General features: G+C 40.8%; 5 protein-coding genes across 15 annotated transcripts; 2 read left to right on the top strand and 3 right to left on the bottom strand.

Annotated features, from left to right (window-relative positions):
* Positions 1–2,003: 2,003 nt before the first annotated feature.
* Positions 2,004–18,491, top strand: det1 (DET1 partner of COP1 E3 ubiquitin ligase). Of its 2 annotated transcripts, XM_054777476.1 has the most exons (9): positions 2,004–2,240; positions 5,221–5,558; positions 6,336–6,602; positions 6,678–6,890; positions 7,033–7,256; positions 9,616–9,745; positions 10,082–10,272; positions 11,151–11,342; positions 11,494–18,489. In XM_054777476.1, the coding sequence occupies exons 2-9, from the start codon at positions 5,307–5,309 to the stop codon at positions 11,681–11,683; spliced, it is 1,659 nt and encodes a 552-aa protein (XP_054633451.1). In that variant the 5' UTR covers positions 2,004–2,240; positions 5,221–5,306; the 3' UTR covers positions 11,684–18,489. The 2 variants fall into 2 exon arrangements, with proteins under 2 accessions (XP_054633451.1, XP_054633452.1); XM_054777477.1 differs by lacking the exon at positions 2,004–2,240 and having other exon boundaries at positions 5,438–5,581; positions 11,494–18,491.
* A 6,761-nt stretch (positions 18,492–25,252) lies between these two features.
* Positions 25,253–34,408, top strand: map1lc3b (microtubule-associated protein 1 light chain 3 beta). Its single transcript, XM_054776432.1, has 4 exons — positions 25,253–25,527; positions 29,162–29,217; positions 30,081–30,187; positions 30,637–34,408. Exons 1-4 carry the CDS (start codon positions 25,488–25,490, stop codon positions 30,812–30,814), a joined length of 381 nt encoding a protein of 126 aa, XP_054632407.1. The 5' UTR covers positions 25,253–25,487; the 3' UTR covers positions 30,815–34,408.
* Positions 33,359–66,959, bottom strand: zcchc14 (zinc finger, CCHC domain containing 14). Of its 5 annotated transcripts, none has more exons than XM_054776429.1 (14): positions 65,744–66,959; positions 60,517–60,738; positions 53,298–53,511; positions 49,344–49,414; positions 49,155–49,226; positions 48,903–48,970; positions 44,962–45,140; positions 43,026–43,059; positions 42,473–42,962; positions 42,292–42,389; positions 40,201–40,292; positions 39,834–39,986; positions 37,519–38,712; positions 33,359–36,462 (listed from the first exon to the last, which is right to left on the bottom strand). In XM_054776429.1, the coding sequence occupies exons 1-14, from the start codon at positions 66,236–66,238 to the stop codon at positions 36,407–36,409; spliced, it is 3,438 nt and encodes a 1,145-aa protein (XP_054632404.1). In that variant the 5' UTR covers positions 66,239–66,959; the 3' UTR covers positions 33,359–36,406. The 5 variants fall into 5 exon arrangements, with proteins under 5 accessions (XP_054632404.1, XP_054632402.1, XP_054632403.1 ...); XM_054776427.1 differs by having other exon boundaries at positions 40,201–40,295; positions 65,744–66,958; XM_054776428.1 differs by having other exon boundaries at positions 39,834–39,983; positions 40,201–40,295; positions 65,744–66,958.
* A 765-nt stretch (positions 66,960–67,724) lies between these two features.
* Positions 67,725–121,316, bottom strand: jph3b (junctophilin 3b). Of its 5 annotated transcripts, none has more exons than XM_054775909.1 (6): positions 119,650–121,307; positions 99,295–99,781; positions 95,590–95,955; positions 84,057–84,181; positions 81,807–82,771; positions 67,725–72,261 (listed from the first exon to the last, which is right to left on the bottom strand). In XM_054775909.1, exons 1-6 carry the CDS (start codon positions 120,029–120,031, stop codon positions 72,181–72,183), a joined length of 2,406 nt encoding a protein of 801 aa, XP_054631884.1. In that variant the 5' UTR covers positions 120,032–121,307; the 3' UTR covers positions 67,725–72,180. The 5 variants fall into 5 exon arrangements, with proteins under 5 accessions (XP_054631884.1, XP_054631886.1, XP_054631885.1 ...); XM_054775910.1 differs by lacking the exon at positions 67,725–72,261 and adding an exon at positions 83,615–83,660 and having other exon boundaries at positions 82,563–82,771; positions 119,650–121,308; XM_054775912.1 differs by lacking the exons at positions 67,725–72,261; positions 95,590–95,955; positions 99,295–99,781 and adding an exon at positions 83,615–83,660 and having other exon boundaries at positions 82,672–82,771; positions 119,650–121,316.
* A 1,073-nt stretch (positions 121,317–122,389) lies between these two features.
* Positions 122,390–136,852, bottom strand: klhdc4 (kelch domain containing 4). Of its 2 annotated transcripts, none has more exons than XM_054777671.1 (13): positions 136,638–136,852; positions 136,378–136,469; positions 136,017–136,095; positions 134,432–134,530; positions 134,172–134,308; positions 133,920–134,012; positions 133,600–133,762; positions 133,443–133,521; positions 133,153–133,361; positions 132,842–133,055; positions 131,431–131,616; positions 131,181–131,288; positions 122,390–129,364 (listed from the first exon to the last, which is right to left on the bottom strand). In XM_054777671.1, the coding sequence occupies exons 1-13, from the start codon at positions 136,734–136,736 to the stop codon at positions 129,294–129,296; spliced, it is 1,629 nt and encodes a 542-aa protein (XP_054633646.1). In that variant the 5' UTR covers positions 136,737–136,852; the 3' UTR covers positions 122,390–129,293. The 2 variants fall into 2 exon arrangements, with proteins under 2 accessions (XP_054633646.1, XP_054633645.1); XM_054777670.1 differs by having other exon boundaries at positions 122,391–129,684.
* Between the last annotated feature and the right edge of the window lie 7,327 nt (positions 136,853–144,179).

Below are 144,179 nucleotides of genomic sequence, written 5' to 3'. Positions count from 1 at the left end.
TTTTCTCCGGGTACTGCGGTTTCCTTGTAGCGTTGTTCCTTTTTTGGTCTTCTCTTTAACCTGTAAAATTTGGAGGTCTTGCACCCTCGTCTCGGTACGGTCCACCGCCTTTCGCTTTTGTATTTTGTTATGTCGTGTATCTCCCTCTAGCGCAGCAAATCAGATATAAACAAACGCTGTTGCTCTAAAATGGCGCCCATGGCCCACAATGCTTTGCGCAATAACGTGCAAGTATCGTGACATTTAGTCTTCGGCAAGATGATCCAAGATGGCGGCGTAAACAAACTGGACAGTATTTTGGATGCTAAATAAGCAGGCAAATTTTAGCAAAATTTTGGATGTTAGCCATGAAAAAAAACGTGCTAACTGGGGCGGACGTTAACCAAGGTACCACTGTACCTGGAAATAGAAGCTGAAATGTTGCTCTCTGGTCTCATATTGACCTTTTGATGTCAAAACCTAAATGTTTTCATTCTAGAGCAAAAATACAGGAATTGACATCACTATTGCAATACTTCTTGAGGGCACTGTATATACTGTACCTGTGGTCAATGAAAGCAACAGAGGAGCAGCCAAATATTAGAATTCAATGTAGTTCTATATTTTCAATGACTCTCTTCCAGGTTATTGCCGCAAACATACATGCATACATCCTTTTTCAGACACTAGAGACTGCAAAATTGTGCACTCATGCAAACAAATATTGCACAAGACACATTACGCATCGAGAAACTTAGGTTTAATTAGAAATACCATAAAATGGAAATTACCTTTAATTTTTTAAGTGGATTATTTCTCATTATTCTCCTCAATTATGTCGTCATTTTTCTTTTCACATGGGTCTTCTGTGCTGACTACATGTGCTTTGATGGAAAATTACTACATTTAAAATGAAACTCTTTGGTCAAGGATAATTGCTCAAAGGACCATTAGCAATCTATCAAGACCAATGTACTGTTCACATAATTCCCAGTGCTGTAAAGTCATTCTCCATCCATGGGAACCTGCCTTGAATGAAAGAGAATAATTATCACTTAGTTATGTGTCGTTATGGCGCGCGAAACGTTCGGTGCACTTTTGCTCTGAAAAGAATTAGTGTGTTTGTGGGAAAAAATTCCAACAAAGGTGATTGTAGATAGACAGTACAGGTCAAAGGTCCGTTAAAGTTAGTTAAAGGAATTGTAACTTTTACATACATGCCCTTTAATAGAGTAACAAATGCTCCACCTAATCTATATTAGATAGATTGGCCCATCAGAGGTACAGTGGAAAGTCTAAGGTTGAATGCTGGGTGAATGCCAGGATTCTATTTGGCGTCGGATTTAGTTGTTTTTTTTTACATAGGAAAAAATGGGAATCAAAATAATTCTAATTCCAGGGTCAAGCTATTGCCATCAGACAATGTAATAACCTTTACTAACTGAACAGTACAGGTGGGCGGATTGATCTAAATTTCGGGCTACTAGAGTAGGATTGCTATCGGATCAATATAGCGTGATGACATTTATATTTTTCATCTCTCTTCTATTTTTACATTCACAAATATCTGTTGTGCTGTTCAAATCTATTGTTATATTTATTTTTATTTATATTTGGAAACAAGAGGGCTGTGAGAACACAACGCCCAAGGATTTTCCAGTGATAGTTTTTGCTTATGATTACTTATTTTGCACTATTGACTTTATTTTCCTCAAACAATTGTATGTAATAAAAGAGAATAATGGGATTATTGGTTTGGTTGTTAAAGAGTGACACAGAGAGATAATGGTTAGTGGTAATCATTACAGATGCAACAATATGTTTATTAATAATATACAATATACATAGTAATATATTTTTAATATTTTGTTTAATTCCATAATTTGGTGTAAAATGTGCCCATAGTGTGGCTGGGTGCAATGCTTGTTTGGTCCTGAAGAGAATATGGTGGCGCTGTCTAAAAAGAACGAATCCCAACTCAGCGCTGTTGTCTTCTTTTCTTCTTCTTCCTTTGCCTCGTCTGCTTTCGCCCGCAGGCACACTCATAAACAAACAGCGTTTCCCTTTTCCTCACACAATGTATTCAACATTTATCAAGCTGTTTGAGAGGAAAAGTGAGCGGTTCGTATTTGTAATGCCCGGAAGATTTTAGTGTCGTATTTTCCCGGCACAGTGTAAGGTATTTACTTCGTCGGCCAAAGTTTGCTTCTCCCGCTCACACCTTGGGAACTTGAAAGATGCTGGGAGATGCTAGCAGCAGGGTGAGTACGAGCAGCGCAGTGTGCTGTTTTGTTTGTTTTTTTAGCGCATTCGTATCCAACGAGCTTGATGTATCGGCAGCTGATGTTATCCGTGTTCACTCGGCCCTGTTTCATGAATGAAAAAAAGAACCAACAAGTGTGTCAATTTTTTACTGCCAGTTTCCCATCGGTTTTCATTTCACCTCATGGCAACTTCCTCCAGAAAGTCTGATATTATTGGTTTTATGAGATTGCAGAAATGGAAATTCACAATGATTTAACTGTCTGAAATAATCGTAAAGCTCAAAGCAAGCCCCCCCACCTTTTACATTCTTCTGTCTGCCAAGATTGATAAAACTTTGGTTCCGTTACTGCAGTTTTTCGCCAATTTGCTAACCTCCATGTGTCTAACACACCTTAACAGGAAGGTTTAGTCAGACTTGCTGGGATTAAAAGAAAATGTCTTTAATTAATAAAATGGATAATTTCACATACAGTACTTCCTTCCAATCGTGCCATCAATGCTCCCACCCAAAGTAGTTCAAAATAACAGCAAAGCCAAAATGGATGGTTGATTAATTTGATTGCATATAGAGCCATTAATGTGCGTTTACATTTGTCATTTTTGGGCCGGTTAAAACAGACTCTAGTCCATTGGTTCTGCTTGCATGGTTTGTTTGGTTTGTTTGGTGAAGTGTGAACACAGTCCAAGACCAAAAGGACCGGACCAAACAAGGTGGTCGAGACCGCCTGAGAAGGTTTCAGCCTGCCTGCAAGCAGACTCTAGTTATTGTGAGGCAAGTGTGAATGCGAACCGCACCAACGGACTAAAACACCAGATAGGTGATGCATAACAATACCCAACAGTAAGCTGAGTGAAAATCATCCAAAAATATGCTAAATATGCTGCTCATTACTGTTCGCTGCAATAGTCAGAAACGCCATCTCCTTGCAGCACATCTCTGGGAACCTTTTTGACGTCTCTTATATAATTTATATCATCATCGTTATGTCTCAAATAGTAAACAAATTAACCATAGAAAGGAAAGGCCTGTAAGTGTATGCGACCCGGAACACGTCATGCTGTTTTGGGTGCATGAGGTTATCGGACAATATACACGTTACATATGCCGTCCAAGTGACGCGCAACTTTATGCCTTTGCTTAACTGAGAGCATTGTTTGATCTGCTCACAAAAATACAAGTGTGAACGCAAACCAGACTGCACTAACGTGACGACCAAGAATCTTTTTGCTTGGTCCGGACCAGAGTGCCCGACAACAAGTGTGAACTCATCCTAAAAGTTGGCCTGTGGTACACTTTAAAAAAAAATGATAGTTGTACGCTTTGTCGTCGGTAACACAAAGCTGAGATGCAGGCTGTAATGACAAAGAGTAAACTTGCAGAGTAAACTGAAATAAACTGATATTTAAATCAGTGCTGACCATGGTTTGGATTGTCGGACTCATTCTAGGACAGTGGTGACCAAAGTGCAATTTTTGTATTTAAAGAGAAAAAGTTTAAATCTATAATGAAAACATGTAAAAATATCAAAATGGCCCAGGTGTCTTTTGATTTTTCAGAATGTGGCCCTCAGTAGATAAAGTTTGGACACATCCGTCGTAGACCACCACCATTTTCCTTTTTTTTTTTTTTTTTTTTAAACTGCTATTTTTGTTGCCACTTAAAGTTGGGGAAATTGACGCTTTGCAGGAATCTGTGTGGCCTCTGCAAGAATTGCCTCGGCATCATAAGTACGTAGTTGTACTGTTATTCAATCAGATTAGAGCAGATTGATATAGCATTCGTTTAAATGCGGTTATGTCATCGAAGCAACAGTGGAAAAAAGGGTTTCACTACTGCTGCAACCAACAGAGAATGTCATTAATGCAGGCCCCAACTAGTTGCTGAAACATGCAAAGAGCAAAGTTTATCATAAATATTGCAATACCACATAGGCTTGTCTACATTAAGCTCAGACTGGTGACAAGTGGCTGAGGTTCTCCAGACAGGCAAAGTTTAGTTTATTTCGAATATGCATACAAGGTGACACTGGAGTACATCTCATATTTACAGTTTCACAATTCACCGTGTCTGAAAAGGAGTAGGAAGATCTTTTTTTAATCCAGTCCGCTCTCCATATCCCACAATAACTCTGCAACACAATTTCTACATCTTGAGTGAGTTTTTTTTTAGCTGATGGATTGTCACTATGTTGCTTTCACATGTTGGCATACTGGTTATTCATTTATGGAACGATAGTTGTTATGTGAAAGTTAATTTGTTTTGTCACAGTTGTCTTGTGTGGAGCCTCAGGCTGAACGGCTGGCTTTGCATTGCACTTTTTTCTTTTTTTTTCAGCACTGAACATGCAATTAAGATTTTTTAGGTGTATTTTTAACTTGCATTGAGCATATGTTCTTACATGAAACCATAGGGTTTGTACTGGTGGTCCTTGGGTTAAGAACAAGTTCCGTTCTGAGACTGTGATGTAAGTTGAGTTTTGGTGTAAGTCGGATCTTATACCTAAGTTATCCCTACATTAACTTCTAAATTACTCAAACTGTCACAGCAAGTTCTCCACAAAGTGCCATAGCCATAATTCTTGCCCTCTTCCTTCTTAATCTGCTGTGCGGGATCATTTGTTGCACAACATCCTTGAAATTGCCACAAATGTGCTGAGGAGAGCACACGCTGTCGTAATCTTTACTTCCGTAAACACGCGGAAATGCGTGTGTCGTCATTCTTTTGCGCATGCACGTCACTTCCCGGACGCTTTGCGTTCACATGGACAAGTCACATTTTTTGGTAATATGAAGGACTACGTAAAAAATAAGATTTTAACAAAAAATCTGAATTGGGCATGATACCCTGCAGTGTGAATGTAGCCAAGGAGGCTGAAGTGCCGCATACTGCTCCCCGGGTTGCCTACCCCTGGTTTAAGTAAGTATTGCAGTAGGGTGTATTCAAATTCTCCATTGCTGTTTTTCTTAAACACACAGGTAGCTGGGCAGTGATGTAGCCATTCAGCCTCCCAGGCTGTCCCTAAAAACTACCGAATAAGCAGAACTTTGAGTCAACACTCGCAATGATGGACGAGGACACACCCACACTGAAGCCCCGACGGATCCAGAATCAGAATGTGGTGCATCGTCTTGAGACACGAAGGATCTGTTCAGGCCGTCCAGGAGCTCACTGGTACAGAGTACGCTGTTTCCACCAGAACCTGTTCCCCAACTTTACTGTGGTCAACGTGGAGAAGCCTCCCTGCTTCCTGAGGAAGTTCTCACCTGATGGCCGTTGCTTCATTGCCTTCTCGTCTGACCAGACATCTCTAGAGGTAAAATGAGACAACACCATAGTGTAAGTCCCGCCTTTATACTGCAATTTCCAGAAGGTATGCATATTTAGATTATTATTTGTACTGTTGTATTTAGTATGTTAATACATTAGATATATACTAGGCTGACAAAAAGACCTTTTAATGTATTAGAGTTAACCTAGTCAAGGGTGTGTTACTGTCATAACAATGAGATTGTCATGAAATTTTGGATATTAAACAATTATCCATCTTCTACCGCTTATCCGAGGATGGGTCGCGGGGACAGCAGCCTAAGCAGCCTCTTGCCTCTGCCCGGCCACTTTGTCCAGCTCCTCCCTGCGGATCCCGAGGCCTTCCCAGGCCAGTTGAGAGACATGGTCTCTCCAACGTGTCCTGGGTCTTCCCCGAGGCCTTCTACCGGTCGGATGTGCCCTGAACACCTCCCCAGGGAGGCGTCCGGGAGTCATCCTGACCAGATGTTCAAGCCTCGTCATCTAGCTCCTCTCAATGTGAAGGAGCAGCCGTTCTACTCTGAGGTTCTCCCGGATGACAGTGCTTCTCACCTTATCTCTAAGGGAGAGCCCGGCCACCCTACGAAGAAAACAAATTTCCGCCGCTTATTGTTAGTATTTGTACAAGATCATGTGCAGTGCCTGACCACACTTCATTTTGAGATCCACACCGACAAAGTATTATTTGGTGTTCAAAACAACTTTATTGATATGCTATTAATGTTACCCTACTTTCACAGATGAACGGTTTTGTCACCCAAAACTTTTAAACCTTTTAACACAGATTTATGAATACCAAGGATGCCAAGCAGCTCAGGACCTGCTAAGGGGCCAAGAGGGTGAGACCCTTCTAACAGCCAATGACCAGCGCTCCCTCAACATTCGAGGTCGCCTGTTTGAACGTTTTTTTTCCTTGCTCCACGTCACTAATGTGGCATCCAATGGAGAACACCTCAACCGGGAGTGTAGCCTCTTTACCGACGACTGCCGCTATGTCATCGTTGGCTCAGCTGTGTACGTGCCTGAGGAGCCGCCTCCATACTTCTTTGAGGTTTCATCAAACACACAAAAGTGCAGCAGAAGTTCCAAAACCAAATGAAATTCATACATGTTGTTGTCCAAATAGGTGTATCGCAACAATGAGTCAGTGACTCCAAATCCTCGGTCTCCTTTAGAGGACTACTCCCTCCACATTATTGACCTCCACACTGGCAGGCTGTGTGACACCAGGTCCTTCAAATGTGACAAGATCATCTTGTCCCACAACCAGGGGCTCTACCTCTACAGAAACATCCTAGCTGTGTTGTCAGTCCAGCAGCAAACCATACATGTCTTTCAGGTGATCTGATTTGATTTCTTCTCCCTTTTGGTGCCATTACGCACTTGGCAAAATACTGCCCTCCTGAGCATTACCAGTAACAGGTACAATTAGGAACTCAATCCTCAATAATATTTGTTTTTATTTTCCCTCTCCTTCACAGGTAACTGCAGATGGAACATTTCTGGATGTACGGACCATAGGGCGCTTCTGTTATGAGGATGACCTCCTGACTCTTTCGGCCGTTTACACAGAGGCCCAGGCTGAAAGCCAGCTGGGCTTCCCACGCCTCTACACAGAAAAAACCATCAACTCTCTTAAGCACAGACTACTGGTCTACCTTTGGAGGAGGGCTGAGCAGGATGGCAGTGCTACTGCCAAGAGGAGGTATATGACTGTTGGCTTTTCCACACCATTATGGAGATTTATTGTCAGTGCACTTACTCGTTCCACTTTTCAAATGATCTGACTTAAAGGATTTATCCTATATGAATATAATAAATAATTACTTACTAATGAATAATAAATATACATACATATATATCCATAGGGTTCAATATAATGTCATATATACAGTGTGTGATATATATATATATATATATATATATATATATATATATATATATATATATATATATATATACACACACACACACACTCACACACACACACACACACACAGAAGTCTCCGTAATTACAACATTACGCTGATTAGTTATTGTCCGTTTCATAGAAGCAGATCCTTTCACATGGGCAAGAATACCATCTTTATCCTTGATGATGGTAGTGACGAACAGCTTAGATCAAGCATGCGGCCAATGTTGGTCAGCATTTCTTCACTTTCTGGACATTTTACGATCTAATTCCACTTCATTTTCTTTGTCACACTGCAGTCAGAACTAAAAACACTCATAGATATTGTGTTTTACATCTGATTGGCTCAAGGCCTTATGGTATCCTCCGCAGTGTGCACTTGAACATATACAGTAAAAGCGATGATGACCACTTGCATTGTTACACCTGCGGTGTTCCCGTTCAAAAGTGAGCGCCATAGGAAATGAATAGGTATCCAGATTTTACTCATTCAGATGACAAAACATCCCCACACACACAACCCCGGCACACATAAACAAACAACACATTTCAGACTGAGCGATGTCTTTTGTGCGTCCACCTCTTCCCCTCGCTTATGTGCTGATCCGCCCATGTGAACTACCTTCATAATGAAACAATGTATCACATCTTCACACAAACTGGACAGGTGTTTGTATGCCCATATCTTTCCCATACTTTTGTGCCTGTGGCCCCCCCCGCACCCTTCCCACCCCTACCCAAGTGTACCACACCTTCCAGACCAATCAATATATCATATCTTCACACAGACCACCAAAATATAGCTTTATGTTTGCCTTGCACTCCTTTTACTTTGAGCACAATGAGTAGGTGACTCACCAGGGGGTTATCTGTCAGAGAGGCTGTGGACCAGATTTTAGAACAGGATGAAGAGGCCACTGAAGTTGAACTCGAGATAGAGGACAACATCTCAGCTTTTGTTCCAGACTTTGAGAAGACTTATCAGTTAACAGATGGAGAGGAAGAGGCACCTGAGGAGACATTCCAGTAAAAGAGTAGAGACTTGCTCTGGTCTTCATCCTCCCAGGACAGAGGAGGTAGAAGCGAGAGTGCAAAACATCAAGATGACACCAACACGGCATGCAATATCTCATGTGGATGACATCAAGTCCACTTACCAATGCTTGTTGCTTTGAGGGAATTATTCTGGAGATGACTAACGTCTCGGGGAGGAATGTGTTTGGGGACACCTGGAGAGAATTAGACCTGGTAGACCTCCAAGTCTACGAGGGCGTGTTGATTCTAGCAGGACTATATCGCTCAAACAATGCTACATAAAGTCTGTGGGATGCAGAGTCTGGCAGGCCTATATTCCGGGAAACTATATCCTTACAACAGTTTAATGTTCTTTTCAAGAATTATTTGATTTGATAAGAGATACACACAACTTCATGTTGAGGAGTTTCATTTAGTTTTTACATTACATGTTCATTTTGGAATACATTTTCACTTCAGTTCTACATGTTAACCTCACCTCTACTCTGAGAGATTGTTCAAAGCTAAAAAGAATGGTAAATTTAAAAAAAATGGGTGGTGATGAATGTTTTTTATGTTAATTTAAGAGCAGTTAAATCAGAGCGGTCAAATTTGACCAGGAACACTAAAGTAAGGGTAGGAAGATGAGGGTTAAAGTTAACAAGTGAACAAAAAATGAAAGTGACATCGTCCTTCCTCAGTGCCTCAATGTGCGACTGTGTACTCTCGCCTATGTATTCTTCCGCCACACGCATGCAACTAGTTCTGTTTTATTTTTATACAGTATTGATTTATGGGAGTGTCTCGTAACACAAGGACCACCTGTACGTGTGAAAACACAGTTGTGTGCAGCAGTTCTCATCAAGCAGCGACCAGAATATCAGTTTAATGCACATGAGAAATTGCCATCAGTGGGTTTTTTTCTTTTTTTTCCATTCACGTTAATATTGCTTGATAAAGTCATCAATGACATTACATCTCCCTGCCAACCGCACGATTGAAATATTTCCCCTTGTGCCACATACGGCACATTACCTTCTCAAAGTACCGTAGCTAGACTGTAATGTGCTCCTGGCGTCTACAGTATTTATGTGTTGCTCTCTAACTTTTAGCCTTTATTTTAAAATATTCCTGTTAGATTTTTTCAGTTTTTCGATCAGCTGAGGCGACTGAGGATGTGGAAGATGCAGTTGCTGGATGAGGATCACCTCTTCATTAAATACACAAGTGAAGACGTGGTTACACTCAGGGTCACCGACCCCTCACAGGTACACACACATGCGCACGCACACAGCGCTCGTTGTTGCTTTTTTTTATTGCCTCATGTCTTTTGTTGTCTGTGCTGCATGAAAAGGATTCCTTTTTCCCGTCTCCAAGGACTCTTCTACAGACTCTGTTCAGTCCTGTGACTGAACAGCAACAGCAACAGAATAATGTTGTGATTACAATCTTATTATTACACTGTGTTTGTAGGAACTTTCTACTTTATCCACAAACGTTACATGAGAATGTTCACGATGCATCAGTGTCTCAGCCTTCCTTTTTCACTCCTGATAATCACATTGTTTGCTTTTTTTCCTTTATCCCTCCCTTTCCATTGGCAGCCGTCCTTCTTTGTTGTTTACAACATGGTGTCTACAGAGGTGCTGGCCGTCTTTGAGAACACCTCCGATCAGCTGCTGGAGCTGTTTGAGAATTTCTGCGACCTGTTCAGAAATGCCACGCTGCACAGCCAGGCTGTCCAGTTTCCCTGCTCAGCCTCCTCCAATAACTACGCTCGGCAGGTCCAAAGAAGGTACAATGAAGAATGCGGAACTCAAACCATACAGTGTATTTCTGTTTGTGTGCTACAAAGGTACATCTCTGAAAAACTAAAGTGTATACAAGTGCTCGAGTAAGTGAGTTGGAGAACAATCAGGATAGGTAGTCTTTGAGACAGTTACTGAATTTGGCACTTCTTCTCAATGGATGTGAAGAGGAAGGCACTGACAGAAGGTTCGAGGAGAGGCTAATGGGTACTTTAAGCAAGAAGCGCTTAGAATTGGATTTTAGATTGGTGGGATGTGAAAGGTGTCATGCGTGACAGAGGTTTGAACTGAGACAGAGGTTTTGAGAAATGGCAAATGGTCTTCCACTTGTATAGGCGCTTTTCCACCTCCAAGGCACCCAACACTGTTAGCACATTTACCTACTGATGACGCAGCATCAGGAGCAACCGGGGGCTCGGTATAAATATCCTGCCCAAGGACACTTCAACACGATCACGGGATGACAGAGGATCGAACCCGATGGACCACTCTACCACCTGTGCCATGCTTCCCCCTCACATTTTGGTTCCTCTCTGCATGACTTTAAAGGCATTTGCTTACGTTTTAGCTTACACCCAGCTTTTCTGGAAGAAGCCACCATTAAATCCAACTCGTCCCCCAAAAAATCCTTAAGACGTGAATAGCAGCAGATTATTTGCATGCATAGAACACACACCTTGTTCACAAATTTCAAATAAAACTTAATTTATGCCAGAAGGTGTTTTTGGTCCAGACTTATATGTTGCAATAGATCAGTATAGTATAGCATAGGAGGCATAACCAGTGGATATTCAAAAAAAGGCCTCCGTTGCCACACTTGCTGAGAGTAGTGACTTGAGTCTCTCTGTGCTGGTGTGTGTCTTAGATTCAAGGACACAATCGTGAATGCCAAATATGGGGGCCATACAGAGGCGGTGCGCCGGCTTCTGGGTCAGCTACCCATCAGTGCGCAGTCCTACAGCAGCAGCCCTTACCTGGACCTGTCCCTCTTCAGCTATGATGACAAGTGGGTGTCTGTGATGGAGAGACCCAAGACCTGCGGCGACCATCCAATTCGGTAAAGACCACATCTGGGTGACTCAGGTTTCTAATACAGTATCAAGGTGGAATACTGGTAATATACTGTCAAGGCGGAACTGTTTGATAAGAAATGTTGCTGGAAAATCTCGACAAATGTATCACTGAGTTCTCTTTAACACACATGCCAGGTTTTATGCACGTGACTCCGGCCTGCTGAAGTTTAAGATCCAGGCGGGCCTGTTGGGTCGACCGGTAAACCATGCTGTAAGGCGCCTCGTCGCCTTCACCTTCCATCCCTTTGAGCCCTTCGCCATTTCTGTCCAGCGCACAAATGCTGAGTATGTAGTCAACTTCCACATGAGGCACGTGTGTGCGTGAGGACTGGAGACTTAGACCATCGCTTTTCACGACACACAAACCAAATTAGGAGTACTCTTACTTCAGCATTCGCTTCACCTCTGCTCCCCCTCAGAGTTAAAATGGTAATTGTGCTTTTTCTTGGTGGTCTGCACCACTTTGCTGCCTCTTTTGCCATACAACAAAGAGGAGAGGCGAGAGTAAGTGCTGATGGACATGCCGTATGCAGAAAGTGCTTCTGAGCAGTAGTTATCAGGATCGTGCATCCAAACGTGGGAGAAAAGACATTTTAAAATGAATAATTTGTCATTTTTACTTATGTTTTTATGTATTATTGATTGTATATATTTTATGATAATAAAATTATCACTTTTTCCATATGTAGTGTGCGGTCTGCTAGGTCCCCTACCCCCAACCCCCAGTTTGAACTACTGACCTTTGGACTAATCTCTCCAGTACAGTGTGGTTGTTTGCTTGTGTGTTTGTTGCCCATATGACTCCTTATTCTGGCCAACAATGTGTAGATGTTTTGGTATGCATCAGTGGCATCATTAGGCCTATTTTAAAGGGCTGAAGCTTCACTTAAATATTCATGAGCTCTCCTAGTTTTGTTTGATTTTAATTTTTGAACAAAAAAAAGTACCGACAAATTCAAAAGACAGGTCAGGAAACTTAAATAATAATAATAATAATAATAAATACTGCGATTTGCTGGCGACCAGTCCAGGGTGTACTCCGCCTGTCGCCCGAAGTCAGCTGGGATAGACTCCAGCATACCCCCGCAACCCTAATGAGGAAAAGCGGCATAGAAAATGGATGGATGGATAATAATAACTAATCATATAACTTGTCGTTATTCACTTAAATATGATCACAACTCCCTTCATTTCATAGTGTAAGGTAGAGAGAGCCTGTTTTGTGCGGCATCTCCACTACATTCCACTTATTCATTTAGAGAAGTCCTACATCACTGAAAATCGCTGCGTGTTGTGTTTGCGGTCATACGTTCGCTCATATCCTGTGCATCTCCTGAGGGCTAAAACTCCCGTGTCCTTAAAACGTAGTGACGTCTCTGGTACCAGTGTGTTTTCTACAGTTCAGCCTTGGTGGAGTGAATAGCTGATAGTATATACAGAATATAATGTGGCACAAGACTTTTGTATATATGGCGGTCAGGCAGCCATTAGGCAAATGCTCTGAATGATAAGCATTTAACAGTCACACACATGCAAATTATCTTGTACACCCCCCCGCCCCCCTTAACCTCTGACAATCGGGCAGATCTGAGCAAGGTTGCTAATACATAACGCATGTGTCATAAACAGACATGAAGGCACACGTCCAACAGCTGCAAGGGGTCATGCTGGTATGAGGAGCAGGTGCTGAGGGATTAAGTGTACTTCTAGCCTCTGGTTACAAACCATGATGAACCTGTGTGTGCGTGTGTGTGTGTGTGTGTGTGTGTGAGCCCGAGAGACTGCCCCACTGTGCTTTAAGGCTAAAAGCAAATAAGGCATTCACAGATGAAAGCAGATGAAGAAAATGTCAAAACTGGTTGTACGAGAGGAAAGCAGCAGGCTTTGTGAGCTTTGATAGCCACTGGCTTTATGTTGTGGTTTCCTGCTAAAGATGTGAAACACAAGAAATGATTTACTGTGATTAAGGGGACGATGTTATGTCATTGTCATTGTAATGTGTTTGTGTAAGCTGATGTGTGACAGCGTGCTGTGATAATCATCTAATTACAGGAAGTGCACACAGCAGGCCCAGATTGAGGACGCATTGTTTAGTCTGTGCCGAAAGATTGCAGGAGAAAACGTGAATGTTTCTTTGTTGCAGTGTTGCCGTTTGGGCCGTGTTCACACAAGCGACTAACGCGCATCTTCGACTAAATTTGCACGAGTAATTCAAAGCCATAATGCTGTTTTTGTCTTAACTGCAACGGAATCGAATATCACACGGCAGAAGCGTCCTAATTCAAATCCAAATCCATTGTACCAGTCGTCCTCTTAAGAAACAGGTAAACCCATAGCTTTCGCTTTCACCTTGGTTGCTATGGTTGCCTGGTCTTTTCTAATTGCTGTTGTCTTGGCAACAGCACAACCAATGTAATCCAGAAAAGGCCACAATCCTAAATGTTTCTACTTCCTCCCCTTCTCCAAGCGGTCTCCAAGCACATGGAGGCTCATTAAGCAGTAACCTTCAAATAAATATGATCTTTACAATTTGTTGTACAGTGATGTTTTTCTTTCAAACAGTTTGAGTTTGTTACAAACTATGAAAGGAAGGTTTTCAATTGTAGGCTATTGGCTTAACATTAGTTTAAAAAAAAATATGACTCATAACAAGATAAAGCTATTTCCTATTGGACTAGTTGCCACTGTACACGCATGAGTAACAGAAGGAGCTTGTTAAGTACGCTTGGTACAGATTCAACGGAGCATATGGAAGTGGTTCTAAACGCTGCGGTGCTCATCTGGCATGAATATATACTGGTTGAGCTAAATCAATGTTTGTCAAGCAGCAGATGGGACGAAACGAGGTGTTACCTGTCCATTATTGATGCTATTTTTACTGAAAGTGCGAACGACCACCTGATAGCTACGCCGCAAGGCGTGCGTTGGCTTTAAATTTGTGGAAAAGTGCACGGCGCATGCTGAAGCAAGAGATAATGATATGGATTCAAGGTAGTGACTGAAATAAAGGTCACGGCAGATTTACCAGGGTGGATTTTATTATCTCCCGCTCAGACACACCTATCACCCTCACCCACCCACCCCTTAATATATGAAGCCGACAGGTCCCTTGATGCCTGAAAAGCCACAATTCTATTAGTCTATAGATAGCAGCCGTGTTTTCTTTTCTCTCCAGCGCATTCCTTCCACACTGGGATTAGCCATCTATTGATTTGATTGTTTAGTTTATTAGAAAAATATGGTACGGCTGAGATAACGGCTATGTAACGTGAAAACAAAGACCTTTATGTGGACCTTCCTCCAAACTACAAGAAATAAACTCATATGAAACCAAGATACATCATAAAAATGTGGAAATTGTGCTGGGTTTTTTTCCGTTTGATTTATTTGTCATGCTGGAGGAACAATTTGTGGTGCAGCTGAGCTTCGACTGAATATTAGACTTGTACAAGCGACAGAGATCCAAAATAAGAGATGTACAAAAAAGAAAAAAAGACAATGCTTAGTTTGGATTGACACTGAGAGAGGTATTCATTTAACAAAGGCGTTTCTTGTAGTTGTTCACCTGGGTTGCACACATCTCAGGAGGGATTTCGAACCTTGAAGATTTTGAGGCTGTCGCTTGGTAACTGGATGCTTCTGCTCCTTGCACAAATCTTCAGTAGTATTAAAGTCCAGAGACCGGTTAGGCCACGCCAGGGTTTGAATATGCTGCTTCTTGAGACACTCCTTTGTTGTCTTGGCCATGTGTTTCACGACCAATGTTCGGTTATCCTCCTTGATTATGCCCCACCAGCGGAAATGTTGCTTGGAGATCCAGAGCAAGGACGAGTGACTGTCGTATTTCTTCCATTTCCACATCAGTGGTTGCGTCATTATTGGTCTCCTTCTCACCGTGCATCTTACTGATGGTCTTGTAGCCCAATGCAGTCTGGTGCATGTCTCCAATCTTGTCCCTGAGGTCCTATGACAGCTCTTTGGTCTTGCACATGATGGCGAAGAGGAGCAAACTGTTTCCGCGACAGGTGTCGTTTATACATATACAGTATGTTGAGCTTATGAGTAAAGTCGTCCCTCGCCACTTTGCGGTTGGAATTTCAAGTCTTAACTCTTCTAAATATATTCATTGCTAAATCATGCTGTTTTGTGGTTTAATAAGGCCTGTGAGTAAAAAAATATGCATATTCAAGCAAATTTTATGTATTTCTTACCTAAATTAAGCATTTTCAAGTATAAAAATGGTTAAATTAACTGCAATACAAATGTAAGGCATTCAGAAGACACATTCAAAGATGCTGTGAATGATATGTAGTGTTCTACAATGGTCACTATTACTGAAATGTTGGCTTGTAATGCGAGTATGAATTATCTCACAACAGGCATAGGAACCTCTAATGAAAACACGGGCTACTGTTACTGCAGGAGCCTACGTCAAGCTGAAACCCAACTCTGAACCTCCGATATCACTTCCTGTTTACCCGACACTCGGCTCCTCTAGGGAAAACATTTATAGCAACACACACATGCACGAGTATTATTTATTGTGTCTTAAATTTAGCACTGTTAATTTATTATTATTAAATTTATTATAGAGGCTCTAATAATGTAAAAAAACATTTAGAAGGTCGTTAACAGGTCTTCTATGCTCTAAACGATGAAAATATTCTATTTATAAATAAGGAATCCTACTTCGGACATTCACTCATCACAGTCATCACAGTCTAGAACCAATGAAGCGCGATAAACGTGGGATTGCTGTACTTTCCTCAAGGGACAGCACTAATTTGTGTGCCTCATGAGCCCACTGACGGCCTGCGGTGGTCAGAATGTTTGCTGTTTGGTGGGGGGGATCAAATATTTACCGCACTTTACACAGTCAGATTTTTGTTGCCATTCTGTCACCCTCTGTTAAAAGAAAGGTACATATCAATCCTGCAATTGTTATGTATTCACATATAAAGCAGAGGCTGAAATGTCTATTTCTGTTAGTATAGAAAGACATGAATACCTCTCTGACTGAGCGTTATCTTGAATATGCTCGATTTTTGATACAGCTCTTTTGTTGAATAAAATACGTTTTGTGGCAGATTTGTGATTTTCCGAATGACAAAAACTTAACTCTGAAATGACTCTATATAAGCAAGCAGTTTCCCATCGCATTAGGATACATACATAGTCCTAATTCCCTCAATTTGGGACAAACTGTTTCTTTTTTCAGAAATGATCACCTCAGAGGTAGCTCACCCTGTGTTGTACACGGGGATGGTGTGAGGATCTAAGCTAAATCCCAGCCCTGCGTATTTGTTCATGACGTTATGGAAGGGACAGACACAGAATCCACTTATATTAGATCAGATGGGTCCATTTTTTTCCCTCATCTGCCCCTTGTGGTTTCCAGCCATGCCGTGTTTTGCACTGATTTTGTATATCTGAATTGAATTTACTTTGTTCTCCTCCAATCTCAGCAGCACCTTGTTTGTTTTGTACCCCACCTCTCGCCCCGTCAGCTGGGGTAGGCTTCGCTTCGACTTCCCTGTTTGGGAAGTTTAACTGTACGTGTATGATGGCGTATTGCTGCACTGAAAAAAAATCATCAGAGATTTTGAGAATTAAGTCGTAAATTTACAATTAAAAAGTTGTCAATTATGCGACAAAAGGACGTAATATTACGATAATAAAGTCGTAAATTTACGTGAATAAAGTGGGAATATCACGTGTCAGAGGGAAAATAGAGCATAGATCTTCAGGAAGGAAGGAAACTTTCCACTTGCTTTTATTTATAAGGGGGCAGCAAAACACAGCAGTGGAGCACAAACACATGTTTAGCCTTTCTCACTTCCGCCGTGCTTATCCAGCCCCCTCCACAAGCCCAGAGCCAAAGGTCACATAAGTCCCCCCTTTTCATAGCTGTCTCAGGCAATGCCTGTCACATAAAGTTATGTTTTTTTCCTTGCAAATGTACAACTTTATTCTTATACTTGTTTTTTCTCGAAAATGTACACCTTTATTGTCGTAAATTTACAACTTAATTGTGGAAATCCATCCATTTTTTTTATGCCGCTTATCCTCACTAGGGTCGCGGGGGCATGCTGGAGCCTATCCCAGCTGACTTCGGGCAAGAGGCGGGGTACACCCAGCCAATGGCAGGTCACATATAGACAAACAACCATTCACACTCACATTCATACCTGTGGACAATTTAGATGCATGCATGTATTTGGAAACCCCTCCCCCCCCACACACACACACACGGTGATAACATGCAGACTCCACCCAGAGATGCCCAACGGAGATTCGAACCTGGTCCCCTGACTGTGTGGCCAACATGCTAACCACTCGGCCACCCTGTTTTAGATTATTTAATCTGTCAACAGCTATGAAAAGGGGGACTTATGTGACCTTTGGCCTTGGGCAAAGGTAATATCCCGACTTTTTTTCTTGTAATTTTTTCGTACTTTTTTCTCGTAAATTTACGACTATACAACTTTATTCTGGAATTTTTTTTCAATGTGGCCCTAACACTTTGTCATATTACGTGCACCCTTTTAAACTGAAAAAGGCGAAAGCTGTTTTGTTTTTTGTATTATTATTATAATACAAAATTATAAGATTATTAGATTGCCACCAATTTCCTTAATTTTGGGGGCTCAATGATTGGCCGATCATTACTGATCCTATCCACTGATCATATCTACCTCCGCCAAGGTCGCAAAGTCAGCCACCGTCCCCTTTTGCTCTGCTAGACTGACAGCTAGCAATCAAGCTAAGGCTAAAGTTAAAGCCAGCCAAAGCAAAGAGCCAGGCAGTGTCCCGCTGGTAGCGCTCATGAGCAGAGAAAAGAGAAAAGCTACTAGTAGGAAAACGATGGACTTCATTTTCGGTCGCTGTACACTTTATTGTTGATAACTCAAATCAGGTCTGCAGTGGAACTTGTTGTGCAAGTTCTGTTTGTTTATAAAATGTGAAAAATAAAACACTAAAGGAATTGATATAATTTTGTATAGTTTTCATTCTATTTGAAAGAACTACCTCATGTGCAGCTTGTATTGTTTCACAGGTATCGTTCAATGTATTTCAACAAAATAAAATTCTAATTATAATGTCAACAAATGGTATTCAGAAGCAGTCCACATGCTTGGCCCAGCATGCATATCACAGCGCTTTTAGTAGTTTTTGCAGTACTCGTCTCCTCCAGAAGGAATGCACGGAAAAAGTTGCCCCACAAAGAATTCTTCTCCAACAAAAGTGCCCTTTTCCGTACGGGTGTGTGAAATCAATAGGTGTCAGTGATCACACTCAAATGCAAGTCCTGACCAGCGTTGTCATTCTTACCCGCCACACATTGTTCCTTCCTGCAACACTTAACACCCCACGTGTCAACATTTCATATGGGTGGGATTACCACTTCATCCACACAGTGTGTACAGCTGATTGAGACAACACGTGCACTTGGGGAGTCTCTCGGTGAGTGCCGGGACATCACATCACCAGCAACTAATGAGAGCAGGGTGAAGGCAGGAGCACACAGGGAAAGCACGAGGACAAGCCTAAATATTGACAGCAAATGTTTGACAAAGGGGAAGGCAGTCCCTGGACCCCTGGGTTGTGTATTTGTGGTGCGCAGGCACAAAATTGAGCGAGACCAACTCTTGATTCACACTTTCCTGGTTGTTGTTTCCTACAGCTGGATGGAAGCGTCCCTCTCTCTCACACACATGAAGATGTTGCTCGTGTTTTCCTATCTGTCTGAGACCCTGCAAACACACACACGCACGCACGCACGCACCCACTACTTGGAAATACTACCTCAACATAACCTTCCACTTTTCTCCTTAATTCGTAACGTAATATCCAATCATCATGACATGATTGATTGATTGAATTAAATTCCCCACTCGTATTACAGGCTGGTCAATGTAAAACACTAAGCATCAGGTGAAGGTTTCAGGTGGAAATCCGCATGGAAAGCGTCTCGTGGTGGCCTAAAGAAAATACAATACATCTGACACAAAGGTTCAAACACTGCACTTACAGAATGAAGATGAAGGACGCTTATTTTACACAAATGTAATCATCTTTCATCTCAGTACTCTTGCGGCACTTTGTAGTATTTGTCCATTCTCCGAGTCAGTGATTCCCAACCACTGTGTCGTGGCACATTAGTGCGTCATACGAGATCGCTTTCACTTCAGTTGTCAGAAATGATTATTGAGTGCAAACGATGAATCTTTGTTCATCTGTTCATCAGGCAGAAGGACCACTCTTCCACTAGATGGCAGAAGGTACATACGGTAATTAACCTGTGTACTGTATACTTACTGTGACATTTTTGTTTGTTTGGTGGCGGTCTGTGAGATTTTTGTCATGAAAAAGATGTGCCTTGGATCAATAAAGGTTGGGAAACGGGGTTCTACGTTAACGAGACCTCACCACCGTCAGCAGGCCAGGCAGCTTGTTTCGTCAAGCACCACAGATGAGCAAAGGTCTCCCCCTGCTGGACAAAATAAGAACTGCACCCTATTCCTTCCCAACTACAATTTAAAAATGAACAGTACCACCTTAACAGTCAGAGACAATAATCCATCCCAGAGTCATGATAAAAACGGATTGTCCCTGAACCTAAGTAAAACTATAATAATGCTATGGACACTGACGGGGTGAGTAAAAGTACATTTCTAGGTGTTGTAATAGATGACAAAGTTAGTTGGAAATCCCACACTAAAAATATACAACATAAAGTGGCAAGAAATGCTTCAATACTGAATAAAGCAAAATTTGTTCTCTCTATTCTTTAGTTTTACCATATCTAACTTGTGTGGAGATATGGGGAAATACTGTGATTATAGACATACACTTCACTCACTAACTGTGCTACAAAAAAGAGCAGTAAGGATAATCCATAATGCTGGTTATAAAGAATATATTATTTATTTATTTCTAAAATCACAATTATTCAAATTTGCTGATCTGGTAAACTTTCACAGCTAAAATTATGCATAAAGCAAACAATCAATAACCTGCTACCCAAAATGTCAAAGGTTGCGGTGGGCTGTCGGATGCGGCCTCTCAAGCTGAGACAGGTGAAGTGGCCGGTTTTCCTCATCCGTCGAACGTAGAAGTCATGGAGGGATATTTTACGCTAGGCACAGCTCGCTCTTTTGTATCTTGTATCCCACCTCTCACGTCGATGCCGCTTTTTTGTTATCCAGCTTGTCGCAACTTTTTCGGCTTTCGGCCAATTAGAAAGACGAACAGCGTGAGCCGTGCCATTACTGCAACCTCCAGTAACACATAGTCTTGCCATTCTCTCCAAAAACAGTATTAGTTTAAAACTACTGTGACGTGTACAGGCGATTACACTGAAAACAATATGAGGCTACCAACTGGATGTCTTACTGTGAGGACGTCACGGCTCAAGGATCGACAGACCATATGGGCTGTCTTTAAAGTTTATTATCTTGAAAATGAATTGACTTACATCTATGAAATGTATGTGTGTTATTTCCTCACATTATGTGTGTTTGAAAATTTGGGATGACCTTTAAACAACTGCATATCATTTAGACAAGGTCTCAGTAATTTAAACATTTTCTTTTCCATTGTGTTCCTGTTAATGATACACAGTGGTACCTTGGTTAACGTTCGCCCCGGTTAGCGCTTTTTACGGTTGACTTCCAAAATTTCCGCTAAAATTTTGCCTTGATTTGTGTTCGCCCGCCTAGTTAGCGTGCAACATGGCGCACGTAACAAACTGTTGTATTTGTGCTTGGTTTGTTTACGAAGCCATCTTGGATCACACGCCCAAGACAAAATCTTGCGATACTTAGTTCACACTTTGCTACGGCAGCCTGTAAGGCATCCGGAATCCAGTGGCCAAATAATTGTACCCACGCCGTCGAAGTGATGTGAAATGTTCAGTCGTCCATTCACTTGCCATTTGTAATTATTTTTGCATCATTTTCAGCATGTAAAACTATAATTACTGTCTATAAAATGTGTTTTGTGTTCAAATTTTTGGGTGTTCGCAAACGGATTCATTGGATGGGAAAACTTCCCTCGGTTAGTCCGCTTTGGTTTGAGTCGGAACTTCTGGACGCTAACCAAGGAACGACTGTACATGACCTCAAATGACTCAAGTATCAAAGTATCAATATTTTGATTTGAGAATTGATTTTAAAGCCTAAAGATCTAGTATCGGAGGTATCGATATTTCAGTATCGATCCGCACATCACTAGAAACCTTAGTAACGTGTGTATATTTCCTGGAAAAGCTGTGACTAATTGGGTGCACTCCTTGTCTTGTTGTGTAGTAGAAATGATACGTGACTTTTATAGTGTATTAGTATAACACAGATGTGCTGAATTTACTGCAGGATATTTTCACTCTTAAGATAAAACTGCGAATGTTAAGCAAGAGAATATTCACTCAGCTATTATTTCGATGTACATTTTCGCTGGAAATATTTCAGTACAACTTGTATATGTTTTGTCATCACAAACATGGCTTGAGGAAAGATCGTGCCCGTTTGTCCTTACTCAATAATTCCCCTTTTCAGTGCGTTTACTTATACTGTATGTATCATGTATCTATGCATGTATGTTTCTTACCTTTGCTGCGTGTCCAGGAAATGCCCTCGGCATGACGTCACAGCCAAGATGGTGGCGGTTTAGAAAACTCGCTGGGGGCTGTCACTACGCAATACGTACCCGGAATGCAATCGGTCCCGGCACATGCGCCAGGTCTACGTCACTTCCTCCTTTAGCTAATTTTTACGACAGCGCTTCTGCGATGTCACGTGCTGTGGTAGTTATTATTTTATAAGTGTATGAACATAAAAGGTCAATAACCATACTTCTTATATGTAATATGTTGGGAGGTTATTTTATAAGTGACCCTTGTTAAAATACTTGGTTAGCATGCGGGTGTTTCTGTCGTCTTATGACGTCCACCAAGACTGACTGGTCTGACACTCAATCGCTACACATGATTGCAACCTTTTAGAGGCATATAATATTCCAATTAAATCTTGTGTTAAATATCTAGGAATTCAAAATATTGCTGATAAAACTATTCAGTGTAAAACAAAATAAAATTCATGGTTACAAAGAGATCTAACAGTATTTGGAAGAACATACTTAACCAAAATGGAATCATTAGCAAGATGCTAATACCAGATACCAGATAAAACTATCAAAACAATTAATCAACTACACTTTAATTACATTTGGAAAACCAGTGTTCACTATATCAAAAAATCTGAAATTATTAAAGAAAATAAAGAAGGTGGCTTACAATCGATTTTGAATGTCTAAAAGCTGTCTTAAAAATAAAATGGCTAAAATCTTTTGTGCTAGATAGAAATAGTATTTGGTTTTGTCTCTCCAGAGGCTTATTTGAAAACATTGGAGGTATAGAGTTTTTCCTTAAATTTGAGTATAATATAAAAAAACTACCCATAAAGTCGTCGTCCTTTCACAAGCAGGTTCTATTATGCTGGAAACTTACGTACAATCATAATTTTACGCCACAGCAAACACCGATCTGGAATAATAATATGTTCTGTGTAATAGAAAATCTCTCTTTTTGCCACACCGGATGGATAAAGGTATTTGGTCAATATCTCATCTTATGGATAACCAGGGCACCAGGTTACTCAAGTACTCAAAGCAATTCCTACACCAGTCAAACAACTTGTACAAAACACTGATTTGGAGAGTCTGCCCCCTCCTAATTTACCAGTACTCTACATCAATGAACAAGACTTTCTTAACAAAGAGATACCAAACAAAATCCTACGTAATCATTTGAATAACACGCTATATCCAATATGTTCAAATAGAAACTCCATTATGGAGAAGTTCTCTGATGTAGAGGTTAAAACATGGAGGACCCAATGTCTAACATTCCCTTTAAGTCCAAAAGTGAAAGAAGTTCATTTTAAGACCTTAAATGAGATTTATCCATCTAGTGAAATGCTAAGAGTAAGATTTAATATTGACCGTAACTACTGTATTTTCTGTGACTCAGAGATTGAAACCACGGACCATCTTTTCTTTCACTGTATTTATACAAACACATTTTGGGAGGACTTTGAGGAATGGCGTTCTTCTAAATTCCAACTACAGGACACCCTCACGATGGACAACATCTTATTTGGGGTGAACCTGAAGGAATCGCAAGCGGGCTATGTTATAAATAAGCTATTATTACTATCGTAATATTTCATTCATTGCTCAAAATGGAAAAAAGTAAAGCCTCTTTTCACAGTGTTCAAAAAACATCTTGTAGGAAGTTATCTAACTGCCTTGAAATGTATGAAAGGTAAAAATGCAATGTCACTCTTAAATGCATTTGAAAATATTCGAAGACCTCTCGTGTTTATCATACAATTGTGTGAATGTGTGTGTGTTTTTTTGTTTTACCTTGCGCCTTGAAGTTGTTGCCAAATTGTATGTATATACTTTTTGTTTGTTTAATGTGTGTGTTCTGTTCTAATAAAAAATAAAGTCTATGGTACAAATCAGCTTTCCTAAGTGACGAAAAATAGTCCGACCGGATGTAGATGCGTTCTTGCACATGCGTAAAACCGATTGCGTTTCCCATATGGATCACTGATCTGTACGAAAAAAAATCTGGATAGAGCATACCTCGCACGTGCCCGTGCAAGCCGCTGACGCCACAGCGCACGCACGAGAGGCCATCTTACCACTCACATCTCGTACGTAGCAGACTACATTTGCACAGCATACATAGTGTACAAAGCAGATGAAGAGGCTCGCAGAACATCTATATTTTAAATTAAAAAGCGGGGAGATTCTCCCATTCCTTCAAGTAACGCAACCTTCGTCCCTTAAAAACGATTTGATACGTTATTCTCTATCTTTTGGCTATATTAAATGTACTTTTTCCCCTTCCAATTCTCATTGCCTTTGGGACAAAATTCTACTCTGCACCCTGGCTCAGCACTCCCCTATAGCAATGCATGGTTTTACTCCTCTAGAAAGAGATTTTAATTTTAACTGCACATCCCATCCCTTTTTCCACTAAAATCCATGGTCATGATCCTTTACTTTTTTTTCTTACTTTCATACAATTCACTATGCTCTCGTCTGTGAAAAATATGAATCATAAAAGAGAGTGACTTTGGACAAGTTTTAAAATCATTTAACATTTTGCAGATTTTTTTTGTTTGTGTTATGAAATAGAAATAACCTCTTTTCTGATATAGAAATATATTTTAGCAAATACCACAGGAATAATATGTAATATAATATGTAATAATATATAAACATTGTCTCCATATGGGGGTTCATTTTAAATTCGGGTAAACAAAAAAAAAACGTATTTTTTTTTTATATTTGCAAGCAACCGCAAATTATTTAGTAGTCTCGTCGCGGTTTACATATCCCCCACGGCCCCCTATGTAAAGCCGTTATGACTGAGGTATGGTATGATATCGACAGAATTTTTAAAAATGATCATTCCCGAGTCCTTATGACTAAGCTCAAGCACACCTGTTGTGTGAGTGGGTAACAAACTAACAACAGACTTAATAACTCACAAGTTCTGACATGTCATTGTCAGAGAAGCGTTTGTTGTGAGTGGTAATATGGCGGCCGCGTGGCGTCACAAGTCATTGACCAATGGGCTATCCAGATTTTTTTTGTACAGATCAATTGTATGGATTGACAAAAACGTTTTTTTAAGTGAATTTTTTTAATTGTCTTTATTGTGACATGTTTTTGTGCCGTGAACATTTTAAACCATACTGAAATAAATTAGATATGCTTTTCAGAGATGCGTGTGCTACATAAAATATGTTTTATACAGCCTAGATGTCGCTCAGTATCTTGTAACCAGAGATGCAGGCCACCACATTGAGGGAGGTGCGTGACGTCAGCGGTCAGCTGACATGTTTGTTTTGCTTACTAGGAGGTCGTCATGATAAAAACATAGACGAAGACAAGGAGCACATCAAACTGCACAGACTAACGTCGAAAGCTCTTCACAGCCATTGAAACACAGCTGTACGTAATTTGTCACAGACCGTGTCGTCAACGGCTACCTTCTTTGTTTGCTAACACCACAATTACCTCCGTTGTCGACTGGGCGACGACTTTGACGCAGTATGCCTTCAGAGAAATCCTTCAAACAAAGGAGGACATTTGGTAAGTGTATTTTTTTTTACACTAATTAAAAGAATGTCAGGTTCTTGTATGTTGGCAGCCCTACCTGTAGAAATGGGAGTGAATTAGCGTGTGTTCCGTTTATTGACTTGAGACTGTGTTAACGAAGCTCGGAGCAGGTAGAGGTGTAAGTAGTCATGTCACGTTCTACTGTATACGACATATTTGACATCTCTACAGGCGTTGTGAAGAATCAAGTAACAGGCCGAGGGCCTATTATTTAATGCCTGTTTTTGTGTTTGAGTGGCGCTGCAGGATTGGGGGATGGGACCTTTTGAGGAGGAGCAAGAAGTGCCTGACTAAAATTGGAATAAAACTCAATATTTCTATTTTGAATGAAAGGCAGAATATACCTCTCGATAAACCGAGCTGTTAATATGTCCACTTGCCTATCTTTAATTTACTGTAATTCGGTTAAATCGACTTCCGGTTGAACGTCACGTTATTGGTCAGCCTTTAAACAAGCTGAGCATGTGAGGCTGTGCTAGCAGAAACATGAGGTCACATGTTCACACACGGCTGCCAGGCTGTTGGGGGTTAGAAGTGGGCAATACTGCAAATTTTGGTATGGATCTGACATCACCACAGGGCCAGTAGCGCCGCTACCGGTACTTTTTAATTGGGCATTTTTCAAGATCATTGCAGGATTTTTTTTTTTCCTTTTAAAATTGGTTAATCATGATTATAATTAGAATAAAACACAGGACAACGATTTTAGGCAAACAAAAATGTCTATTTGCATCACACTTATTTTTGGACAATTTACTAATAGTTTCATAATAGCTACAATATTAAGTTATTTTCTTTTATTACATATAATTATTTTAGCAAAATAAAGTCAGTAGTACAAAACAAGTAAACAAAAGCAAAAACTATTATGGGCTATTATTCACTGTTTGCCCCCAAAGCCTGCATGTGACCATGAACTTTCTCAGAGTTTGGAAACAATACAATATACTGTATACAATATATTTGAACAGTACTACAGAAAAAGATATTTCGTATTGAGCCAATACCCTGGTATTGATAATATTGATATTCGGATCGATCTGCCCACTTCTACTTGTGTTAGTCCTGTCTACTACCTGGTGAGCACTGTTGATGGCACCTTTACCACTATCCCCAGAAACATGAGGTCACGTATTCAAGCACGTCTGCCAGACTGGCGGCGGCCCGGTCTACCACCTGGTGAACACTCTTTATTGCAATGTCACCATTATCCCCAGCTTCTATTACCAGAGCACCAAGAGCCCTCTCTTATGCGATACTTAGTGCTGTGTTGTCAAAAATCCTCCTACCATCGGCACACCAAATGACAACTATTCCAGGGCGCCAGAAATTACACACCCTTACTTTTCATGGTAGCACCCACCTGCAAAATCAACCAATGACGTACCATGTCGAATCTTCATTTTTGTTTGTATTTATTTAAATGGTAGTAAATCCAATGGAACAAACTGTAAGAGGTGCCTACATAAGAACAAAGTTACAACGTTGATCTAATGTCTGTACATGTTAAATAAGATTTGTCATGGTAAATCTACCTACTGCACATGTACTACACAAATGCAAGTTGCTCTTCTATCTAAAACGGCAGCCAAGAAGCTGCGTCTAAACAAATGTACACACTAGGGGTGGGAAAAATAATCAATTCATAGTTAACATTTTTGGATACATTTGGAAACATTTCCGTGGTATATTCTGCCACGTAGTTAATGTAAAAATACAAACAATGCAAATGGATGAATTGATTGCAGTTGTTTTGTATATTTAATCAAGGAAATGCCCAACCCATTAAACACAGAATGGTATTAAATGTATGACCAGCAAAGTGAAGAAAACTTTCAAAGTACAAAATGTAATTCTATTATTGTAGCACATTGCAAGACTTTTTTGGAAGTCATATGGTTGTAATGCCCAAGATGTGTCATCCATCTCAACTTGAGGTTACGAAACCACATTTTCCACTATTATGAAAACATGAACTGTAATAGAAAATCATCCCACCCCCACCACATAAGCCTATGCACGCATGCACCCCCATGCCATGGGCTTCCTTGTCTGTCTTTTTGTGCCCACTGGGAAGTGATGACTCAGACATTTGCCGCTTAGTCGTGTCATGAGAGACAAACAACACCCACAGAGCTTCCCTGTTCCTGCACAGTGAACTTAACCTCATTAAGGTGTTATCAGAGGACATTGTCCCACATCTTTCTAATAAGATAAACACAGTTTCAGCATGAAAATTCGATTCAAAGAGTTAAGTGCATGTGACAAGAGTGAATGTCTGTAAATCAGATGGCATAAATATAAATGTGATGTTTAATACACAGCAATACACAATCATTGGCAGTGAACGGCAGCTCTGTTGTGTCAAGCTGGGCTTGATTTTGAGGTGATTGTAACATCCTTGTGAATCATTAAACTAGGGTTGTCACAATACCACAATTTCAGGAGTTGATACCAATACATGTGAATTTCCACGATTGTCGATACTTATTCGATGCCATGATAACATTAAAAAAAAAACAGCCCAAATATTTTATGCTCATAAATAACCATATTTCATTATTTAACATAAAAAATATAACCGCGGTTCATTTTACATGGAATTTTGTACATTTGAAGACGCAACAACACTGCAGCTCTTCATTTTTCCTTAGTAATATGGCTGTCAAGCCCAAATAACGCAACATACACAATGGTGTGAAAAAGTGTTTGCCCCCTTCCTGAAATCTTTTGTTTTTGTTTATTTTTTTGCATGCTTGTCAAACTTGAATGTTTCAGATCATCAAATAAATGTAAATATTACCCTATGACAACACAACTGAACACAAAATGCAGTTTTTAAATGAGACTTTTTATTATTAAGGGAGAAAAGAAAATGTGTTGTTGATGTAGCACATTCAAAGTGCTTCAGGAAGCCTGAAGTGTTGTTTATTTTCCGACCCTTGTGATTCAATCAGCATCATCAACTGCACGTTTTAGCGGGGAAAGAGCTGCTGTCCAAAACAGCTTATTTTTTCTTCTGGAAAAAATAAAGTTGTGCTGGTAAAATAGAAAATAATTGGATCATTCAAATATTCTAGACACTTTGTTGGTTGTGCTACTAGTGGATTGTGGCTAAGCCCATGATGCTTTCACTGGGTCTTAGTCTTTACTGCAGTTTATGCGCTACACGGTTCGCCCTTGCTGGACTAGAGTTAAAGATTGTGAATAGATGAATAATTTAAATAGTGTGTGTGGCAACAGCTCAACATCTGTTGTCACACGTACAATACGAGCGTTATGGTTATGCTCATATAAAAAAATAACTTGGATCGTTTGCTTTATTAAGACTGGAATGAGAAGAAGAATATTCCCAATTATTTTGCTCGTAAAACTTGTGGTTTGGGACTCAAAAGTGGCTTGTAGATTCTGGGTGGGTCGTGGACAACAAAAATGACATCGCTCCATCCATTTCCTACCCTGCTTGAACCCACATAAATGTTGGTTCCAGGATGAGGCCAGTTGAAAACCCCTGGACTAGACTTCTCTGTCTTTGAGGTTTGATCTGCATGAGTCAACGTCTGCACGTTGCTGCCTGCTGACACGCTCTTGTTTCCTATCCTTGCAGATCAGCGAGTAGAAGATGTCCGGCTGATCAGGGAGCAGCACCCGAACAAGATCCCTGTGAGTGGTCCTGCTTTGTCATTTGTGCGCCTCTAGTGGTGACTCATGAACATGTAGACATGAAAGGTTCACGTCTGACCATGCCATGCCGTGAATGCAGTCACTTGACCAACGTTTAAGGAATCTTGCCTTTAAATGGCCATTGTACAAGACTTCACTCACTCTATCAATTACACAGATCCCCGCTATTTGCTGGGTTAACTTTCCGAGACTAGAAAAACAGCAAAAGAACGTGCGTAATAGACACACCCATAAAAAAATTATATTTTTGACATTCTAAGCCCTTAATAGGCCTCACACACATACTAGATGCATTTTTAATTTTAAAATCCCTGGGAGAACAGATGGAATCGGAGTCACGGTGTAGCCCTTAGCCTTGTTGTCAAGCTACCACGGTCTGTCGAGCAGTCTGAGATAATGCTGTGATATTATGAAACTGGTGATGTGGCCTTTCTGATACCAGCGTAATTCACATATGGGAAATTTCCGATACCACCCGCAGAGTTTTCCGATCCACAAGTCACATCTGCGCTTGAATGTTGTCAGCAAATGTAGCCGTCCCCACACATGCCCTACTCAACCGCACTGCAGCACGCACGCTTCACCTGACACGTTCACAGCTACAGAAACAAAACACTTCCGGGTCGGTCCAATATCATGCTTGCCTGTAGAGAAGAATTTATGACAGCCAACAATAACGATATTGTAGCGACCTGGAAGTCACGCGCAACGTCAAGAGTTCTGTGGTTTGTGACGTAAAGTCTTCAGACCAGGGACCTTGTTCTGCACTAAACATTCATTTCATTCGTTAACTTAGTAAACTGCTGAAACATCACTGATCGCTCTATGCATGTGCACCGTAGGTGATCATCGAGAGGTATAAAGGAGAGAAACAGCTCCCCATCCTGGACAAGACGAAGTTCTTGGTGCCAGACCACGTCAACATGAGTGAACTCATCAAGATTATCAGGTAGGCCTCATGACCTTTCTACGATGGCTGACGAGTATAATATCAGTTACATAAGCGAGGCTGCACGGTGGCCCGGTGGTTCGTGTTTCAGACACACAGGAGAACTCCCGTGGAGCATCTCTGTGTAGAGTTTGCAGGCTTCCTGCCACAGTCCAAAAAACATACACGTTAGATTAACCGAGGACTCTAAATTGCCAACAGGCGTGAATGTGAGTGTGAATGGTTGTATGTGCCGTGTGATTGGCTGGCAGTCAGTCCGGGGAGTACCCAACCTCTTACCCAAAGTCAGCTGGGAGGGGTTCCAGCTCACTCGTGACTCTAATGAGGACACGCGGTTTATTTTTCTAACTTCCCTTCTCACATTCTTTCTTCCGCCTAACCTTCTCAGCCACCATACTTTCTTTTCCTCAGTTACCTGATCTCACACCATGTCTATTCATGACCACTAGGAGGCGCCTCCAGCTCAATTCCAACCAGGCTTTCTTCTTGCTGGTCAACGGCCACAGCATGGTGTCTGTGTCAGCTGCCATCTCGGAGGTTTACGAGCGGGAGCGGGACCAAGACGGCTTCCTCTACATGATGTACGCCTCCCAGGAGACCTTTGGCGCCGGCCCGACCCCCCAGTGATCAGCCTTCCTCTCCTCTCCCTTTTGGCCAGCGATTGGACAATTGTAGTTTTTAGTTCCTCTTCCTGGTTTTCCCTTAATAACCCTGTCTTCCCTCCACATTAGTCCCGACTATATGAACTAAAACGCAAATTGCTTCATGTAAAGACAAAGTAGAGGTAGTGATTTTTGTTTTATGGATTCTGACAGTGTGTTTGTGCCTGTGTGTAGTTTAGGCCACACAGGTAAAGCAGAGTTTAAGAGGGAAAAGCGGTTGATTCTTGATGTCTATGTCTACTCTGTCTGCATTCTTCATCATGTCTGCTATGCTGGCAGCAGATTCATTTTAGGCTGTGTTTTTTTCTATTCATCTTTAGCGATTTAGCATAAACGCGGTGCTGCTCCACCACCTTTTGATATTTACATTTCCAGTAGCAAATGAACAAAGCTAACGATCATCTAAAGTGGAACAGAATGGCCGCTGTGTAGATTCAAGAGGCCTGCACATTTTTAAAAAGATGTCCAAATTAGAGAACATTGAATGCTTGAGTATTGTTAATATAAAAAGTGGTCGTATAATCGAGGCCGGTGCAGGTGTGCCTTAAAGCAGCATCAGTGGATGACCCAACTGGTTACAAATAGATGTTTGACCTGTACAACACATCAAGAGAACATTTAAGCATCGTGTTATGTAAATAATTATCCCATTCACAGTCAAATATACCATAAAGCAATGGCTGTGTGTCAATCACAATCAAGGTGATGTGATGTACTTGAAAGGTGTGTGTTCCCTCCACCTTCTGGTCCAAATATGGTCACTTCCGCCTCCAAAAAGAGACCACTTGTCCACTTTTTAAACAGTCTATGGTTATAGCTGTGATCTGGCCCATCCCACGCCTTTACTTGACTTCTCTTAAGGTATTCAACACCAACAAAAACATGGTCTTGCTGAGGGGTTTTGTGAACTTCGGACACTACAGTGGGGCTTCATTTCATGTCACAAGATATTTAAGGAGAGGAAGGAGGTGTGAAACACAACGCGACTGTGTCACTGTGTTGACTTTGGCCCACAGGGTTGATTTCCGGGTGCTGCTGCTGGCAGTGGGGGAACTTGACTGTGGTTGCACTGTGTGTTGCAAAGGGCTGCACATCCTGTGTGTGCACGCAGACCTTGATGCATCTTATGTTGTGCAGGGTGAGGTGCAACTGCCTCTATCATTGTATTTTATCATTGGGATTGTTTCATGTAATTTTTTTATTTCATTGTGCAACACCATCATTGACAGACAAGTCAAAGCTACTGTGCGTTGCAGAGGGGTGGAGCATTTGTTTGTGTTGTCTTCTAGCCCCACATTCTCACACATTCACACACAGCAATAGCCACTTGCGTATTTATGTTGATATTTTGTTAACAATAAAAGGAAAAAAAAAGTGTCAAATGTCCATTGATGTATTTTACAGTTCCACACATGAAAAGTGCAGCTTGTCCACTAGGATGTAATGTGACAATAGAAATGAAACTTTAGAGTAGTCAGTGCAGAGCTTGTACAGCTGCACAGATTCACTGTGCACTGAAAATGACCTCCCGCACAGCTATCGACCGAAAAGCCTTACAGAGTGAATGTCAAGTGTCAAGATAATTATCTTGTAGTGAACGAGTTTTGACAGTCATTAAAAGTCCATTTGTCTCGATTAACTCCTTTACTTACCCTGCTAAATCAGGTAGCATGGCATTAATTGTGCAACTGTTACTCAAGCTGCACTTGTATAAGTGTATTAACCTTGTGGAAAAAGCAACTCGGTGGCTGAGTGGTTGGCACACAGGACACACAGTCAGGCGATCAGGTTTGAATCTCCACTGGGCATTTCTGTATGGAGTTTGCATGTTCTCCCCGTGCGTGCGTGGGTTTTCTCCGGGTACTCCGGTTTCCTCCCACATTCAAAAAAAAAAAAGCTATAAAATTGTCCATAGGTATGAATGTGGGCGTGAATGAACGATTGTCTATATGTGCCCTGTGATTGGCTGGCGACCAGTCCAGGGTGGACCCCGCCTCCCAAAGTCAGCTGGGATAGGCTTCAGCGACCCTAATGAGGATAAGCGGCATAGAAAATAGATGGATGGAAAAGGCTCCTTGCCTCAAACCAACTCACCCTACTACTGCCTGTTCCTGTCTGAGCTGCCACTCGCTAATGCCAAGCTGAGAACTAGAACTCGGGAACTGGTGAACCTAGACTCAGACTCGCTAACGCCATATGATTGCGTCGACAAGTCAATCGTGAATCTGACATGGCCTCACGTGTTCAGTGAGTCGGGTAGGTTGACTTGTGCCTGTGCGAGTTTCTCGGGTGATGATGACATCGCATTGAACCCTGAATGATGTTGTCAGCGCCATATTGGATGGGGCAAGAGAGAACGGGGAAGATGCCAAATTCATGTTCTACCTGGAACTGTACTAACCGGTTTTCAGTCCAAACATGATCTTACAGGATTACCTTTTACAGGTAGGGCTGAAAAAATACTTTAGATAGTAGGGGAGACTGGGGACAGTTGCAACAGGGGACGGTTGCAACAAGCCTTATTTGTCTAATCAGTAACATGCTAGAGTGATGACACTCATACTGCACATGCTCAGTTAGACCCTCTACTCGCCAAGAAGAAAGCAGCCATATTGCGCATCTGGTCCAGCTTCTATCAAGACAAAGTTGTTTTGGAGGTATGAAAGTAGCTTTTTTCACAAGCTGTATTTTTGTCATACTATCCTAATATGTTGTATGAATTACTCCAAACCTACCAGGTTTGAATCACTGTTTTGTTGACTATTCAGCAACATTGCTTACATTTGTCAGTGTCACTGTGGCTAGTTGGCACATGGTGATTTGTCGTGACTGATACTATGGGGACGGTTGCAACTGTTGCAACTGTCCCCATGCTAATATCAAAATGGACCACACTAGGCACAATTAATATATTTAACTGCTCATGATGGGCAGAATAGGGAATCATAATAATAAATGAATGCTAATGATAAACAAAATAATAAAAAATCTGAACAGAGGAAGGCAAAAAAAATATATAAGAACATCAAACCACAAAGAAAAGTGTAAAGAAAACCAAAAAAAAAAAAAAAGAAGAGAGAAGAATCAGACTCTGAAGAGGAAGAAGATGTCTGTTTTTTTTCTGTGAGTTAGCAGAAATGTTCTGGGATCTGCAGAATTGTTCAGAAGCTGCTGGAATAGTTCACAAGACAGCAGATTTGTTGGGGAAGAGGCGAGTGTTGCAGTTTTATTTTTTAAGCATTCGTGTGCCTTTAACAAAACAGTATATTCACTGGAGTTTTAAAACAATGTGAATTTTGTGCACTAAAACTGTTCACTGTTTGTTCACGTTTAATAAATGTTTTTTGCACTCCAAATGATTCTATTCTTTTTGCCCCAAACTGAAATATTGAGTTTTTATAGCTTCCGTAACATTTGCACATTGACTCAAAGTAGGCCTATGATTTACACAAAACTAAACTTATTAAATACTTTAATATTGTATACTGTGGTCATTTAAACAAAAAGCATAACATTTTGGTGAAGTTTACTGTTTTTTGATATGTTGCAACTGTCCCTGATTGGTGTTGCAACTGTCCCCAGGTTTGGGGTCAGTTGCAACGTCTGAATTTTTTTATTCAAATAAATATTGTGATTGATATGTTATATGTAGCCATCTTTAAATGGTATGGCTATTTAGCAGACAGATGTAGGTTTACTATGGAAAGATTTGGTGTGCCTAGTCTAAATAATCTCTGAGTAATTGAGAGTAATGTAAAAAGTGTTGCAACTGTCCCCAGTCTCCCCTTCTCTATTAACTTGAAAAACTCGAGACAGTAAAAGGAATCGAATTTCCCATCATTAGTGTCTTACCTACAGTGAAGCAAGGTGGTGGTAGCATAATGGTCTTGGGCTACCGTGAAGCAGAGCGTGATCACCTCTCGGAAAATGGACCGCATGACAGTGGAGCCCAAACTCCCAAGATGACAAGTATCTTGTTGAGGAAGCTGAAGGTGAAGGAGTGGCCAAAGATGTTTCCAGACATGAACCCTTTTGTGCATCTGGGCAGCATTGGTTCAGGAGCACAACATCCACCAGCTCCGTAGGATAGAGGATTCCAGCAGGGATGTGCGGTGAGGTTCATGGCTGGTGACTTGTTAGTAGTGCCACAAAGTGTGAATATGAAAACATTCTCCTATTTCCTGAGCAAGATAATGTCATTAAAATCCTCCTGGGGGATTATTTTTACCTCACAAGTGAATCATCTCAGCACTTTTACTGTAATTGATAAGAACATTAGGCAACATTTAATGTAGTTTACGGCTTTAATACTCACATCTTTGGGATGAAAAGCACCCCTCGCTGGCTCAGCTTCATCACCTCCGGGGTGTGTTCACTTTCCTGTATGTCAGCCGGTTGAATGGCATTTTGTTAGTTTGACACGGAATAACTGTTACCTTGTTTTTCACTGCGTGAGGTGACACTAAGCGAGCACCGCATACGTGAATGAAAAATGATAAATGAATGATAAAATGATAAATCTCACATTAAACATTGGCAAATAGAAAAATACTTTATTATACAAATGAGTTTTCCCTTGAAGTGTATATTTTTTTAATATTAAAATTACCGATGCAGAAATATTTTAAAAGCGCTTCTTATCAAAAAGGGAAGCAACATGCATGCTGTAGTGTGAATCCTTTTAGCAGTGTTGTGATGCTACAAAGTCACACTTTGTCACAAAACAAACACAAGTCTGCACATAAAATGTCAGCCTGCTTTTGTACAATCAAAATGCTGTACATACTGTAGATGGAAAGTGTTCAGTACTAAACATTTTAAATAAAGATGGCGCATCCTTGTTTTGCACCCCCCAGGGGTCCTTGTGTCAACAGTTCTCCAGGTCCTGCCCAGAAACTTGAGTCAACTACTTATTACTGTTCAGGAAACTTTCTACTGTGTAAACTATTTTTTTTTAAAAGTCTGTTTTTGTCATTCAGCTGCATCAATGATGAACATAAGCAAACGGCAAAGCAGACATGACAAACCCTGAACCACCAGGTCCACTGAGGCAGTCAGAAACCTGAAGAAAGTCAATGGTAGGAAAGACAAGCATGAACTGTGGATCGATCGCAAAGTTACTCCTGAATATCACACTTGATTATTAAGGCAGCAAAAAATATGGACAGCTTCAAAGGTGGTATGTGGACAACTGAATAGAAAAATATATGATGGAAGTTTAAAAAGCCCCGCGCTAGAGTAGGGATGGCCTACTGAACATGTCTGGTCTGCAAGTGCGATGTTACTGTCTGAAGTGTTTATCCCTGTCAACCCTGTAAAGTCTGATCAGCCACTCCCACTTTTTGAGCTTGTGAAAATGTCTGATGGGTTCCTCCTCTGCTGTTTTTCCTTGGGTGGAGTTTGATTATTTTTCACTGCTGATGCTCATTATTTGTTGGCCTAAGTGCCATTTGAGCGTTACAGAAAATTAAAGAACAGAACGGTGTTTGAAAGGCAGCCTGCTCGCTTCAGGAGAAAATGATTTGGGGGTTTCCAAATCCACTGGTGTTTCTGCCGGCTAGTCCCCGGAGTCTTTACTGTCAGAGTGCGGAGTGTACTTGAGTCGAAAAGCCCCTGCGAAACACAGCAGCAGACATTTGTAATGAATGAAAGGTTATCAAAGACACTTCCATGACCCGACAGACCAGTGATTCAGTGGCACATGGGGCGGCGTGACGTTTCACCTAATTGGTCAGAAAGCAACTATTTATTTAGTACAAATAATGCATCTTTGTTCATCAATCTATGCCAGCCGTACAGTGACATGCACAATGAAATGCTCCTCCACTAGATGACAGAAGTTGTGTAATTAACCTGTGTACATAGTTTTGTCACATTTTTCTAATGTAAAAATTGACATTTGACTGTTTTATTTTATTTCCTGAATATACTGTAGCTCTAAGTCCACATGGTGACATGAAGATCATGTTGGTTTGCATGCATTTTTAACATGGAAACAACATGTGGCATACAGTGGCACCTCGGCACCTTAATGTCCCGGTTTTCCTTCGACAAAAATTATTGCCTGTCTGTTTTCCTACACTGTCTTGGTTATTGTATGGCCAAACAGTGTGCCTAACAAACTAGTTGAGTGCCCAAACAAAGCATCCACGGATTGGTAACTCAAGTCACTGTGGAGAATGGATAGTGGGTTTTTTTCAAGCCCCCGTCACACTAAGCACGACTCAAGCAGAACCAGCCACAATGAAGAAGTTTCCAAATTTGCGCCACAGTCATTTGAAATTCATAAGCTTGGCTCCTTTTTTCCTTGAAAAAGTGATTCATTCATCCATTTCATATTTTTGGCTGTCTGGAATGGATTAATTGGAGTTACATGATTTTTTATCGGAAAAACGGATTCACTTTGCGTTTTTTGGTTTGTGTCTGACTTTGGAACTGTATTTCACTGTATCATCTGTTTCACTGTAATTCATTTTCTTTCAATTATCATGAGCTGGGGTCTAACCCCGCTGACTTTGTGTGAGAGGCGGGGTACACCCTGGGCTGCACATGCAGTAGAGACAACCATACATAGTCACATTGAAACATATGGACGTTCTGCGAATTTCTGCACGCAAACAACCTTGTCACCTGACAGTCAGAAGATCCGGGTTCGAATTGTTGACCTACCTTGCTGTGAAGAATCCATGGGCGGCTGTTTGCAGTCCTCTGCTCTGTGCCCGTTCGCACCACAGTTGTAACAAGAAAGGTTTCCTGCTATTCGTTTCTGGCTCCCGTTTCCCACAATGCCGTGGGGCGGGTAGAAGCCAAAGCCCTTATGCTGGTCATGTGACACAGGGCTCTGGCAATAGAGGGGAGGTGGTGCAATCGTTGGGTAGGAGAAGGGCGAGGTGCGAGTGCCAGTGGCGCTGGATGAGGCCATCAATGGACTGAAATGGAGCAGAGGACCCAGGGTGAAGATCGAATTGGCTGTGAACGGCTGCAGGTAGCCGGCCGTGGGACCATACCCAGACAAGGTGCCATAGGCCCCGCAGTTCCCTCGACATCCACATGAGCTGCAAACACAGTGGGTGTGGCCTGGGCTGTGCTCTAATGAAGTGGCAGAGGAGGTGGAGGGGCCGGGACTAGATTGAGCAGGGTAGTATATGTTGCCGGGCACTGCGGCAATAGGGACGGTGCTAGCAGTTGCCATGGAAACAAACACACTTCCACCACTGGAGCTAGCAGATTGTGGCATCGACTTTGTGGGGGGGCAGGTGGAGGTATATGTAGAAAAAGAGGGGGTGGAAGAAGGAATAGGTGGGTAGGAGTAGTACATGGATGGAGATGAGGATGAAGAGGAGGATAGGTGAAAGTGGAGGGGGGGTTGGGAGACATGGTGGAGGCTGTTGGAGGTGGAGGTCAAAGCACAGCTGGTCTCGACCATCAGACCCACAGCAGCTCCTTTAAGACCAACACACCCTGCAGAGTCATGGAGGGTGGAGGAGCCGTCTACTTTGAGCCTGGGGAACAGGTTCTCTAGCCTCATGCCCATGAAGCCCACACCCGAGCCCAACACTTTAGTTCTGTCCTCCATGCACAGAGAGGGTGGCCTGGGCTTTCGCGGGGAAGACAGGATGCGTGCTGGGTTTGAGGCCGGGGAGAGCAGGCTTTGAGGGTTGCTGCCTTGTGGGTGGTAGTGAGGAAGCGTATACGGGAGGTGGGATGAGCTGGATGGAGGGACAGGAGGAGTTGTATCAGTTTGGACGGGAAGGACCTGGGCCGTGGGGCGACTGGAGCCTGTGGGGCTGTGTGAGTTTAGGATAAAAATGCACGAACGGTCTTTTTCGTGACCTCCTCCGACTGCATCTTGAACTGAAACACCTGAAGAACAGAAAGAGAGGGGGCTTTACGAATGAGACAACTGCACAAGTGTACATACAAAAATACTCTACTGTGTGTGTAAAAACCTGCTGCGGCATATAAGATACATACACATCTTCATCACACAGATCACAAGTCAGACAGTCTGCTTTCTTGTCATAATATGGCACCTACAATAGTGGAGCAGCATAGTCCAGAAATGTCAGCACACAGCATATCCAGCATGTTGGGTCATTAAGAAGAGGGCTGTGAAATAGGAAAAGGTATTTGGCTACAGTCCCATGAGACTGATCATGATCAGCAGAAAATACGGGGGAAATTAATGATAAATGAATTTAATAATTGTTATGTTTTAAAATGTTAACTTTAATATGATGGGAGACTCAATATGAATGTGCTGACCTCACGTTTCCATGTTAGTGTGGTATTGAGCAGAATAATGTCACATATTTTTCATGTAGATTAACATCCCGTAGCTGACGTCGTGGTCTTCTTTAGACTACAAGCTAGTTGAGCCTGAATCAAGTGTGCCATGTAGTGCACACCTTTTTCTGCACAAAACTCGTACATGCGATTCATCAATCAACCATCCATCTATTTTATATACCGCTTGTCCTCACTAGGGTCACGGCTATGCTGGAGCCGATCCCAGCTAACTTCGTGCGAGAGCTGGGGTACACCCTGGACTGGTCGCCAGCCAGTCGCAGGGCACATAAAGACAAACAACCATTCACACTCACATTTAGAGTTTGCAATTAACCTCCATCCACCCATCCATTTTCTATGCCACATATCTTCATTAGGGTCAGGGGGGTATGCTGGAGCCTATCCCACTCTCCCAGTATCTCCAATTAAAAACTCCAAACTCCACCCAGATCTGTTATGTCTAACTGATTAATCAATCAGTTCTAATTGAGGCCCCAAATTCCACCACTGCTCCAGGATCACTGATGGTGTGTGCTTACTAAGTTCACTGCTGTGATGGAGCGAATTCATGGAAAGTTGGGCCTTCATTTTAAATCGCAATACAATTTGAAAATGTGACCCAAATGTCCCTTGTACTATATTTCAAAGGCTTTTCCTTCATTCTTCTCTGTAATACTTCCAACAAAGAAACTTACGCCTGTGAATATCTCTGCTTCTGTCCACAGTGGAGTCACAGCAGAGGGGTGTTTGGGGGGAACAAGAGGAGCTGGAATAGCCTGAGGATGAGCTGCTATCTGTGTGGACGGGGTGATGGTGCAGCACGGGGTCCACTTCCACCCGCAGCTCTACTGAGTACAGCAACATATTTGTGACCACTTTTTGGTTAAGATGGCCTGATACACACAGTATGTCCACTCTGGCACTGTCTAAGGTAGTGTCACTGCTGCTATGCTGCTTAGTTTTGAGCTACTCAGGAGCAGGGTGGGTATAATACCATGCCTTGACATTTTTGTTGCTGTTCTTTGCACTTTGTTTTTTTTCATCCAATCAATTTGACGTTACCGGCAGTAGAGGTGTGCATTGAGGTTCCCATATGACTAGAAGGTGTCACTCTGGCGATGCCACTGCAGGTCCGTTTCTCCATCTTCATCTCCCTGCTGAACACAAAAAATTCCAAATTACAAAAATTATCATGAAATTAAGCAGATAAGGCTGAAATTGTTAAATAGTTTTGTGTAATCCTGCTCACTAAACAACAGCGAAAACACCCTCCCTTTGTGGAGGCAATAAACTCTAAGTGCCCAAATATCACCATTAGAGGGAGACATTGTGCACAGAGTAATCTCATCAGCATCTTTGTAGCTCTTGCTACACATCTGCCAAACCTCTGAATGGAAAAGGACTGCAGGGACCTTCCATTTCATTGGTGTTGTTGAGACATGCGTATGCACACACACAATTTTAATAGGGTACCTGCCAAATGGAAACATGATGATGATAATGGAAACAAGATCAAAAGACGATAAGTGCAGGGATCTGTGTGTGCCTATAAGTGTACGCATGGATGTGCTTGTCTGAGTGAAAAAATATGCACAGGGCGTGTGTACTTGTTGTACGTGCATTTGTTTCCCTTGATTATCTCTTCCATGTAAATCTTATCTATCCTGCCGACTCAGTGTTAGTAAACCATTGATGCAATTATGCTGTGCTGTGTTTGCTGAACATCGACAGCCGAGCTCACAGCAGTCAATCAGTTGGTTAGTTGATAATAGGGCAAAGCACGGTACTCTGATGTACATTCTACGGTCATGTCACACAAACTGGGAGGCTCAACATGTTGGGCCTACAAGCCATTATGTCTTGATCGTCTAGGTCAGGGGTCGGCAACCTCTTCCAGTAAGGAAAATGGTCTGGAGCCGCAAAACATGACACAGCTTTAAAAGTTTTAATCTTTTAAAAATTGTACCTGTTACAACAACAGAATTCAACTAACAGAAGCACAGAGTGCATGTGTATTTTTTTAAGTGGCACAAAAGTGCCACAATGTATTTGATCTTCTCAAATTTTTGGTGCCAAACTGTTTCCCATGTAGATTAGTGCGTTTGTGAATGTAAAAACGAGAGGCATTAACTTAAATGACTTATTAGAAAGGCGCAATATGAAAGTGGGGTGGGGTGGGGTGGGCAAACTTTTTGACTCGCGGGCCGTAATGAGTTAAAAAAATTGTCCGGGGGGCTAGACTATATATTTGATACATGCACGCTATTTTACGCTTATAATTCCAACAGTCCACTTGGAATTACAGTGTCATCCAATCTGCTATATGTGCTTTTTTCAGGAGCACTTTAAACATCAGACCACATCAATCAACAATTGAATTTTACATTTTTTTTCTACTGAATTAAAGGATGTGATATACAATGTGAACTATGAACGCTAAAACATTGACTATTAAAAAATAGTGAACGTCACTCCTTTTTTACTTTCCAGACAGTGCAGTGGGTAGGTTAAATTGTGTGTCACATATTTGTTGACTTGTGTTTGTTTGGCACCGTGGGTGAGGTAGTTGTTTGGATCGCTGCATGTGAAAAGCTATTTAAACCATCAAAAAGTCGTCTCAGCTTGACTGACTCTGACTACTTGCAAGTCATGTTGCCACCTTGTATGTTTAAGGTTTAAATACTTTGGAAGCAACTGGCGGGCCGGATTCAAACGCTTGGTGGGCCGCATGTGGCCCCCGGGCCGTAGTTTGCCCATCCCTGGTGTAGATGCATTCACGGATATTTCGGACTCTTTTTTGAAAATGCACTGTTTCTCCACTCCGGAGCCGTGGGTTGCCGACCATTGGTCTAGGTTGTTCTGATCAACTCTGCAAATTTGTGACATGCAAAATGAGCGCACAGTTACAACCTAGAACACTCTAAGAAAAAAGCAGGTAACGTTACATCCAGGGGAAGGTACTGTACCGGTAACATGGTAACAATCCCTACATCCCCCATAATGTGCATAACACTTCAACCAAGCTTTTTCAGTATGTCTTATTTAATGTCCAAACAGTCAGAATAAGAAAGAACAAGTTGACAAATCAAAGTTGCTTACAGTTGGACCTAAAACCAAAAGTCTCAAGAGAAACTGGATTAGTTAGCAACTCACTCTGCAGACTTCTGCAACTCCAGCTGGGTCTTGAGTTTCTTCTTTGCTCCCTGGGTTAAGTCGTACTTGTTCAGGTCGTCCTCTGTGAGTGCTAAAAACTGCATAGGTTGAGAAGAGGTGAGCAGGAACCTCTGTTAACATGTTTACTTGCATGTTCAATAATTGAGTTGTTTCCACTCACCTCTTCCATTGTCAGCTGTTTGAATACTGGATAATATTTATGTAGGCGAAGCTTGCGCAGCCAGTCTAAAATGCCATTCTGCTCTGGAGTATTAACCTGGGACTGAGATGGAGACTGTGTATGGGACTGGGAACGTGACTGGGAATGGGAATATAAGAGGGACTGGGAATGAGGTGGGTGCTGAGGCTGTGTACTGGACTGACTGCTGGTTTGCAGCTGAAGATGTAATGAGGACTCTGAATATGTGTGCGACGGAAGTGAATGACAAAGTTTGCTTTGAGGGTGTGGCTGGGAGGAAGCATCACCCCTGCCAGCAAGGAAGCTCTGGGTGGGCAGGGCTGGCATAGGGGGAGCAAGGGAGGACAGCTGGGGGGAGTGCTGTGGAGGAGGACGGGACAAAGGGAGAGAAGCGACGTGACTGGAAGAACGGGCCATGACAGAATTGTGGGTGCTGACAACTGGCTGTACACTGGCCACTCTGTACACCGCCCTGAAATATGAAACACCGTCATTCTCTTGCACACAGCAGTGATGATAGATGACAAAATCTTACCTGTTGGCTCCTCTGTGCTGCATGACACAACCGTCTAGGTGACAGATTGAAAGAGAAATGTCAGAAACACTGCAGAGTATATTGCATATATGTAAATACAATTGAATGTTACTCTGTATATTATACTGCACTTACATAATTCCTTCTATTTAGATTTTTTGGGGTTATCAACATTAGATAAGACTGGTCTGGAACCAAATAACCGCGATAAACGAGGGAAGACTGTAAGACATTTATTGTTGTAGACGACAAAAGCATTTTTGTGAGTAATCTTAACTTTCTGAATACACCAGCCTGAGACACAACTTTTCTGTGATGCAGAACTTGTATATGCGCAAGTGAACATGCTGTCATCGACAAAGAAATCATTCTCACATAATTCAAATTTAGACATAAATAAACACAGAGTAGTCGTGAATACCAACAGCTGTGAGTGACAGCCATGAACGGCAGTTGTTTTATTCGTGTCGAACAAAAATTACGAACATTTTTAGGCAGTTTAATTTGTAATTGTGAGGAATATACATTTACAATACAAAATATACATTTTTTAAACTACTATTTGTAAATATATGCTAGCCGGCGGTGGTGTTCTTATAGTTTTTGGTTTAAAAAAAATGTAATTTGGAGCGAGTTGCATACAGTCCCTTTAAGACTAAAACCAAGCAAATTAATGGGCACTGACAAATATGTGTACGGGTAAGGGTAAGAGTATTCAGCACCATAGTGTGCATACAATTAATGATTAATAGGAATAATGCGTTCCTAAAAATAACATCCCTAAAAATCACTTGATAATTGTGACTGTTGTAAATATTGTGAACGCCGGGTGACTACAAAAGCCATGACAATTACACTACAGCGACCAAATGTCCCGTTTTCCCACGACATGCCCTGTTTTCACATCCTTTACTTGGCCATTAAATTGAGCAGCTTTAGGGCACTCTGCTGCACGTGACGTAATCCCTGAGAGGCTGCTGTGTGAATTAGTTTTGCTAAAAAGCCAAAGAAAAAGCCAAACATATTTAGATTTTAGATTACAGTTCATCCCCTGAGGCTTGCAGAGTTGAAGTCTCATTAAATTGGGGACGGCATGCACAACGGCGGTTCAAATTCCAAAGTTCTTGCGGCTTTAGAGGGCACAGTTGACCTAAGGTTCCTGTGTTGCTCTGTTTTTAGAATCATTTTCATGTCGGTTTTGAAAGTTCTTCCTTTGGAATTTGTGTATTTGGTTACAGGTAGTATTTTAACAATTTTCTATTCATACCGAGAAGGCATACTTTAAATGTATTGAAATTCTAAGGAATGTTTGAGTACATTTCGAGTATCATTTGAGTACCTCATTGCCGAGCCAACTGCCGTGGGTTTTCTTTGCATATCACCCAAAATTACACTATACTGATTACTGATTCAGGCTACTTCTGGTCTGAGTCACACACAAACACACACATACACACACACTGCACTGGAGGTTAAAAATACTAAATGAAGTCACATTCGTAGAATCAAGCGCAGGCACACACACACTCACACTCACATACACATAAACGCACTCTAGGCTTCCCAACACAAACATACCACAATGAATTCCCACACCAGACTAAAATAGATACTGCCCTCCGCCTCCAACACCTTCAAAACACAAACTGAAAATGCTCACTGCAGTATCACGACCACCACCTTCACAGTTAACAACTAGGAGTGACACTCATGACCTCATATTTTTCTTTAAACATTCTCCTCTCTCACAAAACACAGACAGGAAGTCTTACATCTGGACTCCCTTTCTCGACATCTAAGAACAGGTATCACCTGTTTTAGAACCCTTCTGCAAGCCTCCAAGACTTCACCGTTTACATAACTGTGATAGTGATAGAAAATGTGACATTTTCAATCTGTACAATGGTATGTTATCAAAAACCAAATTAAAACTCACTATGGCTGGATGTGAACGGGCAGGTTGGGACAACAGGAGCCATGGAAGGGGAGGAAGGCATGTTGGGGAGCGGGGAAGGGAGGGTGGACAGACAGTTGGGTGAGAGAGGCCTGGTGGAGGTGAAGAAGAGCTGGACACTGTGGTGCTGGAGGACATGGCAGGGCAACGCTGTCAGACATCTGCGTGCAGGTGGAGAGAGCAGACAGTGGAGGGACAGACATAGAGATGGACCAAACAGACAACCGGAATTAAATCACTATCGATGCTATAATGCGAGTGTGAACTTTGTGTCACTATGGACAGTTGTTTACACGACAAGGACATTTCATACTTGAAAGCGCAAACATCTGAAACCATGTCTCTGAATGGATCTTTGTAAAAAAAACAACATCGTTATCGTTTGCTGTGTAAAGGATGAAAACATAGAACATGTGCTTGCAAGTTAAGGATTCAATGTACAGTTGTGGTCAGATGTTTATTCATAATCAAGTCATATTCATTCATATGCTCTTCATGAATTATTTGAACCATTCTTTCTTCACGATGCAAAGATTATACAATGTATATCTTCAAAGATTTTTAAAAACAAGAAGTGGGTTCACAAGTCATTTCTCTAATCCACAGAGAGTCAAAATTACACACTAATTATAAATTATACAGAATAAAGTATATAACATGTTCTCTACAATAATCTTTGATTTTATGTATATTTTTAAATTGCTAGTTATGGTGAAATGGAAATTTCATGGTTGTGATTGTTACATTATTGATGTATAAATGATATTGGGGAAAAAAAGACAAAAACCTGACACGAATTTCATGTTTTATCGAGTGGCTCTGATATGAACTGTAATTGTATCGTGTAAATTGATTTGCAGTGGAAGTCATTGTTGAGGTGCTGTTACGTTTGCAGGGCTCGTCAGTGATCATGGCTGACAGCAGCTGACAGTTTCCCTGTGTCAGCATAGAAAGGATTCGTTTGACGGCACTCACTGGAGTGACCAATATTTAGACCAATGGGAAAGTCCAAAGAACTCAGAGAAAATCAAAGGTTATTTATACTGTTATTTACACAAGCTGGAGAAGTCTTTTGGAACTTTTTCTAAATATCTGCGGATTACAAAATAATCAGTTTAAACAATTGTACAAAAGTTTATGTTATGTGAATGTGTCATACTGGCGCACGGCACAAAATTCAAATCACAGCTGAAACTTGGATATAAGTGGGTGTTCTAACAAGACAATGACACAAACACAAACGCACATCAGAAATGGTTTTGGAATGGATAATGCAGACTGACATTAAGTGTCTGGAATGGCCTTCCCATAGCGCTGACCTCAAACCTATACAACATTTGTGAACTATGCTTAAAAGCTGGGTCTGTGCCAGGAAACCAACCAATTTAAATATATCAGCCAGAATTAGGCCAGAAGTTTTTTGACGGCCACTAAATTATAGCTAAAACATTATAATATGTATGTATATATGCCATAATAATAAAAATAGCTTTATATAGAGGCTTTGAAGATACCCAAAGCGCTTTACAGTGAAAACCATTATACATTCACTCCACAGTCAGTCACTCCACTGTTGCGTTTGTGCTGGTCAACATAAGTGTTTGTTGTCCAGTTAAAATTTGTTATTTACATACAGTGTTGCAAGTTTTCATCTGACACATAAGATTATCCACTTTTCAGTCCATTTTTTTCAGAGACTGTTTTGATAACCTTGTGTTTTTGAGATGGGTGGTTTGCATGTCGGCCACACAGTCAGGAGATCGGGAAGACCTGGGTTCGAATTTCCGCTTGGCACCTCTGTGTGGAGTTTGCATGTTCTCCCCGTGCGTGCGTGGGTTTTCTCCGGCTACTCCGGTTTCCCACATTCCAAAGTCATGCATGTTAGGTTAATTGGTGACTCTAAATTGTCCATAGGTATGAATGTGAGCGTGAAAGGTTGTTTGTCTATATGTGCCCTGCGATTGGCTGGTGACCATTCCAGGGTGTACACCCGCCTCTCACCCGAAGTCAGCTGGGATCTTCTCCAGCATACACCCCTGACTCTAATGAGGACAAGCGGTATAGAAAATGGATGGATGGTGTTTTTGAGAAACTTCTGAGAATGAGAAAACTTTGTTGTTGCATAAATATAGCCTGTTTCAGCCTTATGAATGCTGATCTGTCTTGGATGTACAACAGTTTTCACCCTAAGTCAGCTAGAAAGAGTTGAATACAAGGATGAATGTGAAGACTCAATTCAATGTGGAAGTAATCAATCATCTTCTATACAGTGTTGTTTTCGTAAATGATGACTATGGAGAAATTATTTCGTTGACGGATCTTTTTTTCATGCCAAAAACGAGACGGTGATGAGCTAAACATGGCTCTTTGATGGCTAAAACGTGACGAGAAGTGTGCTAGTTTTCGTTGACAAGACAAGACTGGGCGAAAATGTTAGTGGGCGGTCTATCAGACTTTTAAAATGCATGACATTTCTGTATATTGTGTGGCTAATCTGTCAGTCAAAAACTAAAACGTAGCAATGCATCCTAGCTTAGCATGCAGCGCACTTTCTGCTCAACATTGGTGGCCAGTGACAGTAGTCACACACACAGCAGCGGCAGCGCTTTTGGTGGGAAACGATACACTGATTTTGTGGATATACTTTAAATATAATTCAACCGAAAGAAACACTGAATGCATTGTGCCGAGAGACGGAGGTAAAAGTGGCTGAAATCTCAAGCAGCACCTGAAGCTCATCACACCGATATTCTTTAGAAGGTAAGTTACAACAAGCTGTGTTAACATATCATATACAGTGTTCCCTCGCTCTATCGCGGATTTTTTTTTTTTTTTTTTGCAATTTTAGTGCTGTTTTTTTTTCTTTTTCTTACAGCACATAAACGCTGTTACAGGCCCATCCTGGCCCTTTAAGAAGAAGTAGAGTCTCTCTCTTCCCTCGCTCATCTGTCTGCACCACTCATTGTCTTCTGCATCCTGATTGGCTGTAGACCATTGTCAATCAATCTCCTTTATGTCGCCCTGCCGTGTCTCTTGTGTCATCACTACCTTGCTTGCTTGCTAGCTTGCCGCCTTTGTATGTTTGCAAGTTTCTCCCCGACAAAACCCACAAGGTCAACAAAACGTTCTGCGCCCAGAGGATGCTAACCATCGCATAAATGGTTGGACTTCTGGACATGCTGAAGGAATGTAAAAGTTACGCAGCTGTAGGGAGCCATTACGGAATAAATAAATCTTCAGTTCAAGGAGGACTGCAACAGCAGAAGTACTGCAGCAATATATTTGAACAAGGATACAAAAACGTTACAGTACAGCAGAATGGCGCCATGACGAAAGAAAGAAAAATCTGAAGTGTTCGGTACTGGGTGGGTGCCAGTCATGTGGTTAATAAAGGGGTGTAACGATTTATCGATACATCGAGGCACCAATTTATATTCCTATGATCCAACTACATCAATCTGTGTCCAGCAGAGTTTCCATTCAGGACGACATATATCTATCTAACATCGTTTAAAAGGTTATCAATCGACTGAATCGATACTAGGAAATAAAGCATGGGATTTTTCAGTGGCTGCTATAGGCAGGTGGCCCTTCTATAAAGGTGGCCACTAAGACAGGTTTGACTGTATATATAGATATATATACACACACACACACACACACACACGCATGTGCTTATTAAGTTTGCTAAGATACCTACATTTGATTGTGTATTCTTTCTTTTTTTTTCTCATCCAATTTTCAATTCATTGACATTAATTATTTATTTTAATTGTTTTACTAAAACTGACTGAAACTACACCAAAATGTTGTAAATTTTTATCGACTAAAACTAAACTAAAGCTATCACACATAGAAATGACAAAATGTGACTAAAACAAGAAGCATTTTGTCCAAAAGACTACGACTAAAATGACACTAACCTGGCATCTGATTCAACAGAGTGAGGCAAGAACTTCTCCAGTCGTTCATTGGGAAATGCCTGTGACAACTGACAGATGACAGAATATGGAATAAAACTACCAAACTATGATATTATAAGCACATTACTGTCCAGTATAATGACACTACTTAATCACCAACCATATCGATGAAATATATTTGCAAACAAACATTAACTTCTTTAAACTAAGCCACAGGTTGATTATTTTGAAAATCAGAGTGGTGGTTCTCACCTGTGAAAGAAGCTCTGTCACCTCTTGTTGACTTCGGACAACTGATGACACAAAACCATCTGACCAGCTGGCCTGAAGGAATAGTGGATTGTGAATTAGAGAGAAAGCTGTAGGTGAATACGTAAACTAGAAAAACAGATGGAATTTTTTAAAAGTTAAAGGTTAGCTTGTGTTTCAGTACTGACCCACCTCGAACATATAATCACTTGTGTCTTCAAACTTGTGTGTCACCCCTCGCAATGCAACTCTCTCAATCACCACTAAAAATTCAGAACAACACCAAAAGTTAAAGTCTGACCAAGCATGGGAACTTTTCTTAAATAAGGGTCCATTATAACTTTAGGTTAGGTGAGCAGCATCCTCAGGTGGTAGAACTTCCATCATAAAAGGTTGCTCTGTCACAAGCTAGTACTGACTGTGAAACGACACATCGTCACTGTATTAACAGGCAAATGAGTGAACTTTGTAAAGCTTTCTGTACCTTAAAAGATAATGCATTAAAAAACGTCCCTCGTACCTTGAAACTTTGACGATCTTGATCCATCAGGTTGTGAAAGATAACCATAGAAAAGTTGCTTCTGATGTATTTTTAAAGTAGGGCTGTCTATCGGTTAAAAGGTTTAATCATGATTAATCACATTTTGTCTATCGTTACTATTAATTAGTCTATGAATTAATCACAATGACAGAGAGAAGTTTTTATCTATACTAAGTGTACCTTTGAAAGATCATTTTAACACACCTATCAACATGAGACTGGATAATATGTTTGCGCATTTTTGTTATTAAACATTCTGTCTGCTTTTAATAGTACAACACAAAATGGACCTCAATGCATAAAAAACAAACATAATGTACAAGTAGACAATGGTAAGGTAAACTGTCCATCACTCAAATGTTATTCTTTTCACACAAATAATGTCACAAAATATAATTGTGACTAACATTACAAATAAAGGTTTGCAAAAACAACCGCCAAGTGAAATGAAAACAGGGTGTTAGAAAAATAGACAACTTACACAAAATAAAGTGCTCAAGAACAGTCGGTAGTTTAAAGAACTAGGACTGCGCTCATATACTTTAGTGCAGTCAGGCTATAGCTAATACTTCACTTCAAAACACTCTTTTACAGAGACATACACAAAGCCTTTACACACACACTTTACCACACTCTTCTTGATCTGGCGACTTCAGCCGCGTGGAAGTATGACACTGTAGGTCATTCAACATGCAACTCTTATTCTGTCATCTTTGACAAACACAGCAGTTGAAACACAAACGCTAACAAATCACTGATGAACAATAAAAATGTACTGCCATCTAATTGAGCGCTGTGTGTGTGCTCGCTCAGTTCCACATTTGTCCCCATATACTAATGTGACACAAGCCCTCCAAATAGCTGTCTTCTGCTATACCTGATGGTAACTAGCAGCTCGTAACCTAAATTTTAGCTCACAATTCACAAACCTCGTATCAAAAAAACACTTGTTAGTTGGGACACTCGTATGCCGAGGTACCACCATAAAAATTAATCAAAAAAAATCCCAGCAGTTTCTCCAGCTGAGTCCAGCAAGTGGCATTTCAGACTCGACGTACTCCGGTGACAACTCAACTCACAGCGACGGCAGATACAAATAACTCTGCTCTTGTCGACAGAGCCACCCTACTCTTTGTCAATTTCTGCTCAATATTTGGTCCCGCTTGTGACTCAACATCAACTGTACCGCCGCTGTGTTTTCTCAAACTACGGTGTGGGCCGAGGGTCAAACATGACGTGAGCACATTAATCGTGCATCAAAAAACTAGTGGCGTTAAAGTGATTTTCCGTTACCCTGTTATTATAACTCATTATAATCACGTTAACTTTGACAGCTCTAGTTTAAAATAATCCTTTGTTTGTGAGTAAAAAGCTTTGCAAGCCTCATCAGCAATGCAGAGAAAACAAGCTTAAGATCACACAGTGTGATGGTTATGAAAAAACAGCTCAATGAAACATTTGAGAAACAAGAGGAGGGATTCTTCCTGCCTGAGCTCTATCCTGTCAGTTTACTAATTGTGGTGCTTTTCATTGTCATAGATAATGATTACTTGGAAATCAGGAGCTGTTAACGGTGAATTAGCCACTAGCCGCGAGTCAAGCTAATAGACAGTGGTCAAAACAATTGCCGAGCAATGGAATGCCTAATAGTTCTTATTCATAGTTATGCACTTTTTAACAATATGCTATAACTAAGATTAATTCATTGCAAAAAAAATTTGCGGACCCAAGTTTGAGAATACTGTACCTGCTTTAAAGGTTTGCGGTCAAATCTGTATACTGTATCACTAAAAAAAACAAAGCAACACATACACAGCAGCAGGTCATTTGTGTATTTATATGTTTGTACAGGTTTTGTCTTAATTCCAATATTAAACTGCTGACATTTTTTACCACTATAGTGTCTGAATATCCACTTGAAGAATGATGATGAGTGTACTATTTCAGCAGCTATGCCTTTAATATGAACAGTACACTGTACTTCTGGATCAGTGTGACAGTATTTAATTACTTGGAAAAGCCATGCAACTCTACACCATGAAAGTTCTGCTTTTCTATTTCTCTTTCATTTCTCTCTTGCCTTGGCATTTTAATAGCATACACTCTTCCTTCTATCTACATCTTTGTCTGATGCATGCCTCAGGTGAAGAGGAAATACTTCACATATTAGTTCCATGTCAATAGTGTAGGAGGTGAAAGTGATTTGAAATGGCACGATTGTTTTTAAGAGATGGGTGTGTGTGCAAAATAACCTCCACATATGAAGGGAGACACATTAGACTCCAAAACTCAACGTGAAACCATATCAGGCATGCAGGGACAAGCAGCTGGGGAGGAGAGGACATGAACGTAGGCGAAGCCAAAAATGGGAGGAGAAATAAGGACAAGAGTAGCAAACTTATTGCTCTGTCTGTGTCTGGTTCACACATATACATGCATGCACACAGACACATGCAACACCTGGTAGGTAGAACCTGGAATGGACCCTTAACGCTGCCTGCCATTCATAGGAATCCAGGCAGCCACATATGCACGTTAGCCTGCCCATATGTGGTTATGTGTGTATGTGTGAGTGAATGCAGTAGGTGTTGCTGCATACTGCCATGCCAAAGTGATCAAAGGAGGAGCTTTTCTAATGCCAATAATTCCATACAAACATCTGCTTTATCTGACCTTGTGTTTGGATTAGTTACAGCTCATTTTACCTGGCGTGAGGTAAAAAAAAACAACAACAACATCTAAATACACACACAAGCGGGGCTGGGCTATTTTGGTCTTTACTCAAATATGCATAGTTCTCGATAACGTGCCTCTAATTTTCTGTAATCATGTTTTATGTGTTTCTATGTTCTCAAAATGATGTTGTGTGTTTGTGTGCATGTTGTGTGTTTTATGGTGATGACAGCTATGCGCTGTGACCATGAGGTAATGTGAGAGAGCAGAGTATTTTTTTCAAGCGGGGGCAAGGAGCCAGATGGATTGGACTAGAAAGTCAAGCTCTTTAATGTGAATCCAACATGAGCCACTGGCTTATCAGTCGCTGATTGATTTTTGAATGGTTGATAAAGAAAGGCATGCTAAATAACTTCAATCAACTAATAGTTATAAATGATCTGATACACACATACTGCCATGTGAAAAAGGTTGGACCCCATTATTAGACTGACTTGAAATTTCAGGAATCACCGCAAAATTTGGTCACACCTTTAGGGGACTGACAAGCCTATGTCTACACAACACATTTATATTATTCATTAATGTAACTAGTTTTCTGGAAAATGATTGTTTGTTTTTTTTGTGTTTGCAAAGGTTTTATTTTACATAAAGCCCAAGAGACAAAAATAGACACTTCATGACATCGTACAGCCTCAACTTGGAACTATGTGAATCCCTGAGTGACATATAACACTACAAGGCCTTGAGGCTGCATTCTTTAAGCGTAGTCACCGTAGCGTTAAGAAGAACTAGCATGCTGGATCTTGCCCATACACTTCACATTCATATGCATCGATGTTGGAGGATCATTCATTTATTTTAGGTCAAGCGGAGGATGGCAATCAATCGTATCAAAACACCTTGGCTGTGACATTTTGCACAAGGCTCACCTGTTCCTCTCTTCCCCTGGTGGCTCTGCATGCTCTTGGGTGGTGGCGCAGCATCGTGGCCAGGGCCAGCAGGTGGCAGAGGAGGAGGAGGAAGATGAGGAAGGGGGAGATCCAGGGGAGGAGGGCTGAGTTCCTGGCTGACCGCTTCATCTCCTCTCCCAGTTGTCACCTCTGATCCAAGCACTGAGCCTGTACCAGCCAATCTGGTTTGACTCTGGAAAACATGAGGGAGAAAACATTGAAAAAGACCCAACTCTGGACCACTGTATACCTTAACTTAACACAAATTAGTTCAAGTTAGGGAACAAGAATTCTGGCATTTTTTAAAATTTTATTTAAATTTTTTGTTTTATTTTTTCGACTGGGAAGGACATGTATGGCAGGAGTTCTGTTGAAGACACTGGAAATTTTAACTATTTTTAACTAACTTTCGTGCTTTCCTGACTACACTTCACAAACACAAGATCAGCACTGCCTGCTGAATTCCCCAACTTTAACTTGGAAAAGCGAGAGGTACAGATTCCTTGACATAAACTAGTTACAAGTGTTGATACCTGCTAGCAAGTCAAGCTAACTGCTGAAGTTCAAAGTGGTTGCCTAGCAACAATGCCAACCATAAAACAAAATTGAATTATTAGCAATTGATGTGATACAAGGAGGGGTAGGATTAAATAAGATCTGCTTCTTCCTCCTCCTTTTCGGACATGTGGAACTGTGACTTGTCACATGAAGCATTCGATGTATACTGTATGCATGTTCAAAATAAATGAAACCATAAAGCATAGACATGCTGATCCCAGTGGGAGACAAGGGGGTGTGGCCCACCCCCTGACTGATTAATTAAACAGTGACAGTATGCTGAAATATTTTAATCCATATTGTGCATACGGTACTTTGTAAACAACGTTCATACTGAAAGGATGTTGTGTGTGTGACAGACAAAGTTATAGCAGGGGATTGTTTTTACAAGAACCCTGGATTAGGAAAAATGAAAACCCATGCCACAATTTTATGCCTGAGATTTCCATTTTTTCCCATTACACTGACATTTTGTTATGAAATTATTTGCAAACCACACAAACTACCACCATGTGCTGTGCGTGATGCATGTTGAGCAAAACCGAAACATGCTACTGGTACAGACACATCCACCAATACAACGGCCTCTGTCTCGCTCTCTCACAGCAGATACACAGGAAGACACATGTTCTTTATTACGGACAAATACAATCCACATTAGCTTAGTAACTGTTATAGTTACAGTCAGAGGGTTACATACACTCATCATATGCTTCAACGTCTTATTCATTTTAGGTCCTTAAGGATATATTTGAATGGGTTGCTTTCCAGGGCAGAATGGTAATACAACTTACATCTTCAAAGACACAAATTAATTTTCTGTAATTTAAACAAAGTCAGAATTAAATATGTATGTATTACTACTTTTACATACATGTAGACTATCTTTTTTTAACGCACAATTAATGTGCACACGTCCTGTTTGACCCTCGGTCCACACCGTAGTCTGAGAAAACATTGTGGCATTGCAGTTTATCATTGAGCCACAAGCGGGAACAAATATTGAGCAGAAATGGGTACAAAAATTGTATTTTGAATGGTAAGTTCAGCTTCAAAGCCCTGCCAGATGGCTCTCTTGACAAGACCAAAGTTATTTGTTTTGTTACATGTACTTATATCTAGTTACATGTACTGTACTTGTATCTTGTTACATGTACAGTAGATGCCCCTACAACGTAAATAATCCGTTCCGAGAACCTTTATGTTATAGGGTTTTTATGTTATACGAAGCGTAAAATACATGTAAATAGCCTAATCCGTTCCAAGATCTTACCAAACTCACCCCTTTGGCACTTCAAAATATTCAAAGTCCACCAAATATGGTGGGAAAATATAAGAAAACATTAGCATAAACATAGTACAGTAACATTCCAATATAAAATAAGGTAATAAATAAGATTACTTTAAATGAATAAAACTGAAAAACAAAAACAATCCTACTGTTCACGAGATGTCTTGATCAGGAGCGCAAGTGGAGGCAGGAAAGAGGAGGAGGACTAGCCTGAGTCGAAACGCGACTCAAAGAGTCTAAGAGTCAGCTGGTCTTACAGACAAACGCACACGCACTACACAATAATGCTGTGTGCAAAATTTTAATTTGTAACTTAACTTAATTGTTTAAGTTAGTTTCAGGGCGACTACGAAGAGGAAGGAGTTTGAAGGGACAAGCCTGTCTCTCACACAAACTCACGTACGTGCTGTATAACTCAGCCAATGAGATGAGAACGTAGGCGGTGCCCCGAAAATCAGCCAATGAGAGTGTGATGCGTCAGAAGGCGTCATCAAGTGTTAGTCTGAACTTGCACCGACTTGAGGCATTAATAAAGTTGATTGAAAAAAAAAAAGACTTGCACTGACTTGACGCTTTATGTTATATGGAATTTCTTCTGTAATACGAAGCAAAAACTTTACATAAATCTTTATGTTCAGTGGAATTTATGTAAAAGAAGGTTTATGTTATGTTATGTACTACTGTACGTGTATCTTGTACACTTACAACTTACAATTAACAGGCTAATGTGGTCGCTATCCATCCATCCATTTTCTATGCCGCGTCTCCTCATTAGGGTCGCGGGGGCATGCTGGAGCCTATCCCAGCTGACTTCGAGCAACAGGCGGGGTACACCCTGGACTGGTCGCCAGCCAATCGCAGGGCACATACAGACAAACAACCATTCATACCTATGGACAATTTAGAGTTGCCAATTAACCTAACATGCACGTTTTTGGAATGTGGGAGGAGACTGGAGTACCCGGAGAAAACCCACGCAAGCACGGGGAGAACATGCAAACTCCACACAGAAATGCCCAAGGGAGAATCGATCCAGGTCTTCCCAATTTCCAGATTGTGACTGTATGGCCAACATGCTAACCACATGTTAGCCGGCTAGTTATAACTAGCGACAACCAACAATTCAAAACAAAGCGAATATTTACGTGGAGTAGCAAATGATTGACTATCTAATAAAACATGAGTGACAGTCAATAATTATGCTTAATTACTTACATTTACATGCTTCTTTCTGTCTCCGCTCTGCCGCTGTAATATTGTATCCGCGTAGACTCCGCACACCCCTTCACTTCAAGTCAGGTCCCTGACCACACTTGGTTTGTAGGGCTGTACACCCCGTACCCCTTGATTTAAGGAGAATCGGGACACCACTTGATTCTCGTGAACGCGAAAAACCTAGGGGTAAGGTGTAAGATAATGGGATGGAATCTCGTTTTCCAGTAAATCATTACAGTCTGGGATGGATACATGGATCTACAAAGCACCATTATGTAGTCCCAAACAAGCAGCTGAGCTAACAAATAGCATTTTAAGCGTGATAATCCAAGACATGCGCCTACTGAGCATGCTGGATAAATACACTTTGGTCCTTTTGGCGTGTACCTTAACCCATGTAATCTAGATGCGTATCACATCGTTTACCACAAAGAGATTTACATCCCTATTTATTATAGATAAAAACTCTTTCTATCTGCGATTAATTGATTAATTTTAATTAACTGTAATTAATTATGAGTTAACTAGTGACAAAATGCGTTTAAATATTTTAATCGATTGACAGCCCTTAGATAAACAGTACAGGCCAAAAGTTTGGACGCACACAATACAACCCCATGGTCCCAACCCCATTAATAAGGTAAGAAATTCCATAAGAAATATTTAGAGTTATTTCACACTTTTTTGTTATGTACATAATTCCACATGTTCTTTCATAGTTTTAAGAATCTACAATGTAAATGCGATAATTTTACTTAGAGTGAGGGACTCCGATATTGCGAGATACATACTGTATATACATCGCGCAATATCACTGTTCAATTATCACTCACTCACTCTATTGTGTTTTTTCAAAAATTTATTAATAAATGATCACTGTTTTCACTGTTGGTGATTATGCCATATTATTAGTAAATAAATATTATATAATATAAAAGTTATATGTAGTATTTTGGCCACTAGGCATCAGTAATGTTCTATTATTGAGACATTGCATTATATTAAAAAATTCGCTCATCGCGGTCATGTCTATTAACTTCTCATTAGTGATCATGAGTGACTGCAGCTGGTCGTGTCTCTTTGGCAGCAGAAAATAATTTGTTTGACGGCACTCATCAGAACAACCCATACTCAGAACAATGGTCCTCAGAACTGCGTGAGAACCTAAGACATAAGGTGGGAAAGTCTTTTGGAGCAATCTCTAAACAACTACAAATTCCATGATTATCAGTTCAAACAACTATAAGGTTATCTGTTTGTGTCACCACTTTCCCACGCTGTCGCCCTCAGATGAACAGAAATTGGTTAAGATATTCAGGAACAACCAAGGGACCATCAAAGTTCAAGCCTGCCATGAGCTGGAAACTACTGGAACACCAGCGTCACTGTCCACAAGAAAGTCAGTTTTGCGTCACTGTGGACTGAGAGGTTGATGACCAAGAAAGAAGCAACTGGTCCAAAACCGACACCGTCAAGCTCGACGGAATTCGCAGCCGCCCACATGGACAAGCCAGATGCATTCTGAACAAAAGTTATATGATCAGATCAGACAAGAATTGATCTATTTGGCCACAATGACAAGAAGCACGTTTGGGGGAGTCAAGGTGAGGCTTTCAAACCTAAGAATTCCAACTGTAAATCAACTGTCATGCACAGCTTCTGGAATGGCCTTCTTAAAGCCTTGACCTCAACCCTATAGAGCAGTGGTTCCCAAACTTTTCACAGTCACATACCCCCTACTCCTGCACACTTAAAAAACAAAAACCTTTTTATCTTAATTAACTTGAAATATTGAACATAATTAATTGGTTAATTAGTTTTATAGTAATAGTATAGTAATTTATAGTATTCCAGTCTGACGTTGGCATCCTTCTGTTTGAATGGATTAAAATTGAGCTTGACATTTTTTGTCCACTCACGACGGCTATGGTATAAGTCTCCATATTCATTTATTACCAAATTGAAGGGGAAGGTTTAACAATCACGATAAAGCAGTATACGAAGTACAAAAATACTTGCAACCATCGATAAAGCCCCACTCACAGTGACAGGTTTTCACTGCTGCGCCGTGTGGAGATTGGAGCACCAATATAAAACAAATATTCAAGATTAAACACTCTTCATGCACAAAATAATCATCAAACGTAATTGTTTGTTCATATGCTGCACACAGAGCAATGAACAACTTCGCTCTCTGTCTCCTTTCTGCTCCGTTCTCCTTGCGCTGTGAGGCGTTCAGGTGCACTCGTAATTGAGAGTATTAGGAGCTAATTGTTAATTGCTAATTTTTATTCATGTACGCCATATGACAATTGGCGTAACCCACTTTGGGAACCTAGGCTATAGCTGCATTTGTGGGCTCTGTCCCTAGCCAGAAAAACAACCAATTTAAATAAAGTCTGCCATTTTTGCCAGGAAAAGTATGACAGTATTCAGCTAAAATTAATCCCTAAGATTGTTGATGGCTAAAAAAACGCATCTGGTTGAGATGGAACTTGCTCAGGGAGATTTACACAGTGCTAGTGTATATTTATCTATTGTGTATACAGCATATTTTAACCTCTATGTATAGTTTTAAGAGTGACTTCAAAAGTGTGTGCCCAATTTTATTTTTTTTTATTATTTAAAGTTTACATTGTTTAATAAGCCACCGCAGAAATCAAATCACGTGAGTGTACGTAGAACTGACCGCAATTGCAAATTTCATGTAACTAAATTGTGCTTCATGTTTTGTTCACTATTGTTTTTGTTTAACGATCAATGGATCGTGCTGAGATGAGCACAAGACAAGTTTCACTCCAGGGTCCAACACTAATGTTAAGTGTGCTGCAGTAGACAAAAACAATGTAAGTCATCATAAGGGTTTATTCCAAGAGATCCAGAGGGAAAGACAGCATTTATAACTTCCTGGGGATTCACTTGAGACACACGCGTTCCCTCGCTCTCACTCACACACACACACGCACACACACACACAACACACTAAACCGCAGAGGGTTGATTTCAGCAAGGAGAAATGTGCTGAGCTGCAGTAAGCAGGAGCCAAGGGCAACAAAACACTAAATACAAATGCTTCACTCTGAGCAGGGTACTTTCCCTTCACTGCTCACACATGTTTAAACATTGTGCCTGCCTGCTTCCCCATGAAATGTTCATTCCCAATGACCATTCAGGTTTGAGAAAGCGAGAGAGATGTGAAAGATCTGGGGCAACAAAAATCCAAGTTTTAATCAAATATTTCTTTTCTCCATTCATCTGATTTAAATCTATGGAGGGCAATACTACTGGTAGATGTAACTGCATTAGTGATTAATGTGTAGTGGATGGAAAGACTACAGCCTTTATAATCACTGTTTCTATAGCCCCTTATGCCAAATGTCGAGAGCTCTGATGCAGTTGATTGTTAAAACCCATCCACATTGTGTATTTTTTCAGCTGATTTAAGATAAACTCAGTGCATGTCAAACTGTAATCCCTGCATGTTGTGCAAAGAATGCTGCATTCGCAAGTTCTAACAACTCACAGACACACCGCATGCAAATTCTTTGAAATGCTTACAATAATAACAGCATCTGGAACCATTCTGCATTGAATGTGGACCTCTTATTGCTGTATATACACCCCTATACAACTCTCCACATCACATACAGATACACAAAGGCCATGATCTTCGATCAGGCTAAAACAGCATCTGTGTTCCACACACCCAAGAGCTGGGCTGAGTCACTTTGCGGCATTTATGATACCCTTGATTCATGTTTTTAGATCAATCACTCATGGCTATTGCTTTTTTTTCTAGTAACTGCCAGACTACAACCAACCAGCACATTGACTCTGCAGATGGTATTCTCTCTGGATTATACAGTAGTTCAACATTAGGACTACTGTACTCATATTGCATAGTCAATGTGCACTCAAGCGTCATATGAATTAAAATATTTGAGCTGCAAATAGCCATGTTCACATTTTCCAAGTTTGATTTTCAATTCCCAACTCAATAAAAGTCCAACTCTTTCTCATTGCATGGCAGACAGTCAATGAATCCACACAGTTACTTAGTAAAGCCTGTTATTCTACAATTTAAACAGTAATTACATAAGCATCAATGGAGCTTACTATGCGCAAATGTCCTACCTTGTGCCAGCAGGTGCAGGGTGTATGGCACAGTTGGGCTGCAGACACAGGCACGTAGGCGGCATCAGCAGGAGAGCAGTCAGAGGGAAACAAAGAGGGCACACCAGGTCCAGACACACTTTGCTGTGCATAGTGGTGCTGTGGCTGAGTGTAAGAGATAGCAACTTGATCGCCATGCGGGCCTGCTCCTTCACCCTCTACGCCTGTGCCTCCATAGCTCACCTGGAACACCCAAAACATTCATTAATTGGATGCAATCTAAAGATACATTTAACTAAGATGGCAGTGTTGCTGCTTTAAGCTGTATAAGCTATAAAGGGATTATTAGGACAAATGTGAACAGATGAGAAGGGGAAATGAGTGCAGAAGAAATTCATAATAAAAAAAGGACAGGCCTTTAACTTCATACCAGACCAACGGCAGATATGCAACAAACTGGGAATGACCTCTGAGTCACATAATATGTCAGTCACAATTAGAGTGTTGACTGAAATTACTGCTGAAGCCAAACAAACAGTAGAACTCCATCACAGTAGATTTTGGTGTAATATTCGGGAAGTGCCTGACAAGCCAAGCATATTTCTTTTCCATCAAAGTACTCTTTTATCATGCGTAACCGTACAAATAGCAACAGCGCTGAACGAAAAATGGGGAAAATGTGAATCGTTTGCTTAAAACTTAGATCACAATTCCTTGGCGTGCTTTTTTTTCACAAATAAATACAATGCATTTTGAACAGTTTTCCATAAATTGTGCAAAACAGTTTGCTCAAAAAGTAAAGTTCTCCAATTCGTTTTGGTTCAGTGTAGGGCTGTGACTAACGATTATTTTAATAATCAATTAAATTAAAGTTGATTATTTTTTCGATTAATTGATGAATCGGAATTAAAAAAAACAACACACTTTTAAATTTCCACCTCTTAGCAGCAATTGCTTTAAGAATGCGTGAATGGATTTTTGCCCTTCCCAAAATCATAGCAAAGATGGCGAGGAAGAGGAATTTCTCTAACACCAAAACTGAAGTAGATATTTATAAACAATCAAATGACAACCATCACAAACACTCTACTGCAAATCAACAAGTGACTGGCACAGACTGCTGCTACATGTGCATCATCAATAAATAAATAGATAAATCATCGGTTGGCATCGGCTCGTCTACTTTGGGGTTTTTTTGATGGTCAAGTTGTGAAGCACGTAGCAAGACGATATGGCCTGCACTGGACAGGCACAGCCTAACTATTTGTAGTTTCACTGTTCTACCACTAGGTTTTGTGTGTATACATGGGAAGAGTTGTGTATAAATGTACACATTTTGTGGATAAATCCCGTACTTTGCGTGGGAATGTTCTTACGCACGCTCTACGCACACATCTCTGCAGTGGTTTGCTTCGCAAGATATGAAAAAGGTTGATTGCTCTTTTCCAAAGTCAAAGCTGATGTGTGTGACTATCTTGTTGTACCTGAAACACAAACATAATAGGTCTGCTTTCATGGATGACTGAGAAAATTGAAATATAGTCACATATGAGAGGCTGAAATCAGGATATTACAGTACATTTTTAAATTAAAAGATGAATTGATTACCAAAATAGTTGGTGAATTGGATTCATGGTCTAATAATCGATTCATCGATTAATCATTGCAGCTCTAATTCAGTGGCCACCATGATTTTAAATGTATTTTAAATATCCATCAAACAAACTATTTTAGACCACCATAGAAACGCTGCCAGCTGCAGTCAATTATGATCACTGATGAGAAGCTAATAGGGCGTGGCTTTGTCGAGTTAAAAGACTTTGTGGAACCTACAGTCCCACTTATTCTAAGATTTGGGTGACTTCAGATATTTGAGACAATATGTGATAATTCTCACCCTGTGTAAGTTTAAAAATGTATGTTGTGTAATCATTCCATCCTGGAAATAGAACCATTCAAATAAATCATTTAAGGCTCCAAATTGAAAAGACATTCTAGCCCATAATGAGCACATGTACACTACACTTCTGACTGGAACTGTACATGTGCAATAAAAAGAACAATAGTCAAAATAATACACTCTAACGTTTTAGCTTGATTTTTTTTTCCAGCCTTCTTCACAGCCCAAATTATTAGTATAAATACAAAATGTTCAACAGAAAATCCTTCCCTTACAGTCAGCTATACTACCAAAAAGGAATTTCCTCAACTTGCCCTCTGCTCATAAAAACTGTCAGTCAAAGCTGCAGTTTTCACCTACACGAGTGTATAATTTATATGACCGAGGTCTGTTGTGCTAACAGGCGGACTATCATTGACTTCGACAAACCTGTCATTTGACATTTAATTTAGCATGTGAGTCATGTGTGCTCATCTGTAATATATTTCCTCAGACAAGTTTGAGAAAGTACTTTGAGGTTCTACTGTATTTGTCCCAAAAAAAAAAAAGTTTGGGTAAAGGAGAAAATGTCATTTTCAGAAGGCTATGAGACACAAACAAAAATAATAACTTGACATTGGCAAAGAGCTACAAATTTACAGTTGCACTCAAAATTCAATCTCCATTGTAAATTAACCTTTATTTTCAAAGTGTACAAACTTCCAATAGATGGCCAGATTTCAAACAGTGTTTGACTATTTGTAATATTAAATGTGTTGAGCTATTTAGACTGTTTTTGTTTTGTTGGTCTATTGCAAACTAACTACTGTAGGTTTGTAAACTTTTTATATTAATAGAACTTACAATGAGGATGGAATAATGCTGATTGCAACTCTAACTATACCGTAAATATTTTTGTTTATATGGTGTTTTTGTAATATGTAATATGTTTCCATTCCCGGTGTGCTAAACAAGGTAGCCAACATACTAATATTAGCACATCTCAGTGTAATGCTGTACAATTCTATGCCACTGCAAACTATAAAAAAGACTGTACAAGTTTAGATGCTGTAGATAGGGGTGTCCAAACTTATTCCACTGAGGGCCAAATACAGAAAAACATATGGTACTCTCCACCTTTTCTTTACTTAATCACATGCTAAAGAAGAATGCAATGATATACTAAACAAATATCATTAAAGAAACAGCTCAGCCTTGTGTTACAGGTGACAAAGCAGATACTTTGTGCAGTGGAACATGGTTACAGTCAATAATCCACTAATCCGAAATGTTCTTTAACAGAATAAATTTTAACCATAAGAAATAATGTAATTGATAATCCATCCCAGAAAGTCCAAAATGTTACACAAAACATGGTTGTAGTTTTACATGCAGAAAACAAATGAAAAAACTGCATATAAATACACATAAATATTAATAAAAGAATAAATTAACGTGTAAGATAACTTTTATCTTCGTTGTAAACATGATGATGCGTTTACTACAACACAATGTAACAGTGAGATCGGACACCACCTTCATGTTTTGCCATGAGTAATTTGTTGAAATCAGTAGTGTTCCTCACCTTAAGTCTCTGCTTTCTTTTTGATCAAGGCTGCAAAATAACCCAAAATAGAAATGAAAAAAAGTTGCATGTGCCAGTGAAACACTATTGAATTCAAGAAATAACTCATGGCAAAACACGAAGGTGGTGTCTGTGTTAATCTCACCGCCACTTTGTGTCTTTGTAAAGACATCATCGCGTATTCAATGACGGCAAAAGCAACCTTAAATGTTCATTTATCCCTTTCAGTCATCATTTTCATGCATTTAGAATTGTTTTATGCATGTAAAATCATAATGTGTAAAAGTACAAAACTTTTGTGTCAACATTATTGAGACTTGTGGCGTAACTGTGTTAGTTAGCAAAGAACTACAGTCAACCACTGATGACATCAAAGACAGGCGATGGAACTGACTTCTGCTTCCTATTTCCGTACATTGGCAAGGCGCTAACGAGGACGTTTAGTGATGAAAATACATTAAATTGGCCACCGTTGGCCTCACAAAGTGTATTAATAATACACCAAGATGCATGTTATATTTTTTCTAAACAAAAAACGTACGCAAACCAAGGCAAAATTTTGGCGTACATTTTCAACGTTAACCGTAAAAAACCTAACCGGCGCTAACCCAAGTTCAACTGTAATTGTTTTTTTGTGCTGTTTTTTGTGTGCTTAACATTGTGTTTAGAATATGCCGTGAGACACTAAGGGTGTGTTCACACATGTCATTGTTGTTCTGGTTAATAATATTCATAAGTTCTAATAACATTACTCCCTCCCATTTGCTGAGTCCAGTCCTGGGTTCAGTGGCTTCAAGCTTTTTGGACTCTACCGTAGTCCTGAGTGAGGCAAGTGTGAACTCTGACTGCACCAACGCACCAAAAGACTGGATAGGATGCCACCAGAGGCGAAAGAAACTATGTGATGTTTAGTAAAAAAAAAAAAAAATCTGAGTGAAAATCATAAAAAACAACAGTTAAATGTAAGCTCAGAAGTGTAAATACAGTGCTTCTCAAATCGTGGGGCGCAACCTCCTGGGGAATTCAGTATTAGTGTCTGCATGCATGGTATTCATGCTTGGACGATAAACAAGCCTCCAGCTAGTTTAATTTAAAAACTGCGTTTTGTGTTCAGTTGTGTTGTGATTGACTAACATTTAAATTTCTTTGATGATCTGAAACATTTAAGTGTGACAAACATACAAATACTGTAATAAGAAATTATGAGGGGGACCAACACTTTTTCACACCACTGTATTTAGCAGGTTTTCAGTAGCATTTCAATTCGGGGGGGCATGTCGGAGAGTAATTGAGAACCACAGCAGTAGTTAAACAAGAGATCTTTTAAACAAAGAGGTCGTGTTGCTAATTACAGTTTGGTGAAGTCATCAGAAACAGTCTCCATGCAGCGCATCTCTCCAGGAACCTATCCCACATATTTATGCAATTGTATCCTCTTTGTTACATCTCAGCAGGTACAAAGTCCACCACAGAAATATGTCTTACAATCGTACAGTATGTGACCGGAAGATGTCATGTTGTATTGCAAGCGTGACTTTCGTCGGATAAAGTACACGTCACATATGCCATCCAATCAACTACAAATGTGAATACACCCCAAAAAGCAGCTTGTAGGCCGCAAATGGCCCTTGAGACAGATTTTGGGCACCCCTGCTGTAGATAGTCATTCCTTTAATCCAAGGAATAAACTCCTAAGAGGTGTGGGACACAGCATTATTGTGCTACGTTCTTTTTTAGAACTCATATGTCATTCCATTACTTCACAGTAACTGTGGGGCTCTCACCTGCAGGATGTCCTGGATCTGACTGAGCTGCTGCCTCAGCACCTGTTTCTGGTGGAAGCTGAAAGCCGGGTGGTTTGATGCCATGGTGAAAAGCAACAGAAACTGCTCCTCGGTCCTTCCGTCGTTCAATGCGAGGCCGTAGTTGTTGATCACGGTATCAATATGTGTCAGCATTTGGTACAGGACTCCCGCCGCCTCCCTGTTGTCAGAGCCGAGCAGGGCTAGGGAAACCAAGAGCTTACTGCGTACCACCTCGTCCGTGATATTGGTGAGTCCGGACAGGTCAGTGGGATTGTTGGCTTTGATCTCCGCATCCCGGAGTGAATGGTAATCCTTCCGGGCAAGGTCCTCCAGACAAGAGCCGAGGAAGCGAAGCTCGATGGGGACACAGAGGTCCAGAAGGCCACACAGGAACTCCGCTCTCTGGGCAGAAGTTAGAGAGGAAAACCAGCGGTACACCCCCTCCCTCTGGACATGGGTCCGACTCTCCACCATACTCACACGTGCAGTGACGTATCTGTGCCTGCGGTTTTGATATTAAAAACACTGAGTGGGAGTTTTGCGATTGACAGTAAACTTCAAAACTAAGTGAGCGCTTGCAGTGTTCAGGCGCGCTCACTCTGACAACACTGACCGACGTCACTGTTCTTTCTCACGCCAAACTCCGAATATTTGTCTCCACAAGTGGGTCCGGTTGTAGAGTTTGTGTTTAGTACACCCTCCGCCGGTCGGACCGCAGCTCCACTGACAGCGAAGAATAAGCACTCAGAGCCGGACACCAACGTTCTCAACACCGCCGTCTTCCATTCAAGGAGTCACCAAGTCATCCCACAACGTCTGACATGACGCCCTCAGAACATTTCTCCTTCGTCCTCATGCTTTCTTTACAAAAGAAAGCCCCCAAAAAGTTGCCACCTAGCTAGTACGACTGTGCCGAAGTTAAAAGTTTACAGCTTGTATAAACTGCTGCGAAATGAAAACAATACTGACACTAGCTTGGAGTTTCAAAATACTGACCAAAATGTCAAAAAAGAATGCAGCCATTGTCCGTGATTTAGTGTTTATGTTGTCCTCGTCCTCATCCTGTCTTGACGACAGCGATGTGGAGAAAAAAAATACAGCTGGGTATATATATAACATTATCCAACTCGAGCTGCAAGAAACGCCTACGTCTTAAAAGTTGTTACGTTGATTGGTTAGTTGTCCCGTCTGTAACCATTAGCCCTCTTTTGATTGGCCCAGTGCTCAGCGGAAAAGATCAGTTTTCTCATACGATGTTATCGGGGTTTTCAGTTAAATATAAATCTTTTACTACCAGTACCATTTGACATTACTATTAGTCTTTGTCCCGGTATGATTTTTTCAATATTTGTTTTAAAAAGAGCAAGCATGTTAGAGAAATACAATGAGGATGAAATACACGTTTATTGCCCTCAAGTAATCATATTCTTAGTATGGCCTTCGTTGTTTTACACAATAACATTAACGATTATCTAATCTAATGTTGGTTAAATTGATTTAATTTATTTGACGTGAATTTGTCTTGAAGGTTAGTAAAGAATTATGTGAATTTGTCTTACATTAAGTGGTTATTTGTATTACATTAACTATTATGTTAATTTGTGTTCGTGGTGCTGTAATTATTACTGTAGACCAGAAGATGGAGACATTTCCTTATTAAATTTAATGTGACAACACCATGGCACCATACCATTCATCTTCACGTTGAAAACGCTGAAATATACTTTTGGCGTATTCTTTATTTAATTTGTTGAATCACCCACTCAATGACATCGTCTGTCCCGCGACATAGCAGTCATCTCTTAAAAGACGGATGCTAGGTTTGGTTGCCACAGTAACCACGTCCCTCCTCCCCACCAGGCAACTCCAATAGGGATGCTGCACACACACAAACAAAAAAAACACACACACACACACACTACTCGCATACAGTAAAAAGAAAAACACATCTTACTTTAAACACTTTAATTTATTTAATTTCTCCACATGAAACAAAAACAAAATAGAGTAATTCCAAGAAATAAAGAAAAAAGGGGAAGGATAGAAAGGGGCTCAAACTATAAAGAGAGCTTGGCATGCTGTAGCATGCTGCAGTGTAAAGGGTGCATCGTCACCAAGCTGACGACAAACAGCAAGAACTTCTCGCACCTTTTTCAGTTTGGGAGCCAAATGAAAGAAAATGATGATGTTCTGCCTCCTGGGATCAACAAATGAAGGATGGGGGATATGCCAGAATATAGACCACAGCTAAGTTTGAAAAATGCAGTTGGACAGAAAAACAGCAGCAGCTAGCTGTTGTCTCCGCAATTTGCTGCTAATAGCTGCAGGCACATACATCCTATCACATGGAAAGAGGATACACACACATGTTTACACAATGCAATGAACTTCCATGTAGGAACATGCAAAGAAATGCAGAGGTTGCTATGCCAGATGGGTTTTAGAGACACACAATGGGAAATCCAGTATATGGAGCCATAGACCTGTGTCAGCTGTGTCAGTCAATGAGGCTTATGAATATACTGTAAGCATTCATGAAACGTGACTTCTAACCTGGCCAATTATTTTGTACTACAAACCAGACAGACACAATGTGCCACACTACAGTACAGTCCAAAAGACTTAGGCCACAATTAGTTTTCACAGCAGTCAAACATAAACATTTGTAGTGGTCATGCATGGACAAAGGAAGACATTTTAGTGAGGATCTTAATAAAGATACATGTGAGGATATTTATTTTCATTTGTTGCATCAGTGGGATTGTCTACCCCACAAGAGTCATAATGGTACTGCTCATCTGTTTTTCAGCTTTCAGTAATTTATGGTATATGGTCAATATAATGACACTAACAAATCTAATGGTGGCCTAAGATAATTGCACTGTATTGTAGTTCATTGCAGCCTGCTTGTAATGTTATAAAACTCTGGTCAGACTTCAAAATAGAGAGCCTACAAAAATAGCTTGCAAAGTGCCTTGTGTTTTGTAGTAAACTTTGCCCGACAAACCCAAGCATTGGTGTTACCTCACTTGCATGTTTTGGACTTCAATCAGTTTGGGCTTAATTTTATTCAATTTATTCATGAAGAAAAAATACTTAAAGGGAACCTATTATTTTTTTTCCTCTTTTCTGACCTATAAATGTTGTTACAATGTTGTATTCTCGTGTTAAACGATGCCAACGCGTAAGATAATGAGGTTTGCGCATTTGCAAGTGAGACCTGAAAGCAATTTTGGACGGCTCTGCACGCTGTTTTTACAGTTTTTTTTAACACAGAGTTCCATTGACGTCAGTGCAACCTGGACTTCCTCATATGGGCATGCCCAGGCAAACGCTGCAGGCCTGCCCTCTCCCTGCTCTGCTTCGTTCTGCTCTGTTCACCATTAGCCCGTATGGCCCCTAGGAAATGTTTGTTCGGGTGTGCCTAAAGAGGCAAGCATGAAGCAGAATTGGTTGGAGTGCTTGTTGATTCCCAGCCAGCAAGAGAAAAATATGCTCATCTGTCAATGGCATTTCACACGGGACTTTTTTGTGAACATGGGGCAATCCGAAGCTGGACTATCCGCCAAACTGTTGCTGAAGTCAGGAGAACAAGCTGTAGGTAACAATTTATCAGTGTCCTAACTGTGTTTATTTTGTGTTAGGGGTTCGGCAATCGTCCGGAATCCTCGGGAGCGCTTGGGAGTGTGACCAATCACAGAGGAGTGGGCTCGGCGGGAGGCGTACCTGGGAGGAGGGCTGTTGGTGGAGTAAATTACACAGACTATTTGGGCGAGAGGCAGGACACACTGCAGGAAGAGGTGCAGAGCCTGGAAGATCTAGAAAGCTTTCTGTGCGGGTTATCATGTGTAGCTGCTCTATAGGAGTCTAATACAAAGGCCCCAAATTAGTATAATTGGTCCCCTTTAAACAAAACTCATATTATGATACAGGTGTCGTACTGAGAAAAATAATGCTGCCTGTAAATATTGTCATTCATCCAGGTGATTGCATTGTCAGGGCATTAAATTGACCGCAACTGGACTGTTCTAGACTCTAGACTGGACTATTTATTCTCTAATGTAGAGAGAAGAACGGCTTACCTCTTTTGCATGCAAAACGACAGTCGTTACTATACTGTGTGGTAATGCCTTTGCCAGCCAACGCTAGTCATTTGGGTGGATTCATCCTCGTTAGTATTCCATTCAGTTGTAACAATGGACATGGATGCACCTGGAAAGACTTGCGTTATGTTTGTTAGTGGCTAAATGATTGAATCTCTTATGGGGGGATGAAAGGACAGTATTGTATGTGGGAGACATGTGGTGTCGCAGCCCTCCCTCTCTGTTCAGAGATGTTTTCTCAAACTTAACATAGATGGCGTTCCTCACTCCTCTTTCAAACCATCTGTGTTGCAGAATATGTGCAATTTTGTCCTCCAAAGAGTGTTGTTTCTCTTGAAGGTGCTGTTAGACAGCTGAGTCTTGACCTGAAGAGTTAGCTTGTCTGTGTTGTGACATGCACCTGCTCAGTGGCTGCTTGGCATCCCCAATATAGAAATTGGTGCATTCCTCACTACACTAGACGGTATACACCAGATTGTTGTTCTTGGTATGGGGTGTCCAGTCTTTGTGGTGAACCAGCCTTTGTCTCAAAGTGTTACCAGGTTTGAAGCGTACCGGAATGGTGTGTTGGTTAAAAATTCTTCTGAGTTTGTCAGATAGACCTGATACATACAAAATGACAACGTTATTGCGTCTGTCACTCTCTTCATGTACCTTCTGCCATCTAGTGGAAGAGCATTTAATTATTCTGCCTGTCACAAAATGTCGCTGGCATAGATAGAAGACAAAGATACACTATTTGTAGTAACTAAGTTTTGGACCAACTGATGATCTCTCACAACACACTAAATGTGGAATCACTGTAGTAGCCAATGATTTTATCTTTAGACTACCAACAAGTTGAGAATGAATCAACAGCACCTTTGCTGGTTACAGCCAAGTAGTTTACGCTGTAAGACACCATTAATCAACAATCTATTCCATACAACAGACACGATTAACAGATAATCAATTGATAAATTACCCGATTAACCAATTCAACAATCTATTCCATACAACAGACACGATTAACAGATAATCAATTGATAAATTACCCGATTAACCAATTGTTATGGCCATCCCTACTACAAACCAAGGCAGGTGTTGGCATGCACGTTATCAGACATCTTTCTGATATACCCTGACATAAGCTGACACCACTGGTTCAATTCTCAGATAAGCAGTTGGAAAATACAAATCAGAGTACGATTTGTACAGTATATTCTAAGTCACACCAACAATTCTGCATAAACTTGAATTCATGCAGTATTTGTCTCTAAAAGCCTCTGCCAGTTGCACAGCAGGCAGCAGGTGTTGGGCTTTGCCAAGGATGATTTGTCCTAAACTACCACCAACTCAGAGGAAGCACAGCTCACCGACGGGTGTGTGGAGGTGGGAAAGAGTAGGAGGGAGAGACGGGGAGAGCATCGCTGCCAGAGGATGGTGGTAGGCTGGGTGTGGATGAATAGTGAGCGCGTCCTCATGAGATGCTCTCTCTGTGTTCACTGCAAACATGCAATGGCTTTGCGGAGGCACACCACAAAGTCATGCACTTTACTCACACACAAGTGATGCAGAATGATGAGTGGGATGGGAAACAAGCAAAGTGTGTAATGAGTGTGTGTATGCCCAGGTTACATGGACAGGCAGCCACCAAGAGGGTATTACCAGCTCCTGCACGTGTCTCTCTTGACACAGATGAAAGAAACACATCATCAGAAGAAGAACATCTGGGCAAGGGGAAGAACCAAAAAGCCAGGGTCATATCGAGATGAATGTGGGGTTTTCAAAATTAATATATCCATCAGCTTATACAGTACATGAGAGAAAATGTTCAGAAATAAATTAGTTATAAATCTGTTGAAAACTATGATTTGAAGATGAAAAAAAAGTATATATTTTGTCTCCAGACAGTGGAAGCAGGCATTACTTGTCATAATGCAATGGCCTGGGAATCAGACCAGTTCCAGTTAATATGTGAACTAGTGAAGCTCACTTTAGTCCAAGTTCTGGACTGTATTATGTCCCTGCAGCCCAGTCACCTAGGCTGGCGTACCCTTCTTACATCCATTTCATTGGGCTATGCACAGCAGTGCAGCTTCCATGGTAGCTGGGCCAAGATTGGTTAGCTCACATGTGAACCACACTTGCAAACTACATAACTTTAGCCGAACTTTGGGGGGGCCAAAATGCCTTATAGCCCTCAATGTCCGCTTCAGGCGGGTGCTGTCATTTTGCCAGGAACACAAAGGGGCAGCAGGTCCTTTGTGACGACATTGGGATTTACAGTATAGTCATAGCATGTATAGGCTCATTCCAAAAGCAAAGCTGTTCTTAAATAAAAAAGTGGATAAACAAAATAGCCACTCCAATGTTGAGCAGAATCACCATGGCAACCAGGATCGCGCTGTAGGCCTGTGTGGGAGACAGAGAAAAAGGCCTGTGTGTAATTAATGGCACACACACATACACACACAGGTGCTATCACAAATTTAATGCATCTGGTCTGCACAGTGCTAAAAATAGAGGCATTATTGGACTGATCAAAGCTGCGCCCCTAGGGCACATCTGCATGCGCATCAATCAAACTACACACATATGTAGACACATGATAACCCCTGAGCTGTTCAACAGGGATAAAAACAGCCTGCTGACCTGGGATTTTTTATTTTTATTTTTTTTAAAAGGTCTCAGTGACTGAAATAATGCACAAACAGGTTTGACTGCAACTGTGCCATTGCCTGCTTGGTTGGCATGAGAGGAAAGAGTATATTCAGATACTGCCTGTATTACAGTATTTACACGGGTCCTAGTTTCTTATGTAAAACCCTTGATACCCTCAGCAACACCATGTGAAATGTGCATTACAGTAATAATAATTACCAAGTATGCACACAGAACAACAAAAACACTGGCCAAACTAGAATTTTGTTTTGTTTTTTCAATTTAACCTTTCCCTTTTAGCTATTGCAGTAACACAAACTTGATTTATGTGATTCCATGACATATCTGGCCATGTTTATTATTTGTTTAGATTTGGAAATGCAAATAAAAACAATTATTTGAAGGGTCAAACAGTCACCATCATAGAACTTGGGGTAAGCAAAGTAACATTTTAACATTAGAACAGTTCTACAAGTAGAAAAATAAGTTAACAACTGTTAATATTATAACTTTACAAAACTAATAATTCTGACTCATACTTGCCAACATTTGCATTTGAAAGTATGGGAAATTTCCCAGGAAAATAAGGGATCAAATCTTACAAGAAGCATGAGTGTGTCGGACCCTGCTCGTCTTTGGGTAAGGATAATAAGCCACCTGTTTGTCAAGGTGTTTACACAAATTTGAGAGTTTTTTTGCGCTGTCCATTTGATTGAATCACATGATGTGTGGGTCGCGGTGCCTGTCACGAGCCTCGCCCTCGCGTCACCTGCAATGGTGTGGTGCAAGTTGCAAAGTCGCTCCGTACAACCAACCATGTTTTATTTTTAAGGCCTGCCTTTTTACCCGTGCGTTGCCCTTTTTTTGTGCCTAAGTAAGCATTTTCAAGCATAAAAATGGCTAAATGAACAAATATAGAAATAAGAAGACACATTCAACGGTGTTGTGAATGATATGTAGTATTCTATACTGGTCACTACTAGGTGTCTGTAATGTTCGGTGAGACACACAATCACCGGACTTGATCGCCGGAAAAGCAGGCTGTTATTGTAGGTTTGAATTAATACTATTATTATTAACAGGCACAATAATACCTATTAAAAATCCCGAATAAAATCATGGGCTACTGTTGCTGCCGTTACCCATACCAAGCTGAAATTCAACTCAACACATACGAGCACAAGTCTGTCTTAAATGGTTTGGTTACTCTTTTTATGTCTACTATATTGAGTAATATGAGTGTAAATGTGACTATAAGGGTGTTATTTCATGTCTAGAGGGCGCTAATAATGTTCAGTAACACATTTGGAAGGTTTTCTATGCTCTAACTACAAAAACATTCCATGTATAAATATGGAATCCTACTTCAGAAAAATTCACTTGTCACGGTCGGGTCGGGAACCAATTAACCGTGATAAATGAGAGGTTACTGTAGTGCATTTTTCATTCATTGTGAAATTTCAGCCAAAACTTTTTGTGAGGGGTGTCGGAGATTCCACTGTATTTACAGCCTAAGATAAAAACATCATTTTGTGACAATGCCACCAAGAGGTCCATTTTCTTTAGCAGTGTTGCATTAAAAGATCCCACCAGGAGTTGGTGTCTCGCTCATTGACACTTCAGCAGATGGTTGCTGACAACTAAGGTCATCTAGGTGAAGGCCAGTGTGACCACCTGTCCATGCTGGTTTACTAGTAGCGTTACTGATGCAGAACTTTTGTTTCATTTTGTGACAAACCACAGTACAATGCCAACTGGGTCCAATGCATAATACAGTTTGGCCTAATGAAAGGAAGACGATATAGTGAATAATGTGCGATGAAGAGTATACCTCATGTTGTATTCAATGGGAATGGCACAAACAACACTCCACAGCCACGCTCTCCTCTGATATTAAGCTACATTACTGAAACATTGTTGCAAATGAATGAGATAATGAGTCTTCTGATGATGAACCCTGTAATCGGCTTATCCCAGATATGTGGCATATCATTAGGCCACAGGTGGATGAAATCCTCTGACAGTCTGCTCTTTCTCTACTCAGTAAGATGATGACACTGCTACTCCGCAGCACAATGCCTTGCACATACGGTATAATGCATGGCACATGACACAAAACTGAATCCCATTACAGCAGGAGTTAGTGGTCTTGAGTATTCTAATGTCTTAAGTAATGTTTTTCAACATAGCATCAACTGATCACACTGTAACAAAGCAGAGACCTGTCTGTTTGGAAAATGTTCTTATTGTGACTAGCTTGTCTCAATTAGTTAACACACAGCAATGGTGATTCATTACAGACCACCATTGTGCTAATAATTATCCGCTCGGTGACACAATGCATGACTGTAGTGCTGTTTTTATGTTTTGACAGTCGCTTGCTTTCATAGCATCCTTAAAGTATGGTTTAATTATGGAAGGTCAAATACGTAGCCCGTTGGAAGAATTTTACCTTAGCTTGCAGCAGGAGATTTTTAATATTTCACTTTTTTCTCGAGATGAAACAGTCGAGATAGACGTGATGATGAATGAACTTGAGCCTCAAATGTTTGTAGACCGGGGCATGATTGATGTTAATGTTTCTTTCAATGAAGACAGTGTAAAGTGAACTTTTTATTGTTGAAAGGATGTCTTCAGGCTGAAAATGACACAAGAATGTAAGATTGCTTGTTAGCGATATTAATGAAAAAATCTATTTTTTTAACTGATTTCTCCAATTTTTACAAATATTCACATTCCTCATCAACAGGGACAATTTTAAGGAAATACATTATTTTTTCCACCACTGTGTAATTGTGAGAATTCCTCCCATAATCTCTAACTTTCTAATCAGCTATTCAATTATAACATTGTAATGTATATGGAATGAATGGAAATTGAATGAATCATTTTGGACAAAAATTTGTAAAATTGAAAAAAAAAACATATACATTGGAACCTCAGTTAGCGTACGCTCCGGTTAGCATGTTTTTCGGTTAACGGTGAACATTTTTACCAAAATGTTGCCTCGGTTTACATACATTTTCTGCTCAGCGTACAACATGACGCGCATTTTGGCATGCTATTAATACACCGCGTGAGTCCAACTGCGTTCTTAATGTATTTTTTGTCACAAAACATCCTTGTTAGCATGTGGATACATGGAAACATGGACTGGAAGTCGACTCCGTAGTTGTGAACACAAAATGCGTTTTTATGCATGAAGTATTTATAAATGCAGATAAATGACAAACAAAAGGGATAAATGAACATTTAAGATTACTTTTACCATCGCTCAACATGTGACTGTTTCCGAAGACATGATGTGGAAGCGAGCTCAATATGGACACCACCTTCGTGATTTGCCATGAGTTATTTATTCAATTTGATAATGTTTCTCACATTCTTTATCAAATCGTGGCACTTGCAACTTTCTTTGGCTCAGTTTTGGGTTACTGAGGTGAGAAAGACTATTAAATTCAAGAAATACCTCATGGCAAAACAGGAAGGTGCTATCCGTGTTGCTCTTGCTACGACATCATATCTTTGATAAGAACAACGTCGTCAATGAAGCTAAAAGTAATCTTAATTCATCCCTATCATTCATTGTTTATATGTATTGCAAAGTATTTTCTGCATCTAAAACTTTAATTACATAAATTATAATAAGAAAATTTTAATTATTATAAAGAAACTTATTTGTACAACTATAAAAATGTGTTTTGTGTTAACATTTTTGGCTTTCTAGTACGGATTAATTGAATTTACATTATTTCTTTTGGGAAAAATTGATTTGTTTGGAGTACGTTTCGGTTAGAGTACGTTTCGGTTAGAGTCAGACCTCGTGGAACGGATTAATGATGCCAATCAGTGTTCCACTGTACAGTATATGAAAATAGTGATTTTGCTTTAATTAACATCTCTAAACACAATGTGTTTTGACACTTCCCTGTGTCATTATCAAACAAAAGAAACTCATTCATCATATAAAAACATACTTTAACTCAATATTTGGCCAATGTAAAGTAGTTCGTGGACAGCTTGGATACCAGTGTAAATTTACTGTCCCCACAAAATACTCCACACACAACCATTGTTTAAACCTCTGGCAACAAAAGTGAGTACACCCCAATGTTAAACCGTACAAATTGGATTTTTTTTCTCCCAGGGGTTCTGTGACTTTTTTAATTTGAACAGAATACAACAAACACGTTTGTAAGTTCTTTAAGAAATATGGTGAATTGATTCTCTCAGTCAGTGGACATATGTGGTCGCTGGTTTGAGCCCCGTGTGTGCGGACTGCCGGGATGACCGCTGTCATACATGCAGGTCTACTTTGAAATAAATGACTACTTTTCAGAAAATGTTGAGCGCTTGTTTTGAAAATTGTTTCACTGTTTTTTTTGAAAACTTTATTTTCTTGTGAGATGTTTCTTTTGGGGGGGCGGTATATTCATGGTTAACTTGCCGCCGGGGAAAAGATGTTGCTGTCATGTTTCAACTAACTCCCTTCCTCACACTCATCCAATCACCAATCAGCACTCAGCCAGGATGCATTCATGGCCCTACAGAAAATATGATATTTTCTAAAAATGCGCATTTTCCCCACTCGGGTGTTAAAAAAATATTCAGGCATTGCAAAGGGGGCCACAACAAGGAGGCTGAAGAGCCGTGGGTTGCCGTCCCCCTTTGAATCATAATGGATTCATTTTATATACAGTAGCGCTTTTATGAGTACCCAAAGCGCTTCACAGTCAAGTTAAACCATTATTCATTCACTCCTCAGTCACACACTGGTGGTGGTAAGCTACATCTGTAGTCACAACTGCCAATTCGTGCCTATGGCCTCACCAAGCACCATCAAACATTCGCACACCAGTGCGGGCAGCACTGGAGGCAAGATGGGTAAAGTGTCTTTGCCAGGGACTGGGTGGAGGGAACAAGGATCGTACCGCCAACCTTCTGGTCTCAGTGCAACCCGCTTTAACCTCCTGAACCACTGCCGCCCAAGGCTTCAAAAAGAGCGCCATCGCCTTAAAACCGAGCGGTTTAAACATGAATGGCTATGTATCGACTTATTTTACTTGGAAATAATTCCGGACCGTGGACATGCTGAGCTCGTTGCTGTGTGGAACCCGGTGCAGTCTGATGAGGTCTCACTCGCGCACTGATGTCATTATTGGCAGAAAAAACGATACTGATCTGATCCAATAGCTAGTATTTAACTGATATTATCAGACATTCCTCACTACATTTCTACCCAATGCTTGACTCAGTACATATTCTGTCACCAACCGAGATTACTTTGAGGTAACTGCACTTTTGTTCAAAATAACACAATGTGTTGATAGAACCCACGTAAGCTGTTGATCTCAACCAAAACTGTATGTGTTGGTTATCTGTCAAATTGTCACATTCTTTCCGGTTAAGCAAATTGTTCATGAAAAATACACTTATAAATAAAGCTGACTGAATGAAGTCATCGTAGGAGCTGGAAGTGTGGGAGCAGCAAGTGTGTTGCAGCATTCTGCGCGTCTTTATCTCAGTAACTGTGTGTGCTGTGAACCTGCCTAACACAAATCCCACTTGGTTCTCTGCAGCTGCAAACACACACACCCCTCAACATACTCCCCCCCACCATTGGTGACACACACCCACTGATTGGCCGCTGTTGAAGCAAGGCATAAGCTGTTCCCTAGCAACAGAGCGCTAGTTAACCAATAGGGGGGCATCTGAGAGGAAGGCCTAGTTTGCCAGTCTGCTGTTACTAAGGTGCAGAGAGGACCACTAGGTTTCTCTCTGTGCCTGTTTATTTGTGTGTGCGTGTGTGTGTGAGTGTGTGTGTATTCATGCAACGGAGGCCAGTAAATCACTGAGTACTACATAACATCATTCACTGTGTCAGGGCCAGTTTGCTGCAGACTAATGATATTGAAGTGAACAAGTGCAATTGAGGAGTGTGTAACTGTACATCACACAAGTCCGTAGGTGGGCTTTTAATCGTAAAATGCTTCAATTTGTTACATTTTCACCTGTGCAGATTTTACATTTGAATTTTCTTCCTGCTGCTGGTGTATCATCATGTCTGGTCAGCCTGGTTGAGGCCACCCAACAGCTGAAGGCATAGGAATATGATTTAATAAGTAACAAATTCCTTTGTTCGTGAAATGGGTGAGTCTTCAGAATATTTCACAAGGCTGAACCTCAGGATTATGTTAAAATAAGGGATGACAGTCTCATGATTGTGTGCGTGCATGTGTGTGTGTGTGTGCAGTGTAATGACATCAGATATTTGCACTCTTATAAGAAGGGTACATTACACATGGTCAACATTTTTCCAGAAAAAAAAAAATCCCCAAATTAGATGTTAGGTTTTAGTGTGATTTTAGTCACAATGTATGAATACACTATGGCAAAACAAAAAATGAACTGTCCAGTCACACATATTTCTGCAGGGTAATGGTATCAGAGATTTTCACTCTTCTATAAATTAGCCATCCAGAGTTGTTTCCAACTATTGTTTATGCAAAAGTAAGAAGTTCAATTTTGATGTATTCATTTAACATTGTGTATAGGGATGTAAAACTATTGGTGGTCAGACATTTTTCATTGGGGTGGCCAAGGTGAGACCATTACTCACATAGGGGTAGCAATACGTTTTAACTGTAGACTCCATGGTTTACATGCCCACTCATGCTGCTACAGAGAGCTTCCAATATTAACTGATTTATGTGCTGAATTATGTTTCAGAATTTAAGTCAAAGTCAACATAGTGGAAAAGTTGACCGGAACCGACCAAAATCATGGAAAACTTACCTACCGCTTGCAGTTCATGCAAGACGCGGTTTTATTGACAGCTCCTCCGCATGATAGGCAGCTCTCTTCTGCTCTAGACTCCCACGAAAAGTTGTGCGCTGCAGTGAAATGCGTCCAAGCGGAAATGGCGGTTAGGCTGAGCTAATGTTCTGCGCCACAGAGACGCGCTTGTCAAAAGTGGCCCCCAGCCATGAGGGTGGCCACTGCGGTCACTCTCCAGCCACCCCAGTGGCCCCGTAGCTCCGCCACTGTTTGTGGTACACGATTCGATTATAAAAGAAAGAAGCCAATTCTATGAAAGTGGCATTCTTACAGTATTTTCAAATGTGTAAAAGAGCACATCATATCCCCAAGCATGCTGTAAGGCAAGGGTCCCCAACCCCACTTATATAAATAAAACAATTTGTAAATAACAACATCAAATTTTATGTAAATGGATATCAATTTTGGAAATATGGGGCATTAGTTCATTAAAAAAAAAACATATAATTAGAAATCTCACGTTTTTGCATGTTTAAAGATGTTTGTTGAGAGCGGCGACTGGTCCCACTTTATTCAATGGTCCTTGAACGCACCATCTAACTTTCTCCCATACTGCGTGGATAGACTACTGTACTGTATTTTTCCCCTTTTTTCTTTCACCTCGTATTTGGTCCCAAATGCTGATACTATGTGGGAATGCATAAAGTTAAGATTTGATCATGTTATTCAGTGCTAATGTTTATATGTTAATGTTTATATAATATTTGTGATGCATAACCTCATACAGTCACCATTCAGAATTCACAACCCTGCAAATTCAAAGATTTTTGGTCAAAAGTTCTATGAAAATAATCTGCTTTTTCCACAGAAAACACGTCTCATTCACGTCAGTTATAATTTCTACATTGTACAGCATACATGTACCACTGTTTGAAAATCCCACAATGTATACATGTTTATGTATTTATACTTCACTGATGTATTGAGATTACGCACTTTTTTTGTGATCTTTAAAAGCCCCATAGTCGTGTTCTGAGACGCAAAAGTTTGTTTGGCTAGCGCTAGCCTGACAACCAGATTGACTCCAATTCCATCTGTTTATCAATCATCTTATATTATCATTCATTCGTGGTGAGTATCTTTACATTTTATACTTTAAATGTGTTTAATAAGTGTGAGGCATATTGAGGGCTTAACCCTGGACTGTGTCGCGAGTGAACAATGGCCATTGAAGAGAGAAAGGGAGGTTTCTGGAGCTTACATGAGTCACTTTTATTGCAAATGTTGATCTGAAATAGAAGGAGAACGTCAAACTAGCAGAAAGGTTGGGGGGAGCGGGAGTCAAAAACAGACATTTTTAAGGGCGCATTGATTACTCGCGGTTTTTCGTCATTCTCTGGGGTAACCCCTGTGAAAAGCAGGGATCTTCTGTCCACCCACATCCATCATGCATCATGAAAACTTAATTAAGTTATCTAGTCGCGATTAAGTGATTAACTTCTTTTTACACTTGTATCAGTTACGAATGTTAAAATGTTATTTAATTCTCAGGAGTCCACAACCTGGTATCCAAAAAGCCGTCCGCATGACAGGTGGCGCAGCATGATGATGACGTAGCCACACAGACGCGTTGTTTCACAAGACGTCAAAAGTGCAGACGGTATATTGCATACAAGTCTTTAAATGGTGAAAATCGGTCCAGTAAAACCTGACTTATGATCGCTAATATTTGCGTCGTCACGTCGTTCCTCATTTGTATGCGCTTTCGGTGCAGGAAGGCACTCGCTTTGAAAGCAAAAGTAAGCAGGCAATGGAACGTGACACCAACTTCCTATTGGCGGAACAAAACTCCTCATCAATTAACCAAAGCATTAGAGGCCGTTTGAAGGGTGAGTAAACATTGCTTTGAAATTCCTACACATGCCTGACACGTAAGTGATGTTATATTCATAAAACACTTTTTGAAATGGAACTCGTTATTTGTTGTGTACGTTGGTAATAAGCTGTAACTGCCTGAGGCCTCACCTGAATACCTATTATTAGTATTTCACCACACTTATCTTTGTTTGCTAAATTTGTACATGAGTTTTTGAATTATATATTTTATATTTGGATTCTAAATTATAAGAATGTTCGACATTTTTACAGTTAAAAAAATAAATCAAAATTTTGCCAAGTTAAGATTTTAGACACAGTGTGCGAATACACCATGTCAGAATAAAAAAATAACTGTACAGTTACACATGTGAGGTTGTACTAACAAAAGGAAACATAAACATAGAAACACAAAAGTAAGTAAAACCGTTAAATCTAACTCAACAGGGTTAATATTTCCTGCAAGATTAATCATGGTTTATGTTGGCAACAGTTTGACTTTGGAAAAGATCAATTCAATCTCAATCTAATCAATCAATTATCAACCACTGAGTGTTTTTAAAATGAGGGGCACTACATAGTAATTGTGGTGTCGTTTGTATTTGTCATCTGTTTGTGTTTGTTGATGTTGATGATGGTCTTACTGAGTGGCCTTTGCGCTGTGTGAGTCTGTAATCCTGCTGCTCTGGTGCGATGGGGGAGGACTTCAGAGGAGGGGAGAGGGTTAGGTCCCGTCGTATAGGCCGAGAATCCATCTTCTCCCCCAGTCGTACACTCTCCAGGTGGTCTTTCCCCTCCCTGCCTTCTTTCCCGTCTCTTCCTTCTCGGTTCTTATGTCTCTGTCGTGGCAAGGTGTGTGAGCACCCCTCTCCATGAGAATGATTGTGCCCGTGCTTTTCCTCCCCATGCCCATGGGGCTTGCTAGTGGAGTCTCTGGGCTGTAAAGGCTTCATCTCCATTTCATAGTTGCTAATTTTTTCTTCATCCTGCTCGAGGAGCCGTCCTCCCCTGCCGTGCGCCCCCCTCTGCCCAGACGTCCAAGAAACAGAAGAGGATGTCTCTGTCCATCTGTCTCCTCTGGCTTGTCTATGATTAGATGAGCCATGGCCCCGAGACTTGTGATTGGAGGAGCTGTGTTTGTGTCCATTGGTCCTGCTAATTCCTTGTCCGCTGACCACTCCTCCTGCTTTGTGCAACATCCCTTTCCGCTTTTCCTCACTCCAGCTTTTTGCCCTCATGTATTCCACCTTTCCTCCACCTTCACCCTCTCTACTACCTCTCTCAATCAACACCTGGATTTCTGTCTGCCCTCCAGCTCCAGCCTTCTCCCCCCTTTCTCCTCCCTCTTTTCCCCTGTCTCCGTGGTCAACCGCACTCTGCCTGTGGAAGCGAGCACTTTTGCTGCGCTGGGATGGTCTGATTGGGGGAGGAGGGGTGTGTGGAGGTGAGGAAGAAGGAGGACTTAGATCTGGAGTGGCATTGGAGGGGTCATCTGAGCCCGTGCTTTTCACATAGAGATCGGGGCTGTCTGCGGTTCCAGCGCTACTCGACAAGCCCTCACCCTCCACCTCGCTGGACACTTGACATTTTGGACGTTGCACCTCCATGCCTGCAAAAGAGAGATGACGCCGGGAATAAGCAGAGCATTGCTGCTACTTTGTTATTGTTTTTAAATATTAAAGTGTTAAAAATGGACCTCACATGTCTGGCTACACAGAGGCCTAGTGGTTGGCATGACAGCCTCACAGTCAAATCTACATTGAAACATCTCTATGTGGAATGTTTTTCCCTTGTGTGCGTAGGTTTTCTCAGAGTACTTGTGCTTCCACGCATATCCCAAAAACATGCAGTATGTGATATGCATGTGATATGCAGTCTTCTGCACTGGATATTAGGTGAAACATACAAGCACGAGACTAATGATGGTTTGAATGATCTCACAACAGGCACAATAATAATAACATAATCATAATAATCATCATCATCATAATAATAACACAAGCTACTGTTGTGGCTGTAATCCAGCTAAAACTCAACTCTGAACCCCTGATGTCACTTCCTGTCCACACGTCCGGAGCACATTTACTGCAACACACACAAGTACGTAGTTTTATTTAGGTCGTAAATGGCTTATTTTCTCTAATTATGTCTACTATATTGGGTAATATGAGTGTAAAGGTGACAATATGGGTGTTATTTTATGTCCAAATAATGTTAAAACCTGTATTTAGAACAAGTTTTGCTCTATGAAAATATTCCATTTATAAACAAGGAATCAGTGTACTTTGGGGAAATTCACTTATCACGGTCGGGTCTGAAACCAATTAACCGCAATAAACGAGGGATTACTGTAATACAATACAATACGATACAGTAGAACTTTTTCAGTTAGTCCCAGAAATATCACATTGATCTGAATATAATAATATAATCTGAATAATACAGTACGTACATCCCTCCTGAGACACTGGAACATATCTTCTTGCCCTTCACCTTCTCTGTGAGCAGATATAGAGCAGGTGATATGATAATGTGTACATTTGCATTCTGCATATATTCTCCACTGAAACTTGTTGACAGAGATGTGCGCATGCTGCTTTTTCCCCCCTCTCAGACAGCCGTCACGAGCAGAACAGACAGGAAATGAACAATCACTAACTGTCTTGCAGTCTATATGTGTTTGTGTATGTGTGTGCACGTCTCCGGTATGCACTGGGGACAGTCATGGTGAAAAGGGCCTTTGCCCAACTATTCCCACAAAGTTGGAAAAATTGTCCAAAACTATTTAGGGAAACAAAGGGGGTCTAGCCCCAATTGATTATTGAATTAGCTATTTAGTTAGTACATACAGGGCTGCACAAGTAGTATCAGTGTGAGAGTGTGTGTGCACCTACCATTTCCTGGGTGCTGGAATGAAGGCGAGAACTGCTTGGCGGTGAGTCTGGCCATGCGACTCTCCTCTTGAGCTTTCTGAGCGGCTCCCACTGCTGCTTCTGCTTTACCCTGAGCATGAGCCGTCCTGACAAACGGGAAAAGAAATGTAACTTGTAAATTATTATCAAAATTTTAGTGACACCTTCAAGTTTAGCAAACCCCAATTGACTGAAGCACAATAACTATGACTAAACTTTGTGGGGACTAGCGAGTAGAGGAATGTGTCCCCCACTCTGCTTCGCTCTGTTCACGGTGTTAGGTAATGTTTGTTCGGGTGTGCCTAAAGAGGCAAGCATCAGGCAGAAGTGGTTGGAGTTGTTGATTCCCGGCCAGCAAGAGAAAAATATGCTCATCTGTCAACGGCATTTCACACGGGACTGTTTTGTGAACCAATGGGCCAATAAGAAGCCGGACTATCCACCAAACTGTTGCCAAAGTCCGACGCCTTTCCCACATTACTTGGTCGTGTTGAAGAGTCAGGAGAACAAGCTGTAAGCAACAATTTATCAGTGTCCTAACTGTGTTTATTTTGTGGAAGTGATCGGACAAAAGGGGTTCGGCAGCTGTCCAGAAGTCCTCGGCAGCGCTTGGGAGTGTGACCAATCACAGCGAAGTGGGCTCGGCGGGAGGCATACCTGGAGGAGGGCCGGGGGTGGAGTAAATTACACAGACCGTTTGGGAGAGAGGCAGGAAACACTGCAGGAAGAGTTGCAGAGTCTGAAAGATCTAGAAAGCTTTCTGTGCGGGTTATCGTGTGTAGCTGCTCTATTGGAGTCCACAACTCAATACAAAGGCCTGAAAATTTGTGTATAGGTCCACTTTAAGGAACATCACATGGTTACAGTTATACAATTCAACTACGACAAGGAGTAGGAAGAAACAGATCTAATTTAATTCTGCCCCTTGTCCATATCAATTACTTCAAATGACAATAAAGATGGCACGTGTCTTACAAAAATACAGTGAAGAAACAGGAATGCGGGTGTCGGGGAGGGAGAGTTGATGAATAAACCTAGAGTAGATGATGAAGAGAGGGGGGGTAGGTTAATGGCGACAGAGAGGCGGGTGGCGGGCTGTCAAGATAAACGCTCAGGTTGGCAATGATCCACACTGACTCAGACAGCAATCTGCCCATGAGTGGATGTACTGTAGCTGTAGGAGAAACATGGTGAGGAGCACTCAAGTGGTGTGTGGAAAGCAGGTGAGTTGAGAAAAGGACACGTTTGACCAAGATTTTCAGAAGAAATAAACCTCTTCTAATCATTACAGTGACAGTAGGGCACACACAACTCAAGAGGTAAAGCAAAAGGAGGTGGTTATACTGTCTTCATTATAACTTTATTGGACAGGGTGTCTTCATTACTGTTATAAGACTATGGCTGATGTTCAGCGGTAGTGTAACGGGGGTCTTATGAAATGACCAGTAACTCTGATGCAAGCTGTGACATTGAGAAATGGTCTCACTCAAAGCAAGACATTCTGTACTGTTATATATACCGGTGGTTCTCAGTTTACGGCGTTCCGTGTTGCGGCATTTTGAGGTTATGCACGCACTCCCATAAATGAATTAAAAACTTAATTTTGGTCCGTAACACGAGACTCACTGAAGAACTAGTTACGGTGGAAGAATAGAGTATGTGTGGCTCACGCGCAGCTACTAGCGTTGTGAACGATAAACCGATGTGACCGGATATCCGGTTTGACGAGCTAACGATCCAGCTGGGCCGCTAGGAGCTTCCTGTATTGATAAGAATCAGCTGTGATGAATCGATTGTATCGCACGGGTACCGAGTGTCTTTTAAAACAAGGCAATCCTGCCGGCAAAAAGATTGCTTCGCATGCTCCTTAGCTTGTCATGACTGAAGACTAGAATGGATGTAAATAGTATCAGGCGAGCCAGCTAGTCACCGCTAGTCACAGCTAGTCATTTTCAACACCATCCAGCCATTTTCTATTTGATTTGAACACAGATCTTCCAGATCTCCTGACTGTGTGGCCGACATGCTAACACTCGGCCACCGTGCGGCCAAAATATTGATGCCATCAAACAAAAAGATGTTCATTCAGCAAGTCTTTTTTTGTTCTGTGTCTAAACAAACATATTCATTTCATATGTTATTCTGTTGACTTTATTTTTGTCAGTGCCTTACAGCATGCTTGGGATATGAGGTGTTTGCAAATATTATAAGAATGCCACTTTCATATAATTGGCATCTTTATTTTATAAAGTAAGATTAATGTCTACATCAGGGGTCACCAACGTGGTGCCCGCGGTCACCAGGTAGCCCCCCACGACCACATGAGGTGCCCGCAAGCCTGCTTTTCATTCAGGTTTTCAGTTAATAATGAAAGAACAGGAGAAAGAAATGCATTCTGAAATACAAAATGTGAGTTGTGGACACCAGCATTTTGTTAATGTTCTGGTAAAACAAGCATATTCGCTTTGTTTGAGTTTAAAATAAGCTCTGAAAATAAATGTTACAAAAATGAGTAGCTCTTGGCCATTTTCATTTTGTAAAAGTAGCTCTCACAAGGAAAAACGTTGGTGACCCCTGGTCTACATCAATAAACCGTAGAAACGCATCCAATCAAATCAAATCGTTTGTACACTGCATCGAATTGTTCTGTTTTTAAAATACTGTATATAGTTTTTAAATCGTATCATAACCTGTGTATCTACATTTGAATTTAATCCTCTATCACAAAGCGATTTACATCCCTAGCAACTACACTACTCTCAACACTCGACCGTTCCGACCACGACGTTGTTCGGATGACGAGGAGGTGGTTGATCAACAATCTCTTTATTGCAAAGATAAATCAGGTACTGTCCACAGCACCATGCCAAAACAAGAGCAGCAAACTCAACTTAATGGCAAAATGGCTGTCACTCACTCAATAAATAACTCACTCAATAAATACATTAAGTAATGACACGATAAACGAAAATGAACTTGATAGTTTTGTTGGCCTCCATATATTACCATGTGCGTGCGTGTATTCCTCATCTCTCGCCTCCAAAAAGGCTGGAAGAGAGTTCACGCTGTGCATTGGTTCAGCACCTAGACACTTCATAGAACAACGGTGAACAGAGTGAAACCTCTTGTCAGTCATACAGTCGCTTTGTCTCTGTGGGGGGAGTCAGGGCCGCTAGCATACACATACAGCCAAAGAGTGAAGCTTTGTGAAGAGCAATGCAAGGTAACATAGTCAAAGTTAGGAGGGAAAAAGACGCTTGCCAAGGCAGAGTGAAATATGACTTATTCAAGGAAATATTGCATTATTATGATATATTTATTATTATGTATAATCATACAACCAGTCCAGGGTGTACCCTGCCTCTCGCCCAAAGTCAGCCGGGATAGGATACCCCTGTGACCCTAGTGAGGACAAGCAGCATAGAAAAGAGATGGATGGATGGATATATTATCATAAAATTAGTAGTTTATTTGGTCTCAAAAAATGTTGACGATAATATAGTTTAGCGTCAATTTGTGGGAAAATAAACATTTCAAAACGCACCAGCATTGTTTTGTGATGCGGTTAAATAAAAAGGTTTGTTTGTCCAGCTGTATTTTTTATTGTGCTTTTCTTCAAATGAATGTTAAAATCTTGTGCATCGTCTTGTCTCGTGAGTTGGGTGTCTTGTGACACCCCTAGAAAGACGTGAAGGTCCCGGAGATGTGCTGCAAGTAGACAGCTTTTCTGATGACTTCTGCAAACCCCTTTGTCGAAAATCAGAAAACGGTGTGTACTAACTGTATTTACGCTTATTTTTTTATGATTTTAACTCTTTCATCTTTAACTTTCTGTTGGGTGTTTCTCTGTATTGCCTGGTTACGCTCACATCATATCCAGTGTGGTTGGTGCAGTTGGTGTTAAACTTGCCTCACTCAGGACTAGAGTCTGCTGGCAGGCAGACTGAGACCCATCTCTCAGACGTCTCGGCCCCCCGTTTGACCAAACAAACCATAATAGCAGAGCAAACTGACTCTAGTCTGTTTTAACCTACCAAAAATGTGAACACAATCTTATTCTCACAGTCTTTTTATGGCTCCAATGCGTCGTTCATTCTTTTTTGCAGCCAAAAGATCTTTTCTCTTACGTGCCACCCTCTTCAAACTTGGCCCTTTCTCTGTCCTTTGAGGGGCTCAATTTAACAGCCTCCCCATCCCTGCCTCCATTCTCTCTCTGGCCTCCTTATGCTCTCAGGGTGCAGTAGCCATTGTGATCAAGTGTTGTATGTTGATGGCTATTGATTTTCACATCTCTGTCTCCGTATTTTTCTTCACCCTGAAGTGGACTCTACACCAACCATGCAGTGCCAAGTAAACACAGTATTAGAAACACTGCTGCCATGGGGTGCGGCGGATGTGTTTGACAGAGGAAATATAAACCGCGGTTTATAAACGCCCCAGTTTTCATATGGTTTGGTTTTCATTGTGACATTCTTGCCAACATCCTCGGTTCTCGTACACTTTCTCAGTTATCATAGAATATTGCTCGTAACAAACTGTTGTATTTCACCCTTTGGCAGGTTGAATCTTGTGGTATTAATAAGGATGTCGACAGCCTACTCCCAGCATTGCTTGTTTATTTAGCCATCTTGGATCACATACCTAACACCAAGTCTAGTGATATGTAGTTAACATGACACTACGGTAGCCTGTAAGGCTCATTCAGCTGGTAAACTCAAATGAGAAGGTTACACAAACTAGTTCGGTTTCCCCATTAAAAATAAGTATAATCCTGGTGAAGAAAGAAAAAATTAAGCAAGAAAATGTTAAAAAAAGGGGTAAAGATGTTAACAAAACAAAGATCACAAACGGGGACGTTGAGAATTGTTGTTGGTGTGGATCCTCTCTTCACTGTCTTAGCCAACAAGATTCTTCAATAGGTAAAGGACTCTTCAAAAGGTAGTGTAGGTGTTAAATGTTCATTTATCAATTATAATTATTTTGCATTCTGTATGTAAAACAATCATTACTCGCTATACAATTTATTTTTTGTTCATATTTTTGGGTGGCTGGAACGAATTAATTGGATTTACATTATTTCCGGTGGGAAAAATTTAACTTAAAACATTTATACGCGAGGACGCTAAAGACCTTCAGCATATCAGTATGTGGAGTCAAGCTATGGAACGGATTGAGTAAAGAACTCAAACAATGCACTAAAATGAGGCATTTCAAGAAACAGTACAAGCAGTTGATGTTTACAAAGTGCAAGGAAGAAGTGTCGTGAACCACTGTGTACATACAATGCTACATTTCTTGTGAGTACATTGTCTGTAGTCACTCATCATCCAACTATGTTTCTGTCAACTATTAGCCCTTTCATCAGTTATCATTATTCTATATTTATTATTACTTATTATGACTGTTATCTAATTTATAATTGTTTATCATTTGTAATCGTAATTTACCACATTGTTATACTGCCTTATCATTTTCCTATGTATTTAAAATTGGCAAAGAGTACATTTGGAATACAGGAAGTGAACAAATGTATTGTAATTGATGTGAAATGGAGGGGGGGCACGGTTAAATAAGCTTTGCTTCTTCCTCTTCCTTTTTGTACATGTAGAACTGTGACTTGTACTATGTGATGTACAGTATTCAGTATTCCCTTGCTATAATATCACGGTTCACCTTTCACGGACTCGCTGTATCCGTCAAGGATACAAAAAAGCCACAGTACGGTCACTGGAGTGAAATACATGTGAGTCACTTAATAATTTATTTTGTCCAACCTCGTAGGTTGATCATTACTTTGGTTTGGTTTGAACTTTGCTGAGAGTGTTTAAACAAGAGAGAAATGTGAGAAAATGTCCATGCCTGTCTAAGAAAAAAAGTGTATCAAGTGTATAGTGAGGGGTTTTATAGCCTTAAAACATATATAGTAACTGTAAACAAATAAAGTTGGCAACTTTGCGGATTTCACTTTTTGCGGCCTATTTTGGGAACCCATCCCCCGCGATAAACGAGGGAATACTGTATTCCAATGTAACTTGTATGCCTGTTCAAAATAAAGTAAACCATTACCATTACCACCTTGGTTCCCCTACAGAAACAAAAACATACCTCTTACTCATTCTTTTCTCTCTAACTTCCTGTACCTCATCTCAGCCTCCAGAACAGCCTGCCACTGACTGGATCAATGTATCAACTTCCTGGATAGCAAGGGGCTGCGTGCTCAAAGGAGGCTTCATTATACAACATGATCCCTCCCCACAGAGCAGACAAAGGAAAGAGAGAGCAGTGATGATAAGGATGAGAGGAGGAAAGCAGGTGAGAAAGGAGAGATAAATAGGTGTCTCTGAGAGGAGGAAGCACACAGAGATGGAACACGGTCGTCTTCAACATCAGTGAATCATTACCATTAGTGCAGCAGCTTAATTACAGGGGTGCACAAACGACTCGAGAGTTTAAGTAAGAGGAGGTGAGGGGGGGCAAGAAGAATTCATTTTTATGACTTTATTGGACAAAGCCTCTTCACTACGGTATTATACGACTATGGCTGATCTTTGGGATGAGACAAGCAGTTCTATGAAAGGAACAGGAACTCTGATGCAAGTTGTGACATTGGGAAATTGGCTCTCTGCATTTGATATTTCTAATTCTTCATTGGGCACCTTAAGGAGACACTGTGAGCAGGAACGTCAGGGCTAAAGTAAATAGAGAGATATACAGTAGGATGTCTGAGGAGACAAATACAAGCAGGTAGAAAAGATTGTCTTATTCACAGGAGAGAGAGAGGAGCTTATCCATCATTTATGTCATTACTGTGAGACGATGACGGGAAGGACGATGATTCATATCCGTGTATCTAAGTGCAATACCATGAGATATGTGTCCCTATGCATTGGCTTTAGGCTCATTGAGGCAATCAAACAGCACAGTGACTAAATGAGGTGTTTATCTGAGACTGACCCCTCGCAGAAAGCCTGCTTTAGGGAAGAAACAGATTCCCTTTGAATTAGATCATGACCTCTGACCCGCCATACAGCATTTTTCATCTAAATAAACAAATTAAATAATCATATATATTCAAAGAAATGTGAATAATGAGAAAACTCATCCTTCATCCAATTTCTGACTATGCTTGTTACTGTTTCACCTCCTGCTGATCTGTCTGGGACACACAGAGACAATATCCTAGTATATGCTTCTATCTGAAACTGGGTTTTATATGTATATGTGCATGGCTCAGATCAAGGGTACCCTTTGCTGTCTTCAACTTCACTTGAGTAGCATTTGAAATTGTTGTTCTAACAATGTGTACTATCCCTATCACTCTGACGTCTATAGAGTGAGGAAGCTTACCAAATCATAAATTAAGCCTGTTCGCGTTTTTATTTTGCGCTAGTACGGCTATGTTGTAAAAAAGTGTCTATATTTGGACATTGAAATGTTACAAGTAAAGCATGTCTACTTTTGTTGTGAAATAAACAATATTTTCTCTGATAATTTTGTCATGATTTCTACGTAGAATTAAAGAATGATGTCTGAAATTGGTTTCTAATGTGTTTTATTCAAATATTCTCAGTGTAAAAAAAAAATAACTGTCGTGTAATCATTAGTGAAAAGTACATAACCTTCGTGTCCGCCTGCCGATGAAAATTTTGAAGAACATAATTCCATGGAAAAACAAACCCCATGATGATTACAATGGTATATATTCATAGAATAATTACTCAACTCTGCAACTAAAGTGATTTTTTTGTGTATAAAAGAGTAAAATAAGATTATTTGAACAAAAGTCTAACACCGAGTAGACACCGAGTTATGTACATTACATTTAAGGAAGAGTGAACTTCGGAGGGTTGCTATGGGAAATGGAAGATGTCTCGAGCTCTGGTATGTTGGGTGTGTGTTTTGCAATGTTTGAAGTTTGTGTTGATAACATTACCAAGGTCTATCCATGAGTTTGAAATTTTAAATGTAACACTTGGGTACTCTTGATCTGAGCCATGCACATATGTGTTTGTGTTGTGTGTGCAGTGACGTGCAGTGACGTTCGTGGCTGGTGAGGCACTGACTACTTTGGAGTTTGTTTTTTTTATGTTAACAACAACACTTGGGCAAACTACTACTACAACTACATGCAGCGAGATTGTGTTACCCATCTTTCAAAATATCACATTTATCACACAATTTGATTGAATTTAGCAAATTACAACAATCACAATATGCTTGAACGATAACCCTCCTTATGTACTGTATGTTTCAGTTGTAACGATTGTCAGCCCTTTACGTTATCGATTCAGAACCATCTCAGGTCTTGTCGTGCATCTCTAATCATAACATTATGATTCTCCGATGATAATGCTAATGGAATCAAATCACAATCTCTCTGAATCATAATCAAATCTAAATTGAGGTGGCAAGATAGTCCCAACTCTATTTTTTACCTCCTTAACCTCAACTAGCAACAAATAAGGAGTGGAAGCATGTTTCATGGTTTTACTTTGGCTTGATTCTAAGTCTTTGTTAGATAGTTTTTGGGGTTTTTTTCGGCAGGAGCGTTTACCCTTTGTAAACAAGTATATAGATAGGGATCGCTTAACGTCTCTCTTTTTCCAAGTGTTTTGGTTTTTATCCTCTGTTCTCCCATATCTTCTGCAAGTATGGACAAGTAACAGCATCAACTATTGAATCCATGTAAACACAATGATTTTGACCTCCCGTTTACATGTACACTATATACTATACTGTGCAGTTATTGAACAACGCATCAGTGTGTATAACACATTATTAAAGTATTGATCCGTTCCAAGGTCAACAGCTCATCAGAAAGCAATTCTAGCCCCAAACTCAGTCATATGGTACAGTCACTAGTAACCCACCGTCTAGGACTGCTTTCTTTCTGATAATAAACCTTATACTTACAGTATATATATATTATATATAGAAATATGATTTGTACATGATTTGTTAGGTAAATCAATAAATCGCTTTACAGTCTTACTGAAGCTGTAATTATGGCCCACCGGCCAAGTCCCATTTTTTAATGGAATCTACAAAAAATAATTACAGCTTCTGGTTAATCGTATTGTACATAGTGCTGTTAAGAGATTAAACAATTGAGAGATGAATTCATTATAAACTGTAATTAATTAAAATACTTCAAGTATATAATACTTGAAGTATTTTCATGCAAATTAATTACATTGTTGTGGCAGATCAAAATATTGATACCAATTAACCGCCATAAACGAGGGACGACTGTAGTCCCAAGTGCTGCCTCCAACCTTTTACTTTTGAACACCAGGTGGAATATGGCTGTGTTCTTTTGTCAATATTCAAATAATTAGAACAAAAAAATAAAATATCAGGTCCATATAAAGTGTTAAAGTTAACACATAAAAAAGCAGTAGTAGAAAAAAGGTTTGAATACCCTTAAGGTAGGGTCAAACATATACCAAACCACAACAATTGTTGCTTTAGCATTGAAACCTGGTTCTTCAGAACAGGGATCCAACAGGGCCTTGCTCAGTAAATGATTATTAATGCATAACTGTGATATTAATATGGATAGTCGTATGAATACTAATGCATATTCCCAGTTCATTATTTCTGACATGAAATGACATTCATATTCACATTAGTAGCTTTGCTGTAAAGGGGTCAGATCAAACGTCATCACCTCCGCTCTTGTTACTCCAAACACTCGATTCTCATTTGTCTTCAACCGAGTCATCACAATCTTTCGCGACTCCAGATGGTGACTTGACTCTCCTTGACTTGGTGTTTGACTTGTACTACTGTATAACCTTCCTAATCCCACTTCCACTTTAACAGTAATCCTGTTCTTAATCTGCCAGAGATTAATTAATAAATAAATTCGGACAAACTGAACCGACTCTAGGGCAGGGAAGCACGGCAAACAGGACGAAGAGAGACGAAGCACACATGCACGGTAGATTTTAAGGTTTTAACATGGTTGGACTGGAGATGTAGTGCCCATATACAGTTTTTTGCTGTGTATTTCTATGTATTTTTTCAAATGATCCACGTCTGATTCACTGAACACCTGAAACAACACACAAGCACAAATGCCCAAAAGGCATGTAAACAACTATACAAGTATCATTCAACATTGCGCAGCAACAACATAAAAATAAAAAATTATAAATAAATAAAAATATTTAGTTGGCTGAATGACTTTTCCCCATTCCTTTAATGGAGGTAAGCTTGGGGTCACTCCATTGCTACTTGTTTTCCTTATTTAATGGTTTGTTCACCTTTAATGTACCAGATTTAGACCATATTTCATTGTGTATCAGGAGCATTAATCGATCGCTGTCTTTCATTGGCGAGGTTTCTGTCGAATCTGTCGAAGATACAATAAACTAATTTTCACATTGTCATGACCTCCAAGCAAAGGCAAAAAGGTTTCCTGTCTTTGAACGTGGCAGGACTGTTGAAGTGCACAGTTAAGGCCCTCTGCAGACAGTGATTTTACATTTCTTGAAAGGGGGGTTATGGGACAAAAAGGTCAAGTGGTAGAACCCCAAAAATTTCCCCTGCACTAAACCAGAGGATCCGACAGGCTTGACCCAAATTAACACCCTTACTGATCCTGATTGCGGCCCAGTAACCATAAGATGGCATTTGTGGAAGAATGGCTCAAAGATAGGGCTACAGGTTGTGCTGAGGCATCAGTTGCCATCTGGGTGTGTGGAGATGTTGCATCTTTCGTGGCTCAGGGCCCCAGTCTGTGCAGTGATGGCCAACAGGACAACGTGGCAACATTTCCATCCACATGGCCAGGAAACAAAATAGACTTTACTTATTTATCTATTGACGCCACAACATGTCATTTCTGTCTCTGAATGGTCGCGTATTTCCTATTTTTCGTCTGCTATCTGTATCGCATGTGGAGGGGCAATCACCCTGACTAAATGACACTACAGAGGCTTTTTGTCGTTGCTATCAGGTCATGACAGTGTGAATGTCTGACAGAAAATGGCAAGAAAGACAGCTTTTAGCGCAGATTTTGACTTTTTAATACGGCATTCAACTTTTGATCAGCTGATGAACTGCCATTTTTAAGTCTCAATGCCATTTTCAAAAAATTGCAGACTCCCCATGTTTAGTCTCGCACTCCTGGTTCTCCCTTTTCCAGTTTGAAGCTGATTTCGTACTGGAGTGTATGACGTGTAGCAGATGGTGTCTAATGTCCATCTAAAATGATTGAGGACAAAGCTCACATCAATGCATATTGTTTCATCTTCTCAGATTAAACATAATTACAGATGTGGTGTGTAATATTAATGAGGTTTTTGTACGCTATATAATGTTTTATGTAAATACAGTATCTGTACATAGTAGTGAAAGATTCATATGAAAATGAATCTTATTGTATCGTATTTCACAGAGTGTATACAAATTCTAAATTGTGCTGATACATATTGGGTGCATTCCGTCTGGACAAGAACAACACAAGCAGTTATCCATAACCCCCGACCACCACAAGAGTAGTGACTACCTGGACAGAGCAATTTCAGCTTTTTGCCGGGCGACATCTGCTGTCTTTTGTGCTCCTTCCACAGCTCGGTCCACCTTTTCTCTGATCTTGCTGGCTCGGAGCGGGATCAGGTTCTTCCTCTTGCCACTCACAAGGATGTTCTGCTTGTACTTCCCCTCCTCTTTAGTACCATCAGGGAAAGCGGTGCAGCCATAGCCGTGGCGTTTGTTGCTGAGCCACTCCCCCTCATACTGCAGCCCATCAGACCTCCGGCTCACTCCGAATCCTGTCCTCTTGTCGTTCTTCCACTCCCCACAGTAGGTCTCTGTAGCTGTGGCGTCCACGTCATCATCAGCCACTGCCAACTCTGCATCTGCATCTCCAAGGCTAGAAAGATCGCATTAATTAGGGTATTTATTCAGTAATAAACACACACAATAAACACACACAGAAATACACTGACTGGTTGAAACAATATCTTTGTCTTTTCACTCTTTTCCAGCAAGGTTAGCATTGCTTGTTGTGCTTTTATGTATATACAAAAAGCATAGGTAAAACCAACTGTCAATATTGCAGGTTAGCCTCTAACACAGGGGTGTCCAAAGCGCGCCCTGGGGGCCATTTTCAGCCCGCAGCTTGTATTTTATTGGCCCTTTGCATATTCTAAAAGTAAAATCGATTCATTCATCATTAATTGGAACTGAGAAACACAGACTGTATAAAAAATTCAGAAGAAAAATAAGTAAGAAGAAAGTCATTTGTATTTGCATTTAAGAACAATCCCAAAGTTAATTATTAATTTTTTTTACATTTAATTTTACAGTTTATGTATTTTTATTTGCAAATGTTTCAAACGAGACCATTATAGATGAGCACGGTTTCGGACAGTAATAAATCAGACACTGATGCCACACCGCGGTGGGTTGATGCTGTTTCTTTTTTTCCAACCAGAAATTATTTTCTCTGGTTAGCGGCGCTTGAACATACGTAAAAAAAAATATTTCACAGGGAAAAAACATTGAGCATATATTTACCTACTTTGGATTTGTTTTAGCATCTTTAATGCACAAAATGTATGAAAATGGCTTTTTTTTCTGTATGTGGCCCAAAAATTTGGGATACCCCTGCACCAACACAACTTAAAGTTTGTTAAACAATCGTGCATGATACTCTTGGTTAAAGCAATGAAAGAAATTAACTTATTCGGTGGTGTTATTGACACAGAAATTCAAGTCAACAAGACACTAGTATTTTAAATAAATAATAAATAGATCATAGAAAAAGAGATAAATAAACAAGGACAGAATTTCTAGGCGCAGCCAAGGCGTCGTGGGAGTCCAGTTTGGGGGCCTTAGAATTTTGTCTCTGTTATTTGCAGATGATGTGATCCGGGATGAGCACCTCCAAAACCGAGGCCATGGTTCTCAGTCGGAAAAGGGTGGATTGCTCCCTCCGGGTTGGGAGTGAGGTCTTACCCCAGGTGGAGGAGTTCAAGTATCTCAGGGTCTTGTTCACGAGTGAGGGAAGGTTGGAGTGTGAGGTCAACAGGCGGATTGGTGCAACGTTTGCAGTAATGTGGTTGCTGTACCAGACTGCCGTGGTGAAGCGAGAGCTGAGCCAGAAGGCAAAGCCCTTAATTTACCAGTCAATCTATGTTCCCACCCTCACCTATGGTCATGAGCTTTGGGTCATGACCAAAACGTCATCGCGGATGCAAGCAGCTGAAATGAGTTTCTTCCGTGTGGCTGGACTCATCCTAAGAGATAGGGTGAGGAGCTCGGCTACCCAGGAAGGGCAAGAGGAGAGCAGCTGCTCCTTCACATCGAGAGGAGCCAGTTGAGGTGGCTCGGGCATCTAGATGCCTCTCGGACACCTGCCTGGTGAGGTGTTCCGGGCATGCCGAGCCAGGAGAAGGCCCCGGGGCAAACCTAGGACATGCTGGAGGGATTATGTCTCTCAGCTGGCCTGGGAATGCCTTGGTGTCCTCCTGGTGGAACTGGAAGAGGTGGCTGGAGACGGGGAAGTGTGGACTTCCCGACTGAGCCTGCTGCCCCAGTGACTCGGACCCGGATAAACGACTAAAGCAACTTATAAATACTGGTACATTATATTCCCTTTGCATTGCATTACTTTACATGTACTGTATGTCTGCTTATGATAAAACAATATGCTCACCACATATGTAAAATACAGTGTGTATAAATTATGGATTTCCTTAAATTCCCAATCAATCCACATATACATTATTTAAGAAAATATTTTATTGTCTGTTGTGTACTGACATATCAAGCAAATTTTGTGCAAATCACAAAAATAAAAAATTAAACAGCAATGTAATTGAAGCATAAAATTGTAGTCATTCCCAACATTGTTGGCAATGACTGTAAGTGACGGACTTGGAATGTTTCCAAAGTTCCCCTGCTGAATTTTCCTTGGGAAGTTTTTAGTAATTTACCAGCAATGCTCCGCTCTGTCATCACTCTAACCAGAGAGCAACTGAAAAAAAATGTCCGACCACCCTTCATTATGCTATACTCCTAATAATAATGTATCTACAGCACTCTCACGATGTGGTCCCTCATCGTCTGTGTTTAACCGTGTTAAAGAGCATAAGTCGCCAAGTTTCTGGCCTTATCAGCCTTGTCGATAACAAATCTGACCTGATAATCTGCTGTCAGCCAATCAGCCGACAAACAGGTTAAGAGCTGCTGACCGTCGTGGTGAGCAAACAGTGTTTGTCGGTCTGCTTAGTGCCTTTAAAATAAACCACCCCAATCCTGCATACCTGGAATTTGACACTGGGGATTTCCAGAGTACAATCAGAACTTTCCACATGCAAATCTAGCCTTTATCCATTTAGCGTTTGTACTTCAGGATACACACCAGTATGAGGAGTCGCCAAGCGTCTAAGAGTTTGAAGAGTACATTTTTATTCCGCTAAAAGTTTGCAACAACGTGAGAAACCGCAGTATGTCTATTTGCCATACCCCACTTTTATGCAGAGAAGTGGGGTATACCATGGATGGATCACCAGGAAATTGAGCATCCACACACGGATAGGGACAACATGCAAGCTCCACATGACCATGACCATACTCAAAACCAGATTCTAACCCAAATTTTCTTGCTGTGAGGCACCAGTTCTAACCTGTCCTCCAGTGTGCTGCCTTACGTGGGTTTATACAACATTTTCTTTCTCACTCTTCCCTTGTCCTTCTTTCTCATTTGTCCATCAAATAAAATACCTTAGTAGTGTATTTTGTAGTGTTTTTACATACTTTTGTGTTTACAGTTGTGGCCAAAAGTTTTGGGAGTGACTTAAATTTGGTGTTTCAATAACTCTGCTGCCTCAGTATTTTTGAAGAAAACATTGTATCTGTCTGTTATACACTCAAACTAGAAAAGCACTCGCAGAGCGCAGACCTCAACCAAGCGCCATAGTTCCCCCCAGATTGTGATTTACACCGTAAATATTAGTCCTACATTTATTTTATCTACACATTTAGATTCCTTGACCATGAAAACATACCAATAGCAATGGATCCATAATGATATCAATATTAGTTCAGTAGTTATTCTCAAAAATCGCATTTTGAGGTTGTCTTTACTCATTTTGTAAAAAAGAAAAAAAAAAGGAACAAGTAGAATCAGCTTTCAATGTGAGACTAATACACATTCTGCATCAGAACTTGGTTAATCTGAGCCCCTCCCTGCACAACATCTTACCTGATAGTAGAGTTGATGTCAGATGCAGCTGAAGATACAGTACTCATCCCTGCCTCGCTCCGAAATGAGCTCTGTTTCGACCTCTGGGAGGCCAGAGAGCTCCTGGACTCAGATTTCCTCAGCTTAAGCCCAGACAGAATAGACCTCCTGAACAGCCCACTCTTCCTCTTTCCCTTTAGAAGCTCAGCTTCACTGTGTGCCGTCAGTACGAAGCCTCCTCGAGACACCGCAGGACTGCTGCCACTGCTTCCAGTGCTGCACATGGACAGGCTGGTGGACAGAGTGCCAGGAACGGGGGGAGGAACGGGAACAACCGCGCTGGTCCGGTCAAGGAGAGCTGTACCGTTGCTGTGTTCCGAACTGGAGCGGAGGGAGTTGATGGAGGTACGGAGAGGGGAGCGAATGACGGCCGCCATGCCGTACGGGACACTTTGGCGAACACCGTAGCCGTGCCGCATCCCACCAACCCACTGGCCCTGAAATGTGCCTGGAGAAAGGCAAAAACATTCAGTCCCAGCTCTAAAGACTGTGATGATTTTAATGACGAGTTGAACAACGATACATTTCTGCCAAGTAAATGTATTTTGGTCAAATTTGGTACTTCACCTAAAGAAAAACAGGCAATTTTAAATGATCATTTTCAGCAACTGACCCAATATATAGTATGGTGTGTTTTTTTGGTTCTTAATTCTTAATTTCTTGGTTCTTGATTCTTAATTCTTAATTCCCCATTTGTACTGTCTACATTTCAGCATCCCTTATTGTGGTTTCAACTGCAGTAGTAAAAGTAAAGCGTAGTAGATTAGAGCTACAATGCACAACACAGTCTGGCCAGTGACCTTATGAACCTAATACAATATGAATCATGTAACAGTAATAGTAATAATGCGCCTCTTGGGAAAAAAGTTTTTCAGGTTGTTCCATTTTTTTGGAACTCATCAGCACTGTTGCACTGGCATGATGTCACACCATTTCCTTAGCTGATGCAGCAACGGCAATAAAACAGACTGCCGTGATATAGTGATGGAACACAGATCGAACCAACTATTCACACCAGTTTTCCCTTTAGTCTATCCAGCTTCATGAGGATATCCGTCATACTACCTGTGCAGACAACTGATCCAGATCGAATGGTAATGGTGGTGGTAATTAATACAGTGAAATCATTTGTGTCTGGAATGTAGGAGCCGTATATTGATTTTGTTTTGTATTCCTTCTTTTCTGCGCTATTGTGCATGTGCACACGCGCAGTGTCGTCGCCAGTGTCTGTGGGTGGCACTGGGTGTGGTGTCTATATGCACCTGTGTAGAGGACTTATAACAGGGTGAGGTTTGCGAGGACTAAGTTTACGTCTGTAAGTCAGTTAATGCACTGCGTGGATGTATGATTGCGTGGCTTGACAATTGCAGCGAACAAAGTAGGTGCCGGAATCTCAAAGCTTGTAAAGCGGAGCAATTAAACTGTCGTATCATGTGCAACGCATCATCAATGTGAAACTCACGTCTTAGCCCGCAGGAGTATTTGGATTGATGTTTAAGTTTTGTGCTGCAATAGTTGGCAAGCTATTGTTATACAAACAACAATACAAAATACATCATCTGTAATTAAATGTAAAATATTAAAGCTGAAAAAATGTGTACATGTATTGTAGTTCAGATTCATCAAATTCTTAATTATAGCCACTTGCTGCCAGGCAGAATTTATGGAGACCAATAATTTGTGACCCACAAATGGCAAATTTCTTCCACTAAGGTGTTTGAATGACAAACTAGGGGCTGATGGCGTTGTGCGCCAGGACAGTGAGCCATCAGAAACAGGAAGTCAAACAGACACAGAAAATTACTACAAAAAGCATTGCAAGGATTATGATTGGATTACGCATTTCTTAGTTTTACAATATGAAATGTTACAATTCCTCTCCTCACTCCTTATCTCTTAAGTGAAATCCATCCATCTATCTTCTGTGGCGCTTATCCTCACTAGGGTCGCGGCCAGCTGACTTCGGGCGAGAGGTGGGGTACACCCCGGACTGGTCCCCAGCCAATCGCAGGGCTCTGAAGTAAAATAAATCATAATGCTGAAATAATAATGAATAAATCACTGTTAGAAAGAAAACCCTTTATTGTCCCCTACAGATCTGTATCTTAGTTAATATTGCCTCCAAATTGTATTCCTTCATACCAACTGATATTGCATACCAATTCCCTGCTGCATGATAGGACTTATATCTCAATGTTGCTGAAAAGTAGGGCATCTGTGTGTGTTCATGTGTGTTTCCATCATTCCACCCCTCCCCAAACACACACACACACACTCTCTATCTCTCTGTGGCTCTCTTGGAACGGAAGTGCATGTTCCAATAGAGTATAAATGATCCATACCGTCTGCCGTAGCTCTGATGTAACAGCTCTGTGATTCATTGCGTAGCAAAGGCACTAAACCAAACTACATGACCGTATAAGGCCTGAAGCTACGTTGCCTCTCTCTGTCGCAAATACACCCAAACAGTTCCCTGGTGGGATTAAGTGTTAGTGAAGTGGGAAGTGCTGAATGAAGCCAACGTTATAAGCTAATCATATTCTTGCTTACGTTCTCAAACACAGACACACAGTAACACCAAGCGCCTACAATGTGCTGTATAAAAAAAAATGCTGTCCTCGTCATTTGCGCTGCATCTTATCCCTCTGAGACCCGAACAAAAAAGAACCTGTGTCAAAGACATCTGGCCAGCACATCTGCCCAGGCCTTTGTAATCACGTCAGGCCACAGCTGCATGACCATATGACAGACAGCTCAAAGTACACACAAACACCCATGCAACAGTGTGACAGGATTACCATTTTATTAAACATCCGCCACAAAGCATGGGAAAGTGGAAGGGGGCTGGGGCAGCAATAAAAGAGAGATGGTCCTTTCGGTGCATGAGGCTGCAAAATCATACTGTCTGCGACACACAACACAATAAAATGCAACACCACTAAGGCAACAGAAGAGCTCATGCTTCCTTCCTACAGTATGTTAAATGAGCTTTCTGCAAGAAGTGTGACAAAACAGTGTTTGTACAAAACTGTTGAAGTACACTACTATACCCACAACGCAGTGCTCACCACAAATGAAAGGAAGTACAGTAGAGTCAAACCTCGGTTTTCAAATCCCCCAATTTTCTTATGATTCGGTTTTCAATGAAAATTTTGCCAACATTTTGTATCGTACACTGTCTCTGTTCAGTGCAATATAGCGCTTAACAAACTGATGTATTTTACCCGTTGGCACGTTGAATCCTGTGGTATTAATAAAGATGTGGGTGTCATTTATATACTATATTGCATTGTTTTCTGTATGTAAAACAAGAATTATTGGATATAAAATGTATTTTGGGGTCTCTGGAAGAGATGAATCTATATCATTTCCTATGGGAAATATTGCTTTGGTTTTTCAGTTTTCATCTGACCTTTTGGAACATATTAATAAAGAAAACCGAGGTATTCCTTTGAGCGTGAAAATAGTTAGGGTATTGTTTGTATGCTGCAGATAGTAAATATTGCATAATTTTACTGATAATTCAAACACTCACCTTAATGAGGCAAATTATCTTGGAAGGTTGTATACACACTTTTCCAAGATAGTGGTATATAGTGCTTAATAATAATTAGCATACTACATACAGTAATCCTTTATCGCAGTTCTCGACCTGATCATGATAAATTAATATCTGCGAAATAAGATTACTCAGTTAGGTTCCTGTTTCCGATCTTCTACTGTATATACATTTTGGAACATTACTATAGCCCTCTAGACATGAAATAATGCCCCTTTTGCCACCTTTACACTCCGATTACTCAATATAGAAGATATAATCACAGAAAATAAGCCATTTAAGACATAAAACTTCTGCTCGTGTGTGTGTGTGTGTGTCACCGTAAATGTGGTCCGTGTGGAGGAGTCGAGTTTTAGCTTGCCGTGGGTTATGGCCACAACAGAAGCCTATGTTGTTATTGTGATGACGATGATTATTATTATGTTATTATTATTGTGCCTGTTGTGAGATCATTTAAACCTGCAATAAAAGACTGTTGTTCCAGCGAACAACAGGTCTGATGCTTGTCTCACCGAACGTTTACTGACACCTCGTGACCAATGTAGAATTCTGTATTCACAGTTTCAATGAGACCTTCTTAATGACTTATATTTGTATTTTAGTTCATAATTATGCTTGAAAATGCTTAATTTTGGCAAAGAAATATGTACAACTTGCTTCAATATGTACATTTTTTTTTTTTACTAATAACAGGCTTATTCAACCACAAAATGGTTTCTAAATGAATATTTGTTTGAAAAACTGTGATAGAGTGAAGCCGTGAAATTCAAACTGCCATGTGGCAAGGTACAACGACAGAGTGCACTTTTCTAAATGTTATCATTTGTAAATCTTTATTTTATTTTTCTTTCAACATTTACTTGAGGTTTTAGTGCAATATTTTGGGGCATTTTTAAAGGAAGTATAGCATCTATGCCCAGGAAAGTGGTAAGTGGGTATGTAAAGCAATGGAAGTGGTGCCATGTGCGGGTTCTGCCCTATTCAAGATTTTGGAAACGCTTCAACCCCCCTCTGTGAAATGCTTAAGTTACTAAAATATAGTAGTTGCACAAGAGGCAGCATGTCGTTCTCCATGGTGCTGAAAAAAAACAGTATACCCAGCAGTTGTTTGATGGTGCTGTTCTTTCTAAAATGCTATCCAAACAGAGCATTTTATGAGGACATGTGATGCCAACACAGCAGCATCACCAGTTGTTGGAAGGTGCAGTGCTCCTTTCATTCTAACAAATGTGCAATGCTGTATCCTCCAACAATGTAATCGTATGCAACAGCTGATTAGCTTTACTCCTGTCTCACCACTGTCCTCCAAGTATGTAAAGCCCCCTGTGCATCCAGTAGCAACTCACATGCCAAAACGATTTTGCAGATTCTCCCTGGAGGCCAACAGGAAGCACTCTTAAATTATATGGGCCTATAACTCAGGCCGAGGCTAGTGTAGCACGAGGCAGCCGCGCAGAAGAGTGTTAACATAGCAAGATCAAAGCTGTGGAAACATCACAGAAGCTCCAGGATTTGCTCATGCACCAACCCCCCGGCTGAATTTATAATTGTCAGCTTAACAAATGCATGAACCTCTTTGTTTTCTCTCTGCGTCTGTAGCATCCGACGCCAAAATCCACCATCACTGTCATTTACTGACATTGCAAGGCCTCAAAGGTGAACTAATGCAGTACACGAATGATTTTGAAGGACATGTGTGAAAGTGAAGATACACAGGGCAAGACATACTTTGAAAGGTAGTTATAGTGTTAATAATTAATGTGTTCTTTCACCATGTCAGCAGCTGCACAGTCTTGGAGACTTGGAGAGACCCTAAACAACACAACTAAGCTCACCAGACAGTCCATTTCCATTTTACATGCGTGGATCTCTTCAGTTCACATGTACTTGCTTGCGCAGCCTAAGGAGGTCAAGTACAAGGGCGGTATCACCTGTCATGCCTAATCAAACAAAAAGTTTTTTGGAAGCAGCAGTTAAATATACGTATTGATTGCTGATCAGGAAAATTGGTGGTCATTTGAATGTTGATTTTTAGAGTGTAAATGGCCACCATGTTTTGTAAAATGAAGTCTTTATTACAGTGAAACCTTCATTTTGGTCATTAATCTGTTCCAAAAGTTCTGACAAAAAAGTACAGGCCAAAAATTTGGACGCACACAATACAACCCCATGGTCCCAAACCCATTAATAAGGCAAGAAATTCCACTAACTAACCCTGACAAAGCCCACCTGGGAAGTGAAAACCATTTCAGGTGACTACCTCATGAAGCTCATTGAGAGAACACCCAAGGGTTTTCAGCGCTATCAAAAAAAATTGTAAGACATAAAATATATGTCTAAAATATAAGACATATTTTTTAGTTATTTCACACTTTTTTGTTAAGTACATAATTCCACGTGTTCATTCATAGTTCATAGAGAACCTACAATGTAAATAGTCATGAAAATAAAGAAAAAGCATTGAATGAGAAGGTGTGTCCAAACCAAAAGCCATTTTTTCCATAGGAAATAATATAAATCCAATTAATCTGTTCCCGACACACACAAATATTAACACAAAACATATTTTATAAAGACTAATTATAGAAATCATTACAAAATACAAATAAATTCAATGGCTTAATGAACATTTAAGAAGAAGAAAAGCTTTTTCTCAAACACGGTAATAAATTCAGATCCTGCAGTGCCCACAAGGTCCCCTTGCTCAAGAAAGTACACCTACAGGCCCATTTGAAATTGCACTGAATGATTCAGAGAAGGCTTGGCAGTATTTCATGTGGTCGGATGAGAACCTCCTGGTCTCAGTAAGAACTCTGAAGTTGGGTCGAGGATTTGTTTCCAGCATGACAATGACCTAAAACACACAGCCAAGGCAACAAAGGAGTGGCAAAAGAAGCACAGTCCTCAAGTGGCCTAACCAATCTCTAGACTTTAATCCCATTGAAAATCTGTGGACGGACCTGAAAGGCCTACATACATAAATGGACATCCAAGGTTTTCATTGGTTCAATGCCATTTAGACCACAAACTAGCAGGGTTTTGACAACGTACTTTCTCATAAATTCCTAATGTCTCGGCTGCTTCAAGACATAGCAACTAAACAACATTTTATGGACGCAGACCATTGAGTCATACAGTTCCTGATGATCAACAACATCTTTAGGTTTTGAAAATGAATAAATTGATTGATTTAGCAGTACATCCGTGCATTAAAACGTTTTATGCATGGAACATGCAACCAGGAAAAAAATGGTTCATCCAGCCACGACACACTCCATATATACTGCACTGAAAATGTTGACACACACTTTTTTGACATGACTGGAATTTATTTATTTGATTGTGTGCAAATTTTACTTCAGTAAATTCCTCCGAACTACGTTGACCTGACAGCCTGAAGACAAGATAGGGTGCTACCAACTGGTTCACAGGAAATGATGATTGCCATATTTCAGTGTTTTGATTATTTCCGTTTGTGTTCCCTGACTGATACTTACACGCATGTGTCATCTGTTTTCTGACAATCCAGAAACAAGTTTTTAAGCTGTGTCATTAGGCTACACAAAGTGCTTTCAGGTCAACTCCTCCATTGGTCTGTCCAATTATTTCTGAGTCAGCACTGGTCCTGGGCGCACTTCCAAAAGAGATTTTTGGAATTATCATATTAGAGAAAAGTCCACTTATCCTCATTGCAAACAAACATCCATCCACTTCCATTGCATAAAAGAGGGACATGCATATTGGTATGCTGATATAGATTTTTATACAGCGTCAAGAAGAAAAAGAAATCCCTGTTGGGTTTCATTCTAGTCTGGCACTGTGAAACATGTATGACATGTATTACTGTGCAAAAAACCTCCTCAAACAAATGACAGACAACACAATACAGACACCATGACAGATGTACAGCAGGTAGGTGAGACAGGCTTGCAGACAGACAAGTTCAACTCTGGTCAAATCACTGGACACTGAAAGTCAGTTCAAAGCTAAACCTCTGTAAATCGCTATGCAGTGCCATCATCCATTTAAGGGATTTTGCTTAGGCCTTTTTTCTGTCTCAGTTTGTCAGATTTCCATTTGAGGATTATTAATCTGCTAAAAAATATTGAAAAAGTTCCACAGTATTATGATAGTAAGCCGCTGTCCTCAATGTCCATAAACATCCACCACAATTTGTCACATTTTTTTAGGTACACTAAGTCATCTCAAAGGCAACTAGTGTCCAATCAAATGATTACAAAAAACATTACTTAATATGGGCTTTATTGGATAGTTTTCCCAAAGGTAGAGAACATAAACAAATTGTTCTTCAACATTAGCGAACAAAAAACAACTTACTTACTAGCTGACGGGGCAATTAGTTTGCTCTCTGTGCATACAATGCAACATACACATTCCTTAGTGATAACTGAAAGTAAGCTTTCCTACTTACTGTGTCATCTATTTGAATTTGCACAAAAAAAAAAAAGTGCTGGCCGATTTGCAGAAAATGCTTTGTGAGCATACTTAACGCCTAACAATTTTTTTGGAATGCATTGCCTTTGCTTTTTCTAACATCCTACTTCTTGCATTATTTATTCAAGTTGCTGTCTCCCTTTTTGCCAACTAGCAGTCTTCTTGTCACATTTTCTGCCCTAAATGTTAGGCAGTCGTTCACAAAAGCTGTGCCCCATGTTATTTCGGGCAGCTTTGTCACATCTTGCCGGCATAGTCACAGTGCATATAGGAACACAATTTGACAACCTGTGCGTTTAATGCATGACATGGCACAGCCAGGAGTGATGCATGGGGAAGGCATTGCAAACAATATCATTTGGAGACAATGTAAAGCAAGATGCAAAGTCACATCCAGATTTAGTTCTCCTTTCCTTCCTTTAGTTTCTCCCATCAGGGGTTTTTATTCCTGGTTTCTCCTACAATTATTTGTGGCTCAGTTTTCTCACAGTGGACGCCTTTCCTGAAAACTCTCCCGTGTGTTCAAGTGAAGAGACTCATGCACCAATACCAACATTGATTGATTGATTGATTGACTCATTCACGTGCTACCATTTATCCTGTTCACTGTCACGGGCGAGCCCAAGCCTGTCCTGGCTGGCTTTGGGTGAGAGAGAGGATACACCCTGGACAACTACCACTATCAATTGTGAAGATAAACTGCATGAAGTGGCCAAGCAAATATGCAACGTGACCAAGAAAAAACAGTCCCAGCAATATGTTGACCTTTTTTTCCCCATATAAAGAATCACCACTGACCACAATAAGCACGCCAGTTTTCATACTAATATTAAATAAAAAGAAAATGACATCCCATTAGCATGAGATGCTGAAGCTTGCAGAAAATACGTTTCCACCACGCTCACAGTGGCCTCATCTTAGGTTTCTTCCCTGTATTTGACCAGAAATGTGCTAATTCAGCGATTTTTGCTTAAAGGGATTTTTTGACATGAAGTTACAGTATATGACATCCCCATCAGCAGTGTAGTCCATCAACAGCGACTCACCCCACACTTGGTCTCATAAGTCCAGTTCTGGTTGGAGTTCGCTGATGAAGAACGTAAATAAACCATTTAACAAACATAAGTAAACATAATTAAGGTGCTTGTGTGTGTTGCTATAAATGTGTTCCCGAGGGGAGCAGATTAAGGGGCGGACAGGAAGTGATGTCGGGGGTTACAGTTGAGTTTCATCTTGCTGTGAGTTAAGACTGCAACAGTAGCCCGTGTTTTCATTAGGGATTATTGTGCCTGATTTGAGATCATTCAAACCGGCAATAAAAGTCTGTTTTCCAGCAATGAAGTCTGGTGCTTGTGTTTCTCAGTGAATAGTATTATGGACTGAACAAGATGGCGGCAGCTAGCAGAGGTGCGCTTGTGGCACTCCAGGTCTACCTGATTTCAATATACTTCATAAAACCAACTGTGCAATGCTTCAAGTGAGGCGCTTATAACTCTGATGTGCCTTTTACTGCCTGGAGATATTCATCAGTGTCCTGGGCCAGTTAAACCACAAGTCTTCGACAAAACCACTGCAACAATCAAAGTGGCTAATCTTTCCGCCAACAATACAGTCTCAACCTGGCATAAAACTACTAGCGTGAACTGCCGTCAAACTGACGACCTTCTCAACCCGACTGCGCACGGCCCAACGTTCATGCGGACAGTGGATCCCTGTCGGTCCGTGTGTTTGGATTCTCCAGCGGGAGGGGTCATTCGGTGTGCCCAAAAAGGTAAGCTCTGCGGCAGTACCACCAACACCATGCTGGAGACGTGGCCGAGAGCCGGGATGTTACTGTTGCAGTCATCAAGTGCGGCTGCCTTGTCAACTTCAAGCTACCGCTCAACAACGGCAAGTAAAAACAAAGCCCCATCTTTTTGCTCTTACAATTTTGAGAAGATTGCAACAGGTGACAGCCATCCAAGTGTCACAAAGACGTACAGCTACCTACAAGAACTATCAAAAAGCAATACAAACTGTTTCAAACTAATAATCCTCAATTTATACGGGACCCAAAGTCTAATCCGAAAGGCATTTTATGTGGACATCTATACATACGCGGTTTCAAGTCAAAAAGTGACTCTATAAAATGTTCTGAAAAGATAGGCAAGGCTCAAAGGCAGCCTAACTGTAAGGAAGTATATGTGGTAGGGGTGCTCTGATCGATCAGCCACCGATGAATATCGGCCGATTTCCGGGAACAAGCACGGTATCGGCATATCCCGATAGTTGCTTTTAAATGCTGATCGCCTTCGCTGATCAGCTCCACCTCCATTGCAGCAGCCAGCCTATGGCGACCGTCTCCCGCCCACTTTCCCTTCACAAAGCCAAAATAGGCAAGTCTGTCGTGAGAGTGATATACGTTTTGCACACTGCAAACACGCCTTAAAACTCTAAAATGTTTGGTGCGGCTTTTAGGGGGTGGGCACGCAGGGTTTGGTGAGTTTTCGCGGCTCGCTATGTGATCGTCGGTCGGGCGTCGGCTAATTAGGCGAAACACAAGACTTTTGCCAAAGAAATGATAATTATGGGTGACCTGAATATAACCTGGGAGGTCAAGCAGGACAGGAAACACTTGACAAAGGTCATGGATGAAAAGGGTATGACTCAGATAATGAATGGCACCACTAGAATAACAACTTCTAGCAGCACACAGATTGACTGATAGGATTTTTAAATCATTGAACATGTTAACTGGATTGTCTGATCACAACCTAATAAGGATGACCAGAAAACTAAATAATTAGTGATTCAAGCCCGTGGCTGCCACAGAATAATACAGAACACAAAAATATGAGCAAGATCATTTTCAAAACAGGTAAACTGGAATGAACAACAAATGAACAAATGATTACACAATTTCCACGGAACATTAAACCCAGGGTGAAGAAGAAAAGCCTTCCTTGGTTAAATGAACCAATTCTGCAATGAATGAAAGAACAAGAGCATGATTTAAAACTGGCCATAGCAACGAGATAATCGCATCTCACTAAGAAACAAGGTAGTAAAAGAAACTAGAAGAGCAAAAGCAGACTTTTTTATTCCTGCTTTGAACAATCCAAGAGATAATTTAAATATGATTTGGAAAAACGCTGACAGGAAAACATCATAAAAATGCAAGAGTAGAAAAACACTCAAATGGTAGCATTCTAACAGCATTCAAAGATAATAGCAGAGGTTTTTAATCACTACTTCATTAGCTCTGTGGCTGAAATTTCAAAGCAAAGTGTATCCAACAATGGGTACCACACAGTCCCTTACACTAAGCAACATTACTATCATTAAATCTCTTAAATCTTCTAAAGCCATGGATGTCTTTGGAATGGATACCAGCATGCTCAAGGACCTTGTTACAGTCTAATTCCATCTGCTATTAGTCTGCTATTGTTACTCCAGTGTTCAAATCTGGTGATTCAGCATCTTTATATAATTGCCGGCTATTAGCATCCTCCCAGCTATCTCCAAAATCTCAGAAAAATGGGTAACTGAACAAATTGTTCACCATTTAGATAACAGCTCCATGCCTCTCCACCCCATGCAATTCGGCTTCAGAGCCAAACACTCAACTGAGATGGCCACAAGCCTCTTCTCTTAGAGAAGGCCAAATCTGCTCTGGATCTGGGTGGTGTAGTAGGGACGGTATTGCTGGACCTCAGAAAAGGTTTAGACACCGTAAAGCATACGGTTCTTCTTACAAAGCTTTGTCATTTGAATTTCTCTGATGTTGCTGTGAGATGGATCACATCATATTTAGGAAAATGTTCTCAGGCTGTTTCTATTGACAACTGTAGATCAGAGTCACTACAGCTATCGACAGGTATTCTTCAGGGAGCTATCTTAGGTCCGTTACTATTTAGTCTTTATTTGCCGTCTGTCTGTCCGAACAATACAGTTTTATTCATTTATTGTCGCTCCAAAGACATTGTTGCAGCCAAACTCACTGAAGCAATGAGTCGGGTTACAACATACTGTAGCTGCAGGAGTAACAGTATGTTTGTATGTTCATAAATTTTCAGATTTATGCTTGATGTATAAGGTAATACATAGTCTAGCTTCAGCTTCGTTCGCAGATTTTACCAAGCAAGAAATGCCAGTGACCGCGTTGCAAGACGATCTGTGGGAGGACACTGTATTATTCCTTTGCGTAAAAGCAGTCTGTGAGAGGTGCCCGAGAGTGGAATGCAGTACCAGATGATATTAAATGATGAACAAAATTGAAAGCATTCACTAAACCTTTAAAACAATGGCATGTAAACAACGACACTTAAAGCGTTAAAGGTCTGCACCTGTTCATTTTATTGTTGTATTGTTGTTTTTGTTTTATTGTTGTTGTTTTTTTCTAGATCTTTTTAAGACTTCTTTTACTTTTTAACACGTATTGTTCTATTCACTTGTGCTTGTTTTACTGTACTAATGTATTTTCTTTCTTTTTTAACATGATGGCCAGGGGACTACAGATGAAAAATGGCCTCTTGGCTAATTCTGGGTTTTTTAACTCATGTATTAGCTTGTGTTTTATGAAAATGTATTGCCCCTTACAAATAAACTAATCACAATCACAATTACAGTAACATTACTGACACCTAGTGATCAGTGTAGAATACTACGTCAACATCTGAACGCGTCTTTTTAAAGACGTATATTTGTATTTTAGTTCATTTAGCCATTTTTATGCTTGAACATGCTTAATTTGGGCAAAAAATATGTAACACTAGCTAGTAACACTAGAAACGACTGAACATACATGCCTGACCAAAATTTTAAGACTAATTGAAAAATTGCAAGAATTTACATTTTGCACTGTTGGATCTTAAGGAGGTCCTAAGGAGAGCTTCAAAATGCAAAAAGAGAAAATGGGACTGAGACAAAACATGTTTTCAGTAAGCAATTCTTATTTATCACCTGAAAAATTAGTTTGAGCATGCTTGATGCCAGTTTTTCCAGGAGATGCGTGTTGCTCCAGGTGGTGAAGAGGGCTTCACAGAGGTCATCCACTGTCTGGAACTGATGTCCATTTTAGTAAACTTCCCTTGTCATATCCCCAAATGTTCTCAATTGGATTTAGATCAAGAGAACACACAGGATGATCCAAAAGAGTGAGGTTATGCCTCTGGAAGAAGTCCTTGGTTAGGCGGGCACTGTGAACTGCAACGTTGTCCTGAGCCAGCTGCCGTTTGACACCCCTGCACAAACTGAAGCTAAATTGTTCCATTGAAGGAAAAAGCACCCCAGATCATGATGGCACCCTCCCCCCCATCCCCACTGTGCCGTCTGGAAACATCTCAGGTGGGATCTCCGTGTCAAGCTAGTAACATTGGAAGCCATCAGGATTGTCAAGGTTCATTTTTCTCATCAGAGAATACAGCACTCCCCCACCTTTCAATGTCCCATGTTTGGCGCTCTCGTGAAAATTCCAATCGGGCAATTTTGAACGAGACGAGGCCTTTGAAGACAAAGTTTTTTCTTCTTCAAACCCTTCTCTCGCAGATCTTCTGATTGTTAACTGGACTGCACCAGTAACAACCTTCATTTGGGCTGAGGATCGTCCCGTGTCTTGATGCCTCAGGGCAGGTGAGTTTTTTTTTCTGAAGCTTTTTGGCCTTTGCCATCAAGGGATCATGTCAGTGTGAATACCTGACAGAAAATGACACTGAATGCACATTTTTGCCAAGATTTTGACGTTTAAGGTTGTGATCTTAAACTTTTGATCATCTGATTTCACTTTCATGGTTGTTTGCAATAAATTGTTTACTCAATTTTTTCACTTTCTTCCTTTCCCATTTTGAAGCTGTACGTAGAACCTCCTTAACAGTGCAAAATGGAACTTCTTGCAATTTTCCACTGGTCTTGTAATTTTGATCAGGAGCGTATATTATAAATATAAGTCGCCTGGGCCGCATTTACAGTACACTAAACTTTGACGTCAAATAGCGGGCCACCCTGACTGTATTATGAGACCAGAAGTATTTTTTTACTTTGTATTGGCAGGAAATGGTGATTTACTGAGGCTGTGTGGTTGTATTAAGCAGTCAGACACAACAAATGACTACTCTAATCTCTAGCTGTTATGACTGTGTAACACAGTGACAGTAATAATCTGCCTCTCTACAGCTCTCTTCCTCATTGTGTGTGCGTGTGGATTGTAATCAGTCAGTTTAGCTCCTCATCTCAGTAAACACCATTAGCCCGGAAGGCCATGCCAGCCAATCAGAACCTGGAATGGCCCACATCGTGGCCAATAGCAGTAAGGTACAGAGTCTCTCGTGACACGCTGACCTGCTGCACATCGGTGTGTGTTGCTATGGAAACCTACTGCGCTGTACCGAGTAGCACTGTGGAAATGCAGTGGGCTGATGGAGGAAAGAGAAAAGTGGGAGGAGAGCAGATGTAGGAGAGGAGTAAAAGGCAAACATTGACAATAAGTCAGAGCAGAGTTGCCTTATATCATACGGTGGAGGGAAGACAGTTGACTCCTGAGAGAGAAAGATGGCTGGAAGCAATGTGACATCTCACCGGAGGCTGTACATTCACTGTACATTTAAGCAACAATAGTAAATGGAAACCAACGGCTCAACAGATGAAATAATTAAAAAAATACTACAAAACATGCTATATGGAGTACTGTACAAGTACTAGGGGTGGGAAAAATAACCAACATGTATAAGTTTATCATCATAACTGTGCAGGTTGCAATGGTATGCGTTGTAAAACTGTCAAGGACACAATTGCAATGCATTGCTTCTAACGTCAGCTGATTTCATTTGATATTGATATTAAAGACATGCATGGCGAAGGACAGGATGTGCCTCCAGTCACCTTTTTACAGCCAACATAATTTGGAGACAATGTAAAGTGAGATGCAGATTCATTTCTGGATGTTTTTCATCTTTTCAGTCCTGGTTTCTAAGGTAACAAGTATGTGCATACATGTATCGGTGCAGCATTATAATTGTGTAGGATGCAATGGTACAAGTTGCAAAACTGTGTGGAGGATATAAAATAAGATAAAACTGCATTGCATTTCTATTGGTACAACCCTTGTTAAAGGGCCTGTATGCTGGCTCACGATTACATTTTATGAAACCGAAAAATCACCACCTTTGGCTAGCATATGTTATCAATAGTGGTCTAAGTAAACAAATTGTTAAAAAAATTATATTGTTTTAGAACAAAAGTTACACTGCATAAAAATTGCCCTAAATTTCCATTTGGCCCGACTAAAATAACTGCCGTTCATGTTTGTCGCTCATTAGCAATGTTCCCTCAATGTTCTTGAGCTCTCTGCGCACCGCAAAACCATGCTGCGCACAAAATCCAATCCAATCTGGACTGTAAATGAAATAAACACATAACAATTTATTCTGTGCCATTTTGCAATGCAACGGAGTGAGTGCCAGGAAACAACAACAAGCGGAACATATAACACAATGATGAGCACCATCCAGCCGATGATAAGCCCCTGTTTGCACGTATTTACTACCACAGCCGATCAATTTATTAACAGCGCGTACATGCCGCTGTTTATGGCAGGTTAGTACATAGCTAATGCTGATTGCTAACCTTGTATTATGGCGAAACAAACGAACAGAGCAACAGCGTCGGCAAAAGTAGCAAGCCAGTTTTCTGAGTGAAAACACTGAATGTGTTTGCGTAACCGTGCACGTTTTACTGCTGTGCTTTTATTTTGATGACCGGACGTGTGTTACGCCGAAAGGTCGGTTGTGAGTTAATTTGATTTTATTTTAATATAAACAAAAGTAAAGATGTACAACAAACATGGCATCAATTTCAAGTACATTTTCATGATAAAATACTGTAGTGCCACAACGGGCTGCTTTAAAACAGAAAGTGACAGTCAAATAAGGAAATTAAACTATACCTATTTAACAATATAAATGGTAACCAAGATAATACATTGAAAATAAAATTATAAACTAGGGGTTTTCTACAAGATTCAGATGGTTGATTGTATGAGACCATGGCTTATTTTGTCTGAGACGTAGAATAAAGAAATCTACATTGTGGAAACCTTCTTGCCGTCTGTTTGAAACCACTCATATACAAAATAGAACAGAATCCGAGTTCTCAGTTCTCAGGTTTTGAACAAACTCAGGTTTTGCGATACCACAGTGTGCATGTCCGATGCCGCTCACAGAGGTCCCAGGAATGCTCGGGTCGTTTTTGTGTATGCTCAGATACTTGAAAAAGTCGTAGCTCATACAAACACAAAAAAGCAATCTCAGAAAGGTGACCAGCAATGTACATTCATGTTGCTGTTACGATAGGCTATACATTCAATGATAGATAACGGGAGTAACTAAACTTTGCCAAATCGCTATCATTTGTTGAAAATATAAAACTTTCTTCTGCATTTTAATCCATCCACCCTTTTTCTACTGCCATGCAGGTGACGAGAGCCAAAGCCAGCTGTCCTTCTGACGTTTTCCGGGTCAGGCACCAAAATGTTAAAAATATCATATGGCTATCACGGAAAAACATTTTAAAGGATGTGGCTTTCATGGCTGTCTTAGCCAGAAAGGTTCCCAACCCCTGATTTAACATGTCTCACTGATATGCTGCTTTATTATTGGCCACTTGAACTAGGACTGTTTAAAAGAGGGGTGCCATCTTTTTTTCCACCAAGGGCAAGATATAGAAAAACTGAAAATGTGCAGGCCATTTTGACATTCTTCACCATTTTTAAATGAAAGGCATGCAAAGTAGTTAAACAGCCATCTATGCATCTTTGTGGTACACAGTAGCTGACACAAAAAATAGTTTGGACAGAGATGTAGGCAAAATGAGCCAAACAAATCATGCTAATGACGCTTCATGTGAGACACCCAGTGCCTTGGCGTCTTTTTGCAGGACCTCCCTCATCTTTCTGATACATATAGTGAGTGACCATCAATCTGACAGCCATCTTTCATGCATTCATTCATCATCATACTGTACATTCCTGCTATCATTTATATTGTCTCCTCCAGCCCATCTGTCTGGCTCTCTCTTTTGATACAACCTTACCAAATAATCCAGTCTACAGATATCATCACACTGCCTGCAATGGAGTGTGTATGCATGCGTGTGTGTGTGTGTGTGTGTGTGTGTGTGTGTGTGTGTGTGGTCCAGAACAGCATTGTCCTGGAACAGCCTGCTGCTCGTAGTAGACTTATGTAACTAGACTGCATGCATATTACTGTCAGCTCTTTTGCTCTGCTTGCAAACACACCATAATATTTTTGTGTGTGTATTTTCGCATACACAGCGTGTGTATAAGAGCTGGTGTGTGTTTATAATACAGGGGCATGTGTATCCTTACAGTCATTGGCGGTGAGCCCGGTCTCAGTTAAATCAAAGCGATTCGACGACACTGATGACGTCAAATTATGATGTCAAATTGGATTAATTTTTCAATATGCTCGAGTGTGACGGTAGTGCTTGGCTGAAGTCTAGTTAAGTTTAGGGACAAAATCACTCAAACAGAAGATTACAAAACACTTCGGCCTGGACCACTTCTTTACTTCATACTGCTGCTTAATAACATTTTGATATCATTTTGGCAATATTTCATTTGATATATTTTATATATATATATATATACAGAGAGAGAGGGCGAGAGTGAGAGGGAGTGAGAGTGAGAGAGAATGAATGGATATAAACATACAGGATGTAGGCAGCGAAACACCATAAAGTGCAAAAATGTTCTGTTGCCAACTGACTGAATGATGGCCTCCCTGCTGTTCATTTTTTAAAAGGAACTTTCTTTCCTTGGGACATTTTAATCCTTATTTTTGATCTTGTTGTTGCCCCCTGTCGAGGTAACTCTCTTTCATCCCTAAGACTCTCTGATCAGTATTGAAGGCCTCTGAAGTCACACTCTCGACAGGAAGTGTTGCCGAACGGACCGGAAGGGCTGAAGTTATCTTACGTGGTGGTTGCTAATAAAGGACGAAATACGACGATTGCACGTGGTTTACCCACATTTTTGCTGAGAACATTGGGGATCTGTTGAACTTGATGCAGTGATATTTGTCGGTATGTGAGATGATGAGAGTTTGAACGTGGGTGCGTTCGTAAATGTTTACAGTAATCCCATGACAGTTTATCACGGTTAAATGGTTCCAGACCCGACCGTGAAAAGTCCATTTCCGTGAAGTCGGATTTTATATTTAGAAATGGAATATTTTTGTAGTTTTGTAGTAACCCATAGAAAAACTGTTAGCAACCTTCTAAATAGCTTTTTTTTAACATTATTAAAGCCCTCTAGACATGAAGAGTCAGCTCTACACTTGTATTACCCAATATAGTAGATATAATCAGAGATAATAAGACATTTAAGACATAAATAAGACTCGTGCTCATGTGTGTTGCAATAAATGTGTTCCAGACATCTGCAGGACAAGAAGTGACGTTGGCTGTTCAGAGTTGAGTTTAAGCTTGAAGTGGATTCTGGCCGCAACAGTAGCCCATGTCATTATTATTAGTATTAGTGGTATTGTGCAATTATTATTGTGCCTATGTTTGTCTCACTGAAAATTACAGTAACATTAATGACACCCAGTGACCAGTGTAGCATACTACATATCAGCGTCTGAATCCGTCTTTTGAATGCCTCATATTTGTATTTTAGTTCATTTAGCCATTTTTTTGCTTGAAAATGCTTCATTTAGCCAAAAAACATGTAATATTTGTTTAAAGATGCATATGTTTTGTCTAATAATAGACTGTATTCAACCATGAAAAAGCATGATTTATTCATTAATATGATTTTTTTAAAACCGTGATAGAGTGAAGCCGCGAAAGTGCAAAGTCGTGAGGGACGACTATATCTAGTCATGAAAAAAATGATTAGACCACCCTTGTTTCTTCAGTTTCTTGTTCATTTTAATGCCTGATACAACTAAAGGTACCTTTGTTTGGACAAATATAACAATGACTACAAAAATGGCTCGTAAGAGTTCATTTTTTTGGCAGTACAATATTAGAACTTAAGTGATTTTGATTATTATCAAGAAGTTGCGAGATATCAGCTCTTAAATTCAACTCTTATGAGCTATATTTGTTATCATCATTATATTTGTCCAAACAAATGTACCTTCAGTTGTACCAGGCATTAAAATGGATCAATAAACTGAAGAAACAAGGGTGGTCTAATCATTTTTCCATTACTGTATCCGCATCTGTCTCCCCCTCCCTTTTCCTGGCTCATCCAATCAGCAGTCAGGACACATTCACGGCCTCAGAGACTATAGGAAAGTAGGCATTTCAAGCAGGAATGAACAGACATGGATATTTTTTAAAAATGCGCATTTCCCCCATAAAAAAACCCGTCCATCCACACGAGTGAAGTTTTTTTTCAAAAGTACGTTTTCTTGTTTGGCCCGCTACCTAAAGTAGGCTTTGAGTTTTGGCCCCTGTGCGATTCAGTTGGTGTACAACAGTGGTTCTCAATTATTTTCTGTCATGCCCCCACTGGAGGACAGAAATGTTTTCACAGTGACTACAATAACAAATTGTGTGCCAATAAAGATTCTGATTGTGCCAAAAGTTTCCTTTTAGGGTTTTGAAAGTTACGTATAAAGATGCCAATATTGTTCAGATATTATCCAAAAATAACGTAGTAAATGGACTTTCACTTGTGCAGGTCTTTTCTACCTTCAAGGTACTCAAAGTACTTTGAAATGACCACGTTTACCTACTGGTGACGCATCAGGAGCAACTGGGGATTCAGTATTTTGCTCAAGGATACTTCGACATGGTCACAGGAGGACGGAGATTCATGTTCAGGTTGGGAAACAAACACTCTACCACCTGAGCCAGGCCGCCCTGCAAACATGCACACCAACTGCTCGTACTCTCAAGACAACATCGCTATGCATGACCTCCATTTTCAGCGTTTACATGGAAGTGATACCAGCGTCGATTCAACATTCAAAAACGTCCACCTTGAAACCCTTTTGTGTCTTAAGCTTCATGTAAATAAACGTGTTTTTTTATTCTGTTTTTAGTTCAAACTGCCCCAAAGTGCAGCGAGGATGAGATGAGAGACCATCTTGCAGCAGCTTTTGATGGATGTGCGGTAGCAAGGTGGGATGATCCATGGAGGCCTCTTGTTTACTTTCTACCTTTGCACATCTTTGACCTCTCTGTCGCCTGCTGTCAGACATTCTTTATTAAGAATGTCCCCATCACATTACACTTTGACATCAAATGTTCTTCCCTTCATACGCAAAGCAACCATGCAACAGTTCTTTCCTTCTTACCTCCATCAGAGTACGTCTCAGTGCCGTATCCGTCTTGCAGCCCATTGTTCCAAGTCCCTTCGTACTTTCCGCTCATCCCGGTACTCTCCCGTACGCCGTAGCGTCCCTTAAAGCCATGCGTCCACTCCCCTTTGTAGACCCATCTCCCCTTGTTCTCGACGCCCACGCCGTGCCTCTTGCCCTGCCCCCAGGTACCCTGGTAAGTGTTCCCGCTGGGCCAAGTGTAGACGCCCAACAGCTCAAAGCCGTGGGCCCAAGACCCACAGTACTCCCCCTGGCCCTTGGGTCCCGTGCATATCCCGTGGCCGTGCGCCTTGCCATCCTCCCACCCGCCGCAGTATGACCCCCCATCGTCAAAGTTGAATCTGCCTCCAGTGGACATGCATGAAACAGATCTTGGCAATTCCCCTGAAGCCTCGACAAAAAGAAAAAGAAAAAAAAAAGAAAAGAAAAGACAGGGAGAAGAAAGGAGGACAGGTTGGTGCTAGGATCAATCCATGGAGCTGAGGTTCGAGGTGGAGGTCGAGTGAGGAGAAGAAGAGGGGGGCGTGAGTGGGAGGGAGAGAACTCCCACTCGGTTCAACACCAGCCTCTGTGCTGTGATGCTGTCAGCTTTGCAAGCTGTTGAAGAAGAAACAAGGCAGCCCCGCACATCGGAGTCACGCGTCTGCTGGACGATGGTTCACACCATCCTCCTGGTGCGCCCTTGACAGCACCCCCTTGCAACTTGCTGGCTCCTCTGCATCAGGTGCAGGTGAGAGAGGAGGAAGGTGGTCCCAGCACTGCCATTATTCTCTCTCAGCAAGGGATGAAAGTTGCTGGAAGATACAGCAGTCCGCCATGGGCCTGTCGACACAGTCCACAACACTCATGTCCTGCTGTCAGCCTCCTGTGATGTGACGATGCCTCCTCCTACTCCTCCTCCTCCTCTAGTGTGGAGAACACTCTCCAAATGGCAAGCTCAGGCTTTCACCATCAGGACCGAGGCCCCGACTGGACATCAACCCAAAAAACTGATGTTTGTCTTCAATTGTACTTTTTCAACACTATCTATAAATCAGAGCAGTCGGTCTGTGGGTCGCTTACTTCTGGCATCACACACACAGCGAGCACACACACACTTGCAAAGACGGGACAGAAAAACGAGGGACAAACATAAATAAAATAAATGTGCTGGGCTGCTTTTGGTCTGCCGTGTGGTTTCATAAAGCAGCAATGCAGTCTCCCGCCGTTCTAAAACACACACACACACACACACACGCACACACTCACACACTGACAGCAAATGCGTCCGCACACAATGAAGATAAATTAGTAAATAGATGAATATCTTCTCCTGTGTTCCTCCTGTCCCTCTCTCTTAGTCTGTGCGCAGGTCTTTAATCCACTGCGTCCATAAGTGGTTTATCCTGTGCGTGGGTTGCCTTCAGTGTGCCTGCTTGATGAGATAACATCCATCTATACGATCCTGTTTTGCTCCTGGCCTCTTCAGCATCTCCTGCTCATCAAGCTTCCCTGTGGAGAAGCAGCTGACGCAAAACCTCCTTGCCTCGCCTGTCTTGCTCCCACAGTTTCTTCTTATCCTATGGCTGGATCTCTGGAGTGCACTCTCTCCCTCTGTGTATGTCTCTCTCTCCTAGAAAATCTGCTCATTACAGAGGACTGTTCCAATGCAGCCAACCAGCCCCCCGCCCTCCTGCTCAGTAGCACACTCCACTTTTAAAGGGACACACACTACACCGTCGCCATCCTCCCTCACTTGGTAGCTTTTCTTCTTTTCTGCATCACACTTCAAACACACTTATTGCACCTCACAACGACAATGGCGTTAACATCATAATTAAACATCACGTTAATATCGAGATAAGACGCTTGTGAGTCAAATACCAATGCAATAAAAAACATGTTTTTGTGTCTTTCGGCTTTCCCTGTCAGGGGCCGTTTTTAGCCTTGTGGGGGCTCTGAGAGGAGATGTTGTTTGGGGGCCCTGGTTTGTCAATGTACGATGAAGAGATTCCTAACTCTTAGTTAGCAATGAAACATCTTAAGTTGAGCCCCTCCGGCAAGTTCAACTGATAAAAACAAAAAAAAGACATCAATTCTTTAGTCACTCACGTGTATTTCACTCCTGTGACCGCCTTTCCGTCCTCGCGTCTTTCCGCTGTACTGTAGTGTTCTTGCATCCTCGTTAAAACATATTGTTGCAGTACTCCTCCTGTGCCAGTCCTCCTCCCTGGAACCGGAGATTCGTTTACAAGCTAGCAAGCAAGCAATTTGACATTTCCTCTCATTTTCACTGATCAATACTCAACTATACTAACATTAAATGGCTACTGTCTTTTCTCTATCCACCCTGTTTCTGTCCCTAGCTTTTGGAAGGCCTTATTGGTGGCATCATACACATTATAACTCTTTGGTGAGCTACTCCACTGATCAGATGGCAAGCTACAGGTAGTTCAGGGGCTACCTGTTAAGATCCCATGATAGCGGCACTATTTTAAAGCTGGATACACTACGTGTTTATGTTAAACAACTTGGACACACAACTGGTGTTTTGAAGACAAGCCATAATTATTATAATGGTCACAACAGAGCAACGTTGTTTAGTGACACTTTGAAAAAGGAAGTTAGCACGTACCCCATGAACATGACAGCCATTGTAGCTTCACTGTGGGAGCTCCAAACAAACCGCATTGTTTGTTTGTTTGTTTTAAAGACAAAATGTCACTGTGGTAAAAAAAAAAAAAAAAAAAGAGACACATTTGGAGTTGATGGACCGCAGACAAGGCGGATAACTATAGCTAGCTAGCAAGCTAGCTGCCGCCAGAGAGACAAAACATGTAAACAAAGATGGTACAAAAGTTGAACCACAATGCGATTCAAACGTCAGCGATCACACACGCTGGCATCAATGGGCTCAGACTGTGACGAGCTGTTGTCAATTGACTAGAATTTCACAGACTATATTTAATTCTCACGCTAATAAGGGACGTCCTTTGTCCCAATACGGGTCGGGTACTTTTATCTGATCGCACATGCGCGAGTAGATGAAAAATTCACTCGCAATGTCTCAGATTGTAGTCGCAAAATGCGACCTTTTGGTCGCAGCCTGGGGCCCTGCTTCAGTTTCACTTGCATGTGTCGCTCCACGTTTGCTTGCTTTTGCTTCCTTGCACTTTCTGTACTTTTTGTTAGTTTTTTATGCCGGATGCCCTTCCTAAGACAACCTTCCCATTTGTCCAGGCTTGGGACAGGCACTGGACATTTCCAATGACTGGGTGTTGCTGGGCTACCGCTTTGAACTTGGGCAGTTAGCGTGGCTTGCTAGCAGCTGTCAAGATTCAAGATTCAAGAGTTTTATTGTCATATGCACAGTAAAACAGGCAGTTATACCATGCAATGAAATTCTTCCAAGAAAAGAAAGAAAACACAAGAAAGAATAAGAACATAAGAAACATATGTACTAATAAATTAAGCAACAACAACAGAAGAGACATTAATACAGATAAAATAAATAAATAAATAAAGTGCTATGAGTGTGTGAGTGCTTCGTTGAGAAGCCTGATGGCCTGTGGGTAAAAGCTGTTTGCCAGTCTTGTGGTCCTGGACTTCAAACTCCTGTAGCGTCTGCCTGACGGTAGGAGTGTGAATAATGAGTGTTGTGGATGTGTGCACTTGCAGCTAGTTTATTTCAAGGAATCTGTACCTCTTGCCTATCCGAGTTAAAGTTGAGGGTGTCGGCAAGCAATTCTGATCTTGCACTTGTAAAGTGTAGTCGGGAAAGCACCAAAATAGTTCAAAATTCTAGTATCGTCGGCGGAGCTCTTTGCCATGTACGTCCTTTCCAGTCAACAACGAGGAAAAAAAAAGTACACAACAATAAACTGAAAACAAAAGATGAAGATGACGAATAGAAACGCGTCTTATTCTGACGTAAAGCAGAAACACGAGGGATTTTGAGATGAGATTGTAGCATTGTCATTCAATTCCATTACCCCAACCAGTGTCACTCACGTTGAACCTTAAGGCCGCTTCTTATCAAGTGACAGTACAACTTTAATGTTACATAACTGCAAACCTGTGCAGAACCGTTTACTTTGTGAGAAGAGTGAAGCAGGATCATGCGAGGTTTGATGGATCAAAGATGAATTGTTGAAGTGCTCATAGTTGTGTTGATACTGTTACAGTATTTGAGTGAATGAACAGACGCTCTTCTCCATGCTGAATCAACACTGAAAGAGGAAGAAGGCAGCAATACAAATGATACTAAAATCCCCTCCAGTGAGGATTATCAACCCTTCAACAGCCCTTCCTCCCACACCGGTCATTCCGCTGTTGTCCTTGTCCTTCTGTCTACAGCGTCTTGGAGTGCTAAACCCATTGCGGCCAGATTACGGTAATAAAATCACAGTGAGGTTAGGGATTAAGGTTAAAGCCTCTAAACACACTGGTGGAAATAGGAGAAATGTGTGGGAGGAGAGAATGCGTGTCTGCGTGTGTGTGCGTGCGTGCGTGCGTGCGGGCTTATAATGAGATCAGGCTGAGGAACTTTAGCAATGTATGTGACTGCCTAGATAAACCCGTGACATCACCTTGATTAAGTCAATTACAGCCGGAAGTTCATGACATCACCACTGGCAATGTTCACCGTGTCAATTCGAAAGACACTTTCTTTTTTTTTTTTTATTAATTAAATGAATATATACTCGTGTGTGTGTGTGTGTTTCTTCTTAAATCGTATTTTTAGAATACTCCATGGGCCAATAAAAAAAAACAAGCTGCAGAGACTTCCAGTCTGTGCGCTGATGCCTTGGCAGTCAGGGAGTGAATCCATTTTTCATCCCATGTTTCCTAAACTTGAATGAAATGAATTCTTAAACATCTAAACCAGGGGTGTCCAAACTTTTTCCAGTGAGGGCCACATAGTGAAAAATGAAAGGATGCAAGGGCCACTTTGAAATGTTGTAAGCCAACACATACAGTAGATATGCTCAGAAGCTACATGTAGCTCAAGAAAAAACTGCATTTCACCTTTGTAATATAGGCAAAATGCTACTAAAAATGACATTTTTTCCATAAAAATATGACTTTTTTCTTAATATTTTGACTTTATTCCTGTAAAATGACCGTTGTTTTTTCCATTTCTTTTAGTTTTCCAGCTATTTAATTTCAGCTTTCCTTTTGTAAATTTTCTTCTCATAATTAGAACTTTATTTCCATCATATTTTTGATCTTTTTAAAAAAAAATATAAATGTATTTTTTCTTTTTTTCCAACATTGTTACTAAAATATTTTTCCTCATTTTACAAGTTTATTCTCATGAAATTGCAACTTTTTTCCCTCTTAATATTTTGACTTCACTCTTGTAAAATTTCTGTTGTTTTCCATTTCTGCTGTTGTTGGTTTTTTTTGTATAATTTTCCAAATATTTCAACTTTCTTCTTGTATATTTTCTTCTCCTAATATTTTCACTTTACTTTCATGTTATAAATTTTCCCCCAACCTCAGTTTCCAAAAGTTACAACTTTATTCATTGTTTTTCACTTTAAAAAAAAATGTTTAATATTTCAACTGTTGTGAAATTACGGCTTTTTTTTGTCCTTGCTAGATTACAAGCCTTCTCTTAATATTTTGACTTTTGATTGATTTTCCCATTTTTGCTGCTGTTTATTTTTAAATATCCTTGTTAAATTACATTTTTAGACTGTGCTGCGGGCCGATAAACTCACAGCCGCGGGCCGCAAATGCACCCCCGGGCCGCACTTTGGACACCCCTGATCTAAACTAAAACTACTTCTACTACTTCTATAAACCATCCATCCTGTTCAGGTTGACAAGGAGCTAGAGCCTATCCTGTCTAACATAAAGTGGGAGGCTTGTTGATAATAATAAAACCAACTATTACTATCAGTAGTAGCATTAGTAGCGATATCAGAAGAATTAGGTTATCCATCCACTTTCTATGCCACTTATCCTCACTAGGGTTGCGGGGGTATACGGGGAGCCTATCCCAGCTGACTTTGGGCGAGAGGCGGCGTACACCCTGGACTGGTTGCCAGGAATTAGGTTATTATTAGCATTTTCAGTAGTGGCTCTCAAACTAGTGATCCTCTGGCCGCAAAACAAAGTCCGCCAGGACTGAGCTGCCGCTGCCAACCCAAATTGAACGCCATCGTGATTCCAGTGGTGTCTGCACGTTCATCCAGAGCTTCATCAAAATTCTTCTTTTCTTTTTTTTTTTTTACCTTGGTCGTGCATGGACAACTCTACAAAGCTTTGTGGAAATCTGGTTAGCATTTTTTTATCGAATCCTACCATGACGGACACTGAAAAGCCCTCATGACAAGGCGAGTGGTGGCCTAAGACATTGGTGCTCAGCTGGTTTGGCTGCAAGACCTACCAATACCCCTTCATGACAAGAGGTGACCCAAATTGAAAATCTTTCAGCTCAAGTAACTTTTCACATGTCTTACATTGAAAAGACAGCAGCGACCGCAAGGTTACCCAGCATGCCCTGCGGGTTGTAAATAATGGTATCATTTTGCATGCATGTTAGTGTGTCAGCGTTATTCACAATATTTCAAAGACTACCCTGTACAAATACTAACAGGTTAAAAGTCATTGCATTGGTTTTCACTCATCCGCTAGGTTCTGATTGTAGGCGTGACTGCCAGAGATTAACGACAAAGTCCTTACTTGGGTGGTGTATACGTGTGTATACAGTACTAATGTGTATGTGTGTGTGAACAAAGATACAAAATGTCCTGGCAACTAAAACAAGCAGCCAAGCTAATCTTTGTCTTTGTAATGGATTTCGAAATAAAACAAAGTACAAAATGATCTTTTACGACAGTGGTGTCCAGAGTGTAGCCCAGGGGCCATTTCTGGCTGTACCTCATTTTTGGTATACTGTAATCCCTCGTTTATCATTGTTAATTGGTTCCAGATCCGACCGTGATAAGTGAATTTCCGCAAAGTAGGATTCCTTATTTATTAATGTGATATTTTCGGAGCACAGAAAAACTGTTTATGACCTTGTCCATATGGTTTTGAACATTATTAGAGCCCTCCAGACATGAAATAACATCCATATAGTCACCTTTACGCTAGTATTACTCAATATAGTGTATAATATAGCTATAATAACAGTAAATACACCATTTAAGACATAAATAAGACGCTTGTTTTGCAATAAATGTCTTCCGGATGTGTCGACAGGAAGTGACATCGAGGCTTCAGAGTTAAGTTTTAGCTGGATTACGGCCACAATAGTAATCATTTATTTGCGGAAAAACACAAGAGTGAGGGTGCGATGTTTGAATCTCGAAGTGTCGAGGGATGACTGTACTCTAAAAATAAAACAAATTCATTAATAATGAGATATATTATTAAATATTACACTAATTTGCTTTGTCACCAAAAGCTAAGATGTGAATGTTGTGTTCACATGGTTTAGCATATACAGTACTGACCTAGAGTGGATTGGTTTTGGCATCTTTAATGTAAAATGTAACACATACTTCAATTTTCTGTATGCGGCCATTGCTGGAAAGGTTTGGACACCCCTCTTCTGCAAACACACACACACACACACAGCTTGCACACCTCCAATACATACTACGCTTCCCCCACGTCAGCAATGCACCTAAAAAAATCTGAGTTATTTATACATCCTTTTTTGTCCCAGAGTTAAAATTAAAAAGGGGAGAAGGCAAGAGAGTCAAGAACAGGGACTGCGGGGGAAGAAGGCGAGAACAAGAGGAAGACAGCCTTACTCTCATCCATCTTTTCTACTCTTCTATTATTCAACAGCCTCTTCTCAGATAAAATGGGTCAGTGCAGGATAGACTGGTGCTCAAACAGTGACTGATGTCTTTACTGACACGTCATGCACTCATCCTCAACACCTTCCCTGCATCCTTCCTTCCACCAGAGCCCTCTCTTTCCCTGCTGTCTGAGCTCTCCCACTTTTTCCTGATTCATCTCACTGTGACCGTATGTGCTTACTTACGTGGTGAGGAATCCTTACATGGTGACTTGACCACCATTTCCAGGTGAGACTTTATTCAAAAGTGTAAAAACTGCAGTAACTAATATCGTTCTCCCGAACACAATGTTTGACTTCAATATGATGCCTAACTGGTATTGACTGCACTGACGTACGACCACCACCAGATGGAGACAAATACCTGTTAGACATGTTTAGTACTGTCTCGATTTTCTATATTTTTTGTGCCAAAAATATTTTGGTTTGCTTTTACATTTTTGTGTTTTAGGGCCATACAAAAAGAATGCATATTTTAGTAAAAATAAGTAAATACAAAATAAAAGCATGTCGTGCTTAATAACCACTGTACACGTGGACCCAGGGTCTATTTCTATTTCCTCATTTTTTATTGGCCCACACCAAATAAAAAAAAAAGTTAAAAAAAAGCAGCAAAAACGGGGAAAAGTAAAAAAGTGTAATGTAAGGATAAAAAAAGTTGAAATGTTGATACAACAATAATACAGTTTGCCACCTATAACAGAGTTTTTAAATATAGTCATGGAAAAAATGATTAGACCACCCTTGTTTCTTCAGTTTATTGATCCATTTTAATGCCTGGTGCAACTAAAGGTACATTTGTTTGGACAAATATAATGATGATAACAAATATAGCCCATAAGAGTTGAATTTAAGAGCTGATATCTAGCAAATTCCATGGTTACTCTTATGAGCTATTTTTGTTGCCATTGTTAAGTTGTATCAGGCATTAAAATGAACAAGAAACTGAAAACAACAAGGGTGGTCTCATAATTTTTTCCATGAGTGCATATAACATTTATTTTTCAGCTTTTTTTTTTTTTTACTAAATTAAAAGTATCAAAGTGGCTTGTCTTTGATTTTTTCAGTATGTGGCCCTCAATCTAAAAGGTATCCCTGCGTTACATCCTTTTCAAACCACAACTCTTCATTGACCACGGATGAATAAGGCGTGTTTAAGCTCCAGGTTATTTATTTTACACAAGAGTCTTCATCGACAGCTCAGTCAGGCGCTATGACTGATCCGTATGCCGGTCCAAATTTACAGACTTACTACAGGTGGATGTCTCCATATATAGTTGCAGAGGGGACAGAGAATAGAGAGGAAGTGAGAGGAAAGGAAGGGGGGAATGACTGAGGGAGAGCTGCTAGTACGTGGTTGGGGAACTTTGGCACAGACAGGAAGAGACGACTGCAAAAAGCAAAACCAGCAACATCGGTACAGTACTTGTTGGGACTTGGTTTGTGAACCTGTGGCTGGATAGAAGGGAAAGAAAGAGCAAAAAAGAAATGACAAGGGACAGTGACGGCAGCAACAATGTCCAGGTTCTGACATATATATATATACATATATTTATGTATACATATACAAGTATATATAGACACACACACACACACACACACACACACACACACACACACACACACACACACACACACACACACACAGTATCTTGGGAGGCATTTTGTTTTTAGGGAATTGCTTTGAAGTTTAGCTGTTATCTTGGCTTACTAGCAGCAATCGTAAATCGTTTTTCCAACAATACAGTACCTCACGCCAGACGGTATTCAAGCTGAGGGTATCAGCAAGCAATCCTGTGATTGCGATCGAGATCTGCAATCAGGTAAAGCACAAACAATGATTCAAAACTCCGACAGCAATGCGGAGCTCAGGCAGCAGACATCTGGTCCCTTCAACAGGAAGAATGGACACACAAGGAAAAAAAACAAAAAACTTGTGGTCAAAATGATTGTTTTTGATATCCACAACTGTACAATAACAGTTACATTATTCTGTATAAAACATAAATATTTTACAAAGCACACTCAAGCATCCTCCAAGCCATCTTCATAGAAGACTTTAGCCATCGCTAAAGCAACCTTGGCGACCTTTTTATCCTTGGTATCCGGGCCCATGTTGGTGCGTGCGAGCCCTATCCAGTATTGCTCTGTGCGGGCCTGGTACTCTGACAACGTCTCCTCATCCTTCACTGCTGGGTGATTGTTGCCATCTGGACAGAGTATTTTACTATTGTGATTATCGCACTTAAAGGGATAGTCCGGATTTTTTGGCATGAAGTTGTATGACATGCCCATCAGCAGTGGTGGAGTGACTAACCTAAAGCGATTTGCTTCTCAAAACAATATGCGTTCAAAATTGTAATAACACAGTTGCATCACAAAAACATTTTCCACGAATAAGTCAGACCTCACAATCACTCTGCATTATTTTCTCTCTCTTCGTATCAGCGCGCGCTGCCACCTGTCCACCTTTGCGCACATTTCCATCACCTGTTCTACAGTGTTTACTGCCGGGACAGTGAAAGTAAACATGTCTGACTACGAAACGAAGTGATGGTGACATTTCTTTTAGCGAGGGCGCCAGACTGTGACTACATTGTCGCATTTTGCGACTAAGATTTGACACATGGACAGTAAATTTTTTGTCTACTCGCATATGTGAGACCAGATAGAAGTATACGTCCTGTATTGAGCTGACAAGGGATGCACTTTATCCTTTATCACCGTGAGAATGAAAAATAATTGTAAAATGTGGCGTCAGTGGATGACAGCTTGTCACAGGCCAAGTCTATCCATGCCACCGTGTGTGATCGCTCATCTTTCAATCTCATTGCAGTTAGACCTTTCTGGCATCTTTGTTTCCACACTTTGCCTCGCTCTTACTCTTTGTCTCTGGCGGCAGCAAGCTAGCTAGCTAGCTAGAATGCACCAAAGGCATTTTTCTGCATCCAGAACATGTACTTTGACCAAACTCAGACTAAACATTACACCTCATTAAATGTAAACAGCGGATTCCGCACAAAATGTTGCAAGTGAATCAAGGAAGCTTATATTCAAATGAGCTGACATCTGCGATGACACACAATGTGACGTTCACAGTATTTCCGGAATATTTATCAGACAATAACAAAAGTGACACTGATTTAAAATTAGAAATGTAGCATAGTGTCCATGATACCCGTTTTTTTGGGGGGGTTTTTCAACTGATCTATTTTTTTTCTAATCAATACACTTTGGGGATGTATTGTTTTAAATCTTGTTTCTGCAGAAGGTGAAGTGTGTTACTCTTGTGCGATCTAGTGCATTGACAACACTTCAATTGCATTGAAGTACAATTTTGTTTACAGATACTTTATACTTCATTTTATTTATTGTTTTTATTGTTGTGTGTGTTTTTTATTTAAGTGTTTTTTTTCTTCTTGTTTTTTGTTATGATTGTGATTTTTAAATGTGCCATAAAGCACATGCTTTAAGCTAAAAATGTTCATGTAATTCATTAATAAATTGGTTACCACTGTTAAAGCGTTATTTTCGACAGCACTACTAAATAAATAATCATTTTTGGACCAATTAAGTCAAATTGGATAATTCCCCGCAGCACACCTGCGCTCTTGTTGCACATAGAGAATCACTGGTCGATAAACTATGTTGCTATTTACATGAAAAATGACCCACAGGACGAAAGAGTGGAAGAATAATCCCTTGCCTTCCTCATCAGACTCCTCTTCCCCTCCTTCTGCTCCTCCTTCCATCTCCTCTTCCTCATCATCATCATCGTCCTCTGACTCAGACTCTTCCAGCCATTCTTGGGTCTCTTAAAAAAAAAAAAAAAAAAAAAAAACGTGAATCATAAAATGCAATGAAAACTCCCATGCCTTTTCAGCATCAACAAAGTTCCTGTGAAGTGAAACTGATCAGAGTTCAGGTTATTGTTTGGGAAGGCTGTCTTGACTCACTTGGGTCCATCTCAATCAAGACTTCCCACTGGTCCATCTTGTGAAGGTCCAGACAGTAGAGGTCGTTCAGTGTGAACTGGCGGTTGCCCACCTCAAACATCCCGCCGTATAGGTAGAGTTTGCCCTGACGCATTGCTGCCATGGCGCTGGACCGTGGGCAGGGCTCCACGAGGGCAGATGCTGACACTGGAAGGAGGCGAGCAACATTAAAACTTGGAATCAGCACAATTTGTCCAGTCCAAGCTGTTAGTTTGTTTTGATTTTCTTGAACGCTGCCACATTCTATTGTTAGATTTTCCTATGTAAACTAGGGCTGTCCTGATCCACGTTTTTTGGCTTCTGATCCGATCTGATATTTTTTATAGTCTTGCCGAGTCGATCTTTTGTTACAAACATGAATTTGTGGAATTCAAAATGGTTCTGAAAAGAACTCTTCAAAGAATGAAAAATAAACAAACCTCTGTAAGTCAGGTCCCTAATCCAATAAAAGATGCATCCAATAAAAAAATCCATCCAATAAAAAGATCAAATTAGAAAAAATGGACACGCAAAATACTTTTAGGGTTGGACTAATCATTCGACATGGTTATAGATCAATTTGTGGTGTGATTTAGAATATATGACATTTTTTAACAAGCTCTCTTCAGTGCAATAGTAATTTATTGACAGTTCAGAGTGTAAACAACCAGCGGTTAGAGCAGCACTTTCCACTTTCTGGCGTAGCCAGAAATTCTTCATTAGGGTGGCCAAGGTGAGATCGTTAGTCACATAGGGGTGGCAATAAATTGATACCTGAAATGTCTAGATGACCAGTGGGGTGGCATTAGAGTGACCAAGGGTGGCCCTGGCCACCATTGGCCACCACGTAGCTCCGCCGCTGCGTGCGAGCTTACCGCACAATGACACAGCAGTCCGGGCACAGAGAGGGGGAACTACCGCTGTAGCTACGGAGCCGAATGTCCAACGTCCAATGTGAAACTAACTTCACCGCGGTACACCGCGGACATGTCTGCATGGTGGTGTTGCGTTCTCTTCTTCTTGCGAGTGGCGGGAGTCGAGTGGCAACCAGCTTTGAGGCGCATTACCGCACCGACCATGTTGTAGTGTGGCTCAGAGTTACGAACGTGGTACAGCAACCGAATCGGCCCAATCTTGTGGCGGAAGGCGATATTATACGATCGTCAAAATACAGCGGCTCGGCATCCAATACCGACCCCGAAGATCCCTACTGTGAAATGATCACCAATCATCTTTGGTTGGCTTGATAAAATTGAGTGTGCTCTTGCTTTGGCAATATGTAAAAATAATATGCAAACAATATGTCAAAGTTGAGAAACCAAATCTGATGTATTCCTGTTGATTTAGAATGACACTAGATTGGAATTAAGTGAGTGTGTGTATGAATTCTTACCATCCTCCTCTTCCTCGTCTTCATCTTCCCCCACCTCCTGAGCTCCAGGAATTACTTCCTTTATGGTCATCACTGTGCCGTCTTCTGTGACTATCTCCTTGATGACCTCAGTGGGTCCTTGAGGACCCTCCTCTTCTGTCACCTTATCTGCTGCCTCCCCATCAGCTTCGTCCTTCTTCCCTCGCCGACGTTTCTTCTTGTCTGGTTTGTTACCCTGAACAGACAGAGAGAGAAACGGAAAAGAAATTCTGACACCTAAAGAGTGTTAATTTTGCACTGTGCATCAAGAAGGTCGATTCGTAGCAGCTCACCCTGCAATGACCAGGGTACCAGCGGTTCTTCACCATGTCATACAAGTAGATGTCGTTGTAAAAGTCACCCTCCAGCGTCTCCTCCTCTTCATCGTCACAAACTCCACCAAACAGGACGGACCGCCCCGCTGGGCCCACCGCCATGGAGAAGCCAGAGCGGGGAGGTGGCTTGTTACCCGAGGGATTCAGCCGGGACCACGCCCACTTTTCTAAAAGACACACGCAATCTCACAATCCAGACTAAAACGAGATGGCAATGTGACATTAGGTTGTGCCCCATTTGGTTGTACCTTGGCCATCTTTACCCTCTTGCTTGAGGAGAAACATGTCGGAATGGATGGTTCCCTTCTCTATGTCCTTTTTCAGTCTCTATGTGGACACTGTGGCTGTTAGGCATATTGCACCAACAAATAATACACAAAACCACAAATGCACGCACACACACACCACTTTGGAGTATCCTCCATAGATGATGACACCCGAGCCATCAGGCATGGAGGTCATCTGACAGGCGGAGCGTGGTGAAGGGGCGGTGCCTAATGCAGAGAGGCGTGACCAAGAGAAGGTGTCCAGCGAGAACGAGTAGATGTCATTGTAGTAGATAAAATCCCTGTTAAGGGAAAATCATCAACAGAAGACTTTTATTTAGTCACATGAAGTTAATGACTATATAAAACTCCAGTTACAATTATTATATATTCAGTACATTATGCACCGCTTAATTGATGTTACTTGATAAGTTGGTCATAGATTAACAATGTGTTTACCTCGTGCTCTCATGGAAACCTCCAAACACCAGTAGCTGTCTCTTGCTGAGGGCCATCCTGTGCCCACTGCGACCCGATGGACCACCAGGGGCTCTAGACAAGGGTTAACATAAGCTGTACTACAGTAAAAGGTCTTAATCACCTTTATTTTACTGGAAATGCAGTAGGATAACGGTAGAGCTTATAAGACGTATAATTTACTTTTTTCCAATAAAGATGTTGAGCTAAATGAGCCAGTTAAGCCTGTCATACTTGATGTTCTCCCAGGTGTGTGTAGCCAGGTGCAACACCCAAAGGTCCTTGTAGTGGTAAAACTGTTCCCCATTTGGAGATGCAAACTCTCCCCCAAATACCCAGAGTTGACCCCCGCCTTGAGAGACTGTCACCGCCTGAGGGAGGGGGTGATACACAAGGAAGACGGCCAGAGAACAAGTTGGACTTCAGTGGACTTCAATCACAGCAATGTACATTTTTTTATTACTATGACATTTTTAATAAAGCTAGTAATGTACCTGATGAGAGCAGCGTGGGGGAGGAGGGTTGGGAATCTCTGACTTGACCCAGCTGTTCTTTTTAATATTGTAGAAAAACAGATCATTGTACAGATATGTCTGCAAAATGGAAAACAGCAGGCATTTAGACTTTCATCAGAGAGGCTTCAGCAAATACAAAGCAAATCTAAAGGGCTTTATTGGAGGAACACTGTTATATTGTTTATGGCAATGACAGAAACACAATGTTGCCTCCTGCACCGCTTCGACTACCCTGGTCTTGCTAAGACGAGGATTTTTTCTGGAAACTATCTAAATAATATTGCGAAAAAATTCTCAATTTTGCCTATTTTTTTTTCCCCTCCAATGTTCATAACCCACCGTAAGAAACAAGACACCTCTAAGCCTCTAAGATGTGGCTCATGAAGTAGTGCCGTCCGAAGAGCTGTAAATGGTTTGTAGATTCTCTACCAACACAACATTGACAAGTGAATTGGTGTGGCGTCTGCAGCAATGTGGACCGTTGTCCGTTGTCCGTTGTGGTGAAGATGAAGAGGGAGCTGAGCCAAAAGGCAAAGCTCTCAATTTACCGGTCAATCTAGGTTCCTACCCTCACCTATGGTCATGAGCTTTGGGTTGTGACCGAAAGGACAAGATCGCGGGTACAAGCGACCGAAATGAGCTTTTTTCCATAGGTTGGCTGGGCTCTCCCTTAGAGATAAGGTGAGAAGCACTGTCATCCAACTCACTGCTCCTCCGCATGGAGCGGAGCCAGATGAGGTGGCCTGGGCATCTGGTTAGGATGCCTCCTGGACGCCTCCCTGGGGAGAGATGGATGGATGTCCTGCACCTACCATCACCTTCATCACCTACATACTTAATTGGTACTGCACAGTGAACTGGTCATCATCATTCAAGTTGCATATCTTTACTGGTGAGTACCCAAACTGAGTTTAAAACAATTTGATTTGATTACTGTATTTTCTATACATGCACATTTTCATGTTTGCAGATGATTCCTTTGACATTAAATATGTTGGAAGCATTTTACATAAGTTTAAATGCATGTAAACCGTTTGGGAGGGGTTAAGGAGGCTTAAACTCGTGTTTAATGTGAGTGGTAGCTATTTCGCAGATTTTCCCCTATCGCTGGCGATTCTTGTACTCACGCAATGGAGGGAACACTACATTATTTAAAAGGAGAGATTCTCTAGTTCAGGGGTCACCAACGTGGTGCCCGCAGGCACCAGGTAGCCCCCCACGACCACATGAGGTGCCCGCAAGCCTGCTTTTCATTCAGGTTTTCAGTTAATAATGAAAGAACAGTAGAAAGAAATGCATTCTGAAATACAAAATGTGAGTTGTGGACACCAGCATTTTATTAATGTTCTGGTAAAACAAGCATATTCGCTTTGTTTGGGTTTAAAATAAGCTCTGAAAATAAATGTTACAAAAATGAGTAGCTCTTGGCCATTTTCGTTTTGTAAAAGTAGCTCTCACAAGGAAAAACGTTGGTGACCCCTGCTCTAGTTACCTTCAGACGCTTTCCGAAACAATTCAAGTTTGTAATTTGCCTCACAAATCCTTTATTGGTGCTTTGATTTACCTTCTTTCCATTGAAGATTTCGCCTCCAAAGAGGATGAGTTCATCTTTATCTGGATGAGCAGAGAGGGATGCATTTAACCTGAAAAGCATGAAGTTAAAAGTTAAAAAGACAGACGTGCATCTCACTTATCAGTCTCAATGTAAATAAAATAAATGTGTTTATTTAAAGTGATTTTGTATATTGAAAAAGAAGGACAGGAACATGGATGGATGGGATTTTCAGGTGGTAATTTTTGTTTTGGAGAAATGTGTCATGTGCTAAGTGGAGCCAGCAAGGAAGACGAGAGGTGCAACAAATACAGCAAATTTTGTTTCAAATGTTGGATAGCAAGTAATGTTTTGACATGCACTGCACTCTCACCTTGGAGCTGGAGGGGGGCATGCTGTCTCCACAACATGGGTCTTTTTTGCATCTAAACTCTGAAATTCAGCAATCAGAGCCTCCAGATCTTCCTGGATCAAGGGCAGGATTTCACATATACATTGTAAATGTCATTCAAATATTAACGATGTCAGTCGTGTCGCAGGATGACAGCTTAATAAATGATTTTTTAATAGCATTTCACAAAGTTGTAATCGTGACGACAGAGTTCACATTTAGTACACTTAATGTTACTTCACCTCTTCACGTTTGGACCTTTTTGAAACCTTTTTCTCCATTTTGGCAGCTGTCTTCTCCGCCCCCTTCGGCTTCTTTTCATTCTTGGCTTTTTTCCCCATTGCTGTTGGCGAGGATTGTTTTATTTCGTAGAGACGTGATAAACTATTAAATCGTCAAATTGACATCCAAACACAAAACACACATGGTGAGTAAATCCCAAAACTTTCAGCCCCGGACAGACTGGCTTTGCTTCCGGTGTAACATGGACGGAACAGTACCTTAATGTGACAGCGACACCTGGCGTGTCGGCGAATAATTACAACTACAGTACAGTGTATTTTTGAAGAGCTATCCTGCTCTTACTTTTATACCAAGTAAATACAGGACCAATATCGCCACTACCCATACAATACTTTTTACTCAGTCATTTTTCAAGACCACTGAATGATTTTGAGATTTTTACCTTTTTGTTGATCTTTATCATCACAGTAAAACACAGGACAAAGATTTTAGACAAACAAAAAAAATATTCGATCAGCACACCTATTTGTGACACCTTATTTGTTCAATATTTAACACAAATTATAAGACAACATCCATCCATTTTATATACAGTAGGCCTGCTGCTTGTCCTCATGACCTAGGGTCACGGGTGCACTGGAACCTTTTCCAGCTGACTTCAGGCGGGAAGTGGGGTACACCCTGGAATGGACTGACAAACTAACATTGACACCTATGGACAGCGTAACCTAACATGCATGTTTTGGGGAAGGAAGGAAGGAAGCCGGTGTACCTGGAGGAAACCCGCACGTGCTCGAGGAGTACACGCAAACTCCCAAGCAGGGTTTGCATAGAAAGAGCCACAACCAAACTTACCAGTAAGAAAAAGGTCTCCAACAGGATGCACGACAATAATGGTTGTACATTCTAGCATCTTTGAACACAGTACATGTGTCTATTTATGCTCGGTGCATGAGGAATGTCACACAAAGAGTCTACTCTCTACTGTACTAATGAGTCTTGACACCGTTGTATGGTATTTGTTTGTTGCTAAAAACCACCCGACAGCCCAGCTTGCTTAAACAACAACAGTAAAAAAAATAGCACTTATGCATTTTAAAATAGATAAAGATCCTTAAGTTCAGGAAACCACTGTTCTTTAACGCTGTGACACACACAGCTCAGAGGAAAGGACAATTTATGACAATACGCTTCATAGCCACGAAGAGGGCGACAAGTGTGTTCCGTTGTCAAAACCTCAGTTGATTAAAACCATAAAACGATAGCATTCTATTTATTCCCTTTGATTGTAAGAGATTGAATGTTGGATGCCTCTTTCACAACCGAGACCGTTGTTACAGAGATAAGTTCAAATGAAATTGTCACTCATGATGGTCACCTGACTGTGGCTAAATGAAATTCCTTGTCTATCATCTATGCTGTTGGGTTTTTTTTCAATATCACTTCCAAACGATCCAATAGGAAGCTGAAATGTTTTGGAAAACGTTATTGATTAGATAGGGGCAGTGCATGCTGTGGGTAGCCTCTCTTTCAAGCCATCAGTTATTAGTCACACAAACAAAAGCATACACAGGTTTAACCACGGCTGACAGTATAGCTTAGTTGCTTTTCTGAGACAATGTGTGGGTGTGCGTTTAAAGAAATGGGCGTCTTTTCAGGAAAGAGGAGGATCCTGTCGTTTGCCGCCTTCCTGATTTCTTATTTTTTTGCATGTTTTTCACACTTAAATGTTTCAGATCATCAAACAAATGTAAATATTAGTCGATGACGACACAACTGAACACAAAATGTAGTTTTTAAGTGCAACTTTTTACTATTAATGGAGAAAAAAAATCCAAACCGACATGGCCCTGTGTGAAAAAGTGATTGCCCCCTAAACCTAGTAACTGGTTGGGCCACCCTTAGCAGCAACAACTGCAATCAAGCGTTTGTGATAACTTGCAATGAGTCTCTTACAGCACTGTGGAGGAATTTTGGCCCACTCTTCTTTGCAGAATTGTTGTAATTCAGCCACATTGGAGGGTTTTCAAATATGAACCACCTTTTTAAGGTCATGCCACAGCATCTCAGTAGGATTCAGGTCAGGACTTTGACTAGGCCACTCCAAAGTCTTGATTTTGTTTTTCTTCAGCCATTCAGAGGTGGACTTGCTGGTGTGTTTTGGATCATTGTCCTGCTGCAGAACCCAAGTTGGTTTCAGCTTGAGGTCAGGAACAGATGGCTGGACATTCTCCTTCAGGATTTTTTGGTAGACAGCAGAATTCATGGTCTTCCAGGTCCTGAAGCAGCAAAACAGTCCTAGAGCATCACACTACCACCACCATATTTTATTGTTGGTATGATGTTCTTTTTCTGAAATGCGGCGGTACTTTTATGCCAGCTGTAACGGGACACACACCTTCCAAAAAGTTCAACTTTTGTCTCGAGTATTTTCCCAAAGGTCTAAAGGATCATCCACATGTTTTCTGACAAAATTGAGACGAGCCTTAATTGTCTTTTTGTTCAGCAGTGGTTTTCGTATTGGAACTCTGCCATGCAGGCTGTTTTTGCCCAGTGTCTTTCTTATGTTGACTGGCAAGAGCTCTGCTGAAGATACTAGAAATTTGAACTATTTTCGTGCTTTCCTGACAACACTTCACGAACACAAGATGAGAACTGCTGGGTGACTCCCTCAACTTTAACTCGGATAGGCTCGAGACATTGCCATGTGTTGTCATTGGCTAATATTTAAATGCGTTTGAGGATCTGAAACATTCAAGTGTGACAAAAAGGCAAAAAATATAAGAAACCAGGAAGGGGGCAAACACTTTTTCACACCACTGTATCATAACATCCAAAATATGAAATGTTTTCAATTTAGCTTGGAACCAGAGCCTCAGCAACATACTTGAGTGAGGTCATGTGAGGCCCACATGCCACTTCGGTACACAGACTGCTGATCTTAAGTGCCCGAGCTTGTCTTCATATGCTTAGCAGATGAGGGGCGTGCATTGGCAATGTCCTTGTGTACGATATCAAGCCTCTAAAAGTACCATACTAAAAATAAATGTCTTTCAAATTTGTTCCTAGCAAATGCAAGTGTTGCTTATGTGCCTCTATTAACAGACCACTTAGTAATATCATATATGTAAATGTATATTCAACTGGTTGTTATCATAGATCAGGGGGGCTCACACTTTGTCAGCCAGCGAGCTACTTTTAAAATCACCAAGTCTCAAAGATCTACCTCCTACTATAAATATAGAAAATATATATGAACAAATATGAGCATGTACTTATGTACGTTATACATGTATATCAGGGGTGCAAACACTTTTTCAGCATGCAGGTTACAAGTCAAAATGATCTTCATCTTACTATATAACATATTTATATACATTCACATTTTCAAAGTTTACAGGTAATCAAAGTAGTTGCTATCATAATTACATTCAATATGGCAATATAGATAACTAGCCGCTACAAGGGAACAGATCACTTTTGTTTGAGATAAAGCGTCTTACCACTGAGTTAGTTTAATCAGAATAGTGAAGACGAAAGTTGCATCTACGTGTGTAGGTTGAAACGCTGCGGGGGAGCAAGAGCGTACCAGGAGGGGAGCCTAAGTCAGCTGACCGATGTCATGTGACATCTACAAAGTGACGTTTACGCGATCGACCCAAACTACTTTGCCGATCTACCGGTAGCTCGCGATCGGCGTAATGGCCGCCCCTGTCATAGATGATCTTGCCAATTACAATCCAATACAGTTTTGCTGAATTTGCCAAAACTAATTCATAGTTTACTTGCATGACATTGATACATGAATCAAATAAATGTTTTTATTTCAGACATGTTAGAATATTACAATGCACAATACGAGTATGCCTGTGAATATTGTCATTCATCCAGGTCATTGTGTTCTCAGGGCATTGAGACGATCGCAACTGGTGTTCAGGTTGTCTCAGAAGCTGTTTCTCCTCTCATCCAACCAGGCTTCAAAGACTAGGTAGGACAGCACTAGTCTGACTTGATAGGACAGCTCTAGTCTAGATGTTAGGTATCTTAGCGCCAATGTTTTTATAGCATCGAATCTTCGACTGGTCCCTGAGATTTCCAGAATACCGAAGTCTAGACACACCACCCCGCTGTGCGGAAGTGCTCGCAAGCAGGGTCGAGAACGTAAACAAAAAGGCGTGGAGGAATACAAAGTAAGCTCAGGCTAACAACGCACATTATCTCATTTTCCTCACTAATGCGGGCTCTTTAATGAATAAAATGGACAAGTTAGTTTGGACTGCAACGTCATCATTTTCACCGAGACGCGACTAGACAGCGGTGTACCGGACAATGCTACTGAGCTAGCCGACCGCCACGTACTTCTGGCTGATAGAACAGCGGCTAAGACCAACAAGACCAAAAGCGGAGGACTGTGCATTCACATGAACTGCTTCCCGTGTCACAAAATAAAGGTACAGTTGTTAAATTCTCATTAATTTAAGCGTATTGGATACGGTTACGAGTGTTGAGGCAATCTTGTCGCACGTCAGCTATCCAACACCGCTTCCGAGATCAGGCGAGGAGGGGCATGTTTTTTTTTCCCGCCGTTGGATTTGAGGTCAAACCATTTATTTTTCACCTCCTCTGTTGTGCGTCCTCCTGATACGGCGTTCACTGCAAATGTGAACTGCTTGTTGTTGGTGTTGGTGTAACCCTCGCTAAGGCTACTGAATGGAATCTTTCAGATTTCCTGCAGCGGTACCTACACCTCTGTACCACCAAATTGTTGTTTTTCTCTTCACCTGCTGCGCTCCAATTCATTTACCTTTTATTTTTTGGCATTTTCAAATCTGCTTCTGCTCTGGATCCTGCAGTCTCATGCCCTTTTATGGGCATTAATTGGGTGTTACTTATGCTAATCACATGTTAATTCGGCTCACCTGCACCACTTTCAGGACGGGAGGCATCAATTTAAGAACACAGCTACAAACAACGTAGTTTTCTTAAGAACCCTCTTACCAACAGCTTACGAGAAAATCTAACAAGATTTTTAGGAAGATATTGGTGATGAGGCCTAATATTCGACTATTCATCGACTATGGACAAAATCAAACAAATCAGATTGGACTATGAAAATCCTTAGCGGAAGACAGCCCTACTTCCCTCTATTGCAGTACATTTCCAAACACAGACAACACATTACATCCTACGACATTTTGTTTACTCTGATGAAGACAGATGGTCACTTTGCACCTGAGCCCCTCTAAGTGAACACGTCAAACGCTTTAGTGAGTCATCATGCCTACGTCAATACTTGGCTCGGCAGTGAACTGTGGTCGGGTGTCTGCACAGGATCAGCTCGTGACTGAGGCTGCAGGCAGAGAATAAAAGGGCAGAGATGATGAGATGAACTAGATAATAGCGGGGCACAGATTTTTTTTTAAATGAGTGGTATTGCTGTACGTCACGCAAAGGCCACAAACACCCATAGTATGTTTGCACACTGTGATCAAAAATCCAATGATGGGCTTTTGCTCGTAAACAGATCAAACCATTCAAATGTTTGCCTTTATTTCCAGACATTTAAAGTCTCCTTCCAAGAACTAGGTTTATTCAAAAGCATAGAATAAGAATAAGAAGTAATGAATGAATGGCTCAACAGTAGAGGTGGGTGGGTAGGGTACTAGGGCAATGTTGGTATCAGATCTATACTAGTGTGATTAGATCGATATTTTCAGTTGTCTTCTATGTTTATTTTCACAATACATGTACAGTATGTGTTAGTATCGACTGGCGTAGCCTGTGTGAAGCTGTCAAAAAGAAACCATTGAGGTTTTACACACGAGTGTTGATTTTGGGGTGTTGGGAAGCCTACCTGACAGAGCACACATGCACATTCATGTCATGTCTGCGTTGTCGTGACATGAATTGAACGTTGCCACCGCACTGCGATTGTTTTTTGTAATCGGCTTTGAAAGGCACTTATCGGCATATGCCGATCACACGTTTTTTTTATGGAAATGGACTAATACTAATTGGTGGCTAATCCGGCGGAGCATCCCTAATTAGGACTGAAGAAACATTTTAGATTTTGGTGGTCCGGAACCCGAAGCTCCAAAACTCTCTCAGAACCGGGCCATATTCACTTTTGCTACATTTGTCCCTGCAACTTGCCACCAGTTTCACGGATTGGCATGAAATTTGGTGGAGAACATTTGTCGTGACGGTATGAACTAAAAAGTCAGCGTAGCCCGTGTTTAAAACACAGGAAGCCAGCTATTTGCGTTAGAAGCGGCCCGAGACCAGGGCTCGTGTTCTGACGAACCCACCCTCCAGACTTTGACCAAATGAGCCCAAATCAGAACCATGGATACTAGACAGATGGCTGAAGATAATTTGCGAACAGATTTGGGCTGCGCCTCACTATGTGCGATCCCGCTTGAATGTGTTTATAAGCAGGTCCACAAGTCAGATATCAATAAATCAGCTATCTATGAGTATGAGGAAGACTAGCCCCTGCCCTGTCATAGAGTCACTGAAGCACTTTAGACTTTCCACCACACAATGGCACTGTTTTCACACTGATGTTATAATCCACCAAACAATAGTGTCATGTCATAAGCACCTTGATATACCTAACAAACTGTAAAAAAAAAAAACACTCATGAGAAATAAAAGGATATTGCATTTTAAAAGGGTGTGCATGCATTTCTAAGATATATTTAATTACATTAGTGTGTAATTTGATCTCAACAAACATTTGACAATAATATCATTTAGGTGTGTGATGACGATGATATCCCGACATGTCAAAGTAAGGCAACACGTAGTGCTCGGGCCCACAAAGTTGCAAGCAGCTTTACGCAATGCAGTGTTCGCGAGACCACACCGTATCGATGCCAAAGAGAGGAGTATACCTAAACCCGTTTGTGTCCATCGTGAGACTTCACCCTGGATGCCCGAGGCCGGAGCACATCTTATTATTATTGTTGTTGTTGTTGTTATGCCTGTTGTGAGCTAATTCAAACCTGCAATAAAAGCCTGTTGTTCCGGCAATCAAGTCTGATGCTCGTGTGCCTCACCGAACGTTACAGTAATATTACTGGCACCTAGTGACCAGGGTAGAATACTACATAGCGTAGCAACTTATGCCTTATAAATGCCTTATATTTATATTTTAGTTTATTTGTCCATTTTTATTTTGCTTAATTTAGGCAAAAATATGTCAAGTTTGCTTAAATATGCATATTTTTTTTACTAATAATAGGCCGTGTTGAACCACTAAACAGCATCATTTATTATTTAATATATTTTAGAAAATCGTGATAGAATGAAGCTGCAAAATTCAAACTGTGACATCACCAAGGATGGCTGTATATTGTTTACAAACTCAGGGAATAATTTCTTGAACGCAGGGGGGCAATGGAGCCCAAGGATTTGAATGAGAGCCAGTAGCAGTTTTTGCTTTTGTTTACTTATTTTGCACCGTTGACTTTATTTTGCTCAAACAATACATTACTGGAAGCAGTGCAGCCAATCGACATGCTACAAAATGGAGATAA

The sequence above is a fragment of the Dunckerocampus dactyliophorus genome, chromosome 5, assembly GCF_027744805.1.
Source record: "Dunckerocampus dactyliophorus isolate RoL2022-P2 chromosome 5, RoL_Ddac_1.1, whole genome shotgun sequence".
NCBI lineage: Eukaryota > Metazoa > Chordata > Actinopteri > Syngnathiformes > Syngnathidae > Dunckerocampus > Dunckerocampus dactyliophorus.
The sequence above is the reverse complement of the archived record's forward strand: the minus strand, read 5'-3'. Positions and strand labels throughout refer to the sequence as shown.

Bases quoted from the DNA above. Each gene is read 5' to 3' on its own strand.
- det1 (XM_054777476.1), top strand. From the start codon at position 5,307: ATGATGGACGAGGACACACCCACACTGAAGCCCCGACGGATCCAGAAT. The intron at 5,559-6,335 runs GTAAAATGAGAC...CTTTTAACACAG, and splicing joins CTGACCAGACATCTCTAGAG to ATTTATGAATACCAAGGATG. The intron at 9,746-10,081 runs GTACACACACAT...TTCCATTGGCAG, and splicing joins GGGTCACCGACCCCTCACAG to CCGTCCTTCTTTGTTGTTTA.
- jph3b (XM_054775909.1), bottom strand. From the start codon at position 120,031: ATGTCCACTGGAGGCAGATTCAACTTTGACGATGGGGGGTCATACTGC. The intron at 99,782-119,649 runs GTAAGAAGGAAA...GCCTTTCTCCAG, and splicing joins TGAGACGTACTCTGATGGAG to GCACATTTCAGGGCCAGTGG. The intron at 84,182-95,589 runs GTAGTCACTACT...CCCGTTTGTCAG, and splicing joins GCTGAAATTGCTCTGTCCAG to GACGGCTCATGCTCAGGGTA.
- map1lc3b (XM_054776432.1), top strand. From the start codon at position 25,488: ATGCCTTCAGAGAAATCCTTCAAACAAAGGAGGACATTTG. The intron at 25,528-29,161 runs GTAAGTGTATTT...CTATCCTTGCAG, and splicing joins CAAACAAAGGAGGACATTTG to ATCAGCGAGTAGAAGATGTC. The intron at 29,218-30,080 runs GTGAGTGGTCCT...TGTGCACCGTAG, and splicing joins AGCACCCGAACAAGATCCCT to GTGATCATCGAGAGGTATAA.
- zcchc14 (XM_054776427.1), bottom strand. From the start codon at position 66,238: ATGGTGGAGAGTCGGACCCATGTCCAGAGGGAGGGGGTGTACCGCTGG. The intron at 38,713-39,833 runs GTAAGTTTCTTT...TCTGTTCTTCAG, and splicing joins AAGCAGAGATATTCACAGGC to GTGTTTCAGTTCAAGATGCA. The intron at 36,463-37,518 runs GTAGGTCAACAA...TGTGTTTCGCAG, and splicing joins CATGGATTCTTCACAGCAAG to GGGCTTTTCGACTCAAGTAC.
- klhdc4 (XM_054777670.1), bottom strand. From the start codon at position 136,736: ATGGGGAAAAAAGCCAAGAATGAAAAGAAGCCGAAGGGGGCGGAGAAG. The intron at 133,056-133,152 runs GTGAGCTGCTAC...CTGTCTGTTCAG, and splicing joins GGTACCCTGGTCATTGCAGG to GGTAACAAACCAGACAAGAA. The intron at 129,685-131,180 runs GCAAGGGATTAT...TACTCTGTCCAG, and splicing joins AGAGGAGTCTGATGAGGAAG to ATGGCAACAATCACCCAGCA.